The 144,179-nt window shown below is 39.6% G+C and overlaps 2 protein-coding genes and 3 long non-coding RNA genes across 8 annotated transcripts in view; 1 reads left to right on the top strand and 4 right to left on the bottom strand.

Annotated features, from left to right (window-relative positions):
* Positions 1–8,135: 8,135 nt before the first annotated feature.
* lmx1bb (LIM homeobox transcription factor 1, beta b) lies at positions 8,136–50,588 on the bottom strand. The gene is made up of 10 exons (XM_049763539.2): positions 50,352–50,588; positions 50,180–50,239; positions 49,844–49,963; positions 49,437–49,623; positions 15,276–15,508; positions 12,571–12,749; positions 12,161–12,238; positions 11,723–11,789; positions 10,226–10,387; positions 8,136–9,263 (listed from the first exon to the last, which is right to left on the bottom strand). The coding sequence occupies exons 1-10, from the start codon at positions 50,515–50,517 to the stop codon at positions 9,106–9,108; spliced, it is 1,410 nt and encodes a 469-aa protein (XP_049619496.1). The 5' UTR covers positions 50,518–50,588; the 3' UTR covers positions 8,136–9,105.
* A 1,735-nt stretch (positions 50,589–52,323) lies between these two features.
* Positions 52,324–62,337, top strand: LOC125994451 (uncharacterized). The gene is made up of 2 exons (XR_007490625.2): positions 52,324–52,463; positions 59,300–62,337. It is a non-coding gene; the product is annotated as an uncharacterized lncRNA (long non-coding RNA).
* Positions 62,338–62,421: 84 nt separating this feature from the next.
* mvb12bb (multivesicular body subunit 12Bb) lies at positions 62,422–89,262 on the bottom strand. 2 transcript variants are annotated; one of them, XR_007490624.2, is made up of 11 exons: positions 89,133–89,262; positions 87,900–87,995; positions 84,780–84,875; positions 83,338–83,428; positions 82,279–82,408; positions 81,513–81,623; positions 76,571–76,632; positions 66,883–66,938; positions 66,288–66,513; positions 66,098–66,157; positions 62,422–62,669 (listed from the first exon to the last, which is right to left on the bottom strand). XR_007490624.2 is itself a non-coding variant. In XM_049763787.2 (10 exons), exons 2-10 carry the CDS (start codon positions 87,984–87,986, stop codon positions 62,628–62,630), a joined length of 735 nt encoding a protein of 244 aa, XP_049619744.1. In that variant the 5' UTR covers positions 87,987–87,995; positions 89,133–89,262; the 3' UTR covers positions 62,422–62,627. The 2 variants fall into 2 exon arrangements, 1 of the variants encoding a protein (XP_049619744.1); XM_049763787.2 differs by lacking the exon at positions 66,288–66,513.
* Positions 89,263–138,643: 49,381 nt separating this feature from the next.
* Positions 138,644–139,671, bottom strand: LOC125993592 (uncharacterized). 3 transcript variants are annotated; one of them, XR_011086654.1, is made up of 3 exons: positions 139,552–139,671; positions 139,268–139,417; positions 138,644–138,851 (listed from the first exon to the last, which is right to left on the bottom strand). It is a non-coding gene; the product is annotated as an uncharacterized lncRNA (long non-coding RNA). The 3 variants fall into 3 exon arrangements; XR_007490342.1 differs by having other exon boundaries at positions 139,264–139,417; XR_007490340.1 differs by having other exon boundaries at positions 139,264–139,420.
* A 4,226-nt stretch (positions 139,672–143,897) lies between these two features.
* Positions 143,898–144,179, bottom strand: part of LOC125993591 (uncharacterized) — a 1,797-nt gene continuing 1,515 nt past the window's right edge. Inside the window, exon 2 of the long non-coding RNA XR_007490339.2 lies at positions 143,898–144,179. This exon is cut by the window's right edge and continues 398 nt beyond it. This is a non-coding gene — a long non-coding RNA (uncharacterized lncRNA).

The following is a 144,179-nucleotide window of genomic DNA, read 5'->3' on the forward strand; positions in this document are numbered from 1 at the left end:
AGACTGTGGAGCAAGATTTTAGGCTTACCACGAACACCCACAGGTAATTTTTTAACCACCTGCTGAGATTATTAAAACTTTAAAGCACCATGTTATAACTCAAGCTACCAGACATCATATTAATCTAATCACAAACACTAAAGATGGCTGGCACCTGCCCCTGCAGGTACCAAAAAGCTGCGGTATCCAAGTGTACTTTGCATATTTATATCTTAATTTTATTGCAACCCACATGGTCAATTAATAATGTTCTGTTCAATTGCTGGAGTGACACAAAAAACGTAGCATTCCAGCCCTTGTTTTTTTCTCATTCAGGTATGTCGTTGTTGTTGTAGACTGGGCCTTTCTGTTAATGAGGCCACACCTTCACTACAATTAGAACATTATGTTCAAGGTATTTAAAAAATGCAATTACAAAAATCATAATTGTTTCTCTTACTTGAGGTGCTCAATAGTTGTTTTCTTGAGGAATATATTGTCTGCTTACCTATTGAAGAGGAGATAAATTAGCAGGGGAATAGAACAAGCAAAAAAGGCTACAAAACTTAAAGCGCTAATTATGATAAGAAACAATGATGCAATGCAATTTGTCAACATTTGTCTGAGAGGATTTCCTCAGACAGCAGACCTGCTTGAAGTGCAAACTATTCTGCAAATGTTTGGAAATTACACACATTCACATGTGAATCATAACCAAACAAGTGAGACACTCCATTCTCATCATTCACTTCAAACCCATCATGTCAAGCCAGTATGTGGGGCATGCAAACTATTTTCTTGCAGATGTTCTTATTTTATTATGATTTTGTTTGTCTTTTTTTCCAGGTTAACGCTTTCTTTACTCATCTCGAATTCCATTGAAGTGGCATCGTCTGGATGATCTAATGGTCCCAAGGCAATTTGACAAGAAATGTCAAGAGGAGGCATGTACCTCAAAAAGGGCAAGCCACAGGCAATGAGTTCTGGCTAGCTTTCTGCTGTGTGCAACGGTAGCTCTCTGTCAGGGCTTGCTTTTGAACTTCTACCTAAAAATACTTGAAAAGAAAATCAGGTCATGGCTCATCATTCTGCTTGTTTTTTTCTGTTACTGGTAAAAAATAAAAGCTGCATATTTGTAATGTCATTTGAATTTCCTTGGAATTGAAATTAATAACATTAGGGTTAATCTTAAATTTTGGGAAACACACAGTTGAAAATTATGTAGCTGAAAACACCTTATTTGACATGAATCGGTTTTAGCCACATGTGATGCATAAATGCAATAAGCACATTTAAAAAATGGTGTCCTTTGCTACGAGTCATTATGGGGGTTGACTGACATTGTTACCTTTAAACCGTTGTTTTGATTGTGTTCTTAAATTGTCGTGCAGTGTAATTTATGTTGTTTTTAACCACAAGGAGGTTTGCAGAAATTGCATAGAGTTTTTGTGCAACACTGTTACACGTTAGTAGAGGTGATATTTTTCCATTTTATTATTATTATCATTCTGCTGTTTTTAATCGCCATTGGTCTGTCATTTGAAAAGCTGTCCAATCTATCAGAGCATTCCAAAATGTCAGCCAAAAAAAAAAAAGCCTAATCACACAGCCATCTCTGTCAAAATCCGCCAATTTAATAACGAAAGCAAATGTATACACTTCATAATGAATTTGGCTATGTAGTGTGTTGTATAACAGAGTTTCACTTATTCAACTGCAAAGTCCCGCTCAGTGGCACGGCGTTCAACACCACGCGGCGTCATGTCTGGCTTGTCAGCAGAGGAAGTCAACAGAGAAGCTTCACGGAGGCAGGCATAGCAAGCGTGATGACATACACGAAGGCTGGGGTGATGAACGTGTGAACTCAGATACCGCCATACCATCCTGGGAGTCAGCCAGGGGAGAAAGCCAGGGGGAGTACCTTGACTTTGAGATTCAGGAGCCATATTCAGACAGACTGCCGTGAAGGTCTGACTTCACCACATTGGAGCTCACCGTAACTCGAGCCCGGCGCAGAGCCGCGCATGCTGATTTGCACAGCAGAAAGAAACGCATTGGCTGAGGCGAAGGAAGAGCCAAGGCAGGGATTAGGCGAGATATTACTCCTTTCAAAAACATCACAGTGCACGTCTGTGTTCTCCGGTGGTGGCTCCGCCTAAGTGACTGACTGTAGTGTAATCAATATTTACTCATAACACCAACTCTGGGAGGTTATGACCTTTAGTGTTTGTGATCGAAATGGAGCTCAGACATTCACTGATAATGCCGCCGCAGTCGCTCAAAACTAATTGTTGATCGAATGTGTTGCAGTACACCGCAATGAATAAATAAAAATCTAGTTGCAGCATAATAACATTTGTTTCTTTAAATGTACATGTTTTACAAAGGTATGACTTTACTAAAGGTCATACCGTCTATACCAGACCAAACATTTCATCTTTAAGTACATCTTCATTAAACACGGAAGAGGGACAATGGCCTTCCTTGCAGTGTCAACACTTAACCTCACCGGGAACTGCAATATTGTAAAAGAGCAAATCTCTTGCCAAATTGCTCCACAGTTAATAATTAAGCCATGACATTTAGGCCAGGCACCAAAAATCCATATGGTGAAATTTACTAACCTTTTGGAGCGCGCACCAGCGGAGGCTGCTCATGTGCACTTTATTTGTGTCCCTTTAGTCTTCATAATAAAACTGTCAAAAACACACTAAAAGACCAAGCTGTGCGCAAAGAAGGATTGTCTGCTGTTAACTGGAGGGGAGCATGAGGCTAATCAATGGGCCTCAAATCAAAGCGTTTTTTCTAGGAGCTTCACCTCGAGGGGAATTGGACAGCGTTCCAGCTGATAAATGATATTCATATCTAACATTATGGATTATTAATTGTCCTGATGAACTGATGATGAGGTTGCTGCACGCTACAATTTAAAAGGTCATTCAGGGCAGAACAGCACTGACCCCTGTCTTCGAAAAAAATATCATTATCATGTCAGTGCGGGTCATCGAGGAGGTCAAATGTGACACAAAGGTCATTAAATCTCAGAGCAATAGCTCCACTCTAAGTACAGCATCGATAGCCTGTGTGACACAAGATTTACAGCTTTATAAAGGTCTGTATGGAATTCCGTGGCTTATATCTAATTCATCTAAACAAATGAACACGCAACAAGGCAGATGACTTGTAAGACACAACCTTGGAAAAAAAAGGTCAAGCTTTATTTTCCAAGAAGTAATATGTTGAATAAATCAGTGATGTTCACAAGAGCGCTGCACCTCTCATCACACTCATCAAGGGTACATTGAAAACAAGGCAAAAATGACAGGAAGTAAGCCAAATACGGAATTCCCAACAGTTTGACTTAGCTGTTGACATTCAGATTTACTGTCTGTCCACGCTTAACTTGCCGTGTACACTGACGGTGATTTATCAGCCTCACAGGTGAGTTCTGTCAAAACCTGCAGCGCTTAAATATACAGCTGAGGGCTCACCTTGTCCTTCTCAGTATCCCAACGTCCAGAGTTAATGTTTGTAAGAGTTGCTGTGGACAGCAATTTTGCTCTGAAGTTCATTCCTGAGCAAGGGCAATGTTTTCTCTCCTCTTCATCCAGACCAGAAATGGGGAGTTAGTGTCTTTCTAACTGGATTGTGTTAAAACAGACGAGAAAAAAAAGACTTCAAACATTCCTCTTTTTATATGCTAACATGTTTTAAGAAGAGGAGTAACACATAAAGTGGATCCTTACTGATGTGATCATTTGTAAATTGTCAGAGTAACCTGAACTGCACTCTGAACTCTTCTCCAAACCTTGTGGACAGGATAGTCGGCTTTATCTCGCTCACTGACAGCTTTAATACTGGTGTCCTTGGACCGACAAGGAGGTGTATATGCATCACGCGGGGAGACAAAAAGATACGGTACAATTATTTGTGTTAACAGTGTGTCAAGTTGTTGATTCAGATCTGCAGTTTTGCATAATGCAATGACGTTATTTACCGTGTAAACATTGGAGAAACATTTCTAGTTTTTCCTTATACAAAGAGAACATGCAGTCATCCCTCCGCCCCGCCACTTGTACATATATCTTTAAAAAGTCACACAGCAGAGAGAAGGTTTGGTTTGATTCGCAAACCTGGATCCATAATTCTCCAGAGTATTTGGGAAAGTCAAGGGATTTTAAGATAGGTGATTGGGCGGGGCTTGGATTCCAACATCAAGAAAGGCTCTTAGAGGTTAGAAGTGCTGGCTTGTGTTAGACCCTAAGGTCATCATTCCTTCAACTCATGCCCCTGGCATCACCTTCCTCCTTCACTTCAAACACCCTGGCCACATTCCTGGACCATGTACCAATAAGCACTAATAATGCAGAAAAACGAAAAGCAAAACAGATGAGCTCCAATACTGAGGGGGATTACTGAGCCACTATCCGGGGCTCTATCTGCACCCTGGGCACTGAGAGGTGAATCCCACACCATCTTTTCTCAGGACAGGGAAAGAGGCGAGAGGTTAAAACATGGCAGCATATCAAATAAATGTGTGCAATGAACTTTTGGTTCTCAGCATGGAGGGATACATAATGGAATGCAACTCCTTTATTTTCATTTGGTGCAAGAATTTTTTTTCATTGCAAGTCAAAATAGGCTCATGTTCTTGGTAAACCTGTGTTTCCTCACGTACATAATATCACGCAAACAGTCAAGGCAGCGGCGTTTTGAACTGCAGACTACCCCAATAAAGCAACACACACTGCTGCAAAGACACTTGGCTGAGAGCCATGTTTCTGGTCAAACCAAACTACAGCCTGTCATGCCATCACACAAACCCTCAAGGCACAAAAAAAAATATGTGGCAGCCGCTGGTTAAATATCTCCCTTTAACAATTAACCACACAGCATGGAAAATGCCCAATGAAAACACCCAAAAGCGCCCCTTTGCTCCGGCTAGGGACTTACTGTGAACTCCTGTGAACTCTCTGAAATCATGATACCTTTAGACTGTATTTAGCCTGCAAAATATATTTTTGGCTCATGCTTTCGTAGTTATCCCGAAATATAGCCTTTTGAAAGTGTTGTGTGATTGCCCAAAACTGAAGACTTTCAACAAATGTTGCTGTTGGTTTTGTTCTGCTCAGGCAGCAACGTACTTGAATTTACCGTTACAATAACAACAGATCACGAGACAGACGTTTTCTAAAGGTCTGCCACCACAAACCTCCAATTGTGTTACGGGGAGAAATTTCAGGATTTTGACTATCTAGTGAAAATATTGTCACTGGGCTCATTTCCTATGCGGTTAGAGGACAGCAGAAGAGTAAACGTGTGAAGCGTTTACTGAAGGGCGGCTCTTAATTCGCCATGAGTTCGTGTGTGTGTCCGTCTGAGGCTCCAGCTCAGGTTTCAGCTTCACTGTTTTCATATTGAGACCACACTTACCTCAACCTCTGAGAGGCTTCTTTGGCTGATTCTCACCCAACGAACAGGCAATGACGTTGATTATAGTCACTCATTGGCTCTACTGTTTGTCAAAATTGAAGCCCCAAAACAGGAGGTGAGGAAAATATCTTAGAGGTTTTGTATAAGGATTGTATAAGGCCATTCCGTGCACTCTGGTTGAAATTAACTTTCAAAACAAACTTTTCAGGAACTGGCCAAATGTTTTAAAGTGTTGCCTGAAGGTGGCAAAGAACATTTGCATTAGTGATTGATTTATCCCTTTGAGTAAAGTAACAAAAAGCAGAGGTGTCAAAATTAATTTGCAGTTAACCAAAAGAACAAGAATTGTTTTATTTTATTTTTTTATTTACTTGGCAAATGAATTTATGAAATCAAACCATTTATAAGGAATTACTGACAGGTTTTCCAATATTTTTTTCAAATATTTAGGGAGCGGTGCATCTCCAGCTGTCTTTGTCTATCCACTTTGTGTGCAGGGCCACTACAGGCAACACCAGGAAAAAAAGCGCAACAATTGCATTCTGCGCTTGCTCACAGTTGCACTAGCCTGGTCTCGACCGGTCTTGATCAGAAATCCCCAGTCCGCCCTGTCCAAGACTGAGACAAGACCGAGTATAAATGGCTTTGATTTTGAGATGAGACCAAGTCCCTTAAAATGTGTTTTTGAGACCTCGATCAATCTAGAGAACTACAACATTACATTCAATTAGACAGAGAATGTTGAAAGCTTTGTTATTTCAGGTTTGGAAGGAAATCAAATTATTATTGTCGTCAAAAACATCCAACAAGTCTCATAAATCCACAAATGGGGAATAACTTGCTTCCCCGAATGTCACAGATCGGAATGGAGCAGGGCGACCAAATGCAGCTTGGACCAGGGTTTATTGAAGGGAAAAGGTAGTTGGAAGAGAGGATAAGGGGAACAAACTAACAGAACCGGCAAACAGACATAACTTAACGGACCAACCGACAGACTGGCTAACCGAAACAGAACTGACAAAGACAGGAACCAAGAAACAAGAACGACCCGGGAGGGAGTGACACGCAGACAGGACTTAAATACGAGACAGGTAACGAGAGGCAGGCGACTGTAATTAGTACATTGATTGTGAGTAGACACAGGAAGGGAGGGGCGAGTACACCGACGCGGACAGAAACCATGACAACCAACACACAATAAAACAACCGGGGACGAGTCATGACACCGAATCTCTTGCAATTGCCATTATTGGCCCTTAGTTCACATCATTCTTCTGCTGTCCCTGTTTTCAACCTTATAACTGCCCTAGATCTCAATCAATCCAGATCTTAGAAGTGGTTAATTTTTTTTGTCTTTTTAAAATCCAGTTGTCATCTGTAGAGTTTGAGAAGAAGTAACAACTATTTGGAGAAAATAAGGGGTTGGAACTGGTATGTTTTTAAATGTTTAAAGTAAAGGTAGAAAGTCGTGAGAAAACATTTCCTATATTTCTAACATTTTCCACCACTGACAAAGATGGCTCCAAATGTCACAGCATTTTGCCTCTGGGGATCCGTCACCTTGAGGTGTTACACGTGAAGAGATTTTGAAACCTGGGTGTCATCTTGATAGTGGAGATTTAGTGCTGGAATGTTTCAAAGCTTTGACATCTCTAGCTCCCTTTACTCAGGGTGTCCCTTTCACAGTAAGAGCATAGTCTTGCAAAACAACAACAAATATTATTGGAGAGTTTTTGGAATCTGTGTGTTCATGTGACAATGCTGATTGAGGGTGGAAGCAAACATGACTGTCGGAACAAGCTGTCACAGAGATGAAAGATGAAAGCACACCCAGGTGGCTCTTGCAAGCAGCCGCCATACGAGGCCTCGGGACCTGGGCGAGGTTTACGCTCCAGTGTTGTAGGGCTACAGCCACTCCTTTCACTCTAACCAACTCAAAATGTTGGTTTGTTTGTTTATTGTGATTTCATTGCTGTCACCTATGGTGTTGCCATCTATCACTGTATGTACATGCGTTGAAGTAATCCAAGCCCGTCCAGTGGCCACAGCCATTGACAATATTATCTGTACCACGCGTTCTTAGAATTCTGTTTATTATCATGAATTTTAATCAGTTTATAATGTCTTTATGAATTGGAACTGAACTTGTGATACTTTGTTGTTTTTTGCATTTTTAATTGAACTAACAATTTGTAACAATTGGAGGATAAGTGATTTTGATAATGGATTGATGGAAGTTATGAATGGTAGTCTGTAATGTTGATGTTACAATCTTTTTAGAAATCACCTGTGCAGCCATAAAAAAGTCATAATTTCTTCATGCAACATACTATATATACCCTATTATAGTCCGCATACACTATTTTCTTCTTTGTCGAATATGATTTTAACTCATTCTTTGCAAAACTGCTCTTTTTCAATCAGTTTCCTGAAAATCAGCAGCGATGGTTCACTTGTGCTTCTGTTTACAATGTCCACACTGCAGCACATGGATTAAGGTTTATCATAAACAAGAAACTAATGTCCTTGTCTGGCCTCTAACAGAGTGAAACGTATAAGCCTGCTGTCAGTTTTGAAATCTGAGCTGTTGACAAGGATTTGTGCAAGACTACCTCATTTGACCCTTCCTGTCGCAATTATGCAACTGAATAAATATTTGTCATGTTATTGTTATTTAATGTTTTAAATTCAGTACTCTGAATAAGGCCATTGGTTCAATGTGATCAGGAGAAAGACATTGTTTATTCATCAAACCAGTCAACTTTGGTCAATTAGCAACTTTAACATTTTGAGAATGCACATATGACAATGACAACAAAGAGTGTATGGTCTGTACGAAATAAATAGCACATTGCTCATTTACAGCTCGGCTTGGGAAAGGGGTTAATCTTCATATTAAAATGGCACACAGATAAGTTGTGAAACTTGTGAACTCACTAATTGCTCAACAAAAAAGTTCTCCTTTTTAAATAAAGCTTTTCATTTTTAATATGTACCTTCAAGAGCCTGTTATAGTTAAATAAATAGAATGCTTTCCATTTTTAACATGCACATCCAATTTGCCTCGGAAAATTATTTACATTTCACTGATCTTACTAGTTCACCATATTCTCCACCTTTTTTTTTCTTAGTCGTCGAAAACGTTTCTTTCTCTCCACAAACTCTCAAACACACAAATGTACAGTCACGCTCGCAGACATGCTGCACCTATTTACTATTAACACAATATCTAGTACCTATCCATAGTGATCAAAATGCGAGCGGTAAACCATGTAGTGTTAAGAAGAAACAATCCAAACACCACATCTTAACCGAGGGGGATGAATTTGAAATGTTTTGTTCACAATTGATCATGCACTGTATAAATTCACGCTGTTATTTGGTTTGAGAGTGTATCAGCGGCTTTAATATCTACGTGTGAACCAAGGAAAGAGTAATACGGATCTCCTGTTAGGGATGAACGATCCTACTGAATGGTTTCTAACAATTAACAAGTCTTGTTTTCTTCACTGTCCTACAAGTGGTTTTGCAATCTTGGAGTAAGCGTCCACGCATAACCGGGAGAAAGCCAACGCAGGTGCTTTCTTCTGTCGTATCCGTGCTTGATTACAAACTCCCGAACGGAAGGCTTTCGGTAGAGATGCGCAGTTTGTTCTGTGCCGTTTTTTTCCCCCTCATCCTTTCTTTGTCGTTTCATGAAGCAAAATAGGAGTTTTGCATGGAGTACAGGCGGTCGATTGGATTCCCCACACGGGCCTGCATGGAGTTGACTTCTGATGATGCCATGAAGCAGTCACTTAGGCTGGTTAACGACGTGTCACTGTCGATGTCGTGGAATGCAGAATCGTTACCTGTGTGGAATAAAGCACACAATCTGTCAGAAGCAGAGGGATAAAAAGCAACAAATGCACAAATCACTATAATCTTGCAATTGATGGTAGCGCTGGGAAATTAGAATTACTAATTGTCACGATGAGGAATTGTGTTTTTGTGTCATCACAATTGTGAAAACTGTTTCCTCAGATATCATCAAAGCTCACTTTTTGCGGCCCTCGCTGGGACAATTGTGCTCTGTGAGGGCGCATGTAAACAAGGGGCTTCCTCCTAAAAGATCTGGCTAATAGCAACTGTTTACGCCTTTCATAAAACCTCAACATGTTATTTTTCTAAAGGGAATAGTTAACTTTATTACACTCTGGATCTTAATGATAGTGCACAAAATGGGGACAGTGTTTTGAGACATATCTTTTAATGCCTTGCCAATATTGTTCTTTTCCCCAAACCAAAGGAGAGTGATGAGACCGGGGATTTAGGTTCTTACTATCAAGAAGAACTAAATGGAGGCAAATTATAAAGAAGTTATGAACTTGAGGAAATGGTCCCTCTGGGCTTTGTTGAGGACATCACTCTGAAAAGTGTTATTCCAGGAACATCCTGTGGATTAAAACTTGATTGACTGATATTTTCCCCCTCCTCTCGTTTGCAATTTAATGTCTTAGCAAAATCTGCGACGAGCTGCGCTCGCTTCCTGATGTGCTGGCAGATAGGACCCCCAGTCTCCCACACTGACCGAGCACATGTTTCTAACCGCCAACATCATCAGCAACGGGATGTCTCAAAACTTGGGGGCAGAGATCTTGAAACCACATGATCCCCCAAACACAAACGCGTATCTTATCTCATGTGGGAGGAGAAGCTGCTGGCACTTAAATCAGGTTGCTGTGGCTTGAAAATATGTTCCACGCTGGGGAGCTATGAGATTGATCAATGGGGGTGGGGGCAGACAAGTAAGCGGGGGTTACTGGATGCTCACCATATGGGTTCATGTGGTCCCCGGGCATTTGTGGGGGGGTAAGCCCCTGTTGGAATGGGTCTGTGCTGTAGCCATTCTGATCCATGGCAACCAGCTGCTGCTGTGGCGGTGGGAGAGGTGTGAAGGAGCTCATCATCCCCTCCATTCGATTTGACATTACTTCTGCAAGAAAGCGAGCGCATATGAGGACAAGTTTGCACAATGAACAATTGTTGGATTGTTCGAAGATAAATCTCCATGCAGTCACCTGTGCATGTAATTTCTTGTGTTTTTGAACAGGCACGCATTAGAATATTTTTATTTTCTAATTTAAAATTCCCAGTACTTATTGTTGTACATTACAACACTTTGATTTTTATTGTTTCATTTTTTTGTATAAACCATGGGGTAGTATTCTATTTATTTGTAATTACTTTATTATTTCTTAAATTACTGATAGTCATTTTCTGTCAGACAATATGATATGATAATCCATTAACCCACAACAGAGGACTTTTGTATTATCAGGAAAAAAAAAAGATCCATTCCAAAACACACGCACGCACACAGACAAACACACACACAAACATATATTGAGATTTTGCGAACACAAAATGTATTGATCATTTTTATTATATAGGTGATAATGATTGAGGGTGTCGAATTTTGCAATGATTTATTTAGCCATTCAAGTAAGACTAATGGGAAAAAAAAGGGCAGTTCTTGTGAGGTAGCCACAAGCTCCAAATAGCGAACTGGCGTGCATGCCTTTGTTGGTATTACCTTGGAAACCTCCTGAAACGCACTCGGCTACAGTCCTATTGCCAGTTCCTTTGACAAACACTGCTCTGAGCAAAGTGACTGATGAAGACCCAGCTCTGGGGGCTTCTTCCAAGGCAATCCAAACTGCTCGCACAATTCTATCTGTCCACAAAGTCTTCAAAAATAACTTTTAAATTACATTTGATGTGTTTTTGTTCACAAATTTTATATATTGTTTAATCTGGGCAAAATGTGTATTTAACAACTTAATGTTATATTTTTTTTGCTTGAGAGAATTACAACTAATTGTGAACAATAAAGAAGCATAAGGGGAAGATCATCTTTCAATGACATTTTAGTGCTGCTCTAGTACTTTTCTTTTATATGCTCATCATGGCTTTATGTTCACGTAAAACACATCCTGCATGTAATATCTTTGCCACGAGGATATGATTAAAATGTAAAATGTAGTGGAAAGTGAATATATGTATATTTTTTCATCATCAAAACGTGTCACTTAAAGTGTAGTGTATATTGTGCACGCTTAAGTGTGCTGCTGATTTTGTACTATTAAAGAGAATAACAAAATATTCTATATTTTTTAAAGGAGGAAGATTTTTTTTGGTTGATTTGTGAAGATTTTTTTGTTTTTAAAGATATTTTCTTGTTGACTCATACTGCAGTCATACTGTAAAATGAGATAAAAGTAGAGCAACAGCTGAGAGTAAAAGCTCCTCGTGTGTACTCAGTCACTACCTTGCCCAAGTCTCTGGGAATTCTGTTGTTCTTGTTGTTGCTGCTGTCTTCTGGCCAACTTCTTCATCTAAACGAAAGAGTCAAAGTTGAGAGGAACTCCCAAAACTAACATGCGCTCTTTAATTTAGAAAGGATGCTTCAGGCTCTTCACCCTCGCGTGAACTGCATGAAATCTGTATCGGAGTGCATTTCATTGTCAAGAATCAAAGGATTTTACAAGATAGTCATCGGCCTGAGGGAGGGCGTAGACATTTAGTGCATCAGTGTGCTAGATTTGCAACTTCAAGTGATATTTCTTTTCGTTTTGCAGTCGTGAAAGGAATGCAGTGATAACTTTAACACACATAGTTTTGGTGATTTATTCACTGGACTCTTTCTGTAAATTCAAGATGGAAAAGGGCTGTCCATTACGTGCGCAAATCGTCTAGTTTCTCCCACCTTAGCTCTCTGGTTCTGGAACCACACCTGGACCACCCGAACACTGAGCCCTGTCTCTGCAGCCAACGTCTCCCTCACCTGAAGACAATAATTTTAAGCACCATGAACAACGTATAAACATACAGCATCATGCTATAAACCAGGCATGTTCCAGCATTTGCTTTGTTTTTTAGGGACCTTGGAAATGCCGCCTTTTCTTTTGTCGCTGGCCACGTCAAAACTTTGGAGGCACTTCAATTGCAATATGTTTATTATATCAGCTTCAAAACTCAATTGGTTCAAATGAAACTTCGAATGTACTGCAGCTTATTTGACTGTTTATTAGGCCAAACATGTTCAAAATGAATGAGTAAATGTTGATGTGATCAAAAATGCATTCCCAACATTATTTATTGCAGCCTCATACGTACCTTCCTGCAAGGTTTTGAGGATACCTCAAAGGAGGCCTTGAAAGCTCGTCTCTGCTGAGTAGTCAAAATGGTCCGTGGTCTTTTAGGTCTCCTGGGATCCTTGCTGTCATCCCCTTTTCCCTGGCCTCCCATGCCTCCTTTCTCAGGCTTGATGTCCAATTCCTCATCGTCAGTTTTTTCTGCAAGAGTTTGCATCATCAGTACGTTTGAACTAACTACACCCTTTTGTCTGTGACAGGCTACTGATGAATATACATGTATTCTTCGCTCTTCCAGAAGATTCACACACTACAAATGCATATTCAACGGACACGCATGTGTTTTGAATATGGTTATCAATTAGTTTCCAACGAAAACTTGTCACATGCATGATTGCACTCACAGACATCTACAGCGTGCGCTTGGAGTGCACAGTGAAGTATGTCCATTTATCATTAGACTGGACACTGTGTCACTTGTAACATATTGCCCTCAGCTTTAGCTGATTTGCACCGAATCAATCTCTGATAAGAATACTATGTTAAGTTTAACAAAGGTAGTGCTCGGACATATGGAGAATGCATCTTCTACAATGAAGCATAAGAAAGAGCTAACTTAGAGTTATATTTTTATTGTCACAAGCAGGATATTAGACCAAAAGAAAATAAGTGTAAACTACATTAAAAAAGAAAAGTAAAACTCTGAAGGAGAAAATGGCAATGACATTGTACCACTGTTGTGAAATTTAAATTAATTTGAAAAGCCAATTTACATGGAAAAAAACCCTCATCTAATGCACCAAAACAGAAACATTTTCGACTTTGTTTGATGCACTAACATCAGAACAGCCGCATGTCGACTTAAGTTTCAGGGGCAGCTGCTCTGAGAAAATGGGTGTGTGTTTATTCTGCAGGAGCAGTACGGGGTAGCTCCTCACACAATGACGTCACACAGTGAGGACCCAGTCGAGCAGAGGAATGAGCAGATATGTAAATTTGCGTTTCTTTTTGGTGAGGTATTACCAATTTAAGATGGCTAAAAGTAAAAAAAAAAAAAAAAAAAAGATTTAGCATGATATAACTCCTTTAAAGTGAACGAATCTAGCCTGAGTATGAATAAAACATTTTTGGGAGAGGCAAACATGATTTCTTAGTGTCTGGTTCTGATGTGTAAATACATTTGTCTATTGCAAATATATATTCTGTCTAGCACATACTAAGGTTAACCTCTGTTCATGTCAACATTTTCTCCATCTTGAAATTTGGAGACATGCACAAAAGCCTGTGCGATACTCTGGGACACGAGCGAACAAGGATGAGGCAGAGCAAATATTCCCACAAGTTGACAAAAGTTGACATAGGCACAGATGTATTTGACAAATTCCCTGCTTTTGTGCGTGTTTAAATGTGAGCCAGATGGTAGTGAACAGTGAGACTTGGCGACCTGCCTCATTGTGTGAGGAGGCTATGGGCGAGGAACACTCGAGCCGATAAGAGCGGAGATGCAGGCGTTGTGCAGAAAGGCCCCAAATCCCTTTGTCACTCACCATGATACAGTGATTTAATTCTTTCCAGCACCACAGCCTGCCCACGCATGGATAGCTATTAGAACAGAGGGGCTTGGCTGAGTGCTGGATCCACTTCCTACTGTATCATAAACTTGTGCTCCCTGCTCGAATTAGAAAGCTACCAAAACAACAGATCAAGTATTGTTGTAAGCTTTTCCAGCAAGTGATGTCTGCCGAATTGCAGCTGTTTAAGGATAAATCATGGTTTCGTTGTTATCTTTTCGATACGCTCACGGACCACATCTTTAGCTACACCTGCGCAATCCAGTATAAGAGCTGATGAATTGGATTAATTAGAGATAAGGAATTAAAACATGTTATATTGCAGGCAACCCAAAGATTGCAAACACCTCTGAGCAGTGCAGTTTGACACCACTTCAAAATATAACTAGCGATCAGATAAATAAATTGATATCACTGGCAAGACAGCACGGTGACTGTTCAGAGGTGCAGAAATCAATTACAGCTTCGGCCTTCCTGTGTGGAGTTTGGATGTTTTCTGTGAGGGTTTCCTCCGGCTGCTCCGGTTTCACACCACAACTTAAAAACAAAGACTGACCACTCCAAATTGTGTCTTGGTGTGATTGTGAGTGGTTGTTTGTCTATGTGTGCCCTGTGACTGGCTGGCGACCAGTTCAAAGTGTACCCCTCCTACTGTCCAAAAACTGTTGGGATAGGCTCCAGTACGCCGGCCAACCTCGTGGGGATAAGCGGTTCTGTTGAATGAATGCATATTGCTGGCCAGTAAATGTCAAGTACCGATAAAAACAACCTACACCTATAATGAAAAAAAGTACAATAAAAATGTTGATTTTATTTTGTGCAACTGCTTAATGAAATGTTATTGAGTAAAGTCTACACACAAATTTTTACAGTGTACAAAAGTAAACATAACACATTAGATTGTGTGTTATACTTGATGGTAGAAGATGTGCACGTATGCTTAAAATTGTAGTCAGTGAGTGTGCATGTGTCCGTGCGTGTGTGCGTGTGTGTGTGTGTGTATAGCATGTGAACACCACTTGAATCCAGTTAGGACCTCAGAGCTAGCTGTCACTGCAATGGCACCGCACGCATAAAACCCAACACCTCAGTGTCATGTGATGGTCGCACCTCAGTACTGTTCTCACTCTTCTGTGAAAGGGCGCACGGGGCTCACCTGAGTCTGAGTCATCTGGGCTGACCGAGCTGAGTAAGTCCTTCTCCCTCTCATAGTCGACCTTGCACAGCAGCTGACCCTCCTTCAGGACAAACTCGTCGCCTTTTCTCAGCTGGCGGTCGCACACGCAGCAGCAGAAGCAGTTCAGGTGGTAGACACACTCCAGAGCTCGCATCACAAACTCTGTCGGGGCAATCTTCTCCATGCACCCGCTGCACTTGGTTGCAAACAACCTATAGATGAAAAAAAACATTTGTTTTTCTCCAAAATTATAGTTTTACAGAAAAGTTAAAAAAAAAAAACATAACAGAGGTAAGTATTGTTGGTTTGTTTTTACCCAACATTGGGTTAATTAATTTTGACACAGCAGATTGGGTTGATAATTGGATTGGGGCAGGCTGAAAAGCTGAAAATGGTCATCATCTTGGTCAGTTTTGTTGTGTAGTGAAGTTGAAATAAATTAAATGTAACATTCTTGGAAGATGTTTGCAGCTAGATGGCCGCTGATGTTGGATGCATCAGTTAGCATATCAGAGTCCATGATTCATTACTGACTGCTGAGTGTCATATCTTATCTAACAATCTGACATCATGCCTCCGTGTTGCAACACCGCTTGGGTCGTCTGTCCAATACCTTCGTCTTCTTTTGTGATCATTCAGTAAAATGCTTGGATTGCTTCATTGGTGACTTTGAGTCATTTAATTTGTGCTTGCTTGTTCAGAAGAAGCCATATAAAAATGAAGCAAGGAGGCATCGAGCGTGGTTGATGTTGTCCAGCCGTAAAGCTGGATTTATTAGCAGCGTCTTTGTTTGCCCTGGTGAGGAAGACAGCTGGCAGCCGCCTATCTATTTGTGGTGAGCATCTATTTCATTGTGCGACGCAGGGAGGCAACGAGAGGACTATTTAACATCATGGACTGTTTCGGGGCAGGGATGAGCGATGGTGATGAATATAATGTGTAAATATGAGAAGAGGGTTTTGTCATGGTAATCGTGTTCTTGGTGCTGATTGAGTGCTGATAGGGTGTGTGTGTTTGTCTGTGTTAACACGTGTGCAAGCAGCACCCGGCAGCTGTATGCATGCTGGAAAGAAGTGTGGTTTCTATTGTTGACTGCATGCAGCTATCTTTGAAGGTGATTGCGTCACTATTGCTCAATGCAACCAGCTTTTTATGTTACCTTAATTACACATCAACAAGTCCAATCTACCTGCATTTGACACAACTGTGCAGTGTATAGAACATGTTTAAACGTTATTAACTTTTCAGCCTTCACACAGCAGCAATCTAGCCCAAGCAAGGTTCAGAAAATCCTATAATCTTCCATTTATTACAATAAGTTAAGAAGATTATTATTCAACTATGGAAAAAGTGGAAAGAAATGTTGGCAACTTTCTAAAACAAGCGTCCGTCTTTTTTAAGTGAACTGGCAACGTGGACGTACTGTAGCTTCTAAACAAACTACTAGGCTTGTCCATTTGATAAAAGGAACATCAGAAAGCACTTTTTTTTTTCTTTATTTGGGAAAAAGAAAAAAGAAAAAGCTCACCCTGGCAAAACTGAATATTCAGGAACTAGTTGCACATTTTTAGAAGGATTAGTGTGTTACATGCTGGGATCAGTGGAAAGAAGTGATGAATCTCTCAAGACAAGTTCCCAGCTCTAATGTTTAGCTAATGATTGACGGCTTAGGCTAAGAAAGAGAGCGAAAAGTTGAGGAAATGACTTGTTAGCACGGTTTGGATATGTTCAGGAGTCTGCATTCACCTACAGCCGCTCTCTCAAATCTTCTCATCTAGATGAAAACATTCTCATTCAGCCCCCGTTCCTTTCTTCTCTTCCGTGCACCGAGTCTAATCTTGTAAGCCATTATTTTTCTATTTCCCCTCTCTGTCACTTTGCATTATTTTTGCTGCTGTAATTCCTATTCGTCCCTTCTGGAATCTTCCTGTCCTGCTTTGTCCTCGACTCTAATCCGGACTTTCTGCCTGTTTTCAGCCCCTGGTCCCCATTCTCTGCGGGGTTCAGATGGAATAGCCATGCATGACGCCCCTTCTATGGCAACCACACCTCCACAGGAAGGCAACGGCGACTTTTCGGATGGGCAGAGAGGGCCTTTGAGAATCTGGCAGCAGAAGTAAATCCTTCTCTAAGGAACAAGGAGAATTAGCAGGGAGCAGTGGACTAGGGATTTAACCCTACCCCTCTCCTTTGAAAGGCACAGTCAGGCCCACTCCTGCGGCTCGCCACAATCAAACAGAAGAGGAGTGGGGAGGTGGCAGTGGGGAGAGGAGAACACAAACTCCCTGAATGACACAAGCAGTGGATTGTGGAGGAGCCTAATCCCACTTTAATACCTTTCCAAGTTCAGCTGCTAAAGAATGCTCTTTAAAACAACACCGCTGTGTGAGCAGTGAAGGTTGACCAGGGGGAGGCACGCCATTCAACCTCCCCAACATTACCTGATTAGTGGTTTGAGGTCCGGGGCCACTGGGCCAACGTGCCAGCGGGAGGCAGGCCAGAGGACATAAAAAATGATTTCATGTCGACAACAAGCAGATCTGTGATAACATTACAAGAGTCAAAATCTATACTGGGATGTCCCTCTTCAAAAAAAGAAGCCCAGAGCATCCTATCTAGATGTATGGCTATGGTATTTTTTTTGTATTAGTTGGCCGATTGTTTTTTATGTTAAATGAATACATGGACGGCAGAACATTTGCTCTGGCTTTGACCCTGGTGAGGATTAAGGGTTCAAAGAATGGATGGATGGATGGATGGATGGATGGATGGATGGATGGATGGATGGATGGATGGATGGATGGATGGATGGATGGATGGATGGATGGATGGATGGATGGATGGATGGATGGATGGATGGATGGATGGATGGATGGATGGATGGATGGATGGATGGATGGATGGATGGATGGATGGATGGATGGATGGATGGATGGATGGATGGATGGAATAAAGACACGGGAGATACTATTGCAAAAAACTCCAATGTTGTATCTTTAGTGACGGAAAAAGTGTAGGTATATAATTATTTCTTGGCTATTTCCAAGCTCTATATTTTCACGCTGTATACTTCCAAGCTGTTAGTCAAGTGGCAAGGAAGGCAAGCGGTAGTGACAAGCTCCAAAATGTTGTCGTTTTTTGTCTGGCGTGGTGTCATTTCCAACCTCTACATGAACCACTGGCTGACCGCGGGGACGTGCAGCTGCCTGTGTAACATGACTCCAATTGTCGCAGCCAGGACCACCAGCATCAACAATTCCCATCCTGCCTTTCGCTTTCCACCTCCCACACCTGAGCGCACAGATCAAGGGATGAGCGCCTCCTCTGTGGATCAATAGCCGCATCTCAAGCAGAGGGCTGTCAATATTTACCTAGGCCTCCCCGACGGACTCATAAACGAAAGAAAAAGGGCCTATCTCAGCACATAGCTGGCTCCCAGAGGACTCATCACGTCCTTCTTTTTAATCCTGTGTCCACATACCTGTAATCCCTTGTCTGTTCTTTCTCAATTTAGCTGTGATTGGGTTCATCGACTCTGACAGATTATCACACTGGTGGTAAAGCGGTGTTTTTCGGAAATATATAAAGACACAGCCAAGAGTAAAAAGTATTATATAGAAGACAAGGACAACAGGGAGCAGCACTTATTTTGTCTGATGAACACTTCAGGCTGGCCAAGTACAGCTGAGAGACTTCAGTATCTTCTTCTTTCCCCTTTTACAGGCACTCTGGAGAACTATGCGCTATCCCTTTGAACAGATTATAGGCAACTTAAAGTGTGACAACATCTTAAGCTCTCACCGCATGCTGCCAATGATTTCCCTTCCACAGACATTACATTTAATGCTTCTGCTGCAGTGATAAACATCGGGAGGACTGGGCAGGATGAAAGAAAGTACTGAGAAGCCTAAGGGAGAAGGGGTGGGGGGGTGATGAATTGATCATGCTACATTTAGCAACACGTGCGACACACTCGGATTTTGCTGACCAGTACTCTGAGTAATACCATAACAGTTTCGGGAACAATACACCTCAGCCTCTTATGTCAGCGACTCTCATCCGAGCCTGAGGGGATAAGGATTATCTCAGCAGCAGCTGTAAACTATTACTTTTAAGATTGTTTTGGCTAGGCAACCTGCGGCCACGCCAATCATGCGAGGGTGTGACATGATGACTGTGTGACGGGTCAGAAGAAGGTCTCGGGACAGGATGGGTGACACGCCATCAGAAGTCCCTTTACATTTCCTTTTTCCCTCCAATTTGCTGATGCTAAATCTTGGAAAGGTATACAGTTTATTTTTGATTAACTACATTTTTAGGCATGAAAAATCATTTGAACATTTGAAAACTGTCTCAAAGTGCTGTGATTATTTTGAATAAAAGAATAGATTTGTTTAAATAAATACATTTCAAAAGAATGTTGCATTTACAAGTGTTGACATTTAATAATTGCATGATGATTTACATAAAAAACGAAAGAAAGAAAGAAAGAAAGAAAGAAAGAAAGAAAGAAAGAAAGAAAGAAAGAAAGAAAGAAAGAAAGAAAGAAAGAAAGAAAGCAAGACCTTCAATCCTCATGAATGCAGTGTCCTCCCCCTCAAAAATATTGTCCGTGTAAAATATTGGAATGGCTGACCTTGTTTTATATTATCAGCATTTCTCTTTGGACTATAGATTCATGGAGAGTAATGAAGCCAAATAAAAAGTGCCATCCTCCTGCTCCCAAGGGCTAGCTCCAGTCAGCTCTAAAAGCTGCTTAATCACCATCCCATGCTTACAACATTAGCATAATAATGGCCTTTAAATTGAGCCTCTTTGTTTTTTAATTAAACTCCCAGCAGGTAAAAGTAAAACACATTAACCAGAGATGTGTACACCGTTAATGGCCCAACAGTGCCTTCTTCATCACCCGGCTCTGGCCACGGGGTTCTGCTCGTTCCCCTCCCTGGAGTGCAGCGCCGGCTGCCTCCAAAGCTCACCGGGGAGGAATGAGACGACCTGATTGCACTTGGCATGGCGAAGATAATAGCGGAGACGTGTCGGAAGTGTCGGTGCACGCGTCCGCACCTGCCTTACTTCGAAGAGGGAGAACACTTAGGGGAAAAGCTGCTCAACGGATCTTAACGGAATCTGTGAAAACACACGGCTAACAGTTAGTTTGGAGCTAAGTGTTTTCCAGGATCATCTATCCCGCAAGTCTGCTAGTGTGAAAATAAATATGGCCGCTTTAATTCTATGGCAGCGTGAGCTCCCAAATTGAGGAATGTGCAGCTCCTGAGACGAGTCTTCGGCCAAACAGACATCTCAGTCTGATATCTGTGCATGGATACTGCAACTGCACAGCTGCACAAAGAAATCCTAAACCTCAATTCATTATTCAAATGATGTCACTTTGGCAAGCGCACATTTTAGATTACGCAAAGCCCTAAAGCTTGCATGTAGCAGGGTATGTTACTATGTCAAGTGTCTTATGCCTTGCAAGTTGAGCATGCATACGATAATGTTACACACGGGTTCTGTGCGCGGCTCCGAAAGCGGTGTGCTGAGAATTGTCTTGCAGCATCAAGTGAGCGGCTGCTTCGCATTCACATGTATCCACTAATGAGTCTGAGGGGAAAATAGGATCCCTCTCTTCTCTTTCTCCCTGCTCCCTCTCTGAGGGTGGAAATAATCCTCCTCCCAGCCACACAGGTAGAACAAAGCTGACATAGTGAAAGGGACAGTGTACTGGGCAGCAGAGGAGGCTAAGTACACATCTAAATACAAGAGTAAGCAGACAGGCACATAGGATGCTGTTTGGACAGCTGCTGTTCATGAGCATCAGAAATGTGTGTAACATCACATTTAAGCTAATTTTTTTTTTCCACCTCCATTGAAGAAAAGGGATCGCAGCAACGGAATAATAATGAATTATCACTGTAAAGATTTACAAAAACACAAAATTATCCCTATGCGCAAATTAAACTAAATTACTATTAATAATGATGATGATAATAATAATAATAATAATAATAATAATAATAATAATAATAATAATAATAATAATAGATGGGTGAATAACAATAATAATAATTGATGGGTGGATAATAATAATAATAATAATAATAATAATAATAATAATAATAATAATAATAATAATAATAATAATAACAAGAATTTAAGAATAATATGAACATGACCAAGAATATGTATAAATATAAGTCAAAAGATTATTGTATTATATTTCTGAGTACATGCGCAAGGAACAATGATCTATTTTGCAATCATTATGTTTCTGTTTGTCCTCTTCCAAACTAATCTGCATCAGCTAACAATTGAGGGCTTGGCCTGGTTGACGAGCCACTGGGAGCAATTGCAGCTTCTGAAAGAGCTGGGAGAGCACAGAGAGTGATGGCTACAATAAGGCTAATGGCTATCACATGTTATAGAGCTCCAACTGACTATAACTGCACACAGAAACATGGTTCCCCCTTGTGCAACTTTCTGCAAATTCGGCCTTTACAACACAAGCGAAGCACTGATTTATCAGCGAGTTTGTTTTGATACTGTAGTTCGCAGTGCTATTGGTCTGCCTTATATGAGAGCTATTTAATACTTTGGCCACACCAGGACCTTTAAATACATGTACTGTACAAAATAAATCTCAGTCATAAAATATAAGCTGGAATTGTTTTGGTGTCATGAACTACCAAACAGTATTTTAATTGTATGTACTTGTTGAAATGGTCAAATGACTAGTCTTGACATGTATAATTTATACTTTCCTTATTAAACAATTATGATTTCATCTCTAATAAAGTCAAATTTAGTTCATTTACAATAATTTTTAATCTATTAAGCAAAAGAAAAAAGAAAGAAGAAAAAACACACATTCTATATTGTTTATGAAAATAAACTTGCTGATCCAGTGCTGGAATGGTTAAAAAACAACATTTGGATTGGAGGGCTTTATAATTACTATTGACCCGGAGGTTCTGTGTATAAGAAATAAAACAAACAGTAATATGAGGTGTTCTAAAGCACAAGTCTGCAAATATGCAAAGACAGGGTCTGGTGGAGAGCATCGCGCTTTGGCTTCTTTTCTTCGCTCCTAATCTGGGGTTCTACACAATATTAAGACGGCTTTGGAGCCACTTGTGACCCAGCTGTGCACTAATGAAAAATTCCACAGTACTGCGCAGAGGCCAATGGAGCTTGACCCCTTTCCACCACGAACCAAGCAATGTCCATCTTGAGGAGTTTACCAGCGCTGGAAGATACTGGATTAATAGGTATCAAAGAAGAATGGGAGACAATCTGGGAAAGGCTGTGAAAAGCCCCTGTGCGTTCCCTCTCTTTTCTTTCTCTGCAATCTTGTGTTCTTCTGGCGTATTGGCAGAAAGTAAAGAGTTTGACCAGGTCTTAAGGGGCTGAGATGATCAGGAGATCATTGTGATGGATGTAGAGTGTATGAGGGAGCTCTGTTTACTTAACAAAGATTCAGTCTAAGACCAAAATTAGTTTGAAGAGAGAGAATGTGAGGCAACCAGGAATTAGATGTTTTTTTCACAAGATCAGTGTTTGTATGCGTGTGATAGCACTGCCCTTCATCTTACACAGCCTCATATACTATGGAGTGCACTGACTGCAGAAAGATTTTACAGGGAGGCGCCACGAAGGATGGACTCCAACCACAGAGTCCACCCCCATTGACAAGTAAACGTTTTAATGGGAGACAATCTGGGACAATCTTATCAAACATTTATTTATTTATTTATTTATTTATTTATTTATTTATTTATTTATTTATTTATTATTTATTTAAAAATGTGAAGACACGCCTGTGGTTTATTTTATTTTTTTATCGGAACTGGTTTTACTCGTCTTTGCAACATTGTAATGCAAAATGATTTATTCGAGAAATTACATTTGTGTGCATATTGACCAATAAAATAAATTGCTCACATTTGGTACAGTACGGCATAGAATAGCATATCTTAGCATAGCATATTGAAATATAAAAATAATAATAAACAAAATAATAATAATAAACAATAATAAAATTGTTTACTTTAATACAGGGAAAAAATGAACGATCTTGCAAAATTTTGACATTTGAAAGATGAACATGAGCTGTATCTATTGCAGAACTGATGAATAAACTTGATAAAACACCAACATCAAATTCAGTTCTAATTATACTAAATATTTTAAGCATCAAAGTCACTGCTCACCAATCTGGTCACACACTCTAAAAGCCATCCTATAACAGCCTTTAGGGAATTCAATTTATATTAAAAGTTACGAGTTGCAAACATAGGCTGGAGAAAATGAAAAAGGGATCGCAAATGAAAAATAAACAGTTGTTGAAAGACAGGATGCTTTAAGACCTCGGGGCTGGGGATTAACATTCAGATTAGCATTCAATTAATATGTTTGAATTTCTGATCAGCAATCCTCTTCAAAGCACAAAATCCCAAGATTAGCATGTGTTATGCTAAAAGTCTGTGGGCTTTTTTGTCAGAACATAGCTACACTAGCCAAACAAATATGTCTGAAGAGCTGACGTGGATGTATGGCTGTAACCATGACCACCAAATAGTAGTTTGGAGCCCTGGAGAAGGGTGCAGTGCTGGAATGTTTCAAACAGACAGAGGGGTGCGTATACACACACACTCACACAGACAACCAAAAACCTGCTGTTTCACTAAAGAGTATCAGCCACAATATTAAGACCACCTACAAGGTCCAGAGGTCTTTGGGTCGAGAGATGCAAAGGTTATTCTCCATCATTATGAGTTGTTTTGACTATATATACTACATTATCTAATTGTGACCCAACGCATGAAGCGTACAACATCCAACTGCAAATGAGGCAAGTAAAATATTACTAATATAAGTGCGGTATATGCAAAGAGATGAATTTAGCACAATGTGATTTTTCAAATCAGAGGCGAATTGTGTTGATTGAGTGTTCATTTTTTAAAGCCTTTGAAAGGCAGATGCAAACCAGGTGAAAAGTAGCGTAACAAAAATGAGAGGCAGCGGGGAATATTTAGAGCTGTAATCAGTCATGAAATGAGAATTGTGAAAAAGATATCATCTGTTCAGCAAAGCAATTTCGGAGCTTCTGAATGATCTAAGGGCTGACATTGAGCCAGTCACAAGGAGTCATGCCATATCTACAACGACAAAACTACTGAGTTGAGTTGATGTGAGATGAGTAGAATTTCACATCAAACTGTTACACACTAAGCGAGCAAAATTTGAAAAATAAGAAAAATAAAAAGTGGCTTTCATGCAGTTTCTATATTCCCCCAAATTAGTACTACTTTTTTATTTAACCTATATTTACCCAGGCAAACAATTAAGAGCAAGTTCTTATTTACAACTGCGGCCTGACTACTCTAGTAATATGATTGTTTGTTTCGTCCACAAACACTTCCAATTACATCATTTGTTTCTTTGAGTTTGTGGTTCATTCCCGATTATTCCATTTAATACAGGATGGAAGCTATTAGGATGTTTTGTGTGGAAAACCATTATGACGGAGATGAAAAGCCAGGCTGTGGTCTTTCTGGCCTACAGTTCTCTAATACATTCCAACCCAGGACAACCTGTTGCTTGCCTGAATATATATATATAAATACTGCACAGTACTTAGCACCAAAGGAAGAAAAAAACAATTACATTTCAACTTTGATTATTTCACATCTGCTGTTTTGGATCACTTTAAGTATGATTGACATTTCACAGTATATAACAAGGACAACCAATGAATTGTCTCTCATCGAGATATTTACTTAAACGGGCATTGTGTTTTGATTTTTTTTTTTTTTTTTGAGTCTTGACGGTAAAACATCATCTCAATCAAAACAGCTCGTTTCTGTGAAACTATTTTGCTCTTCTTGCCTTCAAGTATTCAAGCATGCAGTTGGCCTTAAGCAAGACTTAGAAGTTCTCTGACTTTCTCTTGACTTTCGTTCAAACACCCGACCCTGACAGCACCACACCCCCAATCACACAAACACACACAAAACAGAGCACCTCTCTGTCATGTGTTTGGCGGTGTGTAAAGTCTTATCTCTCCAGCTGGAAGAGAACAGGTTTGACAATATTCTCTCTCCTCCACGTGGAGCCTTGGGGCAAATAGTGGAATGGCAGAAGCATGGCACGGCACGTCTGCTCTTTCCACGAACCAACTAACAGAGTTTCTGCAAGGCCCTACGGCGCTGAGCTCAAGTCACCTTAGTTGTCATTGCACGGCTCTTGAAGTGACTGCATTATGACCCTTAACACAGCCCGGGTTTTTTTCCTCCTCCTTTCAGACTAATGCATATGCCAAGGCTTAAAATAAGTGGCTTTGCAGTGCTGTTTCCAGTCAAAATAAGCTTTTTGTACCTTGTTAAAACTCATATCAACACCGAGAATCACAATTATTTTTTTTAAAAAGTATACAGAAGCTCCACTTGACAATCAGCTATGACTGAACTATATGTAGAGCAAACATGTAAGAATACGGCTTTACATGCAAAAGTTTGTTGCAAAAGATTAGTTAATAATGCAAATATAGTATTGTACATGAGAAAACACATGCAAGGAACACACTTAAAAACTAAAACTTAAGTAGTTTGGTGTGAAGAGGTTTGCGAGCCCTGACCTCAACCCCATGAAATACCTTTAGGACTAACCCGAGAACACCATTTCCTCTAACTAACGTTTCCCTTGATGAATGGAGAAAATAACATTAAAACAAGAAAAAAATATCAGGCGAGTTTGAGCTATTATGGATGCAACACTACAATCTCATCTCTTTTTCTATTTTTATTTTCTGTAGTGCAAAGGCCCAGTCTTGTAATACTTTTGTCTATATTATGTATATGAGGCATATGAGGCACAGTTTAATGCTTCAATATGAATTCTAAAGAGAGGGCAGCAGCTGTAGTTATGCATATTTGGCTATAAAGGAGGACGTTGTTCATCTCCCTGCCACTCATTGTTCATATTATTGGGCTGATATGGATCCTTATTTGTCTTCCGATGCGATAACAAAGTCTCCCGCCTTGGTGACACCCCCGTTCAGCCCTCTCAGCAAGGAAAAAGGTTTTCATTCACGCACAAATTTTACACCCTCTTTGGATCCACGTGGGTCTTTGTGTGCTGGAGAGCAGCCCATTCTCTATGGCTGTCCAAAAAAGCAGCTGTTTCTATAATGCTGTGGCAGCACTTTATGTTGCAGCATGATAAATGAAGGGGAAGGAGGAAGGCTGCAGCTGAAACACACAAGCAGAAACAATAGCATGGGCGTGTCTGTGCGTCGCAAGGCTATGTCATTTTGCTGCGCGTACACTCACTCTCTATTAGGGCTGGACGATTAATCGAAATTTAAATTGCGATTTTGATGTTGGGCTCTCTTGATCTCTAAATGTTAGAATTGAAGATAAATGATTAATGTGCAGAACGGTGCAGTGTGTTTGCAAGTTTCCGGTGTTATGGAATTACTGTTAAAATGACTAATAATTACTATTATTTCATTGTATTCGTATTTAGCTTTTAACAAATTTACATTCTCGTTGTCCTTTCTAATCATATTTAAAGCGTTTTTTTTTTTCTAGGAATCAAGGAATTTTCCTTTCTGCAAAATTCAATGGTACAAAGATCTAAAAACGGTCTTTTTGTCTTATTTCCTTATTTCTACATAACTTGGTATTAATATAATCCCTGAGATCCCAGGTTAGCCCAGTTTCTCCCAATACTTCTGAAGATAAAATAAATTAAAATAAATATGATAATCCCTATTCTAGTCTCGTATGTATGCAAAGATGCAAGGCATATAATTTGTAGATGTAGCAGAATAAGATTGCAAGAGGCTTGAATTCCACATCATATGTACAAGATAACTTTGTAGTTGACAAAAAGAATAATGTTCAAAATTAAAGTAGCCAACATGCAGGAATAAATGCACATGAGACTATGATGATGGCTTTGAGCACAGTAGTTGTGTTTTAGTGTGGTTGAATAAATACCAAGTTTGTAGTTTAATAAATACTAGGTTTTGTAAATCAATAATGGTAATAATAATGATTTTACTCTCAATCAAAATAAACACCTTTGGGTTTTTTTCCCACAATCACCCAGCCCTCGTCTCTACAGGTTAAACTCCCGCAGCGCACTCATAGCTAACGATTACGAGTGTGTGTTGATGCATGTGCGGGTTAATAGATGAACACAGGCCACCAGCTTCAGTGCATACCCAAGGGAGTGAGCGGTTGAGGTGGCTGTCCTACAGGGACCCGTCGCTCCTCTGTCCTCAGGGCAGTCATTTTCCTTTCCACCACCACCCTAATGACACACCCCCCGAGGCCTGGTCACCCCCACAGGCTGCCACTCGCCTCCCAGCTTCTCCCTTCCCGTTGTCCTACCCAGGTGCCTGTCAGAGGGGTGTCTGTCCTGCAACTGGTGTAACTGTCCACATAAAGGCAGCAATCCCCCTCCCTCCCACCATAGCCTCCTCAAAATGGCCTCGGGCTCTCTGCCTTTCATTTTGAAGTGGCGCGAGCCAGCTCTGCAGCAGCCTGGGCCATCCGCCTGCAGCCTCCTCCATTGTTTTGCCTCAGAGAAAGAGTATTATTTCAACTCAATTTACTGTGAGTAAACATTGAATGATAAGGCGGCCTGTCCAATCCCTCACACACACTCAGACACGCACATGCCCACACCACACACACTTCAGTGTTCCCTCCCTGACCGTGGGCTGTAATATACACGGTCAACAAATCACTGCTCACAGGCCCTTGCTATCACTGGCTTAAGAATGGAGCACACTAATTCACTTTCCAACATAGAGCATTGGACAGGCCTCATGTGTTTGAGAATATGGTGCCACCACCAAGTGGCATTTAAAGGGCTTGTGGCCCTATGGTGGACTGTTGTAAATTCTATGCAACAGTGCTCCCACATTTTGTAACATATGCAAAACATGCACGGCCTACTAATATGCAAATCACTAAACCGTGATTCTAGTTTCTGGCTCTTGGCTTAGGTACACTACAGTGTCATCAAGACGGAAGCAGGTTTTTTCCCCAAGACAAAGGATTAGTGACATAGCATCCACAACAACACATTGTAGCCAAGTGCATTAATTAATAGTGCCTATGCCTTCTTGTGGCCAATCCCATCAAATGATCTCACAATTGTTAATATTCTTTCCAACAGATGAGGCTTGTAAACTGTGCTAATTTTGTTTCCAGAAGAAAAGCCTGTGCCCCTTACTTCCGTGAGAAGCTGTGCTAGGTCATTATAATAATAATACCAAATTATCAGCCATCTTTAAATAGCTGTCGTTTGTACCGTGGCAGCCTTAGCTAAGCTAATGTAATTATTTGGAGCCTACTTTATCTTAGGTAGAAAGAGGCTGACACAGTCACACACACTAATGTGATAAAAGCTTTGCATATCATGGCTTGATTCAAGGATTCGAGAGGTGAGTGTTTATGACAAGGTAATAATGGCTCATGAAAAAAGCTGGTCTGTGAATTGGTTAGTTAAGGTATGATGGATGAGGGCAAGCCTAACCTTATTTCCAATAAAAGTCTCTTGATTTCTAGAGGTGAAGATAATGAAGTTGATGTAATTAGGCCATCACTCATCTAATTAAGAATGGGAGAAACCTGACCCAGTGAGCTCCCTTTAAGTGGGCAATACAATAATGACATATGTGCAGTTCTTTTACACTAAAAGAAAGAAATGGCGTTAGCAAATGTTTGCACTTAGCCAACCCATCTTTCACAACATAAGGAGCAAAAACATTTACAAAGAAAATGCATATTACTGCATGAAAGAAACAAGGACCAGTGACCCCATTAAGATACAGTTTAAAAGATATAACTAGATTTACAGCTATAATGATCCAATTAAAGCAGTGATTCATCATCAGATTATTAAGGACGTTTGCAAGGCCCTTATGCGGTACAGTAATGGGAATGGGCTACCTTCTCCTAAATCCTCTGGGTGGGCCTGCTCCTTACGCTGCCACGGTAATTTCTTTAACGGCAGAGGAGATCCAGAGAACAGCCCCCCTAAAGGCATCCACCGATTCCCTCTCAGTGCGGCCCCTCACAGGGTTGACACCTCTCATTATAGCTTCAACTTTTCCACCTTGGAGAAAAACTCACTAAACTTGATCATTGTGGCAGCCCCAGGTGTTGCATTTGTCATCCTGTGACTAACTGGACACCCTTGCAAGCTGATGTCGAATATTTCTTTTTCACAGTTAGATATGGGGACCGGCTGTGATCTACCTCAGGCTGTGTTATCATTCAGTACGTGGATGGCTAAAATATGTGAAATCAGCCATTATGACTCCACATCCTCACAGGCCTTACAATACTTATCATTGCCACTTCATCCTATTATGCTCCTTGAAACCTAAAAAAGAAACAATGCACAACTCATAGATGCTTATGTTGCACACACACCACATATCCAATTACCTGTAATACACAGTTGAGTTTATCTCACTCCCAGTCATTATCTAAATTGCCAACATATTATTAAAGCACCTGTTTGAGACGTGTATCTTTTTCTCTCCTAATAGAGCCCAAAGGGAGTGTTGTTTCGGATGCAACCCTCTGTAGAGTCCAGAGGAATCAGCTTTACAACCATTTTCCAAAACAGAAGCATGGGAAAGTGCACCACACCTCGCCATTATGCACTGAACAAAAACGTATCTGTCATGACACAGCGAGAGGTGCAATCGAGAGATTAATTATGTGATTGTAGAAAAAGAGCTCACCCCTCAGTCAGCGTTGCGCCTTATTACATTACCTTGGCCTCCGGAGAAGGCCAATTGACTTTCGAGGCACATATAGCTTCTCCACAATGAGCCGTCCGCACAGCAACATCGACGCTGATTGAGAGCAGTGACAACATTTAAAGGTGCACCACATTTACTGGTTTACTGCAATTCCCGCAGCATCAAATTAAACCGCTTAAGTTAAATACATCACTTGGCTGTAACATGGGAGTCAATTAATGTTTTGGATCGTATTTGTTTACGCTAGTCAGACAAAAGTAGCTCTGGACTAAGAAGTATAAAGTCATTCTCGAAATGCAAGGAAAATCTGAGGGCATTACATTGGAAATGAAAATGATCTGACCAATATATAAAATAAGACTAAGCGAGTCAGTCATCCATAAAGACCGAATTTGTGCTTTGGTTCAACACCAAATAGTATCGGAATGGATACCCACATCCTGCATGAGTTAATTGTGTAAATAAAGCGAATAAAGTAAATAAGATAAAATTAATGAACATATACGAAAAAACGTCAAATGAAACTAAATCATATTTGCAGCTCTATCCTGATCAATACCGATCTGCCCCTCAAAAGCTTGATTTGGTGCATGAAATTGGTGAGTCTGAGCTGTGGCTGACCACAGCTCTTGAGTAAGTGCTATCATTGTTTTATGATGTTTTACTCTTCTCTTGGAGTTTAATAAAAAGCTGAGGTGCATAGCAGCCATGGCCAACCCTCCCCAAATGCAAGAGTATCACAGGAAGTCAAAAAAAAAAATGAGAAAATGAACTATAATAGAGTGGGGGAATACTGCAATACCCAATATATTCCTCCAGTCAAACTCTGTTTTCTCTCAAGCCACTCTTGTGTCTTTCGCTTGGTAGCCACACGTGTTTAATCAGGGGCCCAAATTGATCCAAGTCCCAGGACCACCACAGCACACAGAAGCAGAAGTGAAAGCCCATCGCATGCTTGCATCATTCAAATCAAGTCCATGCAAGAGAGACAAGCTCATGACACTGCCCACTCCTCAGAGAGCCATATATGCAATTGCAGCATGGCTGAAAGGCTGAAAATGTCTCATCCATAGGGACCCTCACAAGCAATAACACAATATGAGAGACAGACAGCTAGATTGAATAGGGGGACAGCTAGACAGGCAGAGATCAAGTCCAATCCCGCTCCTGTCATGAGGCTGGATGTTCGGTGGTCAGGCTTGGCTAATCTAATTCCTGTGCTTTCCCACAAAAAAAAAAAAAAAAGCCAAGTGCCACTCAGGAGAAGTGAATGTGGAGACAAGAGGGGCGATGGCGCTGGTGGTAAGCTTGAATAATTATGAATCAGGGAGCTTAACCTTCAGGGGAGTTAATTTGAGGAGCACTGGGGATAGGGGAGTGGGACTCTTTATTTCCCTGGGGTGCCCCTAATGCCATTGTGAGGGAATGGAGAGATCAGGACACGCAGCAATATTGTGTCTGTTAGCCACCATATGACGATCTGACCCCTGAGCCTCGCTCACAATCACACCTGCCGTCATCGCGGCTAATTTGCTAAACATATCAATAGCGCGCTGCCGCTGGCCTTTGCTCGACTGCGCCGAGCCATTGATTCAGCCGCTGTGCCGAGTGACAATACCTGACCCCCGAATCCCTCCAACCCCAGCCGACCCAACCGCCCACTGACGCGCCTAGACAAATCAAATCCTTTAGATAGCGAGGCTTACACATGTACTGGATTTGGCTTCGCAAATATTAAAGGAGTTGTACGATAAGATCATAACCAAAATCAATCAGAGTAATATTACTTGGCACTTGTTCAACAATTTGATGTCAATCTTTTATTTGATTAGCACCGCCTTTAATCTTTTTTTTTTTTTTTAAACACCCCCACCTGGGTTTCCAAAAACAGAGTGAAGGCCAGGGGAAGACAAAAAGCGGACAGAGACACAAAGCCAGAGTTTGATAAATCACATTATCAAGACTTGGCTCAGTGTGAGTTGGAATTCTTTTATTTGAAGAGGGGCCTCTTGTCATGTTTGTAGCATGGAAGCTGAAAGATGGTCTGGGCGCCTGGCAGAAAGACCCCGTTGTGTGGCAGCGGACGTCTTTGGCAGCACAGACCTTGACATCTGGATCCAGTTTGCTGGGAGCACACGCAGACACGCCTGACTCTGCCAACTGGGAATCTCGCTCCTTTGATTCCAACTCCCATGGTCTGCTCTAATTGTCATCCCTCATTATTTAGTCAAAGGTGGAGGGATGAATCATAAACTATTACAGAGCAGTGACATTTCCTGATCCTCCCCAACCTCGCTCCCTCTGCTCATCTCAGCTGATAAGAGCGATGAATCTCATCCACGGCCCGAGTGCAAACATCTCTTGTATCTTTTAAGGAGGAGCTTTGCGTTCTTCTGAAATCCCACTGAGGGGAGGGGCTGTAGTTGCCGCTCAACTGATGACAGTGTTCAATTAGAGGAGGGCTATTTGCTGTCTGAAATGTCGGTAGATGAAAGTCTGTGTTCAAATTGGGCCTTAACAGCAGCAATTGCAGGGATTACTGCAAATAAAAGCAGCATGTTTTCTGCGGTAGTGTAAGGAAAACAACCCCCCAGGGAGCGGCTCAAATACTATTTTGTGAGTGAATACTCGGGGATGTTAATATAGTCTGAACAAATTTAATTCTAGGATCTAATTAAGAGTCTTTGGTGGATTTTAACACATTATTTTACCAAAACAAGCACTGGCCAGAACATTAAATATGTTCATGTCACGTGAAAACTGGACCAAAAATATAGCCCTTAAAAATAATTGGGTTAAAACAATATATTTCAATAACAGTACTGAGTTTATAATTTTACCGTCAGTTTTTAAACCAATTCATTTGTAGCTTCTTTCAAACAAAACTTAATCACCTCTTTGAGATTTAGACATTGTTTCAACCAAGATTAGTACGATGGCATAGAATTATTTCAGTTACTTCAAGTAACTTCAATACGTATAATATAATCAATTACTATTGAGTAATACAAATAATACTGTTGTAGATCAAATCTAATTCAATAGTACACAACATTGATAATAATAATAATAATTCATACTAACAATTTTAAAAATACTTGTTGCAGTTGGATCAGCAGGACCATGTCATACTGGGCAAAAAAAAAAAGTAAGATTTGAACGTACACAGTAAGTAATACATTTTCAATGCAGCTTTCTAATCACAAGAGTTTATACAATTTAATTATGACCTCTGAACTGACAGCTACGTTAAGGCATGCAGCACTCACCAAGTGAGAACAAGTTTTGCTGATGTAAAGTCGATCAAGGACATGCCGAAGCTTTGATGGTTTTGTAAGCCGTGAAGCGTGAGTATTTGTTGTGCTGCGGTGTGTACGTAATGTGCCCTGTTCATTGTCTCTCCAGTGGAAAAAGTGTGTGTCACGTACACACAATATGACACCCTGTGTTCAGTCACTGACTTCCTCATCTCAACCATTTTCACACTCAGTTCATTTTATGTGGAATATTTTTTGTCTTTAACAAATAAAATATAATTGCAGGTGAACTGTTAAAAAAATTAATGTTTGTGGAATTGCCCAAGATGTTATAAGTGGAATAAACATTCGGGGGGAAATGGAGGTGTTTGATAAATAGTGTGTAGCAGGGCCAATTATAGGACCAGAAGACTAAGGGTGCTGAGCTTCTACACAGGCAAGGTAAATTACATTTTTTGTACATTTTAACACAATTTAATTTGCACTTTTTTGTTTTTTTTTTGCACTTGTTTTGTTTACATAAAACGCACAGTTCAAGAGCGGTGGAGAGGGGGGGGGTGGAGCAAAGCATTTTGAAACAATGGGAGGTGCTGTATTTTTATTGCATTAATATTACATTTCAAGCAAGTAGTGTAAGGTTTTACCTTTTTCTAGGTTGTTTGAAATGGAAATAATACAAAAAGAAAAAACAAAAGATCTCTGAACTATTAGGGGTGCTGGGCAACATTGCATTTTTTTAAAGGGCTGGAAACACCTATGGTTTATATTATCGTCTAATTCCTTGTGGTCTGGACTCAAACAAATATCGGTGTGGCTTTAATCATATTACATGAATACAGGACAAGTATATGTAATGTTTATATACGTTATCGCTGCAATATTCCACACCTTGCTTTGACTCATCTTGTTACAACGGCCACCTCTCACTCATCGTAGAGTAAATGAGCCATTTTTCCTATTGAATGCTGAGCCCAGCAGCAGATTGAGCGGGCTCTGATTTCAGTGTTAATTGCGTACGTCCACTTAAGGAGCTGACAGCCTGGAGAATGAGGATGCTTGCAGGCCTGTGCAGCACGACACTCATCCATCACAGCCTAACCGATTGCATCCCTCGGTAGGCTCAACACGCTAACACCATTAGCTCTACTGCTGGGCATCTAACTAGCACATCACTCACACAGCTACATGCTAACAGCATTACGGCTAATGCTGGCCCTCTAACTAACACATCCGTCAAAGGACTGCAAATCCTGCAGCGCAACCGAATCACACACTGTTGTGGGACACAATCAGCCGCATTATTTTGCTACTGTTATTTGTGTCCCTCTGTTGTTAATGTCCTTTATCTCTGAATGCCACTCATGTGATACTGCATTTGTGACCGTATGGTTGAATGAGCTTGTCTCTTTCGAGGGAATCGTTTACATCTGATTGTGATTACCGATTTAACAATGACAATACACCTCTTGGATGATTTTTAATTAGAACAAGAATCTGTGAAATAATGGTGTATGGAGACCATAAAATGGGGAAGCGTCCATCCATGGGATGATTTTCTTGCTTTATTTAAGATCTGTGCCAATGTGCTAACAGCATTAATGAAGTTATAAAGAATTATGAGAGGAAATCAAATTTGCTTCGCCACTTGAGCGCCACTAAAATGCCAAACAATAAACTACCAGATTGCAAATTAGATCAGTAAAAATATCAAACACATTGCAGTGCAGGAAAATCCATAATTGCATTTAGAGCCTTGCCGCTCCTGAGGGAAAAGACACTAAAGATCATCAGCAGGCTACATGGGGGCCGCTATTGACAGAGTGGTAAAAATCGACAGGCTAACTAAATAAACACTGCAGGCTCCATTAAATATTCAACTGCTGAGATTTGACAGTCTAGCGTGCCTGCCTCTCCCCATTGCCTCCATTGGCTTCCCCCTGCAGCACATCTTTTCTGTCTCCCCTTCTCCTGCACACACACACACACACACACACACACACACACACACAGCATCCGCACACGTACTCTTGCTCTTCCCCCTCGCTCCCCCCCCCCCTATGTGGCTCCTGACAGCAATAAATGATGCAGTGCCTGAGGGTGCTGTACCAGTGGGAGACCTGAAAGGATAGAGCAGGAGAGCAAAAGAAATAAAGGGGAGACAGCCTATGACCAATGGCCATTAACCAAGGCCTGAGACAGGGCCCTATGACATCCAATGATATCTTCCCCCTTAATACACACTCTTCTCTGAGGCAGAAGCACACACACATGCTCTGTACACCAACACGCACGGTCACATTTGCAGGAGAAACACATTGACAATCTGCTAGACCAAAGACATGTTATTTTTGTTTGTTCGTCAGTGTGAAAACCTGCAAAACAAATCATCTGGAAAATTGTGGGGTGGATGGGTACATAAAGTAGAACAGAATATAAAGATGCATATTATATATATATTTTTTTAAGGCTGCATCTTTTAAAACGAGTAAATAATTAATCATAAAAACAAGTGTTTCCAGGAAATGACTCTCTATGAAAGGCAATAGTTTGGAGCTGATCCAAATTTGAGTTGTTGCCACTTCTAGTTTATGTTTCAATACCGCAAAGACTGTCAAGCCTGTTTATACAGAGTAGTTACGGAGTCCTCATTGTTGCTAATTTGAACAACTGACTGAAACAAACGTAAAACCTAAAATTCTTCCTAGAAGGAAAGAAAAAAAAAAAAATCCACATGCCACCTACTCTTGTAGCCTATGGACAAGATCTAATGCATTCATCAGTTGTGGCGAGGCGAGTGACTTTATGCAAAAGAGAGATGACAGTGTTATTGCACAAGGAATATCAATGGAGTAATTACTGTTCCATGGCTGTTGGCTCACTGCTGCCGCGCCCAGCCACTGCGCTTCATTTCTCAGCCTTCCTCTCAGGGGAGAGATGAGCGGCGGGCTCCTGAGAGCAGAGCTAATAATGGCAGCTCGGATACAGGCATGGCTTAGACGAGCCCCGGGGTCCTGTGCTGCAGACTGCTAAACGTTGCTGGGGTCTCAAGAGAGCCCCACAGCAAAGATGAAATGATTAAAAAACAGCCCGACCTGACTGACAAGCTGACCAGCTACCTATAACTCTTGCGTGGTGGGTCAAACCACCAGTATGCTTTTCAATCATAACAGTGGGTGAACTCTTTGGACATTATCTTGTGCTATTGAGTATGATTAGGAAAAAAAAAAGAAAAAAGATAAAGATTATGGCATAACACCATGCTCTCTAATAATACGCATAACAGAATATTTAATAAAATCATTAATGGTTATTTACGTCAAGTGGCAGTGTCATCTATAGTGCTAACTACAAAGCCATAAAGTATGTTTAAGTGCGCCATCATAATAATTACATCTCATGCCTATGATATATGGGCCAAACTGCTTTGGCATGTGAAGTGTCATCAAATTTGTTTTGGGGCTTGAATATAGCATTCTTTAAAACGAGCGATACCAGTGAGTGCCTGTAATATGTCATCGTCATCATCTTTACATGTGAGGGAATGTGTCATAAATAAAAGCTGCGAGGGGCTGAGAGTTCACCTGGTGTGAAAAAGGCAGTGAGAGGAGAGATGCCAAAGAACAAAGGCGGGGATAGGCCCTGGAGCTTAGTGAGCTAAAGGAATGCTTCTCCCACACACCTTAAAGAGGAAAAAACTTCAAAATGTACTACTACTGATTCAGGATTAGTTTTTTTTCCTTCTGAGTTCAAGGTTGAACTTTAATATTTCCGTCGCAATGTGGGACATTTCGACATGCAACAAACAAGTGATGATGACAAAGGTGATGCCTTGCCATTTGTTTCCAGGTCAGGTGTATCTGTCACACTGTCCAGACACCTCATACATCTTGCAGGAAAGAACCAGCTTATCTCCATACTTATCTCACCAGCAATAATTCTTACTTATAGCTGTAGCCGTTAGCAAATGGTTGAACATGATGGGAATCGCAGACCCGGGTGGTACACCACTCCCACACCGGCAGTTACACACTGCCAGATGCCACTGAAACAAGTCACGTGATTACTGTAAAAAGAACGATTGTTGACAAAGACCAACACTGCACAACCGGCGACGTGGCTGAATGTTGAGTCCATGATCGACCCACCGTCGACACCTAGTTTTACTATGATTAAAAATTTGAAACACGGATAAACGGCAGTCGCAATGTCATAGATGTAATGGCCTCTCAAAAACACCCTGAGGCATCACGTGATCTTTCACAACAAAATAATAAAACATTTTAATTGTAACACTTTTAAGTCCTTGTAATATCAGTGTGACAGACACACGGTACAAAAATATACTGTACAGACATATGAAATAAAATAGTGGGGTACATTTAATTACAAAAATTACATTTCCAGGTGCCAAGCAAGATCCGGCCGGCCCCTGCCAAGCTCTATCAATACAGTATATAAATGCATCTTAGGGATGCACGATATTGGAAAAACAGCAGCAAACTAAGGAAGCACAATAATTATGCCCAACTATTGAGTAGCGGTGTGCATTTAAGTTTGCATTTGACTCGTCAAATTCAGATAAAAACATACAATTCCATGATAAAATTGTTGCATGTCTTTGTAATTTGCATATTGTATAGGGTATTATTGCGATTAAAATATTTTTTCGATAAACCACGCAGCCACAACATACTACTTTCATCATAATTCTCTCTCTCTCTCTCTCTCTCTCAAAAAATATTCTAATTCTAAGTGACTATATATATATATATATATATATATATATATATATATATATATATATATATATATATATATATATATATATATATATATATATATATATATATATATATATATATATATGTATGTATGTACATAATCATTTGGCTAAAACTTAAGACTGTGTACTTCAAAGACAAATGCGTGGATATAGTAAATAAAACAAATTGGGGACCTAGAAAGACGGGAATGTAACATTGCTGGGCAAAGTAAGAGTTTCCATGAGCATTTGCCAAAATACCATTAAATGTTATGGGCACACACAGCATGTTGGTCAGCACAGTGGGAGAATGACATCTTACACTGTGCAGGGCCTCATTTTGGACCGTGCAGACTGCTTCAAAAAGAACTTAACTGTCAGGGAAAAACAGCCTATCCACTTAAACAACGGGGAAAAAAACAACTCACTGTGACGTTAAACCAAAAGGAAAACATCATGCCTTTTGCATTGCAGATAGTTATGCAATATTATTTTACAATAAGCCAGAACGAGCTGATCCTAATAAGAAGGCGAGGCCAAAGGCTGTTAACGAGGGGAATCAGGTAGAATTCTATGAAAGTAATGATGCATAGCGGCAACACTGTGACAGAAATGATGGAGCTCCACTGCCCATGAGAGATGGTTCAAAGGTACTCCAACACTTGTCAGCCACAGTTTATTACTTCCCTGAAATATCTGTAAAAGAGGGAACCATTGAGCAAAAGAAAACTGTTTTAGAGCTGGTGGTGTAAATCTTTTTTAATGCTACTGCGTCGTAGTGCCGCTTCCAGAAACCGCTCGCTGTTTCTCCTTCCCCATGGTTCCCTCATTATACATTGTCTTGAAGAAATGGCTACCTTTCCACTTCACCCTCTCGAATATTGCAAACTGTAAGCACTTTCCAAAGTTCGAACTGCTGCCATGACGTCTGCCAAGATTCTGTCAATTGCAGTTAAGTTTTTTTGCTCTTTAATTCCTGTGGCTGTTGTTAAAGGAGGCCACGACACAAAGCCAAACTTGTGATACACAGAAGCATGCTGTTAAAGTACAAACTTGATATGGATATTTGTGATATCATGCGGCACGTTCTGGTGGCTACTGAGCTACTAAGTCAACTTCACTCAAAGTATCACCCCTTCGATCAAGCTTTGGATGTTTTTTTTCGTGCCGAGAGGAAGGATTTAGACATGAGTCCTGAAGCCCTCCTCTAGCTCACCCCCAGGATAGGTTGGTTCCTAGTGGGATGTTTTTGTGTGGAGAGGCCAACTCTCTTTCTTATCTTCCTGTCATCTCTGTGGGACAGCGGGGCATGACTCCTTCTCTGGCTCCAGAGCCACAGGCTTCCCCTGGACACCAAATCGCTGCGCCTGGCTCCACACTCTTTTTGTGAGGGTGGTTGTTTAGGGTGTGTCAGAGCCTATTAGCGCCAGAATGTGTGAAAAAAGCAGAGCTGGGTGTAGCAGAATTTGTAAAAAAAAAAAAAAAAAAGAAACCGTTTTTATGGCTCATTTTGCTCGTCTTATGTGCCAGCAGCGCTGGCTTTACCACATTAGGTAGTGCAGGCGGAAAGAAATTTTTGGACAATCATGAAAGAGTATGAAGGTCTGTTTGGTCTGTTCGGGATCTGCAGCTTACCTAAGACCATCTGAATATTCTGAGTTGGTAAACCACAACCCACTGTATTATTTTATTATTGAATCAGATCAAATTAAGGGCACTTGGGAAAATTCAGAAAACCATTGACATATATTTTTGTCCAAGAAATGTCACCTGTATTTTTGTAGGTATATATTATTTAACAGTTATATATAGTTATAGTTATATCTTGGTATAAAAACAGCACCCTTTTCAAACTTTGCTGTAAAATTGTAATCAAAATGAAAATCTATCATAAAATGAGGAATAGCATCATATCTGAACGTTGTTCCTCAAATAGTTATTGAAGTAGGAAAAGTGACATTCTGGAGCGCTTAATCTACACTTATGTGGGACAACATTAATTTGGAAGCAGGACTAATTTTGCTATGAATTTATGTTGCCAAAACAAATTGGTCTGCACCATTGTGGCTCATGGAAACTCTAACTTAAATGGGTCTAAATTCATATTGTTTAGTTTTTCACACACGACAGCTCTCGCATCTCTCTTTGTACAGTGTACTGACGCTTTTGACCTGGGTCCTGCAGCCGTGACTTCTGGTTAGTATAAGCAGAATGCAACTGAAAGCTGCCAAGTTGCCTTTGTGTGATGTTTCCAGGGAAAGATGGACCAATTAATCTGATTATAGTTGCAAATCCTCTGACATGTAAAGGACCTTGCACAGCCATGTGCAGTACAGATGTGTATGAGTCACGATGTACCTGTATGTATTATAGCGAAGATATGGCACCATGTGCCGGGTAAAAATACACACTACGTTCTCTAAGATTTATGACAAACTTCAAATGGCATTTTGCAAATATGAATCAGTCTGATGAATGGGAATGGAATTGTTGATGTGAGAGATGTAAGAAGCCGTAACTGCATATAAGCAAAAAAATGGCCGCTGTTCAGAGGTGCCAAATTGAAATCCTCGCTAAAATAGTAAATGGTCTGTCAAAGACTGCAGTCTGTTTAAAAACACAACACCCATGCTCTGAATGGTTTTAAACAACCATTTTTCATTGGCATGGCAATACGAAACGGGAGATCCTTACAGTGTCAATCTTGAGACGCGAGCCAGTCACAGCTCCATGTCCCGGCAGGGCTAAGTGAATGTTTGTACCACTGACTGCGGCTGCCTATCAAGGGTGCTGAGGAAGTGGAACGGGGAGCTGACAGACAGAGCCTGATACTGCACTTCCACTCGGGTCCAATCCCCAGCAAACCCCGGTGCTGACAGCCAGGATATAGCACTCATCCACAGGCCACAGCCCAGACGCTGGGGCCCAGCAAAGGAGAGCGAGGAGAGGGCCGCTTGGCTGATGATAGAGACAAGAGGGTTACGGGGGCAGCAGGGGGGTGGGGTACGCAATGGTGGTTTGGTGGCACGCACCACGTACCGACTCCCGAAGCAACATGACCAGCAGGAGAATCCACAGACTAGGTCGTCTGCTGCCAACAGCGTGTCCAATTGTTGGCCAAGTGACAGACCCACTTCACAAACACGCAAGCGGCAGCACTCCTCACGCAGTCGTTCGGTTACACACACGCGAGCCATTTCACACAGGAATGAAAAACACATGATCAAATGAAGAGATAAACAGGCTGTATTAAGAAACTGCAACGACACATTCAAGGCAGAGACGCTTTAGATGGCATTTTTCCTAAAACCATATTTCACGGTTATTTAGCAGACTCAGGTTTGCGGGGGAAACCATTGAACGCAGTCATAACAGATGGTGACCTCACTGTAGTCTCACTGGCAGTATGTCATTACTGACATTAAAATTCACACAAAACATTAACCGAATTTTTTTTTTTTTTAAACATTTTGGGTCGCTGAACCTCTCGTGCCAGATGAGTCGATAAACATGACCTCATCAAAACTTCAGGTCTTCTGGTATTTGTTGCAAAGCATATCCTTAGAAGTGTCTGCGAGTCAATAAATAATGTCGTCTGAGTGTGTGCAGTGCAGAAGCACTACGGAGTGATGGAGGTTGAGAGGCCACTGGTGACCTCTGCTGCATGCTGCGAGAGGGCTCCGCTAGAGATGTCTCTCCAGCTGGGATCACAACACAACTTCGGAGCTCCGGTTTCACGGAACAGCTCCGGCGCACCCCTGTGTGCTTGGGCCTGCAGGGCTAACGTGAGACAGACAGATACTCGGGGGGCCACTGTGCTTACTCAGCCCACCTACTCTCAGGAGGAGGCTGCGACATGTATAGGGCCCAAAGATTGATTGGGGGCTCCTTGAGATGGCATATTTTGTTCTTAAGTGCTATGGTGGAGTTTGAGCCAACTACGCTTATTATTATTATCGAGCCATTGCACAAACAAACAAAATGATATAGCCAAAAGTATCAAGACAAAGCTAGTAATCGTTAGTTCTCATTGAATATTAATTCTTCATCTTCCCAAGTTATGTTGAACAATTCTATGCTTTCGATTTTGTACGAAGAACTTGACTTGACCTTGGACCTCAATCCTATTTTGGATGAACAAAAAAAAACTAAACCAGGCCATGAGAGCCTATGCTTTAAGGTTGAAACAAAAAACTTCACAGGCTTTGTAATGAAACATATTAATAGAATATACAAACCAGCTTTGAATTCATATCACGTTAAATTCTCATAGCCATCGACTTTGTGTGACCAAAAAGAGCTGCAAGATGCCAAATTCTTTGAAATCTCTTCCAAGTTTTATCCCTTTATCCATCATCCTCTCAGAGGCACTATATCAGTTTGCAGGAGTCGGGAGTCCTGGAATTTCCCTAGAAAATGTATTTGAAGCAGCTTTCAGAGAAACATTAATCCACTGCAAACAGAAGAAGAAATGTAGAGGAGCAGGAGGAAGGACTAGGTGTGTACAGCAGGGGAGTAGGGCGTAGAATATCGGTATACTTGGTACACTCGAATGAATTTTTTACTTAGTTTTTCTTGCCTGTCATGCACGTACAACATGGGCCTTTAGATGGCGGTCGCCTGGATGAGGCTCTGGGAGGAACACTCATCTTCTGGACCCCCTACTCCCAACTCCCCCATCACCAAGGCTTTAATGCAGACTCTTCACATCTGCCTCGGTTTACATCAGCACCTACCATGTCCCCATCATCTCTACCTCCCTCCCTCTTCTTCACTCCCCCATCAGGATCATCCAAATATTTCCCCTGGCTGCTTTTTGAAGCTTCCATGGGTCACGGGACCTTATGCACAAATCATGCTGGTTAGCTGTGGGGGGGCTGGTCACAGGGAGCGAAGTGAGTCAGACTCAAAGAAACCCAATCTGCACTCTTTTCTTACAGAGTTACTTTTCTCGCCAAGAAAGCCATCAACAGTCAGCACGCTGATGCTAACCAGTGTATTTTGAGAGCTGTCACTGTAGATGCCATCCTGGCAACAGATCGTAGCTGAATTCCCTAGCCACACCAGGCGGACAGACAGAGAGTAAATTCAGCGAGTCTGACAGCCTGCAATGGTTTAACATGGGGTTTAGCCCCAAATACATGCTCTGGGTTGATGTTGATGGATGGATAACCAAATCCATCTCAGTGTTGGCAAGAAAACATAGATGTCGGTTTTTACACTGTGACATCAGGCAGATATGATGCTGAATGATGGATGACTGAGAAAGGGTCTCAAACAAATGCAAACTTAAAGAATGCTGCGAGCTTCTCATTAAAACAAAACAAATCAGACTCTAAGACTTATTGAAATACTACATCTAATTCCAGACTGTAGAAGAATGAGCCAGCATGAAGCGATCCTTCGACTTGCAGAGGAGATGCTTGGCAGAAATCTGCAGTGCTGGTTAAAGTAATCACATTGGTCTCACTGCATCTGATCTGCAGTCTAACAGACTTCCAAACAGTTGAATGAGTAAATAAAGTGCCCCAAGGGACTCCCGCGGGAGATGGATTACCACAAGGGTGCGCACACAAAGGAGCTGATGCCCCACAACCCAATGTGAGCCGAAGACAAAAGCCAGCGCTGGACCTTGACCAGCGAAGCGGCAAACTTTATTAATCTCATCCTCGACTGAATTGCAAGTACAAGATGAGCATATCGTCTGCTCTGTGCAGGTGCATGCTTGGAAATGAACTCCGTGCCTGCGTGGATGCAAACCGTGTTTGTGCCGACATTTCATCATCACTGTTGTGCTTATGTTGGCGTGGACATGTCCGCTCGGGTGCATGGACCACATAAGATGCGTCTCATGCTCACTTGGCTGTGGAGGCCAGGTCTCGGGGGGTACTAAGGGCTCTGGCATTCTGTGGCCTGGCCCCATTCTTCCCTCTTTTTGGGTCTGACACAAATAAAAGGATTAGGAGCCCCCGTTTCCGTCAGACCCTCTATTCAAGACAAAGCTCTGACCAGCTTAGTGTCACACTTAATGATAAAAGTGCAGATCTCTGTCAGTCACTTTGGCGCAGGAATACCGGTTTCGGGGGGCTAATCTCCTTTGATGAAGATTAAATGTTGTAAGATAGGAAAGACAAAGAAATGTGTTTTGTAGTATCTGTACAAATATCTAGATTGTTAAAATTTAGAATGACGTTCAGCCAGCGAGACAAGTGCTAAAATGGAAGGTGAATGTGGGCCGGTGGAAGGATCTTAGATTACAGACAAAGAGGGGGGGAGTGCACACGCATATTTGCCCACACCCTCACCAAATGTGGGGTGCACATTGGCAAATGCACTGCTCTGCCCATTGCCATGTAGAACTAGAATGTGTGACATGAGTGTGAGAGTAAGCCTTGAGCACACAAGAGTCTGAATGCAGCACTTGCCACTGTGATGCCAGTCCTCTCTAGTGTATCTGTGAAAAGCCTACGTGTTGGAAAAACATTCCAGACTGGGATCACATATACTCGGCTGGGGCCAATAGTGACTCTGGTAGCCAGCAGCAGAGGCCGGGTCTCCATTTCTCATGCGCGTTTCAACGTCCCGCCTGAAGAAACAAGTGGGGGCTATTTCCAAACAAATGTGCCTCGCACATGAGCAAAATGAGACAAACGGATGTGAAAAGTTATTGAAAATGCGGCAAAAATTTGCACCAGCACGCCTGTGACAATATTAAACATGAAACATTTTAGTGCAGCCGCATTATAACATCTTAAATCTCCGGATTTAAATGTGTAAGTGGCAAATTAAGCGGCAAATGATAATTGAAAACATTTGCTCAGAGAGATTCAGAAGCAGTATTTCACACATTTCGACAAAATCTAATTTGTAAATTGCTTTTAATGGTTTGTGGTTGCTTTCCCTTTTTGTTATGAAAAGTTGTCATGCTGTGAAAATAAACCTGAAGGCCTGAGGACTTGGAGCCAGTAATGAAAATGACTCTGTTGCCAAGCCTAGGACTTTCTCTCTCCAGTGTCACTGATTAGCTTACCCGATTGACTGACATGTCCCACTGGCTGCCTAACAGCCGGCTTTGGGAGATGAGGTTAAATTGTGGCTACCAACAAATTGCATGCTTGAGTTCCTCTGCACCCCTCCGCGATCATGCAGTGTAATGTGAGCACGCTAGGCAGATCCCTCTGCAGATCCTTCTCCTCCCCTGCACCCCTGCCCCACTGCACCGACCAAGCCATCACACACTCATACACGTGCGCGCGCACACACACACAAACACGCAGACACGCAGTGCCACACGGCCTTCTTTTTCACATCCTTCGCCACTAGTCTGGCCTCTAAAGTGGTGATGGCATTACCAAGGCTGAGCCTCTGTGGCTTCACAAAGCATCCTGCAAAATGCTTTGTCTCCCAACTGCACACACATACATAAAAACACATTATTACCCTGTATTTATGTCCACTGAAAAACGACAACAGGCACTGTCTTATTAGAATAAAGCTTTATAAAAACATTTAATTTAGTAATAGAAATATTTTCATTACCTTTTTATATCTGGTGTCGCCTTTTTAATACCCTTAAACACAGCAAATAATATGTATTAAACAATATGAGGGTATTCATTTTTTTCCTCTCTTAATATCCCTTTTTTTTTTTATTTCACGTAATACCACTACAGGCAAATGGGCCAGAATTTGTGATAAGGCAGAAGATGCAGCCGAGTGTGCTGCTTGGTCAGGCCGGGCCATGTTGACTTAGAACCCAATACTTCCTTAAAGAGGAACAGGGTCAGTTTGAGCTAGCTGCTCGCCGAGCATTAAAAATCCCAGCAAGCTGAAGCAATATTATGCAGCTTAGCTTTTCTAACATTACCCAAGAACAGAGCTTAAAAATAAAATTGTATCCTTTATAGAGTAAATTATGAAAAATCAAATGTGAAAAAAAGGTCTTCCTCAAAGAAATAAAGATCAACTTGGAAAAATGCTTGGTTGTTTTTAATCGGAAAACGTAGGACAGTCTTTAATTAACTATGAAACTAGCCTGCTGGGAAGACAACACAAAGAGCATCCTTTTATTTTTTTTATCTTTATTTTTTAGTCTATGGGCAATAGTATGTACACAGGCCGCACGGGAGTGTCCCTGGACTGAATGAAACACACACACACACGCTCACACACACAGTGGAACAGCGAACACAGAAAGCCAGCCGTCAGCATCTACCCGGCACCACTGCTGCAGCGTCACAAGCTCAGCTAATTAAAAAACAACAAGTTCACAGGAGGCTACTCCAAACAGTTCTAAAAAGGCAGCTCTCAGCACACTTGGGGATCGTCCAGCATGCATGGGAGGTGAGACCGATTCTGGGAGCTCCACTTTTATGGCTTCATCACTGCTGTTTTGATCTACTCCTCATACTCATATGACCTGATTTGAAATTTGGCTTACGTTTGTATAAAAAATGTCTGGCATTCATAAATGTTGTTGTTGCCACGTTCGGCTTGTTTCATCAAGGGTCACTACAGAGAAAAAAACGGTTTGATAGTAAAATATAATTATGCATTTCAATATATCCAGAATAGCTGGCTCTAAGTTATTTGGTGTAGTATGATGAGGGTTACATTTGTAGATGTAGCCCATGGCACTTTCTAACGAGGCAGTCTATTACAGGGGTGTTGCCCAATACCTCGGCCCACTGATGGCCTCACTACATGGATGCATGGTTAAAGGAAAGGTCCCTCTAGGGAAATGATCTAATTTCTAATGATGCGTGATTGACCTGCGTAGACCAGAGCACAAACACAAAGTCTCTCAGGGTAGTGTAATTCCAGCGCCCGTCTCGTTCAAGCTTGTTGCTGTCGACGGCTCTGACTGCCATCCACCCGAAAGCTCTCAACATAGTCATATTCACCACAAAATAATATTTTATGTTGTGTTTCTTGTTGGGACATGTAAAAAAAAAAAAAAAAAAACTAGCTCTGTTGAAGTACATTAAAATTCTATTTGCCAATTTTGATGAAAAAAAAACGGTCAAACATAATTTACCTTCACATAAATTTCAATTTCCTTAAATTTAGGTCAATACAGCAACAATAAACATGGGTCAGTGGCATGGTGTTAAAAAAAACAAAACCATATGGGATAAAAGGATAATAAAATCCAATCTTGTTACTATATAATTGCACTATATGGAGCAAAACAGGTTGAACTGTGTTGGTGGGAGTTTTAATAACACGGTACACAATTGTTTTCCCCTGTCTACACTTAAAGCTGTACCAAAGGTGTGAAAAAAAGAATGCTTGCCAATTCCTTGATTTATTATAGTTGGTGAGAGCTGATTACGGAGCATGAATCAGTTGCTGTAGGAATGTAATTAGGCAGGAGAACCTAGAACGCTAGGAGCTCTCCTCACAGCCCCAGGCAGTTTGTGGGCTGACAAATGCATCTTAAATGGGTGTCATAAAAGTCAAAAAGGTGCCAATTACATCCTTAAATATCCCATCACTGCAAGTGGAATAAACAGGAAAATGGGACACTGTCTGTCTTTGTACGCGAGTGTGTGACATGCGGGCCGGACCCTCCGCTTAGCTGTGGCCATAAATGTAGAGGAGTAGGGGGTTGAAAAGTGTATGAAGAATTAAAAGATGTGTTGAATAGCAGCATGTGAGAAGGATGGCGCCCAGCGGGTTGTTGTTGTTCTGCCAGGCTCGGCTCTGATTTGATGTGCCACACAAGCTGACACCATTCCCAACAATGATCGCAAGGACAAAGGGAGTTGTTACCATTTAAGAGGAGGATCCAATATATAAAATGCTCCAATCTTTAGAAACACATCGCTACAACTACAAATAGGCCTTGGTTAAAAAAAAGGAGGAGGACTGAGGAAGAGATCCTTGTCTCGCTCTCTTTCCCTCCCAGCTTCCACCACCTCTGAGCGTTGACGCCATGACTCTGGTATCCCATAGTTACTGCTATGATTTTTACCCCCTATTGTTATCCCGCAACTACACTGTGACAAAGCTGCTTGAATGGCACACACGGCAATGGATGTAACTCTTTGTTGCTTGCAAGGTGTCTAGCAGGGAGCCACCATGTCCCAGTAATGAAAGTAGATTTGTTAAAAAGGCCGCAGACAAAAAGGTGAACATTTGATGACAAGCATGAAAAGCTCCATGCAATGAGAAACTATAGAGCACCCCAGGGTCGTCAAGGCCCAAAAAGCACTGTTAAATCTGTTGCTAAACTGCAATATCTGCTTCAATGCTATGTGATCAATGTAACAACAGCAATCGAAAAAAAAGTATATACGTATATATATGTGTATATATATATATGTGTGTATATATATATATATATATATATATGTATATATATGTATATATATAATATGTAAAATGTACGTACACACACACAATAGCACATTATAATAGTAATTGTAACAAAAGGTCTGTATTTAATTATCTTTAAGATAGAATTGCTTTGCTGTCTAAAGACATGATCAAATCAATCATAAAATCGCTGCGGCTTCAGTTATAATTACACAAATGTATATATATTTTTTTTTCAATGGGAATCTCTCAGTCCAACAGTAATTAGTGAACATCATCAAGTTATGCATTATATCGTGTCTAATTATGATGCTTTGAGTTAGGAAGTGGATATAGTCATAATCGGCACTCTGTAAATATTTTAATGACTCACATGCATCTTTTATTTGGCGCATGTTGAAACAAATGTGGAAATACAATTCAGTGTAATTAAAACACACACATTCATGCAAACGTAAAATAACTAATACACTACTGACTTGAAATGTCACTACAGATTTAGAGGTAAATTAAAATACAAAATACTGGTTTTATAGAGGCAAGATTTTCTTCCACTGTAAATTGCATCAAGATCTTGGAAACGTAAAGAATAATAAACTGAGGATTCCTGTATCGTGTTGGGCCGGTGTATGATGATGACATTTTTTGTACTTTAATAATAATAATAATAATAATAATAATAATAATAATAATAATAATAATTAAATGTCTCAAATGCATCTGAGTTTTAGAGCAGGCCAATGCAATTGCAGAGATTTTGTATATTTCTAAGATGGCAATTGTAGAGGTTTTGTATATTTCTAAAACTGCTCTGCATAAATCGGTTTGTTTTTTAAATTATTTCTAGATTAGGTCTAATAAAATGTCAAACGTGGTTTAGCGCATTTCCCGAATGATGCGTTCAACACACGACTCGCAAGCAGGCCAAATTATCACCAAGCATCACCAAAACGCGCTCATACAAAAAGAGGAGCAATTGAAGAGGGAACAAAAAAAGCCGTTCTTACTGTTGGTAGTCGTGCTTGCAGTAAAGTTTCCTTTCTCTGAAGTAGCAGCTGGTGATGAGAGGCTGTTGACACACTGTGCACTGCAAACACTCCTCGTGCCACGACGACTCGTTGACCCTCATCAGAAAGCGGTCAGAGATGGGACGGTGGCAGCCTTCACACACGGCCTGGTGGTGACAGTCTGTCCCTGGAAACCAAAGTAAACTTTAGTGGGAACATCCAGTTGCACGTGTATCAAAGCACAATGTGTCTTTTAATTAAAAAAGAAAAAGAAAAAAAAGTCCAACACGGTTTCAGTCACCCAGGATGCAATTAATGCAAATTAAAACAACTATAATTGCATTTTCACTGGCGTTACATGTTTTGCTAATTTGTATATATATATTTTTTCTTTTGAACTGACTCACCGAGCATAACACCCAGCGCTTGTCCCGATCGCAGCGGATGCTCTTCTATTTTTATGCCGTCCAACATGATGCACGTCTCGGATTGTTCCCCCACGGGGAGTCGTTCCAGTGACACAGGACCTGTTGCAAGATCCATAAGAACACACAGATACACACAACGGGCACCGTCAGGGTAGAAAATAGTCCGACAACCCGATCGGTCACAAAGCGGCCGTGTTCGGAACCTGTTGAGCCGCCACCACCACGACTTTGAGAGACCAATAAAACATCCAGAATGGTCGTGAGTGTATACACGTCACAGATAGAAAATAAATGCACAAAAGCGCTCGCTGTCACCTGTAAAAATCAGAACAGAGGACGCGTTTACGTGTTCTTCGAGAGCCGAGCGCTTCGGAGCTGATTTGAGGATCCAATCAGAGTTCGTCCAAGGAGAAAAGAGCAGACAATGAGGTCCAAAGACAGCAGAGTGGAGATGTCCCGGCACCAACCCATGCAGGAGCTTGCTTACTTGCTTGCTTGTGTTCGTGTTGCTGTTCAAGTCTCACATCGTGATTGAGGCGAGTGGAACCTCCCACTCGTGCATGCATGGCTGCACTTTTTTCACTCCCCATCAGGAATTGGGATGCTATTGGAGCAAAGTGCAGTGAATCCACGCAGGCCAACAACAATAACATTGCACAAAATAATGGTCATCTCGATAATAGATCGTACAGGCCTACAGTACAATTACCTTATCTCACGCTTAAACAAAAACGAAAAATTAAGTTTTTTTTTTTAAGTAAACGTTAGGGTGATAAAATATAAAATCATAAATGTCCTCGTGTGTAATTTATATTTATAGGGCACGCGTGCGTGCGTGCGTGCGTGGGTGTGAGAGTGTTACATGGTTTCTTAGGTCTTTAGCGGACTGTTTCCGCTGCAATTTGCTCACTCCTGTTAGTGGATGCACCTGGTGATCAGAGGAGATAACCAGAAGATGGAGCCATGGATGACCAACAAAATTCATCGACGTCTAAATCATAACACTAATGCTACTACTACTACTAATAATAATAATAACAACAATAATAATAAGCATAATAATATGGACAAAAAAAATCAAAACATTTAATCATAAAAAGCTTCTTTTTTTGCCATCATAGAACATTCTGCATAGTTAGATATTATTACACGTTGGTTTAGGCTACTTTTTTATATAACAGTGCAATACACGCAGCGAATTGTCTTAAAATTACGTAATTTACGTGTTTCTTTTTTTTAAATCAAGGAACACAATCTAAGCACACGCAAGCCAGTGCTCCGACAACAACACAAATTAATTATAATCGATTTCCGTGTATAGAAAGGAAAATGCACGTCCATCCATCCATCCATTTTCTGAACCGCTTAGTCCCCACGGGGGTCGCGGGCGTGCTGGAACCTATCCCAGCTGTCATCGGGCAGTAGGCGGGGGACACCCTGAACCGGTTGCCAGCCAATTGCAGGGCACACCGAGACAAACAACCATTCGCACTCGCACTCACACCTAGGGAGAATTTGGAGTGATCAATCAGCCTACCAAGCATGTTTTTGGGATGTGGGAGGAAACCGGAGTGCCCGGAGAAAATAAAAATAAAATTAGCGGTCTGGTTGTGATTATTATACTTTTTTTTGTCTTTGCAAACACCATTTATTACTTTATATACTAGCCTATTTATGAGTAAATCACGATGTGGAGAAGAACGCAATCATGTTGCTTTAGGACTATACAAACAACAATAATGTGCAGCTACTACTAATAATAATACTACTACTACTATTACTACTACTACTGCTACTACTACTGCTACTACTACCACTACTACTACTACTACTACTACTACTACTACAAATAATAATAATAATAATAATAATAATAATAATAATAATAATAATAATAATAATAATAATAAACGAATGCAGATAAAGCTGTGAATTAAATACAAGCCTTTGTGAGGGAGCTGCAGAGTGAATAAATCTTGTTTTTCGAGGCCTTTGTAGAGCATCCAGGCTGTGACCTGAAACCCACGTCAGAAAGTGGAGCAGATTGGTGGGCGCGCTCTCTGCTGTTCACATCAAGAATTGCAGGACTAATCTGAAAAGACTTGACGATAGCGCAATAATTTAATAAGAACGTGCAACCTTAATGATTTCATTGATGGTCACAGATGCGCCTCTAAAATTGCATGGGCCACCTGACAGTCATAACGTCAAGTCCCTTATTTCCAGCACTTTAGTAGGGGGTTGATTCCAACCTTTCACTATATTAGATTATGGTACCTCCGAACAGCATTGGAAGCTGAGCTTTATCAATATATTTTAATCAATACACTTGAAAAACAACCGTATATGTAGGCTGCGTATACTCACAGGCATTCAACTCTGCAGGTCGCTTGTGTGAATGGGATCATTAATTCAATAAATCAATCGTGTTTTAATGAGCCCCTGCTTGACAAGCCCACGCTCACTTTAAAAAAAAAAGAAAAAACATGTAGCAGCAGTGCCAGCAGGTGTGGGAACACAACTAGAAGTTCTTGCTAAAGTTGAAACATAACGCCCTGCAAGCAGCCACAACTACAGTTATGTTGCGTGCAGCCTGAAGGTAAGAGATGTAGTTTGTATAATACAGTTTGAAGAGGCAGTGCACATCTGCGTGAGATATTATATATTTATATATAATATTTAACATTTAAATTCATGCACCTGCATGCTGATTTTAGAGACTTTTATTCTCATTATTAGGCTATTTTAAATCCGACGGTGAAGTACAAATTTCAGATCATGCAGTGTTTTAAGAGTAGTGTAGAAGATTTAGCTTGCTTGCTTTAAAGTGTAGCATTTTGCTGAAGATGTTGCATCCAACAATTCGATTGAAACAATTGCATACAGAATAAAAATACGAATGTTGTTATTTATAAATAGCAACATTCGTAATTTTATTTTAGAGTCTATGCACTGCACCGTGCACGTACAGAAAACGTCAAACATATACAAAAGGCTGTCATGTTAAAATATATTTAAAAACGTGCAATGTAAGGTAGGGTAACGTTTTTTTTTTTTTTTAGGGGTATGGTTTATTTAGTCCAATAATTAAATACAATCTGGCAAATTACATAGGGTCCACGAAGGACCAAGTCAATTATCAAACCTAAATTGTAGAGCAAGAATTTGAGGTACTGATGTTAAAGATCACTGTGGTTTATTTATTTATTTATTTATTTATTTATTTATTTATTTATTTATTTATTTATTTAGTGACAGTATATATGACAGTTTTTGTGACAACACGCAGACATCATTCAATCGTTTGGCATATTGCACTAAACATGCATCTTAAAAGCAAGTATTTTATAATGGTCAGACATCTAAACATTTAAAGCTCAAATCTTTTTTTTTTTTTTTTTTTTTTGCATATTGTTGTGAAATTATAGAAATAGGTCCCGAAGGAAAGTATTTTCTCAGTGTAGGAAAGAGCTGTGGAGGGTTCCACGGCTTTTATCTCGTCGCTGATCAGCGCTGATGCCTATTGGAGGGCGCAATTGGTGACGAATCAGCTGTAATTGGATCAGTCTTTTGCGGAACTCACGGAATGTGCAATTTTAGCCATTTTACGGAACATATAAGACCACAACGACGTTCTGCCAAACTGAGCCCATGCATGCATGCCAGTCGGATCTTCACTTCCCTCTCACCTGATTTTGACTGGGGGAGGAAAACATTTTAGATTCACAAATGCGATTGAATTGATCACCATGCTGACAGAGTTATTTAAAATAAATAGCTTGCCGTAAGGCAAGAGAAAACATGCAGCTCGGTGCTCCCTCTCAATCATGCGCGCTGTTCTGCTTTCATTCTCTAGAACTATCTTCACTGTCCTGATACAGGCTAAAAAATGTTCCCCGCCTGCGGATTAGGCAAAATCACTGCCAATAGACACCTCTATTTATTCATGATCAACTGAATTTAACGGGATTTGCCATACGTACAGAGACGAGATAGCCCGACAATAAGAATCCTGGACAAGTGAGCTCGCATGTGATTCCAGCAAAAATTAATAATAATAATAATAATAATAATAACAATAATAATAATAATAATAATAATAATAATAATAATAATAATAATAATTGGCGGTCGTACATCGCATGTGGCCAACCTGCATGCGCGTAATATATCTTAACTTGTAACTTATTTATTAGGAATAATAGTTTAATTACAGTCGCAAAGTGCACTCAAACATTAATTAAATAATAAAATATTGCTTTACTAACTAGTTTGTTGGAAAATAATATATGCTATACAGTGAATAAGAAAACCAGATATTGAGTGTTATGAGATATTGTGTTATGTATTTTATTGTTTGACTCACCAATTTACTGTAAAAAAAAAAAAAAGACATGATGATAAAGCAAGATTTTGTCTGATGACAATGACTTCCTTTAATACCGGGATTTAAAATGACAACGTTATTCGAAGCCAATAACCTGCCTGGTGTCCTAATTACAACATTGCCTCCTGGTGGGCAAAAATGAATAATACAATATAGTGCTACAATTACACTACAATACGATACGATACCGTGCATCTTTATTTATACAGCGCTTTCACAACCAGTAAAACACCTTAAGTGAAGTCTGCGCAGATTAATCTTTTTCAAAACTTAAAATACTGAATAGAACCAAGGCCAAACGTAATTCATACACACAGTATGAATAGTCAGTTTAATATTTAGTTTATTTCGGACTCCCCCTCAATATTCATGCATTTTTTAATAGGACAAAACGGTGGAATATTGAAAAAAGAAAGAAAAAAACTAAACATAAAATATGACGTAATATGAATTCTGTGGAGGTAGTCTGACAAATGAATGAGTTCAATAATGCTAATGTTTTATAGGTCTTTAAATCACAAGTCACTTGCAGTTTGAAATGGCTCATGATTAGTCATTCTGAAGTTACACGACAACGATACATGAAACGGGCCATACATATAAATGTGCATTAAATTAAAGTCGTCAGTCGTTCATTTTATCAGTCTTTATGAAACATACATACATACATACATACATACATACATACATACATACATACATACATACATACATACATACATACATACATACATACATACATACATACATACATACATACATACATACATACACACTGGCAAAATCTAAAATACTTATACTGTTCGAATTAATTGATTTTTCAAAATAAATGTTTCAAAAGCTTCTCATGGTTTTGTATTATTTTTTGAAAAGTTATGGAACACTCTTCAAGTTTATTGTACCACAGTATTTACCACCAGGCTTTTTTTGACACATAAAGTGAAAAAAAAAACAAAAAAACAGAAGTGATGAAATTTATCGGGTTCAGAATCCTAAATGAACTTAGAAACAATCTTTGGGATGTTCATCCGTAAGTCAGTGGAACACCTTGACATGTGCACCATCTCTTTCGTAGCAGTCACGCATGCCTGACCAAGATCTGACAAAATTTCGGGAGTCACTGAAGCACATGCGTTTCTGATGCCTTCTTCAAGCATAGGGAGATCCCGAGGCCTTCATCCATAGGCTTTCAACAAAAAAAAAGTCTCATGGCGTGAGATCAGGTGAATGGGAGCCCAACTTCATAGGAACACATCATTAATTCACCAATCTGGGAACTGTGATGAAACCTAACGCGCTGGGATAGTCAGTTCTCTCCGTATGCTTCAGGAATTCTGTGTTCCGAACTGTCAGCTGCAGCTATCATGCAGCAAGTCATTTTCCAACAAAATGGCACCCCGCTGATAATGCCTTCACAATGCCACAAGTACACACATGCACACACACGATAGCCAAACAAGCCTCTATCTGAACACGTACGGAAAGACCTGGATAATTTCAGATAAAATGGACCCCTGGGCTCCAAATGCCTCCAAGATACACACACCCACGTGAAATTTGATTTTCTCTGACTGTTGATGAGTGCCTTAAGAATCTCTCTATAACAATATGCACCAATGAGGTGTTAAGTGGAAGGTCCACACTAAAACAAAGCAAGGCAGTACTCATTGAGGACTTTGAGAAAACATTGTAAAAACAATGGAACACCAGCATGGGCTACTGTGAGAAATTTAGAGTTTGATTTTAAATTTAGCAGATCTCTTTGCACAAAAAAAAAAACAGTTTACTTCAAAAAATGGTCGAAGAAATTTAAGACTGCAGAGGGTCAGGAGCACGAGTTTAGGATGTAGCATGCCAGTGATGAAAAATTTGACCTTTGCTATGCTCCTAATTTGCAATGCATACATTCTTTTGGAGAAATAAAACCAATTCATCTTCAAACAGACTGCATAAAAGTGAGCGGTGTTTAAAATACTTTCCCCCTTAAGTTAATGGTAAGGAAGATGGCCATCCCACACTGATGCCTGCTTCTGTTGCTCATTCAGGGTTCACTTGGTGCAGTTCTGGAACTGCGCCAAATGTTAAGTGCCTTTAGACAAATTGCATTGAGATTTGGCGGTGTATAAATAAAATAGAAATGAAGTTGAATTCAATTAGCAAACTAGTTAGCTTTATAAAAAAAAAAAAAGTGTTACTCTACTACAAACTAAACCCACAATAATAGACAAATACTTTATGCAATTCTGATTCTACATTTCCACACTATACTGTATTTGGAAAATCATTTTATATCACATTTGGCTTAATAATACAAAATCAAAATTAATTTTGAGAGAATAATTTGTAAAGACAAAAGGGAACTTTAACAATAGTACAATTTCACATGTTGCATTTATGTTGTGTATGCGTCCGTAAAAATGCAACTATGTCTAAAGAAGGTAGAAACCTCCCAGATGTTTCGCAGCTGTTTGTATCTGATGGTGAAGATCCAGACAGCATCTGTCACAGGACCAGGCCATTTCTAATCTGTCCAGAACATTGGGCAGAGAGTACTAAAAACCCATCAGGTGCTGAGCGCCGCTCAGCTCACAATGTGCTCGCCACCGGCTCGGCTGGCTTCAAGTTAAAAATTAAAGAAGGACAAGGGAAGAGATGTGTTGAGCTCAGCCTGACACATAGGAAGACTATTTTAATCACACCATTTCCCTTTTAAACTCTTATGAGTGGAGCGAGGGCGATGGCATTGAGGAAAAAACGAAGCAAAAAAAAACAAAACAAAGGCTAACTGAAGTTATGAGGGTAGAGCGCCTCAGGCAAGAGACTGGAGCTTTGAACTAGAGGTCCAACACAGCTTATTGAGGTCAAGATCTGGCAAACACCAAGCAGAACTAACATCACTATCATCTGGACACAAACAACATTTTGAGCCATAAGTATTTTTTTATGAAATTACTTCTATATGGTACGAAATATAGCTATTCTATGTCTAAATGTAATTTATGCTCAGTATGACAGTATCTTCAAACTGGGATATTTTCCAGAAGTACAGGAGTAAGTAATGTGTTCTTGCACACAAATCTATACATTGGAACATTGCAGAACAACAATGAATCGTGGCAAAACACACAAATACAACAATTTCCCAGAAAATCACACAATATAGTTATTTCCATAAAACTCAAATGATTTTTTTTCAAGTGCCTCCACACATGAGATGCTACTAATTGTATTGTGATCATTATCATTTACCCCCCTCCCCCCATTTTATTTCGAGAACACAACGCCACACACAGGAAGCAAATCTCGAATTCCAATCTCGCTATGGCTGCTGCCAAATTTCACTTGACACAGCGCTGACACGACTGCACCTCCGAAATGTGTTTAGCTAACATTCTAAGTTTAGGAATGTCTCGGGATTTTTCCCTTCCTGGGTTCATGCGCCTAGTTACCAGCCGGTCAACCCTGTGGCCTTGTGAACTGACCCTGTCCTCCCTCCGTGGTTTGAAAGAAAAAGAAACCCAACTCTCAGGGGAGAGCTCTGACTAACAAGAAAACTGCTGGCCCGAATCTCTCAGAAGTGCTGTGTTTTCCCACCGGACCACTTTCAGCTTAATAAACATCTTAACTAGCCAGAGGTCCCGCGGGAGCTGCTGGGAAATCCTCTGGGCAGCCAGAGCTCAGGAGCTGGCCCTTTATTGCATCCAGGTGGCTGTTAAGAAATGCTGGCCCGCCATTAATGTCAAATAAAATGCAAGTGGCACCTTCGAGGGTGGACAGGGTCAGTGCACCTGTCTATGGACGAAAGCTACACTGGCACCTCCCACCCCCATGTCCAAACAGTTTGATGTCACAGTCTTGCTGTGCTTTGTCACAACAAGTCTGGTGCCTAATGCAATCAAATGTATGCCAGGGTCATAGGCATATTTTGTTTAACCTCTGCCAACTACTTGGCTGTTCAGTCGAGGAAGGCTATTGAAGGTCCCTCATTAGGGTACTTTCTGTTTGTTTCTGCCCACACCAGTCCTACTGTAGTATGTGAACGGCGCTTGATCTGGACAGGAGCAAAAAGGGCTAATTGTCCTGCAGGTTGTATAAAGACCTGCAGGGTGATCAAGCGCTTTGATCAGGCTTTAAAGGAGTTAATTGATTTCTGTGTTACAAGAGCTGGAGGCGGGGCAAAATATACTTGCTGGTCATTCGACAGAATATCTTTGAGGGGGATGCGGGGAGGGATGAAGAGAGAGATCACCTCACACCCGACTACATCCTTGCTCAATTATAATAATTTGACTCACATGTGGTGGCCGCAGCATGGCAGGGGAGAGTGTGGGGGCTGCATTGGGGAGGAGGAGGATCCACGTTCTGGGAGATCACTCATGTAACCTCACATTTGATGTCCCGTTGGAGTGCAGCCAGGAGGCTTGTTGAGGTGGCGGCGGAGCAACGACCACACGGCTAACCTCTCACTTGGAGTCTCTGTGGGACATGCCGACCACGTTAGATGATGTCAGAATGTAAATAGAGAAGCAAGGGTCTTCTGGAACTCCATGACAGAAATGGCTTACAGACGATCGTCTCTGGGCGCATCATAACATATTCATATCATCATTATTGTGTGAATAGTGAGACTTTGAGATGTTATTTGGCACATTATTATTGTTCTCAACCTAAACACTTCATTTCTGACATCACTATTTTTTATGAACTGAAAGGCTCTGTTGAACCAGATCAGCAACATTCCCATGAAGTCAAGTCAAAACATTTACATGTATGTGTCCCATGGGCTCACTCTCTTGTCCTAATGTATGGGCTAAGAACCACAAGAGGGCATAGTTGCATGGAACCTGCTCATTGCTTTTTAAACAAATTTCAAAATACAATGCCACCTTTTACAATGCATTACAACCCTCAACTTGCTTGAAAATCAAGTAAAATTACCAAATTGAAATATCATTGATCCATTTTATTTCCTTATAAATACGCATCTTTTAAAATGTCATACCTCCCTCCCAAAAAATAACATTTTTGGAAATTCATTTTCTGTACAGCTTGTCCCCACCTGGGTCTCGGGCGTGCTGGAGCCTATCCCAGCAGTCATCAGGCAGGAGGCAGCGGACACCCCGAACTGGTTGCCAGCCAATTGCAGGGGACATAGAGACGAAGGACCATCGGCCCTTGCACTCACACCTATGGGCAATTTGGAGTGCTCAATCGGCCTACCATGCAGGTTTTGGGGATGTGGGAGGAAACCGGAGCTCCTAGGGAAAACCAACGCAGACATGGGGAGAACATGCAAACTCCAAACTGGGAGGGCTGGCGGTGGAATCGAACCCGCACCCTCTGTACTGTGAGGCGGACATGCTGACTAGTGCAACACCGTGCCGCCTTTTTTAAAACAAATACACATAAAAACAGTCAAACAATTGGCTGTTCTCCCAGATATTGAGCATATTGGGTTCATTTTACCCAAAATTGGGTTAATTATTTTTGACCCACCAGGCTGAGTTTTGAGATTGGATTTGGGTTGGTTTAGCTATTCCATCCAGCTTGGGTTACTTTTGATTTGGCAATTTTAAGAATGTCATGATAAAACATGTATTAGATCAGCATGTCCCACCATGCACGAAGCTCAGACAAACACAAAATAACCACTGTAGATGTTCAGTGGCATCCACGTGATTTGTTGCATCATCTGCTTGTGACTTTGTTAGCTGTGTGTGCAGGTCTGGTCAGGACCTGTTTTGACAGGCAGTTCTGCCTTTCCTCCTTCACTTCTATCTGTCTCTGGTCACCCAAGTGCAGGGGGAAACAGGGCCGTCAGAGGGAGAGTGGCAAGCTAAGCCCGTCTTAACACGGCATCTCAAACCACCTCATAAATATGGGCTTCCTTTTCCAATTTCCAGGCAGCCCATCTACCCCTGTCTACATGCTTGCACACCGCTCCGTGTCATGCGCTCGAGTGTGAGTGTAAAAATGACCACGGGACATCTGGCATACTCGCAGAGGGTGGAGCTTTGATGTGCAGCTCACCAGTTCAGCTCAGCTTCAGTGAGCCAAACCCTCTAAAACAACACTCCAGCCACTGAGCCACAAGTAGGCCTGGTGGGTCAGAGATACGAGCAAAAACACTTTTAAAGAACAGATCTGCTCGTTGCACCACAGCCTTCAATTATCTCTTTGGTCTTTCAATTTCTTCTCAGAACAAGCACATACTACTATTTTAATTTCCAAGTGTGGTCCAAAAAACATTATTTGGCTTATCATACAGGCGTGAATGGAAAATGGAAACCATCTGTGGCAGCTTTTTTTTTTTTTTTTTTAAGGGGTTATCTAGGCATGCAGCTCTGTGAACATTGTTTCTATGTGCCCATCTGCAGACTTGCCTTGTTTCCAAACGCAATATAACAGCACACATCTGTGCTACATAATCTGAAGCAGAATCAATATCTCTTATGTTATAAGATATATTTATGTATCTGTGTTTGTCATGCAAATGCTGATTACGAAATAGATTAATATGTAGTAGATCACTACATACTACGTCTTCCTAGAGCAGTAAGTGGGCTGTAACGAGTTTTGCTCTGATCAACCAATCAGAAGATGAAACAATGTTAATGCTATTCTGCCAATTTGTTCTGAGAGGCAATGCATAACATTATGCAAATGATTACTTTTAAATGGTACTTATACATTCTAAATGAGTAATTGTACTGAAGTTTCTAGTTCCTTTGTTGTTGTTTTTATAAGGTATATTTAATATAAGAGTAGTCAGGTATTTTTTGTGGTACGGATGGTACACATTATTTAAATTATTTTTAGACAATAGAGACAGATAATTAAACTATGCTCATTGAGTGGTCAGTGAACCATATTTTTTTTTCCCGATACTAAAACATTTGCTGCACATTGCTGTTTACTCCATGGGATGCGGTAGTGTACTTATTTATTTTAATTACACATGTTTCTAATATCCCTTGTCTGTTTTGAATGACTGTACTTCCTGTTACACAGGGTAGGAAAGTAAGGAAATGGCTAAGTAAATATTTACATTATGGAAGGCTCGGTGGTGCACTGGTTAGCACGTTCACCTCACAGTTAGGAGAGTGCGGCTTTGATTTCACCTCCGGACCTACCTGTTTGGAGTTTGGATGTTCTCCCCATGTGAGTAAATATTCAGATTGTCACTGCTACACCAGCAGCAGAACTGAAAAGATAACACAACAAAAGTTATCAGGGGATATGCCGAAGTTGAGCTGAGGCAGCTGGACTCTTGGTTTGTCCAGATTGGTTTGTTGGTTTCTTCTTGAGTCAACTTTTGTGAATTACCATGCCCAGGATGACTGAAAGAAACACTACAGAGACACCCAAGAGTCATCAGGGATGATTTTTAGGAAAGACAGCTATTTAGTTAGCAACTCCAAGTCTGGAATGGAACAAGAAGTTACTTGTGGTGCAATCTAAGTAGAGTTTTTTTCGAGTCAAAGTTGTAGTACTGTAACAAAGATTCTTTTTTACAATACCCATCTGACAATTTGTTTTGTGTGAACCTTTTGCTTTGCTATTGAATGTCATTCTGTGACGCTTGTGCAGCTTCAGGGAGAAGCTCAAAAATATTATAGCCACATAAAATTAAACCAGAGAGAGGTATTACTGTACATATAATATACTCAGTTTACAGTAATAACATGGATGAGACACAGTGAGTTGGTTAAAAAAAATAAAATCAAAACTATGTCATTCCCATTTGTTTGTGAAACAAAGCTTTTTACATGACACTGGGTGTGTCAGTGTCAGTGTACTATAACCCATAAATTACTGCATATTTGGTCACTTTTACTGCTGGTCTTTTTATTCACAATTTTGTCTGTGAGACTGTAGGAAAAGGCATGCCGTGCATCAGAGCTGACATGTTATAATATTTGAATGATTTTCTTTTAGAGCTGACTCAGTTGATATGTCACTGCATTGAAGTATGGGTGTCTGGGGTAAAGGCACAGCGCCTCAGAGCTCTGCTCGCTCGTTCTGCACACTGCATGATGAACTTTGTGATGGAAATAAATTTCTGCTAGAACATGCAGACCCCTGAGAGCTGTCTGTTTGTTGTGCGTTTTGGTCCCTCGGAGGCAACCAAATGTCAAAATCTCAGCCAACTTAAAAATACCCACATTAATTGGATATTAATTGGATTCATATTTTTTTAGCATTTCACTATATTCACGTTTTACAAAGGCGTATTGTCAAATACATTTGAATGTAAACATTGTAAACAGCCAGCTTTTAAAACAGTAATGCATCTTATGTTTTTTCTTTTATCACTTAATGACGATCCTTTTGTCCACAGTATGGTCCCATCATGTTGAAGGAATCCAGAGGATGTTATAGCACAATGCTTCTCTCTGTGCTGAAGTTGTAGTGGAACTGCATGAGGAGGAAATATACAATATTAGTGAACACATATTGCTCCAGCGAAAAAGTGCTTCAATGCACTTTGACACTCAAATCCAATTAGCAGACAATTATTTCGACTATTTTGAGTTAATAGCATGAGCATTTCATTCAGATGAAACACGACAGTAAGGAGTGTGCATATATACACGTGTTTTTGTTCATTTCAACAGTACAATATTCAGAAGCGAGAACGGGAAGGGGAAAAAAAAGTTTTACTGCCCTCTTCTGGTGACTACATCACTCTACTACGTGTCTCCCAACATTTCACTGAGCCATGCTGTATTTTCCACTACAGGTAACCTAATAAAAATGTCACAAAAATAGGCCTATACAACACGAATGATCTCGATTCCTACAAATCTACCTATAAAACAAGCCTGAAAGTTGATGATACACTTGCCGGGGGAGTCATTCAAATGTATGTAATTGAATAGTAAAAATAATACAATTGTAAGTGCATTTACATTTTCTGCCTTTATGTATATGTCAATGTCATTGTAGTCAATAAATGATAAATTTCAGACCAGTTAAGTAAAATTGGATATTTTCCCGTGGCACACTGGAATTTATCTCATGCCACAGCACAGTGGTTGAGAATCACTGCCCTTTAAAGGTCATGATATTAAGTACTATAGCTCTTTAGGTCAGAATGAGCCTTTGCATTGAATGTCAAAATGATTCTATACTTTATTGCCCAAATCTAAATGATTGATTAAAAAAAATACACATAACACAAAACACACGAACTTCTATTTAATATCTAAAATATAAAAACAAAAATGTCAATCCGAAACCTGCTGCAGGGTGTTTGAACAATGTGAGTTTCCTCAAACTGTTGTACTACTGTAACAAAACACAAGAGGACGCTGTAAGATCACTAGACTAAACGCTCCAAGCCTAACAAAAGCAAACGCACGCATTTTATCAATTGAATTGCAGGTTCTCCCTGTCTAAATACCTCCGATTTTGATTTTCATCCACTTGACGGATCCCCCAAAACCTGTCACATATCACAACCCGGTTAGTGGCGTCATTCAGGCCTCCACCGCGCGAGAATTCAGTTTCAACTGCTGGCACATCAAATAAATAATTCCAGTAAAAATGTATGTAGGCTATGTATGTATCCCATGTATTCAGATGTGGGTAAGTCTGTGTGGATGATGGATGGGGGAATGGGGTGTTATCGGGGCGAGCATGTATCAATGTCTGCCAGTTTTACACATGGGCTGACAGGACAGTGACACACTAGAACATGGGCGGCAGTCGCCCAGACGAGCCCAGCTTCATTTCCTGTTCCTGCTCCACTGCCAAAAATATGTGACATGTTGTCTTCATTAATTCCACCTCTATTTGGAGCGCACCCTCTCACACCACGCGCACACTGTCTACCTCAGTGCTTTTGCACTCTTCTATGCTAGCACACATAGGAAGAAACTACACATTCCCAAAGCAACGCTGAAAGGCCATCATGCATAGGTGCTAATGAAAACCCTGTCATGTGTGCACACACATTTCTGCATCTTCACACACTCCCTCCCTAAACTAAAATCATTAAGCCGGCCGCCACCGACATTTTTCAGTGGAGCATACTACATAAAGACGTCACTTTAAATTGTGTACTAATTAACACTTAAAAAGACACAAATTAGATATGCGTGGCTAAGAGCAATTATAATATCCGCAAGTTTTGCCAGTCAATTGGGAACCGAAAAGAATGCCTAATTGCTGGAACCAATATCATTTTAGACGTATAGCTTAAGTGATGCCTGTTAGGAAATGGACCTATCTACAGTTGCGGCTGCGGCATTCCAGAGTCAGAGAGCACATTACTCTCAAGCATCAATATTTTCAAAGGGGTTACAATCAGAGGCAATTAGAGGCAAAGTGCCACTTGTTTCAAAGGATGTCATACGTACAAGGAGTAACAACTTTTGGATGAGAAAAGAAGACAGTTACAGTGTTTTTTTTCTTTCCAATCAAATACCATATAATCTTCTCAAAGGCCCAAGAACACGCCAACAGTCAAACGAGCCAACATCTCTGATGCCAGAAAACAAGTGCAGAGTTTATGTTGGGTGAAATGAAGCAAATGCACATTAATGTTTGATAATTATCACAACTACGTATTAGGGCATTAACATTATTAATTAATTTTATGGCGCATAATGGATTTAAGTAAAAAATTAAGAGTGAAAACAGTTTGGATTTTTAAGGCAATGATTCAAAGAAGTATTGTTTGGCCTTGTTGGAGGTCTGTGTTCCTCTGATGCTATTCTAGTTTCCTATGAAAAGCACAGCTTGTGTTTTGTAAAAAGTCTCACTAATTATATTTCTCTCCTGCTTCTGTAGATATCATCCTGGGATAATAACAAGGGGAAGCTAGAAGTAAAAATAACACAATTGTGAGGGATGCTTCCACTTGCAAACTAATTATCAAGCTAAGCTGCGACTTCATCCTCATCAGCTAGGCCACGCCATTAATCTTGTGCTGTCGTCCACTTCACTAAATCCAGCGTGTTACACTATCTCACATTTACTTCATCAGCTCCAGTGCGGCTGTAATTAATGATTTCTCATGCCCTTCCCTTCCCCAGCTCAGCTCACCATGTGTCCGCCTGCTAATCACACCCGCTGAACAGAAAAGAAGGAGGCGAGGGAGCGGCGAGTAGTGGAAGGAGAGGAGAAAACGGATAGGATGAGCTACCTGGTTGGGCTCACACGCTCACAGCGCGCATACATACGCACGCACACGCTTAATGCCTACTTTGACAGTGAGCTTCAATCAGATGACCGTATGACAGCATGGCGACTGTGATTTGGATAGTTTGTGACAGAAGACAGAGGCAGAGTGCAGAACAGACACCTGGTTTGATGAGGGAGTGTTTGCTCCGTATCACATCTCAAACCCAACAGCACCTGTTCTTTTACAGTGGTCTGTCACTTCCTGGCACTTCACATACCACAGCACCGTGCTAATGAGAGAGAAGGGAGTGGGGGGGCTCTCCCCCCCATTTAAAGCACACCCATGTACTGCACTATACAACACACACAGGCTACAGTGTGGAGAGGAAATGGAGCATGTTCTCCACGCAAGCTCATGTTTTCCCGGAGCCCTGCAAGAAGATCAAAACCTCAAGAACCTACAACATTCCGAGAGAAGCTTGATTGAACTGTTTGGGAGAAGAATTGGGGAATAAAAGTCAAGGGCTTTGGAACAGTAGACAAAGCTTTTAAGAGGGAATGGCTGCCTAGCCAGGGCATGCTTTTATTCAATTGGGGCTTAGTGGAGCCAACAGGGTCTCGCTGTCTCAGACACTTAATTACAAGCCCAAGACTGTTTGCTTTGCATTCTGGGCCAGCGGCGGCAGCTGCAGCCGAGCGTTGCAGCCTCTACTCACTTCCTCCTCGATCTCTGCCAGGGATTTGATCGTAATGCCCATTAAATTGACTTGCTGCATCTGAAATCAAAAGCATGGAGAGGAGGGAGAAGAGAAGAGGGGGGGGAACACAAGGAACATGGCGGTTAGGCTCATGGCTAAGTAAGCATGCTTAAAATCTTTAATCCTCTCCCTCTGTGTCAATACGAACCGGCTATGGTGACAACCGCCGCCAGCCAGCCAAATGGACTGCATTGAGCCAGCGCTGCCTGAGTGCATGCATTCATCACTCAGGGTAAGGGGAAAGTAAGCAGATGAAGCAGATGAAGGGATAAGAGAAGAAAGAAACAGGAAAGAGAGCGGTATGGATTGAAATAATTGAAAAGACAGTGGTAGAATGGCGGGAGAGTAGAAATAAGAGAAAAATAAAAGATAATCTAGAAATTAAGAAAGTAGGAAGTTGCAGGAATGGAAATTGCAGTGGAGAGGGCAGATGGGGAGAGGGGAAAGAGAGGGAATGAGTCAGAAAATCAGATGAAACAAATGTTTGCATTTGCGTGTATATGTCTGTATGAATTGAAAACAAATTTAATCATTGACATGTATAGAATAAGTTCAGCCTGCGTCAATGTGACCGACATGGCAAGGGTTACACCAAATGAATGGATGGATTTTAAGGTAAAATTGTAATAAAATAGGTGGTTACAAAATAAAACTGTCATGACAGTAGTCTTCCTCTGGACTTCAAACTGTGCCTTGGCTATGGCTACAATGATTTTTACTAGAAAAATTTAGCATGATATTACCTCTTTTGATGTATCATAGAATCGCTGAGCAACCCCAAAGGGCACACCGTCCATGGCTGTAAAAAAGTAAAGAAAATAGTACTTTTAAAATGTGACTTTAAAGACCAAAATTTACCATTTTTTGTCCCCTTTATTTTGAAAGTTTGAACAAAAGTAAATGTGGCATAATGAAGCAACAAAGCTATCAAAATCTCCAGGCCCCCCGACACCTCCCCTCCTACCCATCTATGGAGACAAGATGAAAGCCTTTTCTTATTCTTTGCTTCTCTCCTCCAACCCAGCCCTTCCCAACCCTCTTCCACTTTAATTACTCTTGATTATTCCTGATTTTGTCTTGTCAGAGAGATGTTCACCTCACAAACAAAGACACACTTACACCCGGCACAGAAAATTTGAAAGAAGAAAGACAAAACGCTGGATATGAAATTTGCATGAAAATAAGCCTCAGCGTTCAGCCCACAAAAAAAGGTAGATTGAAATGAGGACTTGCCAAAAGCACGGTGGTATAATTAGCATTTGACCAAACAAACGAGCTTCAACAGAGCTATAATTAAGCAGGCCTGTAATTAAGTGTATGCCCTTTATCATAATGATCGTGGTTAAAATGGTGTGATGGCTGCCAGTTGATTATTAATGGTGTAACCCAATACTGCCTGTATCCTGCACTGGAATCAAGGTGTCACCACTGTCAGGCTAGAGTGCAGGTCTTTGTTTATAAGAAAAACATTAGGGCACAAATTAACACGAGGTGACAAGAGATACAAAGCCTCTCGGTTCAGACTGAAGAAAAAACTGCAGCTGCTTGGCTTCATTAAAATGAATAAATAAATAAAATAAAAATAAGACAACTAAAAACCTAGAGCTACGACACTTGATGCAAAGTGCTTTGACAGGGGCCCCAAATATCAGCAGGCGAAGTGTCCAACTAGTGTTTTAAAGGCGCTCGGCACAGAAAAAATAATTTTCAAGTGTAAAGTGAAGCTGCTCCTGATTAAGGGTTTTGCGGTTCTTTATAGGAAATTCCAAAATGTTGCCTCCCTTTGGCGGGCTCGACTAGGGAAATTTCAATCCTTCTTAGAGCAAAATAAAAAAGTCACAATTTAGCACTAGAAAAATAAAATATATTGAGAAAAAGCAAGAGCATTGGATAAAAATAGTGGACAAAAAGAAAAAATGAAAATAAGCAAAATAAAATAATATAAGCACATAACCTCAAAAACTGAATCGTGACTGCTACGTAATAGTTTTAGCAACGTTTAGTGAATATTTTGCAAGTCAAGTCAAATCAATTTATATAGTCCTTCATCACAGAAACGTTTCAGAGGGCTTCAAATAATTTATTTTTTGTTTGTTTTGTCTTATTACAATATTTAAAGTATTTGGAATTATTGGCCAGGGATTTTTTACAGTTAAAAAAAATACCATTACTAATATCAGTATTGGTGTTGATGAAATAGCAAGAAAAAGTGTCGATACTGTGTGGGATACAAAAAGTGTGTTATCACGAACCCCTTGTAGATATGATTACTTGTTTAAGTTAATAAAAATAAAGATAAAAAAAAACAGAAAAAACACATTCCCTACTGCTGTCACTGAGAGAGGAGAGAGGGAGGGAATACATTTGAATCAATAGGCGGCCATGGAGTAGTGAGATTGCAGCGGCTGATGGATCTGTGTGGCGTGGACAGATGGCTGCACGGCACTGAAGGCCAGGGACTTTCCTTATTACATTTAAACCGGGTCTCACTTTGTATTCCACCACCATCCATACTAGTAGGGCTATCTTACATCCAGATGAATGAAAAGGTGCTGAAGATGACTTGGTGTTAAGAAATGGATATCTGCGCCACGGCAGAATCCAACACAAAGGGCAAAAGTAATGTAAATACAATCTTCTGGCCAGGAACTCCATTATAAAGCATGTTGGAGCTGCTCAAAATGCTATGGTCCATTACCTTATGCGTGTCACAGTATGGAGGGATTGGGTAGTTACTTGGCATGTGGAGTATGTGAGAGCAGTCAATAGGAAAATGTCACCTCAGATTTTTGGTGCGGTGACTGTGATGATGGTGATGATCATGGCAGTGAGCAGAGAGGTGGCGTTAAGTAAGGAGGACCCCATGGCTTGAGTGATTGTAGTGTAAAGAACGGAGTCAGCACAGGCCCCGTGTGGATCATTGCCTTATTAATGGCTCCGTCAGGTGCGATGAGCAATGGCTGCATTGTCATCTCCAATCCCTGGGCACAGATGAATGGCTGTTTCAGGGCGGGAAGGGCTCCCTCCAACGCCAGGTTGAGCACTAATCCCTCACCCCTCCGTTGTAGGATGCACTGTCGCCCAGGACTTTCGCAACGCACCATTGGCTTTCCAGGGCTTCGCTAGACACATATACGCGGACACACACTTTGTAGTTTTGCACCCAGAGACTGACTGATGGGAAAATATGCGTGCTTGATTGAGCATGACCCATATTACCCCGACCACATCTTACGGGTAAAGCTCTAGGAATGTTGATGAACTTTTATTTTACACTTCACTAATCCAACACAACTGCATTGATCTCTGTCTCGTAGCGTTTCCAGGGGGATTCTGACTTGACCCTGAATTGGATGAAAAAGGATCTGTTTTTTGGGGGGTGTTGTGTTTTGTTCTCGTGATCCAAGACCAGAATAAAAAAGATTCAAAATGTTACATTCAGGGTTTCTTTTGTTCTGCGACCACCCTTAAAACTCAAAACATTTGTATCTCAAATCATCTTTCCCCATTGAGATGTATAGAAAAGCCATTAATCAGTTCCAGCTCTTCAAAAAACGGCCCAGAAATTTGGCATTTTAGTCATAAAACATTATATTATACTGGCTAAAGACATACAATCATGACATTGAATAGAATTAAAAATATTTCGTCACATTTTCTCCTTCATTGTGCTGCTCCTTCTGGTGTGCACGCCTTGGCCACCTGGAGGACATATGGCTTTACCACGATGCAGAGTCTCTTAAATAGGAAATGTACATATAACATTGTCCTAGTTGTACCAACGTACTGTGATGTAGGCTGCATATAAGTTTTGGCGAAAGTAAAAAAAAAACTAAATACAATGAGTGTCCTATGAAGTGTTAGTTTGACATGCGTGTTATATGAGACACATTTACAAGTAAAGCTGCTCAGAAAATTCTATATTTATTTTATTCAAACAATGTGACGCACCCTGCTTTCCATGTGTAGCCTGGCTAGACAATGCACTACCTCTCATGTCACTGTGACTCTCAAATTGAGGGGGATTCTTTATGCAGACCACAGAAATGCTATTCTAGTTGCAGAGTATACGGCTCTCTGTCACCTCTGCAGATAATGGTGAGAAGAAGCCAAGTAAGCTGGAAGAGGACCCCCCTATGCCCACTCACAGCCCTTAGCCGCATTCTGACATGAGAAATAGTGCCCAGGCCTGACAGCATCTCGGAGACATATTGTAGTTTATTTTGTCGCCCGGGCATGCCATCTGTGCCATTCCAATGGAGGGTGTGGGCTCAGGCTGCTGAGAGAGCGAGAGGGTGCCAGGCTGCGGGTCCCTCAGTAGCTCCGTAGCCACGGCAGGTCATTAGTCAAATTGCCTAATGAGAGAGAATACAAATGGCCTTCTACCCTGACAGGAGGAATTTTGGAGGTGTCAGAGCTCCTGACCCATGCTACGAGAACAGATGATAGCTAGTTGCTATTTTCAGATTCTTTTAATGACTCTATGGCTCAATCAAATCCATTATTTTTATTGTATCGCTCCACTGTTTTTCTCTTGTCGGAATTTTAGGGGAGGAAAAGTCTCTAAAATGGGAACTCTATCTACTGAGTAAATTATTCATTTAATTTAATATTATTTGTATGTTCACTGGGGCATCAGCTCACATATGAGAATGCATATGGTTACTGTCTAATTAATCAATTCCTTCCTTTTCTTTTGTTTTTAAGTTTATGGGGCTTTTCGGACATCTTTTAAAGAATAGTAATCGACAAAAGCCTTTTGTCTATTACGATGCTTACACACAATGTTGCACTTTAAGGTTTGATAAAGAGAAAACTTTTTTGGCAATTAATTGAACATTCTATTATTGTAATTATAATAAAATACCTCACTAAATATGCAGTCATCCTCAGCACTTTAGTTACACATTCAATATGCTAAATTAGAAATCAATTTTCCACCTGAGAGGTGTAAGAAACTTGGTGTAGAATGGCCCACTTACCGCTCCATCTTGGACACACATTTCTAAAAATCGGGATGTAGGAAGGGAGCCAGGAGGCAGTCCCAGATGGACTCTGGCCCATCAATCTTCCAGAAAGTGGGCAGAGCCTATGGTGAGTTTAATGCTCAGAGGATGAGGTAAGTTTGGAAACTCGAAAACCGCAGCACTAATGGTGTTTGAATTTAAAACGAGTGAAATACGCTAATTTTCATGGAACAAAAGTAGAACAAAACCCTTTGAATCATTTTTCAATCTGGGTGATCTCTTGTCCCTGGCTCGCTGTTGTGAAACTAAACGGACTACCAGACTTTAATCAGCAATCAGCAACACTGTGTCTTTTCCGACACTGCCAAGGCACCGCACCGATCCCCAGCTGTGGCCGCTGGTAAATGTGCAGCTGAATGTCTGTATAAATGGGCAGCGCCTCTCTGGACAAGTGTTAAAGCTGGCAGAGGGCTGACACTAAATTGCATGTGCCGGATGGGACACAGCAGACGGCACAATTACACAAATCCCCTCTTAATTAGCACTTCTGCGGGCAAACTAACCAGTAATGATGCAAGGAATGTGTCGAGCTCCAGAAAGCCTAACAAGAAAGGCCTACCTTTGGTGAACACTCACTCATGTGGTTATGGTTCCCCTGAATGAGTGACTGATGTATGAGTCCTTTTGATCAGTGCAGCTACTTGGGTTAGCCTGCTCTCCACAACCCTGAGCCCTCAGTGAGCAACTTGCCCTCTGTACTGTGGAACAGCGGGACCCACATGCTTGTGGTTGGCGTTATTAAGTTCTCCATGCTCACAGTACCAGGCAATGTAAAGTGGCATCTCATGCAGTGAGTAATGAACGGTGCCAGAGTGGAAGCAGGAGGGATGACAGCCAAAGAGGCCTCCTTGGCAGCCACTAACCTGGGCACGCACCAATTTATCATCTCTCAACGCCGATCCACAAACGTAGTTCCGCCATTTGTCGTTAATTATGCTAATAACAACAGGATTTTTCTCCAGTATAAAACGGCAACACTAATTATTAATATCGAAACACAATTGGGTTTACTTATTGCTCTGTTCGTTGAAAATGGTAAAACCGAGAACAGAAAACTCCGACAGGTATTGGCGTGCCTTTACGGTACGAATAAAATTGTAAAATTGTTTGAACTTCTTAACAGCAAACTTTTACACCTGCCGGAGAAGTTTTCAGCATAACTTCTGAGATTCTCAGTTGCCCTTTTTCCAGAGCGATTTCATCCCTACGTTCTCGTTGTGCTTCCAAAATCGCATCAATGTATTAGAAAATCATTCATTACAAACTTAACAAGTCAGCAGAGCCATTAAAAGATTTAATGGCATATTTGATCATAAATCTTCTTAAACTATATTTAATGACTGGACTTTGTGAAATATTTTTATCAAGTTCTAATTAGATGTGTGATAACAAACCCCGCTGTACATGAGGCAAATGAGGCAGCCATGACAGGCCCATCCATTGAGGCTGTCCACGTCTGGACACCGGAACTAATGGAGCTCTGCTTCTATCTCAGGCATGGATAGAAAGCAATGAGGGATGAGCCTCGGGACTCCAGTAAGGTCTGCAAACCTTACAGGCATTTAACAGTTAAAGGGGACCAAAATGTTTGAGCCGCTGGTCCCTTACTCATAAATGAGCAACTTTAAAAAAAAATAAAAATAATAAGATTCACACGTGATTGGTGCACAAATTCTTATTGGTGACATCAGATTAAAATCATTTTTTTTTTTTTTGTCATTAAATGTAGTTAGCCAAAATGTTCATAATTTTTCAAGATTAAAATGCAGATCGATTAATTTAAAAAAATACTGAACTGTGATTTTACATTTTACAATACATTTTAGACATTAAAAAACATCTTTTTTTCTTCTGATGACTGTCGTAAGGTACTTAAAAAATCACCAATATTAGACCTCACAAAACGAGATGCTTAGAGATGACAATATGAAGAATATATAAAGTAAATTAGATGCTAAACTCCATTTTAACAAAAGCTTCGAACACCACATTATCATTTTATTGTGTAAAATCTCATCCATGATTTTGACTATAGTGTTGTGCGCAAATAATTATTAGATGCAAGTGCTATTGTCCTACAGAATGACTCTCTGCTTTGCCTTTTGCTGACCAGGAAAATTAAGAGGCAAAACTTGGATTTTAAGAGCACTCTTTTCATGTCTTGATGTAAGCTCTGGCATTACTTCAAACATCAAGATTGATTTCATAGAAATCCTATTCCATCGAAACGAAAAGCGCAGCAGTAAATCTGCCCATACCTCCCCCATAACACTTCCATAAATGATTCATTCAGTTCAGTTTAACTGACGCAAAACAGAATGTCAGTGAGCTGTGGCTGCCCGAGTCGTGTTGCAAGTGGAGTACAATCCCGTGCAGAAAAAAAGGCGACAAAAGACACAGAAGAGAATGACATTCACTAATAAGAGCTTTTCTGGCACGAGCTAGAGGTTGTATTTTATTTAATTCCTCAATTTAGATAACTGTGTTATTCTAAAATATTGGCCCAGCAGTATATGCAATCTATCGCTGAGTGAGAGAAGGACTCAAATGATCGCCTCCCCCTCACAGCCTGGCTCAGACCCACACAGCAAAAATAAGATGGAACTTTTGTTTGAAACCTGATGAGAAACCTCTTAGTGCAAGAGCTACGGCAAAATAATCTTTTTTCTCCAAGTTAGTCAATCAAGCAATGATGTAGTTTGGGGGGGAAAGAAAAGAAAGGAAGTAATTTTGCTTAATCAGTGAGCACCATCTGGAACAATTAACCAAATTCCACAGAACTCAGAGGATCAGTCATATTGACTTATTAAAGATCCAGAATTATACAAGTTATAAATCCTTGGAAAAACGAAGCCTACGCCTGCCTGTCATGACTATTTTAACTTCAAATACAGTGGAATATTTGATAAAGCTGAAAAGAGGAGATTAATATATGCAAATTATGTTGAGCATTTAAAAGCCCCCCCACCACCACCCCAACAACTGTCTTGCTTTTTTCCTGTCTCTTATTACAGGCCTTTATGTTTTATTCATACACCAACTTACCTGTCATTCCATAAGCTGTAATATTATGAGGGTATTATTAAACAGCATAAAGTGGAGCTTTAATTGGAAAGCGCCATTGCATTTTTCCAATTATTTGCTGCAAATTAAATGAAGATGCGCACACTTTAATAAGAATTCTAATATTGTTTCCTGAGACTCAGAAATCACTGACACGCTGTCAAGATATTTTGCAAACCCAAGTTAATTTTGAGCTTTCTATTTTTTCTCCTCCTCTTCCTCTGAAGGATGAATTGTCTTATGTCTGTTAATTGAACTTCCTCTAATGGATCGGGAAATAATTGCACTCCATATTACTCTAGATGAGGGCAATGTCAGGATTTATTTTTGATTAATAAGACAGATATGCAAATTTACGACTTTCCATGAGATTCACTTTTTTTGTAAACGCGGTGGATGTTTGCTGAACACTGCATCAGACTTACTTTCTCTACGTTATCTAAGTTTTATACACTTCATTTTGGGTTGAATTTATTATTCTTTGACAGTTGGATTGTTTCGTTACATACAATTTTCCATCATAACAGACCTAATTGGGAAGGTAAGGATCAAAGTGATGTGAGCACAGGAAAGCATACAGTTGCTATGAAAACTTGATAACTCCTCAAATTAACTTGATCTGTCAAGTGAAAGGGGGTAAAGAAGCGAATGCGAAGAGGTTTTAATATTCTGGTAATAAATGTCAAGGCACCTGCACATCACATCTGTACATAATGTGACTGCTTATGACACATTTCCCAGACATGTTACCTCTCCTCCCCTCAACTCGCTTTTCTTTCGTGTGTTGGGGTTTTTGTTTAGTTGGGAAGTGACGGAGGGTTTAATCAAGAAAGCAGGCAATTCATCAATCCTAAAGAAGGCGCCTGTACGAGGCTGACAGAGCGCACATGGTTTTAGAGCAACTCGAACCTGGCCAGCTGTCAGCCTGCACATACAGACTCCCACGCGCCTACACACACACACACACACGCACACACACACACACACATAGAAGAGCTACCATCACACTAACAGTTAAGAATTAAATAGGTTGTTGTCTAGAAGGTCACACAAGGTCTGAAGGCAATCTCATTGTTAATGAAGCTAATTTTTTTTAGTCACATTTTGATGCTGTGAGACAAACAAAAGATGTGCTGCTTCTTTTTGTCCAAAGATAAATGACGGTTGTGGTGAAGCGTATGCACAGTTTGTGCTAGTTCTTCACTGTCATTCACATCCCTTTGAAACTTGCTCTATTTCTTCTCATTCTGAAGCCACACAATTTAGAGCTTATTCGTCTTAACTTGCATTCACATCATGACTTTTTCCAAGTATTCATTTTATGATCAATTAAATTGAATTGTACGTTTGCTTTGTCACCTGGGATGGGTGCATAGCTTCCCCATGAACCATGATGATCAAAAAAATTTGGGTCAAAAATTGATAGATGATTTATTTTGAATTTATGAAAATAAATATTTCTTGTTGCAATTTATATTTTTATGAAAATATCCGAATGAGGTTTGCTAAAAGTAACAAAAGCTCGGGTGTGCCTGTGCTTGAATAGCAGGAGGAATCCTCACCACATGGTGTCTCTCTCCAGCTAGATAAAAACCTGCCTGCTTCATTCACCTCGTCTTCGCACAATTTTCAGGCTGGAGCGCAGATTCCAGTCGGAGATTCCTGTATCGCTTCGACTCTGCCTCTAAAATGTAATAGTCTCAGCCTGGTTGAATTCCTAATGTCTCTTTGTCAAATACTGGAATTCTGGATAAATAATATTTATGTAATGGATTTTTTTTAATATAATATTTTTTTTTTTCAATTGAATCATTATTATTTTTTACATATGTTAAAGTTTCTTAGCTGTAGATCAACAATGTAAAAAAAGAAGACAGCCTTATCGCGTAAATGCAGCGTTGTTTTTATGCCATTGGTGTTGCTGACTTAACAATAACGGGTTTCTGGTTTGGTTTATCTTAATAAATCCTAAATGACACAGCTACTGTACAAAGAAACTGGGAACGGGGGCAGGAGTGGGTTTATTGTTATAGTGGTACTCTCCATTACTCCACATTCAATTATTGCTACTAGTACTGCGCATTAACCTGATGAAAATATTCGAAAGTTTGCACATGGCATTTGTGTAAAATTTCTAATATTTTCACACAGTACATACGGATTCCCACAATGCCACAAAACTACTATTTCATTTGATTTGGTTATTTGGTTTCCTTTTTTTTTTTTTTTTAATTGATTGATTGTCTTGTTAGCTGCTGGTCTGAGTTTCCATATCAAAGTGTCTTTGTGGCGGGGACTACAGTGACAGTAGAATGGTTTATATAGGTTTGAGAGGCTTTACCTGTTACGGTGACGCTGCCACAGTTTTGGGGCTCATAGGTTGGCCTGCTGATGGTCCTCCTGCTGTCAGAGAGAAAGAAAGAATACCATGTCAGTCCACCAATACTATCCTTTGGTGAATGCCATAATAAAATATATTCCTATAGCCTTTATTGGTTTGTAGGTTTATATGGAGCAGAAATATTAAAGTGTCTCAGTCTAAAAGACAGACCCGAGCTGCAAAATCAAAGTTTGAGTCTAAACGGGGAAAATAAGGCAAAAGTTTAACCCGCATCAGTTGCCTGCGGGCTTGCACAGACCTTCAATAGGGCTTTAGAGCAGGATCTTGTTAAGTCTGGAGGAGCCACGGGATTCCATTATTCAAGGGAAGTCTGCTTTTACCGTTTCATGGCCTTGTATTACAGAAAACAGCACTGAATGCACTTTGTGGGCAGTTGAAGTTAACAAACCATATAAGATTGAAATCCTCATCAATCAAGCTATCACAAATTACACCCCCTGCTTCACCCCTACGGATCAATAAATCCACAGCTAGTGAGGAGGAGAAAAAAAAAACTGCTTCAAGAGAGCTGCAAAACATGACGTGCCTCCGAGGTAGCTAAAGAATACAGCAGCTATAAAACAAACAATCTCATAATGATGACGCAAAGTAGTCAGTTATATCATTAAAGTGGGAATTGCTATGATTAGAACACACGCACATTGGACGTGATGCAAGATCAGATTAGTAAGATTCCGTAGAAGTCACTGTTGTGCTATAAAAATAAGGAGAATGTGGAGGCAAATGATACAGAGTTGTTTGTTAATTTACTTTATACATTCTTTGTACATAAAACACATGATCTATTTGTGGATAGCAGCAGTCTTATGCTAGTTGGGTGGGGTATCACATTTAAATTCTTCAGTTGAAAGGCGGAGCTGTACACATATTGCTCCTCTGGAAGACTTATCTTCACCAAAGAGAAAAATAAATTGAATAATTTCTATCAAGGGCAATAAAACAAGACTTCTGACTGCCTTTAAGTGGCATTCATGAGTTGAAACTCACAACTCAGATTTCTTTGCAATGAAGGGGTCAACCACCCCTCCACCACCACCACTTTCATTTACATTAGCATTTGGCTATGTTGAATGCAGAGCAATGGTGAATTTTTAAAAGGTTGGCATCAATCTTGTGGGGACAATTGCCATATTCGTTGCAGATGTCTTTACCTTGCAAAGGTTGATTCCGTTGCTGAAAGGAAAGCTGCACATCTGTCAAATCACACCGATGAGGTGGTGGTGAAAGGTTTAAATGTTTGTTTTTTTTGTTTAGGAGTCGGTGTTTGATTTAGTCAGTCAATACCCAGCGACATCATGAGAAACTAAAAGAGAAGTGGGAAATGGGGGCCGCTAGCTTTACATTTGAAAATGAAGACATTACACTCGCCATGAAAAAATTCACGTATTCACACGGAGATTTTCTAAAACAAATCTCGAGGGTTGCCTTTGCCATCTGCTTGCATCGCAAGGCCGTCTCAATCCAAATTGGAATATTCTAAATACAACTTTAGGTGCACTGGAGAGACCGACATATGGCAAATCAATTAGACAACTAATGGCCAAAACAAAAACATGGCAAGTACATTTACTAATCAACAACAGAGTCGGGACTTGTATTATGGTAGCCACTAGAGTTTTGACAACGATTAATCCTCATTTCAGTCAAAGAGAGCCATATTGACATATATTCCTAATTAATTAGAAAATTCAATTATAGTGTAGTTCCTCATCAAATTATAGTAAAACCGGGAACACAGCCTGGAAGATTTACCCAATTACAACACCGATTGGGAGACTTCTGCTCCCACGAAATATGTCTGAGAGAGAATCATTTTAGCGCTACCACAGCTGTTAAGTCCACTTCAGTATTTTTGCAGTTGCCATTTAAATCTTTTGTACAATGTTCTTCATGTTGCTGTATTGTCAATGTCAGATAAATAAGGGAGGAGAAAAGAGTGGCCACAGAGGCGGTATAGTCGGCAGAAAGGCAAGATAATGAAGGAAGTGGCATCAGACACAAAGCAGAAAGCGCTTGTTTTGACACACATCCAGCCTCTCCTGTGAAAACATTTCCACACCTTCCTCTATGACGTGACAGTGCTGCTTCATAGGTGCTGCTGTCTCAGCCGTCATTATCCTCCTTTAAGCTCAGTGTCGGAGGCTGCAAAGAGGCACTCTCAAAACCTGGTGCGATCTTCACCAATCATTCAATCAATCGTCCCTGGCACTGTTCAGAAACCATTGCATTGATCTGAGTCACTTCTCTCAACTTTTCAGAAAGTAACAAAGTCATGCCAAAAATTAAATGGGAATGAATTTCAACAGCTTTGATACATTTCGGTCAAGAAACACAGACACACAGTCATGGTGTCGTTTTCTCTCAACAGTATGGTGTATTAGGTAGTCTAGACTAATCAGCATGCAACCCAAGCTGATAGAATATCCTGCTGAAGTGCTACAATGTGAGTGTCACAGGCAGAAGGCAGCTAGATCCAGATGTATTGAGATGCCAATTCTGACAGGGATGATTCTTAAAGTGTCATGTTTTGCTATGGAAAGAAAGGGGATATTCTGCCTTGACATTTATATCACACTAGAATTTGATTTAAAAGGTGTCTGTGTACACAGGGCTAAAATTGTAACAGAAACGTCCAAAAATGTAATCCAAGTGAAATAGAATCAATTGTAATATTCGGACAAGGCTAATGTATACAATCAGTGACTAGCGGGGTCAGATATAAGCCTTACCAATGACAGTTTTATCAGGAGAACAAGTGGAAATGTGATCATAAGAATGATGAGTGAAAGAGCATGGAGGGCACCTTTACTGGACACATTTCAAGGTTGCTTGCATATGCGGCCAGTGGCTGGCACTTGTGATTTTCACACAAACTGCAACATTTGTGGGAAGGAAAAAAAATACAAGTGGTAGAGGATATTTTAAATGCTCATCGTATTACCGTCACACTTAAGGTGGATAATGGGGCAATATGAGAATCATTATTAGTCTAATAAAAAGGCACAAAAGGACTGGATTTCTTTTTCTGCTCTCTGTTCAAACAATTCTTATTTAGGTATTTACTTTTTTAGTAAAATGAGTAAAATGATTTTCTTATTGTATGAATTTGTTTTCATATTAGAGAGCCTATATCCACAAAATGTTCAGGGGAAACAAATATATATATTTTTTTATTTTTTATTAAGTTGATCCAAATTTTTAAAAAGTGCAATGTATCCAGATTATCAGTACTAGCGCTGCTCATGAAAAAAAATGCCTTTTGAAATGTAGCCACAGTTGTGAATACATTACTCGCAATAAACAAATTGCTCCTGCATTTTGTACAGCGGTAAGCTCAACAGCTTTGCATCCTAAACATTTTAGTGGCTCAATATGGTGTAACAGCCTGAGCCAATAAGAACTAACTGTTGCAGTTCATCCTTCATTTCACTTCAGCTTCCTGTACTAATTGGTGAGATATAAAATATCAGTAAAAAAATGGAACAACCCAGCATTGATGCATATAAAGGCCTGGCGAAGCTTAACACCATTAAAACATAATTGATAGCTTGAGGCAGATTAACATTTGAGAGGAATGATCACGAGCCTACAAAATGATCCTGAAAATAAAAAATGATGGTTCACCATTTAAAAGGTTTTGTGCTCATTGTTGAGAGCCCTAATTGAAGAGGCACTATGAAATTTTGTAAGCAGGCAGTAAACCTGTTGCTGAATATAAATAAAGTAGAGAATATTTTATGGAACAATGCTGTCGAGTTACACTGTCTTCGACAATCAATGACTCGAGTAGCAGTTGTGAATAAATCTCTGTCAGTACTCATAATCTGTGATTTCAAATGACTGCAAACATATTTGTAATTGCATGTTAGGATGTTTTCTCTACATGCTATTGCACATATGCCTGATAAATAGTCAAAGGAGTTTGGCGACAGTCCTGTTCTCATGTGTCAGTGAATTATGGATGGAATTACTTACAAAAGAAAACTGAGCGTGCAGAATGAATTTGAATGTTAATCCAAAAGCGGCAGCCTCTGATCTCAGCAGGCATCGGAGGGGGTGTGAGTTGCTTGAAGGGGCAATTCATCCCAACCTCTGATCCTCACCAATTTGAAAGTGGGCTTCAAAAGAGCAGAGAATGACAAGGTAAGCGTTGTAAAGGCACACAGACGCCTGCTCAGTGACTCTGAATTTGTGGCCTTTTATTCACTTTACTTATTTCTTCTTATTTAAATATATTGCCATGTGAACAGTCTCTGACACTGTGAAGCTTTTATGTGGCTTTTACTCAGCTCGGCAAATGATAGCAAAGCAAAAAGCCTCATGCTCTGGCAAACATACCAGAATTCTCTGCCAAGCTCACTGTGACAGGGTCTCAGCTGTTTATTTAAAATTTGCAGTGGAAATCCCCAGGTCTTCATTGCGATAAATAATTGAGCTTATCTGCCTTGGAGCTCACTGTGAAGCCTGAGGCAGAGGATGCTCCAGCAGCATGAGCAGAGAGCCGACACGCACACTCCAGCATGCCAAAGATCTTGGCGTGCTCCTCCCTTCCTCTGCAGCTGTTGCTCCTTCTTCAGGCTACTTCCCCTGCTGTTTGTGTGCACAACACTGCTGTTGCCCAAGTCAGAAAGTGGCCTGTTTCTCTGCCTTCTGGGAACTCCACAACTAGTAGGTGCTTAGCCCTCAATCAAGGCATGTTGCCCTTCATCAAGTGGACTCTCACTAATATTGTGTTCAGCTACCTTTCTTTGGAACTGTTCAAGTGTACCACAGAATATATGACAACATGATGACAAATGAAACAACAATGACCATGAAATAATAATTCAATTCAACACGAAGGCAAAAAAATCACACGGACACTAATTGCACAAAATATTACCTCTCAGTGTCAGAGGGGGCACCACTATTAACTTTGCTGGATCTCTGTTGAGATGACTGCGGATGAGGAACCTCTCCCATTCGATACCATAACCCCATGTTATTGATCTCACTGCAAAATAATGAGGACATTATATGCAGAGCAAATTCTCAAATCTTGCTGCAGATGTAGCATCATTACATGATCATTACGTATCATTTTGACGGTGAGCTGAAATTTCAAATTTGGCCACTGCCATTCCTGTAAATTAACAGCCAACCCACAGCCACTGGCCAGAGTACAGTAGGCATTTCCTTACACCTTCCTGATCGTTTTCTACTGGCCAGTTTACTCCAACAGTAATGACAGCGATGTGGTGGCACTGGTGGGAATTTCAGGAAGATGCATAGGACCATGGTCAAACGTGCATAAAAGACTTCATGATTTTCCAACTCAATTTCATCTCCTGCACACAATGCATGCAGAAGCATAGGCAGCTCAAGTAGTGATGAACAACCAAAAGTTGGCTTCAGTCAAAATAGATTATACAGGATTATTCTACATTAATAATAACTAATAATTCTAATTACTTAATTAATAATAATTGCACAATTAATGAATTCAGTAATAATAATTAATAACTCTAATTACTGCATAAAAATAAAGTGAATCTACTCACTCCTTGCACACAACTTAATTTCCACGCTAGTCATGACGCTTTCAGCTGCATGCCATTTTATTTTTGCACAATTGTTTTTTTACCAATTTGCATTGGTCAACAACGTACCCCATGCTGGTATAGTGGACAAGATGCTGTTTGGATTTGGCAATGATCTGGAAGTCAAATACAGCCGTATCCGCAGCTGCACGTGGGCTCATTTTCACACAAAGTCTCCTTTTCTTCATGGCAGGCTCCTCTGATCAGGGAGACAAAATATCAGGCAGAAATTGTTATCATATAGGTATTCCGTTTTTCAAGCCCAAAACAACTCAAGGCGGTTCCCTTCTCCTCAAACTCCTTTCAAACTAAATAGTTGACTCACTTTTGGCCCGTAGTTGTTGAGAGACATTGGCTTCTATCAAATTAAAAATTTCACATTGGCACATAATCCATGTGAACACAATTAAACAAAACCCTACTATGATCATTTATATTATTTCAGAGCTAAGAAGCAACAGAATACTCTTCCACGACAGGTATTTAAACTGGTTTCGTCTGAAAAGAAACGGATAGGTTATCCCACATGCACAGTGCATTAAACATAGATCCACACAAAGTAATTAAATATTAAATTACATCATAGACAAACAGAACTTAATGTCTTTTGTTCTTTCTCACAAAAATGCCATCCTTCTGTATATTGCTTCTGTGTTCGTCTCATTTATTTCCCCAGCAACACCGTGAGTGCAGCATAAATGGAACGATAATAAAAATAATAAACAAGCTGTCCTTGCTCCGCTCACCAAAATATTATTACATTTCCAAGGCATGGATGGTGAAGGGGAAATACATAGCACTCAAAAAGCACTAAAGCATTGCGGAATGCATTTCATTAATATTAGATAACCCCCATGCACTCGTCCTCTTCCCAAATAAATACATAAATAAATAAGGCCCTCATAAAGAAAAGCACAGCTCCAGCTTAGATAAACAATGACTCGTGATTCTCTTGTGTTGTACCTCTGGGGCAAAATGTTTATTTTATTCCCACAGTCTACCATAAACTAAGGTAACCTGCACCCATAAAACATTCACAATCTCAAGCAAAGCGACCCCCTCCATTTGAGCTGGTCAGAGAGTAAGAAGGGGGAACTAGGCTGGGGTCTGCATTGTCTATTTTCTTACTTGTGTCCAATGTTTCTTGTATTGCAATGAAGCCCTCTGGCAATGCGTCCTTAATGTCGATCAACTTTACATCCACAATAACATCAGGGCCCTGTAAGAGACAGAATCAGAAGTCAGTGATGCAAAAGTCAGCCTTCATAATGATGCAGGGCAAGGAAATGAAAAGGTTGGTTTATTTCGGGGAGAAAATGTCAGAGTCAACGCTATCCTTTTTCCCTCCAAATTTTTGTTTGTGTTTTATTTATGTTTTAGCCATTAGCTGTGCAATATATGGGTCGAGAAGAGAAAGTGGATGCAGGTCTGAGAGCATTCTGACATTTTCAAGCATGACTCTTCCATGACTCCTTAACATTTTCATTTTTGGGCATAATAAATTGCAATAATACACCACTGCAGAAGAAAGTAGGCTGAACCAAGCGTGACTTGATGGCTGGATTCCTCTGCTGTAGTTGCCTGACAGTCATTGCCATTAGAGATATTTTTATTCATAGTTTTTACACTGACTTAAGGAGGAATATGGATGAACGTTATTACTATGCATGGGAGCCTTTTTTGTATTTGCCTCTTTTGCTGAGGATTTTTTCCTCCCATCAGGACGTGACAAACGGGGTTTGTCTAGTTTCAACCAGAGTATGATAAATCACAAACTATTTACTTCCCACCCATATAATTCAAGGGATAATTTTACAGAATCTGTTTTTGTCATAGACAATTATAGTGGGGGCTTCTTTGACTGGCAGACAAAATAGCCTTGGTTGATAGCTCTGTCGTGTTGTATTTGTGTCAAAGTCTTTAAAACAACACGGACACACATTTTAAGATAATAAAACAGGAACAAGGGCAGGGCTATTTGTATGCTATACACTAGCCAGCAGTCCAGATTGAACTTGGGTATGAGGCAGCTGCTGCCACGTTGTCTGGATGTTAGAGGACATTCTGCAAATAAAAGAATCCTGTCAAAACAGTAAATATGTATGTAGATTATGTAGAAAATCTTTCATACTTTACAAATCCAATGGGCACTAAACTTGTCCAACCTACCAAATATACATATGATTTTTGGTTGTGATTAGCAAAAACATTCATTCCTGTTCAGTAATCATATCATCATTATTTTCTTTACAAATATACTTTTGAATGAATAATGATGAATAGTTAACGAGCTATACTTTAGCTCATTGTTATGTCCTCAATAAAAAAACAAGACCAAGGGGACCAATGACACGAAACACAATTGCAATGCGGTAGTGTACATTTTGAATATGCATGCAAATAAATGATATGGAAAAAAATCAAACTGGCATTGGCCTCCTTAAAATTAGAGTAATCAGAGTGCAAAGCGTGTTAAAACATTCTTGCTATACAACTCTCCTAAAGTAACAAACGGACAAACAAAATTCTGATTGCACAAAGAAAGTGATACTTTACATTTCACCACTTACAGGTTTTCTGGTGAAACAGAGGTAGCGAGTGACCTTGGATTTGAATAAGCCGTCCTTCCACAGGGCGGCATCTGAGCCATCTGTTGTTTGTGCTACCTACATTGGAAAAAAAAACAAGGAGAGAGAAAAAAAAAAAATCAGGAGGTGGGATAAAGTTAATGTATGTATGCCATGAGCATGTTGCTATTGTCTCTGCCTTGCATACTGTCCTTAATTAATGCTTGCCTGCACTCGGGCTCCATCTCATTAGAGCCCTGCATGGGTAAAGGAGTCTTAGCCTCCAAAAAGCTGGCTAAAAATATCATCCCTTGGGAGGAGGCTGATTAAAGATGCCCTGACAACAATCCGCTCTAATAAGGAAACCATACTTCTGTGTGCTTCCATAGCAAAATAAGGATTATATATGTATATTTTTTAAAATGTAGTAACCCCTTAGTGAGGTACAGGTAAGATAAGAAAACAGCACCTTCAAATTTGCCTGCTCTAAACCTTTTTGTGGATGCATCCTAGTATTTAATGAGACAAATATTCTAACAGTAAACTGCTGAGGATAGAATGCAGTTTTACGAGTGTGCAGAAATGAGGCTACACCCCAATAAAGGAGCATCTTGTCCTTGTATAATAGGCTCATTCATAGTTATAAAAGATTGACGCATGCAGTAAGAATAATAGATTGCATCATATTGACAGCGTTTGGGCGCCACAAGTCAAGCTCAAGGTCCTAAACAACATCGCCGTGTGTTGTGCAGAATAAAATATAACCTGCAGACTCCTCTATCGTTGAAGCAAATATGCTTGGTTGAGGCGTCATGTTCCATTGGCTACAATGTGAGAATCACCTAAATAACTGCCAGGGTTATTTTTTAAAGGGATCCTTTACAAAGAAGAGTCAATCTAATGAGGTTCATTCAAATGAAGAAGTCATAGATCTCTGCACCCACCCACACACATAACCCCCCTTGACAATAATGATGAATGACCCCGGTGACTGGGTGGGGGAATCGTGGCACAGGGAGATTCATGCAAAACCACCGCAGAGAAGATGGGATGAGAGGGGGGCGACTTGATGCAGGGAGCAGAAATAGTGAGGTGAGAAAGACAGAGCGAGCATTAGATGAGCAGCGAGCTCTTTCCTGGCTGGGCGTCACCAACAGCACTTCAACTAAAAGTCCCAGAAGGAGACTATACATCACAGACCCTTCCTCTTTTTTACAAGACAAGCCGTCTTGGCCACTTTTTCCAGGTCAGTAGTCACAGCATTCTGTCAGCATAACCAAAGGTCTAGTTTTGTGAAACCCAAAGTCAAGTTGAAGAGTAATGAGGGCACGGTCCTCTTAGGAGGCACCTCAGGCATCATCCTGCCAACAGCTCGAGAACGACACAGCTTGAATGTGAAAGGCCAACTGCTTAGCCATGGCAGAAACAATGCGTAGTGGTTATCCAACACTTTCTTATAGCTGCTCTTTGTACCTACAAAGTGCTCAGTCGATAAAATACTATTTGTGATGTCAAAGGTGTCACTGAAGTCTCTTGATTTTGAAAAGCAATAATTGTTTCAACTGCAAAATCCCTAAATTTCAAGAACACAGATGAGACATGTAAACATGTTGAATTTTTTAATGAACGGTCCCGGGAAACTGACACAAACAGCATTGAGACGCACAGCTAGACATTAAAGTGCACTTAGTATCACACTTCTTTTTCTCAGTAATGTATGTCATTACGCGGGGGTCACCCAGTAGTCAGACTCAGATGCCACAGTTGAATAAAGCGGTGACCCACTTGTGTTGCTAAGACTGGTTAAATGGTAAGCTCATTGGTATACAATGGTAAGCAAATGGTTTGATTTCATTTATTTGAATTCATATTATTGTGTGTTTTATACAAAATATGTATTTTATGATTAAATCTAGAAATAAAGCTAATAGAAAATACATTTCACCCAATTTTAATGCTTAACTGGGATATATGATGTTGATCTTTTGTATTAGGAGAACTCGTGACATCGGTACTTAGTATCAATATTAGTATCGGCGACTACTCAAGAGTTGGGAACTCGTACAGGTATCGGTCTGCAAAATAAGTGGTATCGAACATGCCTACGTAAGATGATTGCCATTACGCAGTTGCCACCAGAAGTTTAAAGAAGAAATTGCAGCTCATTTTTTCAAAAGCTGCAATTACAGTTGTACAGTAATGTTTATGGAGGCTGTCCTGAAATGAGCGATTGAATATATTGATATGGAAAACAGATGGATATCATACAAGGACAATTCATAGAGAGGATTAAACCGAGTGCATGTTGTGATGACACTCTTGAGAAGAGATGAAATAGGATATACTGATTCTTAAAACTATTTATCATAGTTGCATATTCTTCATTAAATACTGACACGAAGTTTGTCTTTCTTAGCCCTGATGTCCCGGCAAATGCAAAATCAATGTTTACGCCTCTTGAAATAAATGCAAATTTTAATAATGAGTTCATGAGAGTAACAAGTCAAATACTTGCGAATTTGAAATGCACCACTATCCCCTTTGGAACCCTTGCAGAGAGTCAAAGTACGACTGAGTGTGCGAATGGTCTTTGATGTTGGGTGGCTGCTCATACTTGAGCAACGCTGCGGATCCCAGCGGAACAGTGTTTGATCTAGGCTTGCGCTCTCTTGTGTTGGAGCGATCTGCTGAAGTTCAGAGATGAGAACACACAGCGCACCAAAGAATCAGAGAGCAAAAGAGTTAATCAGCTCTTTGATTTTCTGCATAAAGAGTAAACTGGTAACAGTGGTACGCAGTGGGGTTTTCAAAAGGAGGCATGCATGGAGAGCTAAAAGAATATGCACAAATCATACAATATAAGAAAAAACATGTAAAATCCATAGATACGCTGCACTGGACTATACGCTTATTAAGCTTGTGCAAAAAGTAGCGGTTTATAGTCCGGAAAATACGGTAAATGTAATTTCCCCTTGGATTTTATGTCTTCATCAATTGCTTTCAGCATTGTACATTGGAAGAAAACCACTTGGGTAAGGTGCAGTTCTGTTCATAAAGCAAGGTCAATTAAAATATGCTTGGATTAGTTTGCGAACTTTACTTGACCAGAGGTCAGTTACTTACAACAAAGTAGTCATCTGGAACATTGCTGCGCGAAGAAAGGACTCCGACTGCAGTGATAGGGTCTGTTGGCATCTGGTCATTTGCCATGATAATGTTCTGATAGAAACAGGAGGAAATCAGACACTATCTATATTTTCTCTTCACATATAGAGACTTGGGAATACAAAATATTTGCTTAATAGAAAAAAAATGGCACAACAACAAAAGCACAAGTCGACTGACAGTTGCACAAATTGAGGTTTGCATCATTAAGCTTCATTAGGCCGTGAATGGACAATGCTCCTCCTGGCTGAAAGGTCCAGAAAGCCACAGTATCGACTTCTCAATGAGGCTTATTGGGACGTAAAAGAAAAAGCATCCTTCTAACAGAGGATCAAACGACAACTTAGACCAAAACAGCGTTTGGAGACCACCCAATTACTTCAACAAGTCACAAATTAGACCGAGCAATCACATATTTTCAAGGAAGTCCCATCAATTGCTATCTATCCCTGTCTAAGGGAATTTTGGCCTAATGGGTATGCAAGCCTTTTACAGGGTAAGTGGCTTTGCAAAGGTTTCTGATGCAACTTTATTCAATTAGGTTTAAAGCATTGTTGTACTAACTGACAAAGTTAGTGCATTCAATCTTGATGTTTACAAAATCTATCCCAATTACCTTGATCAAATTAAATGATTCACTCCAGAAACAGCTGTCCCCTAACAAATGTTAGATTGCTGCCGTTATTCAAATGAAACAGGTTGGCGAATTGACTAATTGAAAGACAGATCTCTTTGTAACATGAATTTGAGTCTGAGACTCAGAACCTTGACTCTTTAGAAGATGTGCTTCTGAAGGGCTAACCGAGCTTCCCAGAAGAGAAGCATATTGGCAATAGCATGAAATTAATTTGAAGCAAACTTGTAAGTCATTGTACAGTGAGACAAAGTATGTGCAACTAAAAATATCGGCTGACTGACATTGTAACTGATTGGACGATTTCTGCAATGGATTGTTGGTTACCTGTGAGGCGAAATGGAGGCAAAATGTAATGCATTTAAACTGCCCTTTCAAGGCTCTGTCTAACCAGACCAGTTGAAGCTGTTTGTGTCCAAAAAGAAGACATTGTATTGATGTTATACTTCCCTAAATTATTTAAGCTGCTGTTCTTGAAGATTTCATTTCATTTTATTCTACATATATAATTCTATGTGGAATATTCAGATACAGTACTTATATAAGGTTGCTCTTACTGTATGAAGTGTTGAAGTTCAGTGAAAGGGCTGTTAAAATATGTTCCGGAATTGTGTTCTTCGTCCCCTCAGTGCTGTCTCTTTGGACTTTGTGCCTTCAACCTACAGGAACTCAACTAACAAATCATTAACTAATAAAAGGCAGGTTATGTTTTTATGCAGTTGCTCCGAGTTTCTTGAGCGCTAAACAATAGTAATTACAAATAAATAAATAAATGAATAAATAAATAAATAAATAAATAAATAAATAAATAAATAAATAAATAAATAAATAAATGCAGGTATTTATGTATTGTTTGTTTCTGTGACAGTTATACAGTTGTACCAAAAATCTTGGAAATTGTGTATTGTGTTACACAAATCTGGACCGTCCGCCTTCATGCATGATGTCATTCAAGAGAAGATATGACAAATGTAGTACATACTCTTAAAATATGAGAAATTTTATGAAGTAAGGGAAGTCATCTTACAAATTATTTCGTTTATCCAGGGGCAGTTTTCGTCAGCTGAAACTCATAACCCCGTGTAGGTAAGAGGGAGAAGATAGTCCGGAAATGAATTTTCAATCCGTTCCTTCGTTACTATGAAAGACCGATCCGAGTGCACATTGATTAAGCCACTGCCCCAGTCCAGGTGGAAAAATGTCTCTTCTGTATGTCTGTTCAGTAAATAAAGAAAACATTGATGTTATTTAAATTAAGTTTGCTCCTTAGGTTCATTAGCAGGGTGTACTCACCCACCCTACTTTGCAATTTTGCAGCTCATTCTTTCACATCAAGGTGTTGTCATCCTTCTAAAATAGGTGTGCTCAATTAGAACCTCTCGTGACAATGCTCAAATTGCGATCATGAAATGTCAGGTGTCAAGAAAGGCGGACAAAACACGCTGAGAATTTGTACACCTGGGAGAGTATTTTTTTAATTATAGAAAAGGTGATAAAACAGTCTTGAGATACCAGGAAAACTACTTTGTATTATGGTTACTATCATCTATAGTTGAAGACTGTCAGGTTTTTGGGAATTCTAACAGTAAGACACTGGTTCACATTTTATTTCTGAGTGCAAAAGCCTAAATATGGTTGTATGCTGAGTAAGAGGTAGTGGGTGACCCTGCACTGCAGCGAATGACTCTGCACCTAAATGATTTTAAAACAGGGATGGTTTCCTTTTCCTGTTTAAAGGTCATTGGCTGTGTTTTGTAATTTGCTGACACTCATCTTGGAACTGAAGATGGAGATTTCTGCGTTGCCACCTCGAGAGTACCAGTAATAATATCCTTATATCAACTTGGGAAATCTACTGTGCCTCCAATGTCCCTGTCACCTGTATGAACCCATTATGGACTGTGTAGAAATGTGCAGGGCTCATTTCAGAGCCGACCCTCACCTCCCCTCCTCCTCTCTTTTCTGTCTACGCATATAAACCCCGTGTCTCCCGAATAGCTTATAATAACATGTTTTAAGAAGCCTGCCCTTAGTGCCCCCATAGGATAGAACCTTGCAAGGCTTTATAATATCATGCTTTTCTCTAATTAAAGGTCACTTTGGTCCCATTTTTGCCTTTGCTGAGAAATCAGTGGGAAAAAATGTTGGCTTTGCCCAATGGGATTTAATTTTCATTGACATTTGATTTTCTGGCTAATATGGTTAATTATTTATAGCAAAAATGATTACGTTTTATATTAATTTTATATTATATTGTATCTATATTACATTATAATATTTTATAATATTTTATATAAAGTTTTATATTTTAAATACAATTTATATTATGAGAAAAAAATCCAGTCATAATATTACAAACACAATGCAAAGACATAATAGTAGTGAAATATTCTTCATTATGGTATAATTCAAGCAACAATTACCAAATAATCCTTATATTAAATTTCATGTAATGTATCTGAATCTACATGATTTTATTTTGTGTAACCACTTGGAAAAACAAATTAGGGTAAATTCAACACCATGTGGAGCCATACTGAACAAACTTTCTATGGTACACGACCATCATATATTAAATATAATTTATTTTAAGCATTTTGGTTGTTATGCATTAGACTATGTGGATCTTTCATCACCTTTTCAACATTTGTAGTTACCTCTATGATTTTATTTTTACTCAGCTCTTGTAGTGAACCTAATATTGTGGCCTGTGATAAAATTGATTTCATTGTTGGAGCCTTCACATGCAATTGGAGTATTTATTTTTGTCTAATCATACACACTTTTTATATCTCATCTTCTCATCCCACAACACACCCACACATGCAAGTACACAACGCTTATTTTCCGACACATGCATACTTCTCTCCGTCTGGTGGGGAGTCTGGACTGCTCCGACTGACTGCGCCTCACTGCCCTTGTGCAGTGGTGTGCCAGTTGTGCCTTCCCCCATTGCTGTGAATGCCACCATCTGGCGTGCCACGTGGACATCATAATCTCCCCTTAATTACATTAGCAGTGCAATCAGTTACTGCATTACAAGGCCGGGCAAAGAGCTTTTAAATCTTGGAGGAAATCATAAATAATTGCACTAACTACCCAGTGCCAGATGTGCGTGCCAACTTGGCTTCTATGAGATCAATAGTAAACTCAACCAAATGGACAAAAACGTCCAATATTTTTGTACATGGTAGGTCATACTGCTCATTTTTGTCTCTACGCTTTATGTTTGCATTCCCTAATTTTGTATGTTCCCTCACACCGAGACGTTAAAGCGTATTAGCTGTACAGTCACCTACCTGTTGCTGCTGCTTTTTTTTTTTTACACAAATGCAAACCTTAACATCAAGGAAATAGTGTGCAAATCGTGTTTCTTATCATTCAGTCCGTTACTGCACCGCTCAGTCATATTGCTGGAACATAATAAGATGTCAAAAACTGAAATCCAACTCTTCTACATAGTTGGACTGAAGTGTGTAAATGCATGTGCGCGCTGTTACAAGACATTGCACATTATGAGATACTATCACTGCCTCTCCTTGGAGGGGATGTCGTCTTGTATTGCTTGCTACTTTTCACTCATCTTCCTGTCATGTTCTCAGCTCCCAGGGCTGCTCGCATTGACACACATCTCAGTCAGCTCCTTGCCAGCTTGGAGCACTTGTTGGTAACACTATGAAGTGGTGCAGTAGTTCTGTTTTCACTGCCAGTCAACACGTCTGTAGATACCGATAGTTGCTGTATGTGTTACTGTAGTTTAAGTATGCATAATAAAAAAAATATTTTAGAAATAGCTAAATTAATGCAGCATTGTGTTTGAACATCATATTGAAAGAAACACTTCCCTAAGTGGCATCCATTTATTTTTCTCACACCGTGTACATGAATAAGATATGAATTTACAAAACAGCACTTTGACATTTCATCTCAGAGAGGGAGATATTGATATTAACATGTGCAATGCCCATTTCAATTTGATCACAATCTGGCCTTCCAAGTGCTATTTAAATGAGTAGATGTCATTCCGGCGCCACTTTGTGAGGCAACAAACAGCAAAGTGATGAAAGAGAACTGCAATATTGACTAAATATGTCTTATCATTCATCATAATTTATCCATCCACTTTGTCACAGCTTCAACATTTAAGGGAGATAAATGATACAAGATGTCGCCCTCACTTTCATACTTCCGTGCTCTGGGAAGTGTGTCCAATATGGACTCACTTTCTTCTTTCCAACCAATGTAGGCGTACGCATGTCATGTTTGTCTCCTGGCGTGTCCCCACCACCACCACACACACACAATAATATGAGACATTTGGCATTTAGCAAACAATTAGCCTGTGTGATAAAATGCCGGTATGAATTTAGTGAGCTGCAATATAGCTTACAAATAACACATATCTGGAGGACAAAATGTAGAAAATCTTCAATTGATTCACAACTTGTTAGTTGTTTTCCAGGTGGCTTTGAAGGGGCCAGAGCGTCACTTTATTAAGATATTGAAATGTGATATTTCCTTTTTGTTCCTCGCCATGTGCATTAGGCAGTGGTGCCTTAGCAAGGGCCATTCTTACCTAAGAACGAATATTCCCATCGCAAAGTGACTGGGTAGAAGAGGTCTCGCTCCAGTTCTGACACCTACAACACTATAATTTAAAATAAAAAGTGCTGACTTGCTCACAAGCTTTCTACTCGCCATCTGCTCCCTTGCCCACTAATGCAAAATAACAAGACTGAACAAATCTCCTGGAGGGATGTGATCTACTGTCCAATTTTTATATCCAAAATTAATCTAATCACACATATGCGTCAGAAATGTGCAAATAAAACAGGGACTTACAAAGAGTTATTAGTTTAATAAGATCCAGTGATCGGCCTAACCTATAACAATATGTCTCCATTTTTTTTTCTTTACATCTATTACTCACATAGGACTTTGTCACTCAACTCTCTCATCTGCGGTGTGTGAATATGCTGTTTGTCTGCTGTGGTGATTTACTAGCAGCATTTTATCAATGCTAGCCAAGCAAGTCCGGTGTACCAGGGAGACAGGCATTTTATAAGGGTATAAATAATCAATGACACGGCATCCGTAATGGCCTGTAATGCAGTTTGGTAACATCATCCGCTCCCACCCGCTATTGTGTATTGGTTGGTCAGACAATGGAAAAAGAAATCTTTGGCTAATTAACACATCAGGAGAATCGCTCAAACACCATTTCTATTTGTTTATGGTCATACAGACCAAAAAAAACATTATGCTGTATGACATTAACTATTATCACAAATTTGAACAAATATACACTTTTAAAGGGTAAGTTGTAACGTTTAGAGAATTATAGAATTTATTACAAGGTAAATATTGAATGCAGCAATACAAATGTAACTTTTATTGGAAAAACAATTGTCTATTCCAGGTATGGCGCTACACCAGGGCCAGGACATGCTACAGCCCCGTCAGTAATCTGTTAAGACCCTCCAGTATTTTATTTGATATTTTAAAATGTATTTTTAAATTATTTACAGACAATTCGAATCCCACCCAATGGTAAGACCAAATCTGCCAGCAACTTGGGTCTGGTAGGGTGGGCCATTCATCGCGGCTCAGCTCGGCTCTCTATGAACCGACAAATCAAATTCGTTTACTTGCTGTGACGTATTCTTCATGCCCAACATCACAAAATTGTGTGGAAGAGAGATGCTAGTTTATTTCAATCGGAATTAAACTCCATTTTACATAACTCGAACTACACAGAATCAATAAAACCCCAGCAGCCAATGGCAGTGGAAGCATTTATTTCCAAAGAAGCCATGGAATTTTTCCTCGACAACATGTCTGCTCTTTGCATCTGTTTGCCCCGCCTCTGAAATGTGTATCAATGCGATTCCGCACCAAACCAATCACGAGTATAACATTGGTCTGACTTGCCAGGCTAATGTTGCGCCCTTTAAACCCCAGGGGGGAAAACAATAATACAATACAATCCAGCAACCTTTGAGGAATATGATTTTGCACATCTAGGTCCGGCTCTACCAATCAAACAAATTTGTACTCTGACTACCGACTGAACTTCCGCTCTAGCTATGAACCAAACAACTCAAAAAGCCACAGTATCTATCGAAGACACACTGACTTGGCTCAACTATCGCACAACAGTTCCTCAAACCTTACTAAAAGCCAGACAAGGGAAACTCCTGTCCAGATGACACAAAGCTCACAGTTAGCAACAGTCATGTGAAAATTGTTATAAGTGCAGCAAAACCATATTGCAGAGCTTTTTTTTTTTAAGTATTCCATAATTAGAACCCTCTTCTGTTTGGTACCCAAGGCAATTGCCTGATCGACTTATGTGCCCTGTTGCACGCCTCTGTAAACAGCAAGCATATTTTAAGTTTTACCTCTCCCTCATTCTCAGCCGTGAGTCCGTACTTCCAATATTATTAATATCTGCCCGTTTAATTTTTAGCTCTGTTATAATGTGTCGTACTAAACTGCAAGAGACAATCTCTTATTGATTACTTTCCCAGCAGCCCCGGTGCATGCCCCAGCTGATCACGCCTCTCATGCACAGACATCTCATGCATTTCAGATAATAAGCCTCTGCTCTAGAGTTGAAACAAATTGGATGTGCAGTCAGTCACTGTCCAAGTGAATCATGTTGCAGCCTGTCAGTGAACTAGACTTGGATTATCTACCCAAATAAAGTTAAATAAAATGGCATGAGCCCATGCCAGGACTGTACGGTATGTGACAGTTATGATTACAGCTGGGCATTGTATCACCCTGTACCATGTAATCTTTTTTTTATTTTATTTACAAAATCTAACATTTTCATAAAATTATACGAGTCAACAAATTTTGACAATTTTTTTTTAAATCAGAAATGCAAGTATTTTCTATAGGTGAATATTGTGTGTGTGTGTGTGTGTGTGTGTGTGCTTAAATTAGCACATTTTTTTTATAATAATCATAATGTATACTGATGTATTATATATCACCGGGCAATATGTATGAATTAAGGTTTAGGTTAGGGTTAGGTTATTTATGAATTCATTTTAGGGTTAGGTGGATTTTTTTTTTCTTGAAATGTCATAGCTATGAATTACAACACATGGGTTAAGTATGAATAATATATATTCAACATTTAGACATATACTAATTAAAACAATGCCAACCTATCAGTACTAAATTGCAGTTCTTAGTTGTCGGTGCAAACTTTGTTGGCATAATTACTTCAATACACCACACAACTGACATTATGCACAATATTTTTGGAGCTGTGGGTATCTCTCTCTACAGAATGGCATGCAGCGCTTGTCAACGTACAAGAGTGGATGCCGAAACTCCACGCACGTGCCATACCATACGTTGACAAGGCAGACACAGAGCCATAACGACCGAATGTCCGACAACGAACAATACACCCATTGTTGTTTACCCACTTGGGAATGTGTAACAGGAAGAAAAATAAAGCATCCTGTCATGCTGGACTAGGCTGAGTTTCAAATTGTGCGCATTCTCACAAATCTAAAATGGACATTTTTCGGAGTTGCATGGGAGGACATGATTAATAATACATCAGGATTATAGAGCGCAGACTCTGCTGCACAGACTTTAATGAGTCCACGGAGGGAAAACAAACACAGACTCAAAACAACTGCACACATTCTTAAAAACATCTGCATTTAAACCCTACTAAATCTGCCCCCTCCTGCCCAACAGCTTTAAGTATTACGTTAGTGGTTTATATATGGGCAAGCCACAGCAAAATCCTATTTGATGATCTAATATTGATGCAAATTGTATGAAATATGCAATTGTTCTGTTTGGAAAGTACACCTGAGGTGGTTTGCGGCAAATTCTGAGAAGTACAATAATTGGCACCCTCGTGTAAGCCTCCCCTTGTTTGGTGCCAGCTGTTTAAAATATGGATGGTATTGTTTTCATTGGCTTTTATTGAGTTTCTTGAACCTGTGGTATAATCCTTAGACTCTGACCTTTTCTGCCATGTGAAATAAGAACATAAACAAGGTGGTGATATATTCCCTTGCTTACTCTTTCAGATGAGCAGCAGGTTTGGATTTGAACATATTTAGGTTTCTGAAATAAGGCAAAGAGAAAAGCATTTGTGGAGTTAGGTAGAAGAAATGTTCTTGTCCTAGTCATTATTGTGTGGCTATGGATTTGAATTATTCTTATTCTTATTCTTATTCTTATTCTTATTCTTATTCTTATTCTTATTCTTATTCTTATTCTTATTATCATTAGTATAGTATAGTAAAATGACAAAAAAAGCATCACATCCCAAAATGGCCAATAGTATTACTTTTTCAATTAATCCAGAATTATGAAATTTCCACTGTTAGTTTTCTGGGAATTCAAGTATCATATATCTATCAGTCCTTGTGCAATGTAGATGGACACTATTTTATCCATTTATGGCCACCCGCTGTTAACTCTTGCATAGATACACAAATAAGAAAATGATTAAATTTTAGTTAAGTCTTTCTCAGCGTTGACTGTCATCTTAAATCATGCAGAAATGTGATAATTACCCACGCAAGGCCAAAAGGCCCCATCACTGCCACTTTAAATCCAATAAACGCCATGACCTGATCACTATAATTGACCATCTATCAGGGTCATTGAGGAGTCCAGTGCTGCTAACCACCGCTTATAATTCCTCTTGATCATTGCTAATTACAGAAAGTGGGAGAAACCAATATCGCAGATACGCAGAGACAGCTGCTGCCTGCATGTTCACTGAGGGAGGATAGCATCTTTTATTAATGATGAGCTGTGAGGCTACATACATTCACTGCAAGTGATATTATCATAATGAGATCACCTGTGCTCCTGTCTAACGTAGCTGATTTAAATGTATGTAACTCATCTTTTTTTTTTTTTTTAATTAGGTTGATATGAACATTTAATAGTGAAAATGTCCAATTACAAGTGGCTATAACATTAGGTTACATCGGCTAAATCGAATGAGATCGAGAACAAGAACTATCGTGATCCCACATTTATTGCAAGAGATACATTCCAGACCCATCCACAATAGATAAAAATTTCCTCTTGGGCGAGATCAGGTAAATCAGGTAAAAAAACAAGTTGTTATGTAGTTTTACCCCTCCACGTTCACACATTTAAACATATTAAAGTACACGTAAACTTATTAAAAGTCATTTTCAAGTATTCTTTGCCAGTTCTCCCTCTCTTGCTGTCAAGAGATGGTAAACTATCGTATAATCACAAGCCCTCTGTAGTTCTTCAAATAAGCATGCTTCCCTCAAGATATGTGTTAATTCCAGTTGAAGTTTTCTGTCAATCTGACACATTAAAGATATAATAGCATTTTTTTATTTTTACCTGACATATTCAACTTTTATTGTTGCAATGGCAAATGTTAACATTTGATGTAAAATGGACCTCCTCTGAAATGCATATTGTGCTGAATGCAATCCATGTTTTTTTTTTTTTAATTTGACAGTCTATTTGGGGGCTATAAAACAATGTCGACAGCACAGTGTGCAATAAATGTTAATATTTTCGTCTTTAGCTGACATACGCTGAACGTACGAATGATTTCCTGCTTGCAAATGTGACTTTCTTTCCTTTGTTTTTTGGGTGGTATATGGACATGAGTTGTCATTGTGCTGAAAATGTGACATGGCTCGTATTTGGTGTCACTCCCCAGATGTGAATGAATGCAGTTGAAGGCACCCACAGTGCCTCCACTAGTTCAAGCTGTGAATACCAGAGGTGTCCTTTCTTCCGTGTTCGATAGTACAGTTGTTGAGTGCCTTTAGTTGGTCCTCCTGGTGTTAAGAATCATCCTGTACTTTATTATTTGTTAACCTACTAGTTTTGTTGCATGCACAACACTTGCTTGATTGATCACTGTGGTTAAAACGTGCGCCCTTTATTTAAATCTTCTCGCTGATGCAACCCAGACACAGTTAACTGCAACTATTTTTAATGGTGATAGATGTTTTTCACTGAATGTTCTGTAGCGGTGTAAGGTAAGGTGCTCCTCTTTTAAATCCTGGTACGCATTTCCTGTTAAATTATAGTAAAATAATAACAATTACATTTTGTGATGAATAACTGCATTCTGATTACTTGACTGGGAAAAGTAACATTACTAGATTTGTTATTTCTAGAAAACATTTTAAATTTTTAACGTAAGACTATACCAACTTGAATGGTCAGTGGGACAGGAGTCGCTGGCCTAGAAATATGTGGGAAAAGAGCTGATTGCCAGGTCCCATCCTGTAAATCAGGGATTGGCAGGTTTTTTTTGTTTTTTTTAATGAAATGGTTGTTGGCGGCCATGCCAACATGCTAAACTCCACCCATCCATTATTGTTTTTATTATATTATATTATTATATGATCCTCACAAGTTTCGAGGGTGTGCTGGAGCCTATCCCAGCAGTCATTGAGCAGTGGCCGGGAAATGTAATCATTTGAAAATGGAAATTGATCATTGTCTTAACATAGACGAATATCATTAAATGTTAATAAAAATGAAAAGGGTAAGCTAAAAGGTGGAAAATGAGCAAGTGGAGTTGAATTGAAAAGCGAAATTGATCAAAGAAAGATGATTACTTTTACAATAATTAGCACTTCATTTCTTCGGCTTTGGTCATTGAGAAAATGTCTAGTTTATTGAACTTTTATGGTAAGACGCCTCTCCCTTTTCACCACTGTGCAATTTCATAAAAGCCATCCAGCCCCAGAGTAACCCTTTTTATAGTAATTCATTTAGGACTCCAGTCACAGAGGGGCTGCATCTGCTGCCACAAACACTTCGACATGTGTGTATGGCAAGAGGATGAAATCCACAATCCACTGAAGAGCGCCGCTTTCTCCAAGACCTCCTCTTTTCCTTCATAAGCACGTCGTAAAATATTCCACCCGACTTTTACAGTCAACTTCTTTCGCTTCGGTGTTGCACATTTATATTTGCAGAAAATAAGGATGACATAACCTTGGATCATGGGGAGATTTCAAAATGATTCTGCTTGATAAAAAACATACCATTCAGATGGATTGTTTTAGTGAGAGGAAGTGTCTGAGGATGGGCAGGAGACGAAAGGGAAGCATGACAATGACGCCCCAGATGAACAAATAATAAGACAATGAGATGGAGTGACCGGTAAAGAGTCTTTTTTGAGATGACCGATAATTGCAACCACATTCTAAAAACAAATCTTAAAACACTTGAAAGCCTTCGGAATGTGAAAGAATACTTTTCTGTTTTCATAGTACAAAACTAGAGTACCATTTTTCCCCCACCCTGAACATTGCTCACATCGGCGTTCCCCGAAGCTTGAAAGCATAACATTTCTCAGCTGGCTACTCCCACTGGGACCAGAGCTCAGTAGATGGAAATGCAAAGATAGCTTTATTGTGTGGTTGCAGACAAATAAATCTTAATATGTATTTTTGGCATTTTTGGCGTGCCAACCCAACAACAACCCAAGGGAATGGAAGTGGTTGTGATGTCATACGTAAGATTGGGTGACATGTTGTGAGATCACAGAAACAAACAGTATTTTATTCACTGGAAGTTAGAGAAAAAATAATCAGAAATAGAAATGTATATTATTTGGAGTATGTCCTTACATGTTGCTTAGACTAGGACTTGAGTTGTGGTTACGCTCAGGGCTGGCAGGAAGGCACAAATCAACTTCTCTTGAGGTTGGGGGGGGTGATGGTCACCCTGTATGAAATGGTTTAGGCTCACTGATGTGTGTGAAAGAAAGTCAATGTGAGGTGTCAATACGAGGGCGAAAGGTCTGTGATTGACATGCTGCAACCTGAGGGCTTGGGTGGGATATCAACACTGTGCAGCCCCTTAATAGGTCCTCATTGGAACACTGTGAATTATACCTAACAACTGATTATGTGAACCCACAATTTTCTGTCACTGTGTACAACTTCAGTTTAGAAGATGTTGTTGCGCCATTAATCAGTGCACCGTATTACATTAAGATTTCTTAAATTCAAAGTCATTTATATATATTTTTTTCTCTCCTTGTGCTTATTTTGTTTCTTCAATTTCATCGGCAAATGGTTTTATGTAAGGACTTTGTCTGAAAACAAACAGGAAGCTTTGTATTATTTGTAATGTTTGAATATTTGGAATAAAAACAAAACAAACACATTTATGTTACCACATTATATTGTTATGTTTAAATATTGTTTTATATGTTTTCTCCATTAATTGCTGGGTTTTGAACTCTGAAATTACCTTTTACCAAACATGTTATCCATTTAGGTACTGCAGCCGCTAAATAAACATCATGCATATATATATGCAAGCTCACTAAAGTTTCCTTAAGTCAAATTTAATACTGATGTCAAAGGAAGTAGAAGACACATTTTTAACTCAAGTTGCCAATGTTGCACTGTGCACAAACTTGGGAAATAAAAAGTGGCAGCTCATGGCAAACTGCACTTCAGAGAACCATACCTGTTTTTTCTTTCTTTCTTTCTGCCACATGTGACAAGTGAGCCGAGCATATTTGCAGAATAATAAATCTGTGTCTCTAATTATTTCTTTTTGAGCGCATACAAAGACAATACTGGCGGGACAGCAAGGAGAGTGCCCTCCAAAATATTCCTTCATAAGCCTCTGACATGCATCTGTCTGCCTGTCAACATTGCAACTTTGTAGACATATTTTGTGTTAATCAAAGTGTTCCGGAAACTAAGCAAAAGGTATTGCGATGAAACATTTCAATTCCACACTGCACAAATACTCTTTCAAACTTTTATTTAACTCAAAAATTATGCTTTAATTATCCCCTCCTATACAACTGAAATTGCTGTAACATTGGATTGCATGCACTAAAATACATAATTGGTAATACAACAGAGTAGTACCGGTACATTCATTCATTCATTCATTCATTCATTCATTCATTCATTCATTCATTCATTCATTCATTCATTCATTCATTCATGCGCACGCACGCACACACACACACACACGCACACGCACACACACACACACGCACACACACGCACACACATATGCTATATTCCATTATGTGAGTCGAGCCTTGTCTTCTGAGCAAAAAGCCTTTTTTCTATGTTGAAATTCTTCTGCTGCACTGCGGTCACAAGGGGGTAGCATTGACACAGTTGTCTGAGGCCTTCTGCAGGCAGCTCACCAGCAGGACAAACTGCCTTTGATATAATTGAGGTCTTGGACCTCTTAGAAATAGCACAGTATTGGTTTGTATGTGGAAATGCTCAAGGAACAATGGATTTCCATAAGTGGATGTAAAATCGTATTTGGAGCATCCCCGGCATGTTAACCGCTCTCTAAACATCAGGGAAGGAGCTTTTTCAAGATGGGACAGGTAATTTTAGGCACTTGGCTCGAAATAATGGAATGCAGCGGTAGGATTAAATGTGTGACGATAACATTCAAACTCGACTAGTTTATGTCAGTGCAATTTTAGCTATTTCCAGCTTAGTGCAGGAATACAACACATATCCTCATACAAGGCAGCAAATACCATAAAAGCACATCGTAAACATTTTTTATCATCATTTAGAATAACAAATAAATACATGATGTATGTACCTGGAAAAAAAAGCTGTCTGAAAAAAAGATAATTATGACCTTCCGCCAGCATATATCGAGCCTCTAATTATCAATCATTCCAGTGCCACCCAAGTATTCCCCTAACTAACATTTTTGTCAATCCATCTTATCAACGAAAGAAATACTTAAGAGTAGGACTCTGGCAGGGCCCCATAAATAAAGGTTACCTATTTACATATTCAGTTTATCATGAATATTGCATACTCCGTACATAAAAATTCAAATGCAGCATTTATGAAATATGATCATGCTGCAAATGTGAGAAGACATAGAGCACAACCCATTCATGCAGGGGGGGGGGGAGTTTAGAGCTTCCCTGGGTGATTAATAACAAAAAAAATTAAATATAGATATCAGACCAAGCGACAGAAACTCTTATTTGAAGACATTTTTGTTTCCCTGTCAGCTCAAGGAAATTTACGTCAACGTTTGCTTTATATTTTAAAAAAACATTTTCCAAAGATGACATTTGATTTGATATCATTTAGTAGTCCCCAAATGGTCAGTTATTCTTGGATTGGTCAAGTATGAGCACATCAGAAAAACAATTCACTCTATGCTTCTTTGTGTTTTACATTGCGGCAGTAAATGTATGCATGAACGTCAACAACATTAAATGACTACCACAACATCTATGCAGACACCTGCATGGCTGAAGATGGCTTTTTGGTGCCTATTTCAAGTAGCGGAGAGGAATAACACTATAAAAGGTGCAAACACCGCAGCAAGTGTCTCATCTCCTCTTGTGAACTAGTTAACCTGAAAGAATAGCGCCGACAAATGTGCTTCAGCAAAAGCAAATTACCTGGGTTTTGTGGAGGGGAACTAATCTCTCCAAGCATGACAGTGGACAGGAAAGGCCTCTTACTGTTATTATGATGTGTCGGCTTGTGTTAGATAGAGAGCCTTGATGGCCGCATCAGGAAGGAGCTTCGAAGCCCTTCCACCATGACAGAACTCTGATGGATGTATGGGTGGCGGATGGAGGGTGGAAGACTAGAGATGAGGAGGAGGAAGATGATATGAGGTGCAGTCGGGGTTAAATGCAATAGCAAATACATGCTGGACTTTGTAGCGGGCTCAAAATGCATGAATGTATTAATCCTTAGAGTTTGCGGTTTTAATTGCTAAACATGTTTAGAGTATATTCTGAAAATTATATTTGGAAAAATGCATCATTAAATTGTACCGCGTAACAGGCATTTGTCGGCATGTCATGCGTCTCTCCCTCATCTGAGAATTGTCATAGCTGAGGGATGCTACACAGTCTTCATACTAAAATATTAATAGCCAGTATTCTCTCCATGTCAGCAGATTGTAATTTGGTTTCCGGTGAAGAAATGCAGTTTTAGATGGCAGAATTCCCTGCAAACACCAACCCTGAACATTGCTTCCCATCTTGCTCCTTAGTCCCAGGAGACAATCAGTTGGGGGAGAGAGATGGTGCTCCTCCTTGGCCTGGTAAAGATTGGGCGCGAGGTGGAGTGGGGGCGGGGGACGGCGCACGCTAGGACAGGTGTTGTGAGCTTAACACAAGGGATTCTCACCAGGCTGCAGTGGCTGGCCTACATCCATCTCTGTACCAGGGGAGATAAATAGAAAAATGTGACCCAAACAGTCTAACATCCTGACTAGGGCAGGAATGTGTTCCAACAACGGCGGGGTGAGGAGGGCTCCCCATATCATTACTAAAAACGAGGCCCACTGCAATTAATTCCGACTCCAAATTAATGTCTTGTGCATGCAGAATAGCTCTCTGTGGCCACAGGAATACATTACTGTAATAGTGCAGAATAGAGAAAGTAATGGAATTCACTACATGCTGCTGATAAAATGGACTTCAGTGTGGGCTCATTTCCAGATCAACATTTTTTTGTCATTTTGCAAACCTTAATTTTTCAGCCTTTATTGTATAAAATGGTGTGATCTTTCGACTGCCCTTTGTCTTGGAAGAAAAATTAACTCTCATTTGCATTACCACGTCTAAATGTCACCCACCGATATTTTGTTAGACATTAGTAAAGCTGGCAGCCAGAGTCACAGGATAATTGCACTCAGCCTAGCAGAGGGATTTACATAATTTCAGATAGCAATTAAAGAATCCTTGGGAATTTTCTTCCCAACCGCTCTCTCTCGCTCTCTCTCTCTGTGGCTCACTTCAACAAAAGAAGCATTCGTTTACATTAAGCGCCCTGCTCCTGGCTGTTCATTTGCATGAAATTAAAGGTTTTCATGATCTTGAACAGTGGGGTAACATTTAAAATGCTGTTTTAAAGCCCCCACCTTGGAATAATGATCCATTTCTATTTTTTAAAAGTCAGTGGGAGTGTATTGACTTCCTGTCCACAGCAAAAGTTTCTTTTCCATTAATTTTGTCAGAGTCTACTGAGCTTAATTGCTTGGAATAAATTAAGAATTACACTTTTGCATCTTTTAACCTTGTTGTTTGATTCCAGACTACATATTAGACTGGTCAGACAACAACTAAAAACTATTTTTCCAGGATAAACCATTGAGCAGACATTTGCCAGTGCTGTGGAGATAAACCTCCTATGTACTGTATCTTTAATTAGGTCCCTGTGGGTCCCAGTGTTATCTGCCATGCTGATTAAAATAAACATTAACTTGCCTGAGCCCTGACTGTGATAATATTCATTGGTGTGTGGTAAAAGACAACATATATTTTTGCACTCTAAAAAAAAAGTGGGGGATTTACAGTTATCAGAAATGCTATTTTCAAAGCAGAAAGCAAATCCGTATTGGTTTAAATCCTTTATGCCTATGGTGTGGTCTGTCTGACACATTTGATATGAGTCTGGATCATCGGGATTAGTTAAACCAAACCCTTCTCATGGGAGGTCTGTTAAGCTCAGCAGTCCAGTGTGAATAACATATCTACTGTACGTTGGAGTTTATGTCTCGCTCTGTCTCTCATATCATGTTAGTTCCTTCTTCTGTATTTAATCAGTCTACTTTGCACAAACCAATCAGACAGAAATGCCAGTACAATTATTGGGGGGGGGGGGTGATTAATAGTGCGGCTTTGTGATGAGACAATAAAGATTTGTCACAAAGCTGAGAAACAACTAAAAAGCCTCAGCAGAGCAATACCCTTCACACTTCTTCCTTGATTCCCTCTCCTTTCTTAACGGCATCACAGAACATTTTCACACTAGTCGTCCCACCGCTGTAAAATAAATTGTGACAGTAACTCAATATGAAGTGAAATAGCTGAGAAAGCCTTGAGTTCACTTGCGCTGACAGTGCTGTTTAATTCCATCTTGTGCCAGCCTGACATTTCTGCTGCCACTAAATATTAAACATGTGTACCCGTTTCATTTGCATCTGGTAATGAGGTGGGAGACAGCGCCCAACTGGTCAAGCCTCTCCCTCCGTCTCTCCCTCTCTCCCATGCCTTTTCGCTGCATCCGACGCAGTCCCACAGATGAATGTAAACAACCACATCGGTCTGAGAGGAAGTGTGCTTATAGTCAAAATGGAAGTAAAAGGTGGAGGGAGGGAGGAGGGAGGCGGCTTCACTTCTATTCTACCTGGGGTGACTTGGCTTCTAAGGAGTAATTAGGATGAAGTCGGCTTGTGTATAAGCTACTGTAGATGTTGGGAGAGTTCACAAGAGCAGACTGAAAGGATTTTGGTTCACAAAGTAATGTCTGCTTAGGCTGACATTTCTCACGGAATCTTTTAAGATGCATTCCTTGCTGCAAAATGCATTAGTGGAAAGAGCAGAAACACAGGCACAAAAAGGAGGGCTAAATGTGATCGCTCTAAATGTCATCACATCTTCATAATGCAATATATATTCATGATGTCGCAGTCCAAGAGGGCAGACACCACAGTTGTGTTCTGTAATTCAAATGTTTTATCCCTATTTTGATTTCACATCGACTCCTGGATCAACATTTCAGAACGTTAGACTTATGCCTTTTTAGACATTTCAGTGTGGGGAATGGAATGTCCAATAAGAAAAACCTGCTGTTCAAGAAGTCAGAGACCGTAGAAAATTGAAAATAATTATAATTACACTCACTTGATGCTTTATTAGGTGTAGGAACTGGTTTCTTAATGATATGCAGTGCACTTAGACACATTCATTTTACGCCAGTGGGAAACCATACTATGTACATCATCTTAGAAAATTATAAACACAGCATGCTTTCGGCTTTTTTTTTTTCTTTCTAACAGGAAAAGCTCACTCAACCTGACAGTATATTTCAGCATCTCTTGCCATTTTAATTTATCCGAAGAAATCAAACCCTGTTTGAAATGGATTGTCGCGTCAAAATAGCAACAGAAAGCAGCCCGATATTATATGGTGCTGCTGCTCGCAAGGCTTCTGCCTTCTTTTTAATTCCATTCATAAAAGCTGTTAAGCCCATTCTTCCGTCATTAACAATTGTGTCCACTCCTTTGCCTCCGGTGGGATTGCGTGTCCTGAGGTTTACTGTTGCTGGCTTGTCATGTCCACGTCAACAGCACTTATCGCCTTCTGTCTGAGAGCTGAGACATTTCCCAAGCATTTAGCTGCTTGTTTGTCTTCTCTTGATTTCCTCTCCAAATCTGTCACATATAGTCTTCACCTGACACCTCACAGACTGTTCTTCTCTCAAACACTGTCAAAACACAAAGATCCAAGAGCAAAAGATAGCAGCAGGGAACTGCAGATTGCCACATGTTATATTCACCACAAGCACCAGGACAGACAAAGCAGTCTCAGATTGTTGGCTACTTTCATCAACATGCTGACTGCTATCCAAATGAGAGAAGATGAACTGTTTGTGTTCACACATTTTGGTTTTGCGGTTCATTTGGACTCAGGTGCCGCTTTTTGTTGCTCGCTATGTACCAGCGTTTTCACATCACTCAAATGTTCATTGTCCCTTTTTTGGAGCTCTGGCATGAAAACAATGCATTTCTCACAAGACGCCTGGCACAGAACCGCACACTTTTGTCTGTGCATTTTTCTTTGTTTGACTTTCTTCCACCATGCAAGCTCTTCTATTATTTCAATAAGCTCTTGAGTTTAATACATTATTGATCTCAAGGTTGAACTACAGGCCACTGCATTACCAAGGATGCTAAAGCCCATCATGGCATGACACTTATGTACATGTGAAAAATTATACCAATTAGGGAGTTAACCAACAGCAACCTCAAAAAGCAATCACTTGACACTTTGGAAAGCATTTTGTCCCGCAACACTATTGGTTTTGTGGTTACACCCAAGAAGTGGGCGTTGGGTGTTAAATAACCTGCAAAAGGTGATTTCTGTCTGTTTTTTTCTTCATGTTTGTTATAGAGATGGCTTTGCATAAAAGTGCTTTATGATCCCTTAAGTGAATGGATGCCACAAATAATGTTTTTTCTCTGCTTCATTCGACTAAGTATTACATATGTAAATTAGAATGCCACTCATTTGAAGGCCAACCTGTGAACAAAATAGTTATGGTATGTCATATTCAATGGTTCGATTTGTTATGTGCTCAGGCTTTCACTTGTTTGCGCTTTTCTACCTTCAAGGTATTCAAAGCACTTGCACACTGTCTTTTCATTCACCTGCTGATTGCATCAGGAATTCAGTGTCTTGCTCAAGTGCACTTGAATATGGTCACAGGGGCTCAAGTTCACAACCACGAGCACGCTACCACTTGAGTCATAACACTGTTAACACAGTTAGATATCAAGTTGCTTCTGAGTTTATAACACATTACGTGACAACTTGTGAATGGTTCACACCTAACAATCACCCCACATAAGCAGTTTTTTTTTTTCTCTCCATACTCATGTATTAAACGCTACCACAATTATGACAATGGAACTAGAAATAACCTTTTAATATCATTTGAAAATATTTTCTGACCTTTTTTTATATGCTATGCATTGATAGCACACACTCTGGAATTGACAAAAAATTAAACCTCATAAAAAGTATTTTGAGAAATGAGCAGGTTATGACTAAATGTCAATGTCCATGCATTGCCGTTGATTGAAACATGTATGTGTTTTTGAATGAATTTTCCAATGAAACACGAACTTTTTTTCCAGTATTTTGTTCGCCCCTTAATTGGCTACCCAACCGCTGAACCAAAGTCAAAATGCTGTTGGGCTTAAGAGCAAATGTACATGCATTTACTTATAGACGGAAAACGGCGTTCCACGCACCCTCTTGCCCAAAGTCACATGCTCCATTTACCAATGACCCTAACGCTTTGGGCATCATGAGTCATGTTTGTTCACACACAAACATTTTTCTTATTTAATCCCTACACTGTAATACAGTCAAGAAATTGTAGAACAGTAAGAAAGGGTACAACCTAAATTTTCTGGAACTCAAAATACCCTCAATTTTAAACAACAGCAATGTGTATAACACCATTTGTTCATTTCATTATGTTCCAAAGATTATTATTATTCCATTCATTATTTTTTTCCTTGAGTAAGAAATAATAGTAACCCTGTAAAGATTTTATGAATTTAACCAGCTTTCTGCTGTGTCTCACGAAAAAGTACAATTAAGGTCACCTTTATTGTTTCCAAACTAAATCAACTGAGTGACATATAAATGACATTTTAATGAAAAATCTTGACACGTTATTTTGAATAGTTCTGTAAAAGATGCAGGAGGTTGAGCAGTGGTGAATTGCAAATGTCTTTTGGGGACAGGTGGCGCGTGATGGGTGTAAGGAATCCAAGTCAAATAAATGAAGTGGGGATGCTAATACAGTGTGTTCCAGTGAAGAGTGACAAGCCTGTTCCTCCCATGAAGCAGCTGAGCTGGCTTTAAACAGACAAGACATCCAGTTCAGTCAGTTATCGGCCCAGGAATAATGAAGGAGGAGGCCGGCAGACCAGGACCAGTCACCCGAGCCAGCCAAGTGGAGAATTTAATTTCTTGCAGGTATCTCCGCAGTCAAGCATTTCCCCATTGGAGGTCCACTGATGCTTGGGTGGAAATGGACACCTCAGTCTGCCTGAATCTGTTTTTTGCCACTGACATATTGTAAATGTGCGGTGATGAATTTCACAGTGGATGGGAGAGGGAAAGCGTTTCAGTTTGGTACTGAGCTTGACGGAAATATGGAAGCTGTGGCTTACTCGTCTAGGTGTATATTAAATTATTAAAACCGAGGCAGTGAAGTTATGAGTGGGTTTCACAAGGCAAAGAAAATACCATTTATTTTCTTTATACCTGCGATTGGCCGGTGACCAGTTCAGGGCGTACGTCGCCTACTACCCAAAGACTGCTGAGATAATCTCCAGCGCGTGAGGATAAGTGGTTCAGAAGATGAAAGAATGAATAATTTGTTTATTTATATATATGTTTATACAGTATATGTTTTTTACATTAGGACAGATTATAAAGCTCGCGTGGATTGTGCACATGTGCGTGTAGGAGGGTTTTAACCTAGGGAAACCTACCACCTCAGTGTCACATACAGTATGTTGTAATTTTAAAACCCTGGTCCAGGACACGTGTCCATAAAAATCCAACACATCAACTATGATCACTAAGCGTGTTTGGATTTGCAGACTCACCTGCATTACTAAGATTTCTGATGAATAATTCAGATCAGGTGAATTCTAGCATCTTTTATTTCTTGTTCTTATTCGAGAGTCTGAATTAAGCTTCCAGGATCATGTGGGCTCCGTCAAATACCAGAGAAAATATGATGTCAGACACCAGCCCTATCACTCATAAACGATTCTATATTCTGTAATCATGCTTGGCTTTAGGAAAGAATTAGGCTATCATCATCACTGTTCTGCTTAAATATGCTCATTATTTGATATGTTTGAATAAGGAGATTGCTGTGGAAAATATTGATCCTATCACGGGAAGAACCGCCAAGGATCAAGGAAATAAGTCAGATTTGTTCAATTGTAATTTCGGTCTCTTCTTCCTGTCGCTATATTTGAGTCAAAGGAAAATCCACCAATTTTTTTCCAGTTTATATTTTTAGAACTAAGTCATAGATGAACATTTTAAGACTGACCAGTTTGCTTGGTTGTGTTAAGAAGCTTTATAATTGGTTTTATTTCATAGACCATACCATGCTCTGATCTGACACCGGTAGACATCAAACTCATGACGATGACCACTCATTTGGAAGTAATTCAAATGCCTGTGGCTCTAAAGACCTGCCCAGGGTTCAGGTTCCTAAAGCAGAAATAATTGCAGGAGTGCACGCTCCATTAAAGCAACTATTTAATACAATAATCATTCAATTAAAAAAAACCCTTGTAGCAGCTGCCGTACAGGATTTAGATCATTGCTATATATATATATATATATATATATATATATATATATATATATATATATATATATATATATATACTTTATTTATATATATTGTCAATCATTATTGTCACATCTATCATTACAGCTGTCCTCTGATGTTTATCCCCCAACACTATGTCAGGTTGGTTGGTTTCAGATTTTGTTTTCATAATAAAAGTAAAGTACTGAAGTATGTTTTTTGCCTCAGTTTTTAGTTTTTGCTATGTGCGGATACAGAGGCTGCAAGCTGTGTGAAATGGTCAATGACGTATTATGATGCACATTAGAGGCGGAGTGAAAGTTTGGAAATGTCAAGGAAATATGACATTTCTGTATTCGCAAAAGAAGAGAAGATTGTCATTGTCAGTCGAAGTGCCTGTGATATTGCTTATGTATGATCTGTAGGTCTCGCACAAGACACTGTTCAAGCGAGGACTGTCCAAATTAAAATGTGAAACAAAACGGCTCTGGAAAAATTGCAGACTACAGATGAATTGAACAGTTGAATCATCAATTATACTTAATACTTAACCTGAATGCATTCTTTTGTAATTTATTTGGATTGTACTTGGACTGAGACTCTAGGTTTTAGAGGGTAAATGAACATTTAAACAAGGTGATAAACAAAATGATTAAAACAAATAAATACAGGGAGGAATACAGCACTTTGCAATTCGAAAGCAAATTGCCTTTCAAATTGAAAACGTCAGACTTTATGTCGCTTGTTTGCATGCGAGACCATTCTTCATTGCATGAGAGATGGCTTTGTATTTTTATCTTGTTGGCTGCTTTTTGAGCCAAGGAGCACATTACGACGAGTCTTTGTTTTATTGTGTTCGGCAAATTAATAAATGGGAATCACAGGAGGGGGGGGGGAACAGATATGAAAATGTGTAGTTTGCATTATTGAAAAGCCCATCCACTAAAGGTTACCAGCAGCTATTGTAGCACAATCTGTGAAATGTAATTAGAGTCTCTGTAAGAGAGCAGCACAGATAAAGCTGCCTCTGCCATTATGGACTCCCTCATAACATTTGGCTTCCCCCTGAAACTTATTCTCTCTGAACTAATTTTGCATGACATATTGCATTTCTGCTTCAGCTATCATGAGGCTACCTGTGAAATAAACTGGGGATGCAATACAGCAAATTTCCAGATTACATTTTGGACATGCAGCAATCTCATATTCAGATTTATTAATTCATAGCATATATAACATGTACAATGTTACTGAAAATTGTGTTGCACTCACTGTACGTGTTCTGTATATTGTCAGAAATATTAATATTTAGATAGCGATGGATATCTAGGTGTCTGCTTTGAACCACCAGCATGTACAAAATGGGCACTGTGTGTTTTAAATCTGTATACTGGCGCTGCTTTTGTTTTTGCGATTATTCACTAACAAGCTCTTTACGTTCATACGCTTAAGATTGTGCCTGTTATCCAAACAAATGTATTTACTATTATCTGATAGCAATTTGTAATTATTGTGGTAAGGTGTATACATATATGTTTTGTAGTATGTACGTAGTCTTAATTTTCTTTCCTCAACTGCCTGACTTGACTCGTAAGGAGAGGAAGAGTGTATAGCAATCGGCGGGGTGCTATAATATTTTTAAGATAATAATGATAATAATTATTTCAGAGAATCAATTTCTAGATTGATTTGGGATTGTCCCACGTTGTTGTGAAAATTATGAATGGGCTCTGAATCTGTCTGCCTGCGTCTCAATCAAACCCACCAAAATCGCATTGCATCACTTGTCAGTCTAGATTTGCTAAAGTATAGTATCTAAACTATAGTCTACTTTTGTCACCAAATTACACCACAGGACGTATAAAAAGATACATTTAAAAAATTATAAAAAAACAAATACAGTCTGCCAAGGTGGTCTGCCAAATTTCCAAATACAGTACACTGGACTTGTCCCTGCACAAGAATACAGGTGTGCCAGTTTTTAGCACAGACATTTGTGTACCTGTCGACGAAACTAAGGCATTTTAGAAAGTATGCACAGACTGAATCTCTTCAACAGAGCTCACGTGAACAGCAATAAACATATTGGCTCTCTTAACATGTCATACCTGCTCCTCACTCTCTTGGCATGACCTATTGACTCACACTTAATCCAACTGTTACTCCACCAACATTGACATTGATACTGCCCTAGACAGATAGACCCAAAGTGTTTTTTATGCTGTAGGCCAGAAATCAACAGGCAATGTCATAATGTAATGATTATTGTCTGCCACTGCATCTAATGCACAATCATTCATGTCCGCATAGCGCTACATCAATTATATTATTGCATCAACGCTGGGCATCCCAGCATGCATGCGGCATTTCTTGTTGTGACTCGTTATGCATTTTTTTTATCAGCATTTTCTGAAGAATTGGGAAGATTTGTAAAAAATGTTAACAATCAAAACAAATAATTTTAAATTATATATTTTTGGGGGGTGGCTTGATGAGCTAACCTTGGGCCACCCAAGGATAAAAGTGTTTCTCTGCCACAGGACAAATGACCTTTACATCTGTTAGTCCAGCTCTGATAGTAATGACTGCATATATATAAATTTACTTCCATCCATCCATTTTCTGTACGGCTTTGTCCCCATAAGGGTCGCGGGCGTGCTGGAGCCTATCCCAGCGGTCATCGGGCAGTAGGCGGGGGACACCCTGAACCGGTTGCCAGCCAATCACAGTTTCCGCTTGTAAATCTGTTTAATAACAAGTTTCTTTTGTTAATTACTCAAATCAGCTTTTCATCGGACTGGTGATTTATATTGCTGTGCTCGCTTAGTATACTGTTTCTAATGAGCAGAACGTGGTTTTACTATGACTCATGTACGTTTTATTTGTCTATTGTCATGAATACATTTACAAGGTTGTCATTGACATGAATTGAAAGTTAAATAAAATGAACGTACCATCATATTTATAAATAGAAGAGAATGTTTAATTTATCTAGCATAACGACAAAATAGACGTCTTTGTTCATGCTTCACGTATCGTACGAGGCTGCTTCCATTTTAACGATACCTCCTCATGAAAGCAATGATAATAGAAGGCAGCCAGGCCAAAAGTTGAACAAAAAGGAGAAATGATTAAGGAACCTTATTAAAAGCAACCTTGTAGATTCAGACGCATGATGGAGAGCACATTATGAGGCCCGATCCTTTTCAAATGACACCACAGTTTCCCGTACCCCCCGAAAAATCTGATTAGGGTGACAAGCACTGAGTGATACTGCAAACCTGTTAATAACATGAAAATTAGAAGGGGCTCATGCAAAGAAAGGAGATTAATTTAGCTGGAGTCCATCTTCTGCAAATTGCGAAGTTGTGAATATGTTTTCAGATAATGAGCCTTCCTACTTGTCAGCTCACTTGTCATTTTCTGTAATTAATGTTAAGGAAGACTCCTTCCTGATGGTTTATATTACTCATGTACCATGAAAATTTCTGCCCAGAAATAATTTACATTTATTATCATCAGACTGTTTGTGTGGTTTATTTCACACTGGAGTAATTTATTGCAGCAGCATTTTACTCGCCTTGATTAGTCAGACTGAGATGTAATTTTTTTTCTTGTGCCATGGAAATTGAATGTTTTTTTTTTTTTTGGCATGAGGTATCATTCGAGCCTAATCCTGTCCTATTTTTTTCTTTTGTGTCTGTAAATTTGCAAACGATTTACAGTCATTTATTATGCAGCATGAATGAATACATAAAGTAGACAATAATGAAATTACACATTTATTTGGGTTTACACAGAGTGTTTTATTCCCACGAGTAGCTGCAGATATCACTGAAACAGATTTGGTCCACAACAATGTGACCATAGCTCAAAGGAATTTTCATTTAAGACATATTTTTAAATAAGCCTTTCTGAGCATCTGAGCTTTGCTTTTCTTTGTGCCAGGTTTTAAGCCCACCTCTTAAATGTATTATTCATCCAAGCATGTAAATAATGCATGCCTGGGATCCAATGTAAATTAACCCTTTACCTTACTGAGGATACCAGAGTCATTGTTTTGAAAGGCAATTATGTCATTTAATTAATGTTGTAATTAATACCGTAATTAGCTTAAACACCTTGCAACTGGGTGCTACTAAGCTGTCTTAATTAAATAGATTGAAGACTTTCATATTTTTTTGCAGTGTCATGGCTCAGGATGCAGCAAAATATAGTACCAATACATTTGCGCATATGAATGTTTTAACAAGGCATATAACTGAATGACAGAAAAGGAATCGCTTGGTGTCATAATAAAGTATGTTTTTTTTTATTTTTATGAAAATATGTCAGAACTTTAACATACTAGCTCTATTTACTTGTCAAGTGAAAAGAAATTAAAAATGGGTACAAACATTTGATGGCTCGATCGTTTATTTATCTGATAAATTGATAGTGTCTCAAATTGATGGTATCTGACATTGTGGATACTTAGAAAAATGAACTCAATTGGAGTAAATGTGTGATTCAACATTTAAATTGAATGTAATAGCGCACAAAAATGAGGAAGGATATCGTTCCTCTGTGGAGTTTGCATGTTCTCCCTGTGCCTGCGTGGGTTTCAAATTGTCCCTAGATGTTTGTGTCTATGGGTGTTTGTCTGTGTGCCCTGCAATAGGCTGGCGACCAGTTCATGGTGTACATTGCCTACCGCCCCGAGATAACTTCCAGCATGCCCGTGACCCTTGTGAGGATAAAGAGGTTCGGAAAATGAATGAGTGGATATATATGTGTGTGTGTGCGTGTGTGTGTGTGTGTGTGTGTGTGTCTGTGCGTGTGTGTGTCTGTGCATCTGTGTGTGTGTATAGGGGTTGTTTAGATTGTTTTCTTCCAAGATTTAAATAGTGTTTGCATGTGGGTTGCATGAAAATTTGTTAATAGCCTTAGCAAAATTGTTTTCAGTGTTATGTTCACGTGTCTGTGGAATACTTCTGCTTTCTATTTAGTTGCATGTGATTCTATCATTGTCATTAGACCATTCATTGAACTAAGTGAGGAATCCATCAAAAACTGACAGCGAGCCATAGACTAATGGCTGTTGGGCTGTAATATTCTTTAATATGATTTTTATTTGCCTTAATTTCATCTTCTTTTGCACCAGTCCCAAATCGGCAGAGAGCTGCTGAGCACAGGACCATTTGTAAAGCTTATCGCGAACAGTTTTCCATGAGCTTTGGTCACCTTGTGGCTCAGGGTTCCAGAAAAGTTAAATAAAAATAATTATTCTTTGTCTCATTTACAAAAAAAAAATAATTTGCACATGGCCACAGACGCAAGTGGTGCAACAATGGTGCACACCCTAATTTCATGTCCTCCATCAGCAAGCACTTCAACAATCTGAATTAAAAATAGCCCAACGGGTTTCAATTTTGTACTGACACCTAACTAATTTTACACGTCCTTTCAGTGGATTCCCCTGTCCTTACACTGGTGTTGAATTGCCGGAAACAACAAAACAAGTCAAATGGAAATTAATTTATCGCAACGAGATTGTCCGGCTGTGTGACCATTATCTTTTCCCGCTGTTTATCTGAAGTAAAGGGAGAAGATGATTTTACAATTAATTGTACTCTATTGCAATCACGAGTTGACACATCCTGAAGAAATGGTCCTTCACATCGCCTTAGCCAGAGCTTCAATAATCTTGACCCTGGGTATTAATGGATGAGTTAATGGCCTGCAGAAATCCTTTAATTTATGCCAGGGTGAATTAAGAATAAGTAATGGATTTGGCTTTTCAAAATGCCCAGACAAGGCATTTCCTTTCAGCCTATCTGAAAAATCAAATTATCACATTATCTCTCTGAATGGGTCCTCTGAACTCATATTTCACAATATCTGATGGAAATAGTTTTGACATTCATTACAAGGCGCTTTCTTGATTGTGGCCATCTAGCGTATACATGCTATGACAAAAGGAGCAAATTGACTTTCCAAGTCGTAAAGAACATAAAGGAAATACACTGAAATAATGGGGGTTAAAAAAAAAAAAAAAAAAAAAAAAAAAAAAAAACAATTCACAAAGGCCACTTTTGAGGTCCTTCACTAATTTGTTTAAAATAACTTCACAGAACATTTTATGCATGATAAAATAAAGCAGCAGAAAAGTCGTTATTGTTATTGCACCATATACAATAAAATTGCAGAAATCCTTGATTTCGGGTGCAGGACATGGTATTACCACCTAGGACTCTTTCTGAGCAGGTGTGTGTGTACGTCAGTAAGACAGGTGAAAACAGACTTCAGGTTGTAAGGCAAGGCAAAGGGTAATTTGCATACAAGAAGAGTATGAAAGGTACATGCACATGTGGACGTACCATTGATGAGTGCCATGTTTGTTGAGAGAAGTAATTGTAATTTGACAAATGTACAGAAGAATTGATAACTGTTTCCTTAAGTGTCTATAAATGAGCACAAAGTATATTGCCCTCTACAAAAAACATTCTGCTTAAAATACACTTTACAATAATTACAATACTGTCACGTAATTACATAAAATGGTTGTATTGTCATCCATTTGTAGAATTGCGTGAATGTTGCCGTATATAGACCCTCATAAATCTTCACATTGGATTGTCCCAATGAAGGTAGAGTTCAATCCACATTAATATGCTCTAACTTTTATAGTCAATGACACCAGTGTCTGCACACAGCTCTCCTGACTGTGTCACATTGAATTGAAGACCCTCGTGGGGCTCCCTCTGCACTTGTTTAAGGCCAGGACTGCATTTTTATCAGATGATGTCATGCCTGTGTCACAGCGAGGGCATTTGATGCAAGCTATTTCACTTTAAGGGAGTTGTAATGATGAAGTCATCCTTTTCGTTCACATATCACTTCTCAGGTTGTTGAACATCCTGAAAGCCAACCGGGGCCCTCTCGATCCCCAAACTCGCGCATCCTCTCCTGTCAAGCACCAGCACAACACTGGCATTTATTTGGGGTTTGTTTGTAATCTTTTTGGGCGCTTTGTCAGGCAGGCACTGTGATATTAGTGTGAGTGCACCAAAGCCCCCAAGTCGTGTCACGCACAATTAATGTCCCCAGGTAGCAACTCCATTAGTCTTATGAACTCAAGTCGCAGTGGGGAATGCTAATGGTGGAGGTGCCGCAGGGCATTACGAATGAGTGCAGCCATAGCTAGCACTTTATCCTTCGATTTGACCAGTCTGTACCTTCATCTCACTTTAGAGACCTACAACACCCCCCACCTTGCTACTTATGTCAAACATAGTCAAATAGCAGGAAGCCTCTGAGAATCGGAATGTGCGCCGTTTGCTCGCTCGCTCGCTCGCTCGCTCGCTCGCTCGCTCGCTCGCTCACTCACTCACTCACTCACTCACTCACTCACTCACTCACTCACTCACTCACTCACTCACTCAAATTATCAAAGCATAATCTTCTAAAGGTGCACAAACTCCAAAATTTGAACCACTACCATAAAGGTGATTGTGCTTTTGCTGTAAATGTTTTGTGGCTTTTTGTGACACTTATAACTCAGCCACAACAAGGTGAGAAAAATAAAGAGGTATCTCTGTAGGGTATTGCCTATGAGGAATTAACAAGAACACAAAAAATCACTTTTTGGCTGCAACCAGCTGTTACAGATGAGATAAAGGTCATGGTTCACCCTTCCAAACTAAGGCGAGCTGAGCTGAAATGTAGCACTTGAAAGTTTTGCTTTGTCATGGCATTGTCAGCTTTCAAAAAGTGACTTCTATCTGAACAGATTCAAATCCCACGTGGTTATGTGACCTCAAACACTACAGATTCCCAGCCTGACCTTGCTGGTGCAGAAGAATGAACTTGGTTCATTTCTCCTAACAGGCCTGCAGCTAAGCTAAAAACCTAACAGTAAGGCCTGCCTGCACCCCTGCATCCATGCCGATTCTCGCATGGACGCAGTTAGGAACCCTGGTAGCGACCTTTACTTCATAGCTCAATACCATCACGGTGTCTTCAAACCTACATGTCAATTGTATGTCGCATGGTCCGCGAAGCATAAAAAGAGATCAAGGTGGTCCGTGATAAAGAGCAAGCTGACAGCAAGCAGAGCAATAGATGAAGTAACGCTGGAAATTTTGGTAGAATGAGCCCACATCACTAAACAACCTCCATCCAGGCATGGAAAATACAAGTTACAGATTATAAAGCTACTCCACCAGGTCTGGTTCTCTCTGCATTGCTCAATCATGTTGGACCGTCATCACTCAAACTGAAGCCCATGAGGCGAGGTGAGGAGAGCTATCAAGTAATGTTTTGCAAAACAATGGTCTTGCATACTCTCACTAAGGGGCAATTTCTAAAAATAATTTCATTTCCTATGAACATGAGAAGTGTGTTTGATTTTGTGAACAGCAATTGTTCATATTGATTTGCAGATTAAATATATTAACAATAAAACAATGTCTTCTAGTAATCCAATTGTAAAATCAATAGTAATTGGAATCAAACTATTACGAGTTTTTGGACTGTAGCATTATTGTCTGACCAGTGAAACCTTGAACACGTGTGATAAATGTGATAAATATTGATGTGAATGTCAAATGAACATAAGGCTACATGTAAATTGCATCAACTCTGGATGGTCTGAACCCAAGTGAAACTGAGCAAATTCATACAAAATATAGATTTGCACAATATTAGACCATTTAAAGTTGCTGTCGAGTTTTCAAGTCTTTTTTCCCCGTGATTAGCACAAAATACATTATCATTTGTATTTGAATTTTCTCCCGACGAGTTGTTGTTGGATCGTGACAAAAAATACATGTTAGACAAGTTGCAAATTATCCTGTCAGAAGCTGTATTCAAAGCATCAAAGCAATATTCCCGTAATTTTCTCCATGTAAATGATTTTACACAACTAGATACAGAAGTGTCTTCGATACACAGGCCTTACCTAGGTGGGGGAGCCACCAAGGATCAAGAAAACAAAGCATGAGGTGTGTCTTATTCTCAGCACTGTGCCCCAGGGCCGAGGAGTGAGCTTGCTGCCATCCTGGAGGCTTTGAGTGCTTTATAACGGCACACACAAAGGAGTAGCTTCCCACAGCCAGGTCATTAACAAGTGGGCAGCAGTGCCGGAGAGGCGCCTTCCACAGTCCTGCCAACACACCTGCTTCCACATCCTCAAAGCCAGACTGGTCTAGCATGAAGGATGGTTTGTAGTGTGCTGAACTCTTGGGAAAGCCTGCTACCACTCTTGTCTTTTTTCTTTCAGAATTCAAGAGTGTTAGACAAGAATGTCCGGTCGAATAGCCCACTACAAAGCTGCTACCGTCCCTCCAGTTAGGGCTTGTACATCTTTATTATTTATATAGCATACTGATGCTTTTAGGCAGAAACCTCGTATCTCTAAGGAAACTCCAAAATAAAAAATATACAAAAATAATTGAGCCATTAACATTACTAAGAGAGTATTGTAATAGTATTGTATTTGATACTATGAAAAAATAGGGGAATGACCGAATCATAAAAAAAAACCTATCAGCCCAATACCAAAGGACACAGTACACCCCTGAAGGGGCACATTGTAAAAATTGATTCCAGGCGGAATCTGTTAAAGAACATGAGAGGAAATGTTAACTTGATCATTTTGGATCACATATCAAAGCTGTTATATACTGAATGAACAATGTCAACACATCCCTGGCTGGACACGAGCAAATTTTGATGGATGTCAGTTGGGACTGCTCGACTTGAGGACAAGACAAGCGAGAGCTGATATGTGACATTTATTTACAGCGACTGCTCGCAGGCAGTCAAGTCACAGTGTTATGTAAATAACACACCTGTCCTCCCATTGACGTGACAATTTTTATGGGAAAAGCTTTCTAGTAGTGTGACAAGTTAGTGCATTGAGCATTTCTGGAAAAATAAACTATAAAGTAAATCTCATCATTTCTAAAGGAGGGATTTGTAATACATCCCTGTATGGTTTGTTAAAAGATTGTGAGAGTGAATGCATAGAATCGGTATGAGTGCATATATGCAGTCTCCTTAAAACTTTGCATTCAGTCAGAGTTTACTGTAATGGCCTTCTCCATGTTATTCTTGCTTTTGTGCAACAAGAAAAGAAAAGAAAAGAAATAAAAGAGAGAGAGAAAAAAACACTCTGACATGATGATGATGATAGATTGCAACACCATCCATTTCACAAGTTCTTTCACAAGCACACCAGCCAGTGCATTGTACATTGTTAATATCTTGTAATAATCTACAGCACAAGCCACACCTATACACAGGGAGATGTAGCAGCCTTGCTCCGTGAACAAAGAAGTCTCTCTGCTGTAATGACTTTGAGGTGATCCACTTGTGTCTCTCAAATTACTTTCATCAGCTTCAACAGAAATCTGGTGAGCAGAAAAATCCACACTCGATAACAATGAAAAATTCATATTGTTGTTTTCCCCCCTCATCTCTCTCTGTCTCGCTTTACCTCTTTTCTCTCATCTCTCTCCCCCTCACACCCATCTCTCTCCCATCCCGTGATATATTTAAATGTTAATAACCATTCATTCCTGACACCCGATGTACGAGGCCCCAAGTTTAACAGGAAATCTATTTAATCTGAAGAATCTCATTACACAATCATCGCAGCAGCTAAAGTCGTGACTATTATCCATACTGTAGATGGGAGGTTGGAGGAAGTTAGCACCGATGCACCCCCCAAAAATGAATATATGGATATATTAAATTAGATATTATTTAATCCAATCTCATCACCATGCACAGAACAACACAAAGGAAGCATAAAGAGCCCGGCTCTTCTTTTATTTGAGGAGATAATAGCTAAATGTTTTTATTGCGTTACACAGCTAAAAGGTTTAATCCTTCCTGGCACCGTAGGAAAAAAAGAAAAACAGCACACCCTTTAGTGCATTTTGTACTAATTTATATATAAAGTTCTTTGAAGGGCGTTAAACGATTATCCCTGATTGAACAAAATGCCTTCTCCGAGCATTAGCTACAGATGGTTCCCAAACCCCTCTGAACACCATTCTCTGAGCTTCTATTATCTCATCCACCCAGCACTATTTAATTTCATTTCCATGAATATGCAATGAATTTAATTTTGAACACTATTTTCCTCTGCTCCTGTAATCACAAAAAATGCCAGTGTAATTAGTTTCTAATTACTTGGTGTAATTGTTGTAGTAATCATTTTAATTACCCAAATGCACAGACATTAGATGCTAAAAGGGAAGTAATCTGCTTGTACCTCCTACTGTGTCTCTCCTTTTGCAGAGTGTGATATCTTGATTCTGACATGGACCACTTCTCGGTTGTGAATGTGGTTTTACAGACATGATGGAGCGTGTATAGGTGGGGGTGGGGCTGAGGAGGCAGTGTGTGTGTGTGTGTGTGTGGGGGGGGGGGGGGGGGGGGGGGGGTCAAGGCGAGACAGAAGCAGACTGACGGGGCCAGACTTACACTGTAGCACCTCTGCAATCTGCTCCGTGTAAATTTGCATGCTCCGGAAAGCCATTAAGTTAAAATATACAGTTATTGTACCTTTCTGGGACTGGTGCCATACAAATGCTTATTGCATGTGCTTATAGCTCAGTCTACCAGATGGTAAATCATGAAATTTTATGAAATTATTGCACCAGTGTGGTGTTTTGAAAAGGAGCAGCTGTGAGGGAGATGGGACATTATAAACACTCACAGGTGTTCTGTCTTTCTCCTCCGCCAGCCACAGCATAAAAAATTAAATTATAAATAAACTAGCAAATGTTGCAATCGCTTTCACAGATACACTACTTACAGGAGACATTGCTTAAACTAGCCAAAGAAGTGAATTTTAATTTGCATAAAATATTTATCGAGACAAGGAAATGTCTTGGCCGGGCACGCTCATCTGCCAAATTTGGAAACTGCTGCAATGTAGGTCCCACTAGCATCTCAGTGCCTGAGATGAGCATCCATTAGGGAGAACTATAATGTGCTCTTCACTCAAGCACATATGGGCAAGTACACCTAATAAGAGCGAGCTGGTCAGTGCCAAACACCACACCAAGCTTGTGTTTCTCATTAAGATTTTATTCCTTCCTTAGTATTTAATTAGCTAGTCTAGCACAGGGACCAAGCATGATGGCTATGCATTTACTACTTTGCCACCTTCCAAGTCTTAGGCTGCAAAGTGGCGGTCTCCAGCTCCCTGGTCTACAAGTAGAGGATCACACAAGTACTTGTTGCTTGGAGTGGAGTCAGATTGTGTATTTTACACGCGTGTATGTGTGTGTGTACATCAATGAGATTCGATTTTTATTTCATGTCCTCCACAAAATAAATAACTTGATTTTGAGATCTTATTATTGTAATTTGTTTAGGGCACACAACTTGCAGTCTCCCTCTCTATTACAGTGTGATCTGCTAAAAACGTTCAACTCCAGCCAAGTATTCTTAGATGTTAACGCCCATTGGTGCTTACTCCAAAACTTCCCCTTGGTAGTGGTTCAAAGGATCACAGCAAATGAGCTTGATATGGTTCCAAACCTAATTTCTGCCTGGTTCAGTTGTGGTGAGACAGGAAGCCAATCTCAATCCCATCCAAAAGGCAAATGAAGCAATCAAACATAATGCTGATGCAACCAAATGATGCCCGATTATTTAAGACCCCATCTCTGCACCTAAGATTCTTCCTGGTTACATCTGTGTGACCAGTGAGAGAGCTGAGGCATGATTTGTGTGAAAAGAAAAATGGACCAGCCTTAAAACTTATTCTAACCACTGAAAATAATAAGCATTAAAGCTTCCTAACGATAAGTCTGGGTCAAGTAATTCTAAAATTGCAGTTCATGTGATATTCTATGCAAACTCTTGAATCGTGCTATAGTGTTACTTTTACTATTATGTGTGTGTGTGCGTGCGTGTGTATTTGTGCTTGCGTGTGTGTGTTTGTGCGTATGAGTGTGAGAGCAAGTGTCTGCATGCATGCGTTTGTTTGGGGCGTTTCATCATCCTTTACTACATAAATATTATTTCATGGCCATGTATTCATGGTGTTTGACAGGGCTTTTACATATTCAAATGAGATGCATGTGAATTCTTTCTCTGAAAAGGCTGCTGCCTGGACACGGAGAAGTGCTGCAAGGGTAGCTGGTATTGTCATGCATATTCAAATCCACTGCTGGACATGGCTGCCCTAAATAGTCGAAGAGCGTGCAACACTCAAGGGGGGGATTATTTTTCATGTGCTGTTTTATTTTCTTCACCACTCTCCTCCTTTCTTTCACATTGGCATATATCTTTTTATCACAACACCACTGTTCTATGCTCTGTTTATCTATCTGCATATTATATCTGTTCACATACAGTCTGTCTGCAAGTCTACTGTACAGAATGTAGTCAGTTAGAGAAAACATCTTCGTAATAAAAGAGTAATTGAATTATGGTCCACAAAACTGTCTCTCTCTATATTATTTCTGTCATTAATTTTAAAAAGTATATCAAAGATGACTCGTGGATTCCACCAATCACTAAACCTTGTTAATTGTGTGAAGGCGATGGCCTTCACACATATGTTATTCTACACCATTCTCTATTATTATTATTATTGTGTGAAGGCGATGGCCTTCACACATATGTTATTCTACACCATTCTCTATTATTGTGTGAAGGCGATGGCCTTCACACATATGTTATTCTACACCATTCTCTATTATTATTATTATTATTATTATTATTATATTTTATTCTCCACACTTTTTTGTCCCGCTTCTTCTTCCACATAGTTCATCCTATTCACTCCGTTCCACTTTTGACGTGTTCCAAATATTCACGAGATGAGCGCTTCCATTTTTCTCGTTCCGAAAATTTTCCGATTTCGCAAAATTCGCGAACTTACGACAAATTTTTCCCCATTCATTCTTAATGGCAGATTCGACATTTCACATTTACATCATTCCACTTTTTTCTACATTGTTCAACCGATTCAACTCATTCCAACTTTCAACTGTTCATCTTTTGCCTACCTATTCCACAACTTCCCACTTACCAAAAATTCCAAATTTGAAATTCAACCAAATTCTCCAAAATTTCGTTTTTCCACTCTAACTTTTACGTTTTTCAACCGATTCAACCCATTCCAACTTTCAACTGTTCATCTTTTTCTAACTATTCCACAACTTCCAACTTATGAAAAATTCCAAATTTTCAAATTTGGAATTCAACCAAATTCTCAAAAATGTTGTTTTTCTACTCTAATTTCTACATTTTTCAACCGATTCAACTCATTCCAACTTTCAACTGTTCATGTTTTGCCTACCTATTCCACAACTTCCCGTTTACCAAAAATTCCAAATTTGAAATTCAACCAAATCTTTCTAAATTTCGTTTTTCTACTCTAATTTCTACATTGTTCAACCGATTCAACTCATTCCAACTTTCAACTGTTCATCTTTTGCCTATCTATTCCACAACTTCCCACTTACCAAAAATTCCATATTTGAAATTCAACCAAATTCTTCAACATTTTGTTTTTCTACTCTAATTTCTACATTGTTCAACCGATTCAACCCATTCCAACTTTCAACTCTTCATCTTTTGCCTACCTATTCCACAACTTCCGACTTACCAAAAATTCCAAATTTGAAATTCAACCAAAATCTACAAAATGTCGTTTTTCTACTCTAATTTCTACATTGTTCAATCGATTCAACCCGTTCCAACTTTCAACTCTTCATCTTTTGCCTACCTATTCCACAACTTCCCACTTACCAAAAATTCCAAATTTGAAATTCAACCAAATTCTCAAACATTTGGTTTTTCTTCTCTAATCTTTACATTGTGAAACCGATTCAATCCATTCCAACTTTCAACTTTTCATCTTTTGCTTACCTATTTCAGAACTTCCCACTTACCAAAAATTCCAAATTTGGAATTCAACCAAATTCTCAAAATTTTTGTTTTTCTACTCTAATTTCTACATTTTTTAACCGATTCAACTCATTCCAACTTTCAACTGTTCATGTTTTGCCTACCTATTCCACAACTTCCCGTTTACCAAAAATTCCAAATTTGAAATTCAACCAAATTCTCCAAAATTTCGTTTTTCTAATCTAATTTCTACATTGTTCAACCGATTCAACCCATTCCAACTTTCAACTCTTCATCTTTTGCCTACCTATTCCACAACTTCCCACTTAACAAAAATTCCATATTTGAAATTCAACCAAATTCTCCAACATTTTGTTTTTCTACTCTAATTTCTACATTGTTCAACCGATTCAACCCATTCCAACTTTCAACTCTTCATCTTTTGCCTATCTATTCCACAACTTCCAACTTACCAAAAATTCCAAATTTGAAATTCAACCAAAATCTCCAAAATTTCGTTTTTCTACTGTAATTTCTACATTGTTCAACCGATTCAACCCATTCCAACTTTCAACTCTTCATCTTTTGCCTACCTATTCCACAACTTCCCACTTACCAAAAATTAAAAATTAAAAATTTGAAATTCAACCAAATTCTCAAAAATTTTGTTTTTCTACTCTAATCTTTACATTGTGCAACCAATTCAATCCATTCCAACTTTCAACTTTTCATCTTTTGCTTACCTATTTCACAACTTCCCACTTACCAAAAATTCCAAATTTGAAATTCAACCAAATTCTGCAAAATTTCGTTTTTCGACTCTAATTTGTACGTTTTTCAACCGATTCAACCCATTCCAACTTTCGACTCTTCATCTTTTGCCTACGTATTACACAACTTCCCACTTACCAAAAATCCCAAATTTGAAATTCAACCAAATTCTCCAAAATTTCGTTTTTCTACTCTAATTTTCACATTGTTCAACCGATTCAACCCATTCCAACTTTCAACTCTTCATCTTTTTCCTACCTATTCCCCAAATTTCCACTTGCCATAAATTCCACATTTTAAGATTTTAAACTCAACCAAATTCTCCAAAATTCTGAAATTCCACCAAATTCTCCAAAATTCCGTTTTTCACCTCTATTTTCGGCATTTCTCAAGTAATTCAACTCGTTTCAGCATAATTCGCCAGCATTCCCCAAGAAGTGATTCAAAGTCTTCGCCTTCACACGCAATTTCTCCAGAAATTGCATTTTCTAGTTATTGTGTGAAGGCGATGGCCTTCACACATATGTTATTCTACACCATTCTCTATTATTATTATTATTGTGTGAAGGCGATGGCCTTCACACATATGTTATTCTACACCATTCTCTATTATTATTATTATTGTGTGAAGGCGATGGCCTTCACACATATGTTATTCTACACCATTCTCTATTATTATTATTATTATTATTATTCTTCTATTTTATTCTCCACACTTTTTTGTCCCGCTTCTTCTTCCACATAGTTCATCCGATTCACTCCGTTCCACTTTTGATGTATTCCAAATATTCACGAGATGAGCGCTTCCATTTTTCTCGTTCCGAAAATTTTCCGATTTCGCAAAATTCGCGAATTTACGACAAATTTTTCCCCATTCATTCTCAATGGCAGATTCGACATTTCACATTTACGTCATTCCCCTTTTAAATTCACCTCATTCAGCACATTCAAACCACATTCGGAATGATTCTCGACATTCCCAAAATTCCCAAATTCAAAAATTTCACGTTTTCACGTTAAACATTCCAACAAAATTTCACGAAATTTCGTTTTTCACCTCTAATTTCTACATTTTTCGACCGATTCAACCCGTTCCAACTTCCAACTGTTCATCTTTTGCCTACCTATTCCACAACTTCCCACTTACAAAAAAATTCCAAATTTTCAAATTTGAAATTCAACCAAATTCTTCGTAATTTCGTTTTTCTACTCTAATTTCTACATTTTTCAACCGATTCAACCCATTCCAACTTCCAACTGTTCATCTTTTGCCTGCCTATTCCACAACTTCTCACCTATCAAAAATTCCAAAATTTCAAATTTCAAATTCAACCAAATTCTCCAAAATTTCGTTTTTCTACTCTAACTTCTACGTTTTTCAACCGATTCAACCCATTCCAACTTTCAACTGTTCATCTTTTGCCTACCTATTCCACACCTTCCCACTTACCAAAATTTCCAAATTTTCTATTTTGAAATTCAACCAAATTCTACAAAATTTGGTTTTTCTACTCTAATTTCTACATTTTTCAACCGATTCAACCCATTCCAACTTTATTCACTTTGGTCACCTCATCCTTACCATATTCACCCCCTTCACCCCCACTTCCACTATGCTTACAAAATTCAACCCTTGACCCCCACTTCCAGTGTGGCGGCCATCTTGGATTGACCCTGAAGTGCTCCCAATGAACCTAGAATGAACCGGAAGTGGCCCAAATCAAACCGGAAGTGACCTTAGGTAAACAGGAAGTGACCTCAGGTAAACCGGAAGTGACCCCAAATCAAACCGGAAGTGACCTTTTTAAACCGGAAGTGACCTTTTTAAACCGGAAGTGACCCCAAATAAACCGGAAGTGACCTCAGCTGGACCGGAAGTGCCTCTAATCAGACCGGAAGTGACCCTACTGGACCGGAAGTGACCCAAATCAACCCGGAAGTGAACTTATTTCAACATTAACTGCCATAAATAGCTACATTAGGCGCTAACTTTTGCATTTTTTTGTCCGATTGAACCCGTTTCAACATTTTAACCCCAAAAGTGAACCTCCTGAAGCTGTTTTTTTACGTTTTGTTCCAAATTTCAAAATATTTTGGCGCAATTGCTTTTTCTTTTAATTCCCATTCATTCTCTATGGGGATTCAACATTTGCTCTCACTTCTACATTTTTTAACCGATTCAACCCGTTCCAACATTCAACTGTTCATCCTTTGCCTGCCTATTCCACAACTTTCCACTTACCAAAAATTCTCTACAATTTCGTTTTTCTACTCTACATTTTTCAACCGATTCAACCCATTCCAACTTTATTCACTTTGTTTATCTTTTGCTTACCATATTCACCTCCTTCACCCACACTTCCAGTGTGGCGGCCATCTTGGATTGACCCGGAAGTGCCCCCAATGAACCCAGAATGTACCGGAAGCGCCCCATATCAAACCGCAAGTGACCTTAGGTAAACAGGAAGTGACCTTAGGTAAACCGGAAGTGACCCCAAATCAAACCGGAAGTGACCTTTTTAAACCGGAAGGGACCTTTTTAAACCGGAAGTGACCCCAAATTAACCGGAAGTGACCTCGGCTAGACCGGAAGTGCCTCTAATCAAACCGGAAGTGACCCAAATAGACCGGAAGTGACCCAAATCACCCCAGAAGTGACCTTATTTCAACATTAACTGCCCTAAATAGCTACAATAGTAGCTAACTTTTGCATTTTTTGTCCGATTGAACCCGTTTCAACATTTTAACCCCAAAAGTGAACCTCCTGAAGCTGTTTTTATTCGTTTTGTTCCAAATTTCTAAATATTTTGGCGCAATTGCTTTTTCTTTTAATTCCCATTCATTCTCTATGGGGATTCAACATTTGCTCTAACTTCTAAATTTTTTAACCAATTCAACCCGCTCCAACATTCAACTGTTCATCTTTTGCCTACCTATTCCACAACTTCCCACTTACCAAATATACCAAACTTCAAATTTGAAATTCAACCAAATTCTCCAAAATTTGGTATTACACTTCTATTTTCCACATTTCTCAAGAAATTCAACTCATTTCAACATAATTCGGCATCATTCCCCAAGAAGTGATTCAAAGTCTTCGCCTTCACACGCAATTTCTCCAGAAATTGCATTTTCTAGTTATTATTATTATTATATTTTATTCTCCACACTTTTTTGTCCCGCTTCTTCTTCCACATAATTCATCCGATTCACTCCGTTCCACTTTTGACGTATTCCAAATATTCACGAGATGAGCGCTTCCATTTTTCTCGTTCCGAAAATTTTCCGATTTCGCAAAATTCGCGAATTTACGACAAATTTTTCCCCATTCATTCTCAATGGCAGATTCTACATTTCACATTTACGTCATTCCCCTTTTAAATTCACCTCATTCAGCACATTCAAACCACATTCGGAATGATTCTCGACATTCCCAAAATTCCCAAATTCAAAAATTTCACGTTTTCACGTTAAAAATTCCGACAAAATTTCACGAAATTTCGTTTTTCACCTCTAGTTTCTACATTTTTCAACCGATTCAACCCATTCCAATTTTCAACTGTTCATCTTTTGCCTGCCTATTCCACAACTTCTCACCTACCAAAAATTCCAAAATTTCAAATTTGAAATTCAACCAAATTCTCCAAAATTTCGTTTTTCTACTCTAACTTCTACGTTTTTCAACCGATTCAACCCATTCCAACTTTCAACTGTTCATCTTTTGCCTACCTATTCCACACCTTCCCACTTACCAAAATTTCCAAATTTTCAATTTTGAAATTCAACCAAATTCTACAAAATTTGGTTTTTCTACTCTAATTTCTACATTTTTCAACCGATTCAACCCATTCCAACTTTATTCACTTTGGTCACCTCATCCTTACCATATTCACCCCCTTCACCCCCACTTCCACTATGCTTACACAATTCAACCCTTGACCCCCACTTCCAGTGTGGCGGCCATCTTGGATTGACCCTGAAGTGCTCCCAATGACCCTAGAATGAACCGGAAGTGCCCCAAATGGAACCGGAAGTGACCTTAGGTAAACAGGAAGTGACCTTAGGTAAACCGGAAGTGACCCCAAATCAAACCGGAAGTGACCTTTTTAAACCGGAAGTGACCTTTTTAAACAGGAAGTGACCCCAAATAAACCGGAAGTGACCTCAGCTAGACCGGAAGTGCCTCTAATCAAACCGGAAGTGACCCAAATCACCCCGGAAGTGACCTTATTTCAACATTAACTGCCCTAAATAGCTACATTAGTCGCTAACTTTTGCATTTTTTGTCTGATTAAACCCATTTCAACATTTTAACCCCAAAAGGGAACCTCCTGAAGCCGTTTTTTGTCCGTTTGTTCCAAATTTCAAAATATTTTGGTGCAATTCTTTTTTCTTTTAATTAACATTCATTCTCTATGGAGATTCAACATTTGCTCTCACATCTACATTTTTTAACCGATTCAACCCGTTCCAACTTTCAACTGTTCATCTTTTGCCTGCCTATTCCACGACCTCCCACTTACCAAAAATTCCAAACTTCAAATTTGAAATTCAACCAAATTCTCCAAAATTTTGTATTACACTTCTATTTTCCACATTTCTCAAGAAATTCAACTCATTTCAACATCATTCGGCATCATTCCCCAAGAAGTGATTCAAAGTCTTCGCCTTCACACGCAATTTCTCCAGAAATTGCATTTTCTAGTTGTGTGAAGGCGATGGCCTTCACACATATGTTATTCTACACCATTCTCTATTATTATTATTATTATTATTATTATTCTTCTATTTTATTCTCCACACTTTTTTGTCCCGCTTCTTCTTCCACATAGTTCATCCGATTCACTCCGTTCCACTTTTGACGTGTTCCAAATATTCACGAGATGAGCGCTTCCATTTTTCTCGTTCCGAAAATTTTCCGATTTCGCAAAATTCGCGAACTTACGACTAATTTTTCCCCATTCATTCTTAATGGCAGATTCGACATTTCACATTTACATCATTCCACTTTTTTCTACATTGTTCAACCGATTCAACTCATTCCAACTTTCAACTGTTCATCTTTTGCTACCTATTCCACAACTTCCCACTTACCAAAAATTCCAAATTTGAAATTCAACCAAATTCTCCAAAATTTCGTTTTTCCACTCTAACTTTTACGTTTTTCAACCGATTCAACCCATTCCAACTTTTAACTGTTCATCTTTTTCTAACTATTCCACAACTTCCAACTTATGAAAAATTCCAAATTTTCAAATTTGGAATTCAACCAAATTCTCAAAAAATTTGTTTTTCTACTCTAATTTCTACATTTTTTAACCGATTCAACTCATTCCAACTTTCAACTGTTCATGTTTTGCCTACCTATTCCACAACTTCCCACTTACCAAAAATTCCATATTTGAAATTCAACCAAATTCTCCAACATTTTGTTTTTCTTCTCTAATTTCTACATTTTTTAACCGATTCAACTCATTCCAACTTTCAACTGTTCATGTTTTGCCTACCTATTCCACAACTTCACGTTTACCAAAAATTCCAAATTTGAAATTCAACCAAGTTCTCCAAAATTTCGTTTTTCTAATCTAATTTCTACATTGTTCAACCAATTCAACCCATTCCAACTTTCAACTCTTCATCTTTTGCCTACCTATTCCACAACTTCCCGTTTACCAAAAATTCCAAATTTGAAATTCAACCAAATTCTCCAAAATTTCGTTTTTCTAATCTAATTTCTACATTGTTCAACCGATTCAACCCATTCCAACTTTCAACTCTTCATCTTTTGCCTACCTATTCCACAACTTCCCACTTACCAAAAATTCCATATTTGAAATTCAACCAAATTCTCCAACATTTTGTTTTTCTACTCTAATTTCTACATTGTTCAACCGATTCAACCCATTCCAACTTTCAACTCTTCATCTTTTGCCTACCTATTCCACAACTTCCGACTTACCAAAAATTCCAAATTTGGAATTCAACCAAATTCTCAAAAATTTTGTTTTTCTACTCTAATTTCTACATTTTTTAACCGATTCAACTCATTCCAACTTTCAACTGTTCATGTTTTGCCTACCTATTCCACAACTTCCCGTTTACCAAAAATTCCAAATTTGAAATTCAACCAAATTCTCCAAAATTTCGTTTTTCTACTGTAATTTCTACATTGTTCAACCGATTCAACCCATTCCAACTTTCAACTCTTCATCTTTTGCCTACCTATTCCACAACTTCCCACTTACCAAAAATTCCATATTTGAAATTCAACCAAATTCTCCAACATTTTGTTTTTCTACTCTAATTTCTACATTGTTCAACCGATTCAACCCATTCCAACTTTCAACTCTTCATCTTTGGCCTACCTGTTCCACAACTTCCGACTTACCAAAAATTCCAAATTTGAAATTCAACCAAAATCTCCAAAATTTCGTTTTTCTACTGTAATTTCTACATTGTTCAACCGATTCAACCCATTCCAACTTTCAACTCTTCATCTTTTGCCTACCTATTCCACAATTTCCCACTTACCAAAAATTAAAAATTTGAAATTCAACCAAATTCTCAAACATTTTGTTTTTCTACTCTAATCTTTACATTGTGCAACCGATTCAATCCATTCCAACTTTCAACTTTTCATCTTTTGCTTACCTATTTCACAACTTCCCACTTACCAAAAATTCCAAATTTGAAATTCAACCAAATTCTGCAAAATTTCGTTTTTCGACTCTAATTTGTACATTTTTCAACCGATTCAACCCATTCCAACTTTCAACTCTTCATCTTTTGCCTACGTATTACACAACTTCCCACTTACCAAAAATCCCAAATTTGAAATTCAACCAAATTCTCCAAAATTTCGTTTTTCTACTCTCATTTCTACATTTCTCTACCGATTCAACCCATTCCAACTTTCAACTCTTCATCTTTTGCTTACCTATTCCACAACTTCCCCTTACAAAAAATTCCAAATTTTGAAATTTGAAATTCAACCAAATTCTCCAAAAATGTGTTTTTCTACTCTAATTTTCACATTGTTCAACCGATTCAACTCATTCCAACTTTCAACTCTTCATCTTTTTCCTACCTATTCCCCAAATTTCCACTTGCCATAAATTCCACATTTTAAGATTTTAAACTCAACCAAATTCTCCAAAATTCTGAAATTCCACCAAATTCTCCAAAATTCCGTTTTTCACTTCTATTTTCTACATTTCTCAAGTAATTCAACTCGTTTCAGCATAATTCGCCAGCATTCGCCAAGAAGTGATTCAAAGTCTTCGCCTTCACACGCAATTTCTCCAGAAATTGCATTTTCTAGTTATTATTATTATTATATTTTATTCTCCACACTTTTTTGTCCCGCTTCTTCTTCCACATAATTCATCCGATTCACTCCGTTCCACTTTTGACGTATTCCAAATATTCACGAGATGAGCGCTTCCATTTTTCTCGTTCCGAAAATTTTCCGATTTCGCAAAATTCGCGAATTTACGACAAATTTTTCCCCATTCATTCTCAATGGCAGATTCTACATTTCACATTTACGTCATTCCCCTTTTAAATTCACCTCATTCAGCACATTCAAACCACATTCGGAATGATTCTCGACATTCCCAAAATTCCCAAATTCAAAAATTTCACGTTTTCACGTTAAAAATTCCGACAAAATTTCACGAAATTTCGTTTTTCACCTCTAGTTTCTACATTTTTCAACCGATTCAACCCATTCCAATTTTCAACTGTTCATCTTTTGCCTGCCTATTCCACAACTTCTCACCTACCAAAAATTCCAAAATTTCAAATTTGAAATTCAACCAAATTCTCCAAAATTTCGTTTTTCTACTCTAACTTCTACGTTTTTCAACCGATTCAACCCATTCCAACTTTCAACTGTTCATCTTTTGCCTACCTATTCCACACCTTCCCACTTACCAAAATTTCCAAATTTTCAATTTTGAAATTCAACCAAATTCTACAAAATTTGGTTTTTCTACTCTAATTTCTACATTTTTCAACCGATTCAACCCATTCCAACTTTATTCACTTTGGTCACCTCATCCTTACCATATTCACCCCCTTCACCCCCACTTCCACTATGCTTACACAATTCAACCCTTGACCCCCACTTCCAGTGTGGCGGCCATCTTGGATTGACCCTGAAGTGCTCCCAATGACCCTAGAATGAACCGGAAGTGCCCCAAATCGAACCGGAAGTGACCTTAGGTAAACAGGAAGTGACCTTAGGTAAACCGGAAGTGACCCCAAATCAAACCGGAAGTGACCTTTTTAAACCGGAAGTGACCTTTTTAAACGGGAAGTGACCCCAAATAAACCGGAAGTGACCTCGGCTAGACCGGAAGTGCCTCTACTCAAACCGGAAGTGACCCAAATAGACCGGAAGTGACCCAAATCACCCCGGAAGTGACCTTATTTCAACATTAACTGCCCTAAATAGCTACATTAGTTGCTAACTTTTGCATTTTTTGTCCGATTGAACCCATTTCAACATTTTAACTCCAAAAGTGAACCTCCTGAAGCTATTTATTTTCGTTTTGTTCCAAATTTCAAAATATTTTGGCGCAATTGCTTTTTCTTTTAATTCCCATTCATTCTCTATGGAGATTCAACATTTGCTCTCACGTCTACATTTTTTAACCGATTCAATCCGTTCCAACATTCAACTGTTCATCTTTTGCCTACCTATTCCACAACCTCCCACTTACCACAAATTCCAAACTTCAAATTTGAAATTCAACCAAATTCTCCAAAATTTAGTATTACACTTCTATTTTCCACATTTCTCAAGAAATTCAACTCATTTCAACATCATTCGCCATCATTCCCCAAGAAGTGATTCAAAGTATTCGCCTTCACACGCAATTTCTCCAGAAATTGCATTTTCTAGTTATTATTATTATTATTATATTTTATTCTCCACACTTTTTTGTCCCGCTTCTTCTTCCACATAATTCATCCGATTCACTCCGTTCCACTTTTGACGTATTCCAAATATTCACGAGATGAGCGCTTCCATTTTTCTCGTTCCGAAAATTTTCCGATCTCGCAAAATTCGCGAATTTACGACAAATTTTTCCCCATTCATTCTCAATGGCAGATTCTACATTTCACATTTACGTCATTCCCCTTTTAAATTCACCTCATTCAGCACATTCAAACCACATTCGGAATGATTGTCGACATTCCCAAAATTCCCAAATTCAAAAATTTCACGTTTTCACGTTAAAAATTCCGACAAAATTTCACGAAATTTCGTTTTTCACCTCCAGTTTCTACATTTTTCAACCGATTCAACCCATTCCAATTTTCAACTGTTCATCTTTTGCCTGCCTATTCCACAACTTCTCACCTACCAAAAATTCCAAAATTTCAAATTTGAAATTCAACCAAATTCTTCGTAATTTCGTTTTTCTACTCTAATTTCTACATTTTTCAACCGATTCAACCCATTCCAACTTTCAACTGTTCATCTTTTGCCTGCCTATTCCACAACTTCTCACCTATCAAAAATTCCAAAATTTCAAATTTGAAATTCAACCAAATTCTCCAAAATTTCGTTTTTCTACTCTAACTTCTACGTTTTTCAACCGATTCAACCCATTCCAACTTTCAACTGTTCATCTTTTGCCTACCTATTCCACACCTTCCCACTTACCAAAATTTCCAAATTTTCAATTTTGAAATTCAACCAAATTCTACAAAATTTGGTTTTTCTACTCTAATTTCTACATTTTTCAACCGATTCAACCCATTCCAACTTTATTCACTTTGGTCACCTCATCCTTACCATATTCACCCCCTTCACCCCCACTTCCACTATGCTTACAAAATTCAACCCTTGACCCCCACTTCCAGTGTGGCGGCCATCTTGGATTGACCCTGAAGTGCTCCCAATGAACCTAGAATGAACCGGAAGTGGCCCAAATCAAACCGGAAGTGACCTTAGGTAAACAGGAAGTGACCTCAGGTAAACCGGAAGTGACCCCAAATCAAACCGGAAGTGACCTTTTTAAACCGGAAGTGACCTTTTTAAACCGGAAGTGACCCCAAATAAACCTGAAGTGACCTCAGCTAGACCGGAAGTGCCTCTAATCAAACCGGAAGTGACCCAAATAGACCGGAAGTGACCCAAATCAAACCAGAAGTGACCCCAAATGAACCGGAAGTGACCTCAAGTAAACCGGAAGTGACCCCAAATCAAACCGGAAGTGACCTTTTTAAACCGGAAGTGACCTTTTTAAACCGGAAGTGACCCCAAATAAACCGGAAGTGACCTCAGCTAGACCGGAAGTGCCTCTATTCAAACCGGAAGTGACTCAAATAGACCGGAAGTGACCCAAATCAAACCGGAAGTGACCCCAAATGAACCGGAAGTGACCCCAGGTAAACCGGAAGTGACCCCAAATCAAACCGGAAGTGACCTTTTTAAACCGGAAGTGACCTTTTTAAACCGGAAGTGACCCCAAATAAACCGGAAGTGACCTCGGCTAGACCGGAAGTGCCTCTACTCAAACCGGAAGTGACCCAAATAGACCGGAAGTGACCCAAATCACCCCGGAAGTGACCTTATTTCAACATTAACTGCCCTAAATAGCTACATTAGTCGCTAACTTTTGCATTTTTTGTCCGATTGAACCCATTTCAACATTTTAACTCCAAAAGTGAACCTCCTGAAGCTATTTATTTTCGTTTTGTTCCAAATTTCAAAATATTTTGGCGCAATTGCTTTTTCTTTTAATTCCCATTCATTCTCTATGGAGATTCAACATTTGCTCTCACGTCTACATTTTTTAACCGATTCAACCCGTTCCAACATTCAACTGTTCATCTTTTGCCTACCTATTCCACAACCTCCCACTTACCACAAATTCCAAACTTCAAATTTGAAATTCAACCAAATTCTCCAAAATTTAGTATTACACTTCTATTTTCCACATTTCTCAAGAAATTCAACTCATTTCAACATCATTCGCCATCATTCCCCAAGAAGTGATTCAAAGTCTTCGCCTTCACACGCAATTTCTCCAGAAATTGCATTTTCTAGTTTAAATAATGTGTTTGAACCTGAGAGTGTAAACACAGATCCAATTATTCTCCAAATATAAAAGTTAAAATGATATATAGAATGAAAGAGTGAGTGCCGACTAATGCTGTACATTGTGACACTTTCTTTTATGAGCCATTAAAAGGAAGCGTCTTCTCACACCACCAAACAAAGCCTCTCTGGAAGAGAATCTCATTATGACTCGTAATGACAAATTCAGCCTTTGCAATTATTTGCTGCCATTTCCAGGCTATATCTTGCAGAGAGAGAATTCAGTTAGTGCACGGTGGGCCATAAACTCAGTGAGGTAGTGGCCCAGCCTGGACAGTGATATACTTGCTTAGGGCTATATTACTGATGAAATGCAATGACGTAAATAGGACATTGGTGTTGTTTCCCATAAAAAAAAAAAAAAAAGAAAACATGTTAGCATACGTTGCACATGATTGCATTTGTCTGCATTGTTTGCAATGACCACACACACACATACAGATGCACACACACGCACGTGCACACACCCACACACACGCATACACACACTTGAAAAATTATACTGGATATATGAAACAACTTTTGCAGCATGCATATGGTAATCAAATGTACCTGGACTGCTCGTCAACAACAATCTTTTAATAACAACCGTAGATGACTGCGGGGAGAGTGGAAAGTTAGCAATGCCTTTTCAGGCCAGTTGGAATTTTGCTTCATTTATGTCTATTCCCTTGTATTGCAGGACAAGACTATAAAGTGTGTACACTCACATTAAGTCATAGCATTCATTCATCTTTGAAGGGTCTTCATATAGCTGATATGACTTATGTAACAGGATGATTTGGGCACTCTGGGGTCAGTTCACTACTCGACTGTAGTCCTCCACTACATATTGTGTTTTTCATGCGGGTTCAATTGGTAATACTCAATTAAAGATCTATATAATGAACTGGTCAAATATCTCAACTCAGGTCTAAATTTTATGCGTATGCTTCACATACTACATTTTTGGTATTGATCTAATATTATGTATTCATTAGTCAAATACTTTGTTGAAACATCCCAAAAAGTCATTGCAGGCCTTGTTCCAAAATCTGGCTATTACAAAGAATGAACATTTAAATCTCTTCAATGTTTGGTACATTTTGATCCATAGAGCTTGTTGTAATAATTTGCACGTACATTGTTTGAAATAAGGGAAACAAATTACAGCACACTGTACTGGTTTTAAGCATCTTACAGTGTTCACGTCCCAGGTTATTCATTATTTACTCAACCTTACTTTTTATGTGCATATCACGAAATGAATTCCTGACAGTAAAAAAAGATGCATAAGTTGTGATCTAAAACATAATGAAGTAATTGCACTCAGTTTAAAGGGGGTCAACATACTGACCTAAATGTGCACAAATCATAAAATCCCAACATGTTCAATAAAATATTACTTTGAAACGTATTGTGAAAATTCATCTTGAGCTAATATCTTTAATGATCAGTAAAGAAGCCCATATATATGAAATAACCACTTCCTGATCACAGAGACCATCAGAGTGACAAGCGGGTCAAGAGGTCGTCAGACTGCCGAGCATGTGCAGTGGGCTGTGTGAAATAAAGGACATGGGGGACAAGTAAGCCCGCTTTGTCTGCCCACCCTCAGAATATTGGTTGTTCTTTTCTCACTGCATAGAAAACAATAGGGAAGAAAAGATGTACACATTGTCTTTCACTCGATACACAAAAGACAGTTTAGTTTAAACACAAAAGCGTGCCGCTGTTTTTATACCTAATGCATTTGTGATAAGAAAGAAAACAAATCCTATGCAGATACATGCTATACTGATCTAGAATCAATTTTAAAAAGCTACAAAAGAATGATAAACGGCACATTTAATTCCAAATTGCAGCAGTTGTACGGTCTAAACCGAACACAGTGCTGAAGAAAAAAAAATGTTTTGTTAAAACGTCGCAGTGCTGTTTCATATATCATTGATTAGACAAAATAAAAAAGCCATAACATTGGGTCAGGGAACACAGGGTGCTGACATTCTATCACAGCAGACACATATTGACTGGTGCTTTGAAAGTACTCACTCACTCATCAGTGTGAGGCAGCCTGATTGAGTTGCCAGCAGCCACTAAATGAGGCCTCCATCCAGCGTGGGCCGAAATGAACTGCAATCTTTTCAGACCTTGTTGCAGCCCAGAGACCAAGTGAGTGTCCGAGTGCACATGCATGTCTGGAAAACTGCTTGAGTGAGCATGTGAGAGAAAAAGAGCGTTTTATACCACAAGAGTATTTAGAATAAATTTTCTGAGAAACAAAGAATGTTCTATGTACAAACATATTTTCCAAGATATTCTATATCAAGCTTGCACTACCTCATATTTATCATATAATCATTAGATCACACTGATAAATGATGTAAGCTATATGTAGCATAAGGTTCATCCCGGGACATTTTAGCACATGCGACTCAGCATCCTGACTTCTTGGACTCACTTAGTAATGCAAAGAGAGAAAAGCATGCAGTTAATTATGGCTAATGAAGGCGTGTTTGACCAGAGGAGGAGGGGTACGCATTAGGGGGGAGAGAGAGAGAGAGAGAGAGAGAGAGAGAGAGAGAGAGAGAGAGAGAGAGAGAGAGAGAGAGAGAGAGAGAGAGAGTCAAGTAGCTTGAACCAGAGGGTTCCACGCACAATTTGTTTGAACCTGGGTCCTCCTCACTCTCTGCATGCTAATTTACCTTGGGGCTGCACCGCCTGTTTTTAAATATCGTTAATTGACTTAAGAGCTCATCAACGTGCTTCGTCTTCATTAGGTTAATGAAAAGACCCAGTGTTTATTTTTCGTAACAGATTGTGGCAATGACATAATCTAATCGGTTACTTCCACTTCCTGAAGAATTGAATCTTTCTGATGTGAGCTGTTGGAGCCATTCGGATGTTGCGCATTTGTGAGTGTCTCCAATAAAGCAGAGATGGCGTATGAAATAAAAGAAATACATTTGGCTCTTGGCATCAGTCTGTTTTGCCCCTCGCTAATCGCCAGTGTGAACTAACAAGTACTAATGGTAATTTTTGATGTGCGGTTTGTTTGGGTGGCTGCCTGGAACAAAATTCAAAGAGAGATCCCTCTGACAGTATGACACTTGCATATTTTTCCTTGCGGTATTACCAATGGTGAGAAATAATGCAGAAAGAATTAAATATCCTGGACTTGTGTTATTAATTTGTACTCTGTGGTCCTGGAAACCAGAGTTTTAATTTCATAATTGATAAAGTATCATGTTTTATTTTTACAACTGAGAAAACATGTAATAATGAATGGAACTTGTGAAGTAATGGGTACCATGGCAACCAAGCCACGGCTTTTGAGCTGTGTTTTAATGAGTACTTTGTTCAGAAAGTGGCCACTTTTGACATTGTCACAGAATGATTATATTAGAAATGTTTAACACCAGTGTTTACTTCTATATAAGGATAAGATAACTAAATTAGTAAATCACTAGTAAAGCAGTCTTTAAAGGTGCAACATGTATTTTTTTTAAAGAAAGAAATATTTATGGCAGCAACTATACTAAAGTTAGTGAGAAAATACTAAGCCTATCAGATAATCCAACATCTTGCTGTATTTTTGAGTATGTGATATTTTATATTTCTTTTCAACTTGTGATATTCTCATGATGGCGCAATGAAAAAGACATAACAGAAATGGCATTTTGCCTGTCACTCAGCAAAGCATTGTTTCTTTTTAACCAATTGTATATAGTTAACAAAAAATATATGTTTTTTTTTTTTCTCATTGGCTGTCCTTGAAAAGCAATTAAAACGTAGTATCACATGGTATGGGAGGCAGGTGCTCGGCCTAATCTACATCATCTCAGACCAACCATTCTGTGGTTGTAATGCAAAATTCCGGTTTACAAATTTCCCGTTACAGCTTTAATCTCACACAATGATTATTACGTACAATAATGTGTTTATTTGTATTGCTTCGCTCCAATTATTTTACTGTCGGTGTAACACCGGTAAAGAGAATTCCGACGCACATGTCCTCTCACTCATAGTGGGGCATTTATCGTTTGTGTAAGTGAGTCTGTTTTGTTTTTAGGCAAAGTGTTTTCATCTTCCTCTCGAGGCCAGTAACACTGGGGCATATCTATCTTGCGGTTAGGCCCATAAAGAGCAGTGTGGTGGTAAAATAAATCAAATCCCAAGCCTGGACCAACCCTCGTACTCTTCGTCGTATGGACAACGTGGCCATGAGAGGGCTGCAAAGGCTCATCAGTGAGAACTTGCAAATCCTCTCAGGAGCGGTTGTGGGGTCAGCGCAACCTCTTATCGCCATAAACAGCTCTGGTTGCAGCCAGGTTCCTCCCGAACGATTTTCTGCTCAACGTCCACCCTCGTACTCCTTCTCTAGCGCCCAAAAGCAGATGTTTTCAGTAAATCATTTGAACCCCCCATTCCTTCTTTGGCAGTTGTATAGAAGCCCCCCTGTCTGTCCCCAACTTGTCCTGAGATGATACGTGCAGCTGAAGTCACTTAAATAAAAAGATCGCAGTGGGAGACATAATGTGTTAAAGTAATAAGATGGTCTCTGGCAGGTCATGGCCCCTTTCCCTGCTCCAGTGCTTCTGTGGAGGCTCTTTGAGTTAATGGGCTGTGGTCAGTGCACTGGTGAGCCATAAAGGCTGCCCTCAGAAACTACGGCGCCATTCAGAACATGAGCTTCTCCAAAAGCCACTAACTGGCCCATCTTGATAACAGCACACCCAGCACTATTTTCCACAATACATCTGAGACCCCCAGGACCTGTAAATCTTTCGTATTTATAATCTCCACTTGGACCTTTCTCCCCTGACGGTCATCTTTACACAACTGTCCTTGCTTGTCAACCAGTTTTCTGATGAAATACAATTTCAAAATGACGAAGAAGCCAGCAAACCGCATCCAGCAAGTCACAGTGTTGACTAATGAATCAAACTGTAGGTTTAATAATGTTAAGCAAATCCAGTTGCCTTTCAGCAGCAGGTTATTTTTGTGTGTGCTTACCTACAGTTCCTCCGCGCATGTGTGTAATCTTGCTGAACGGAGGGAGTGACTGTTAATGAATGTAGCTTCAGGGATTAATGAGAAGAAGCAGGGGATGTGTCATGGAGAAGTGTTCTGGCATGGCAGCGATGGCACCTCAGCCCCCATCTTTGCCTCCACTTACAGTGATTACATGTGAACCCCTGTCATCTTCTATAAGTGGTTTTATGAAATTGTATTAAATGCCATTGTTTATGCCTCACTTTTTACTTCCTCATTGGTCATCCACTATTGTTTTGTTGCCCACCCTTTTAACACGCTTCATTTAAATTTCGCTTTAGCTTTCATCAGAGGGGCGCTATCATGTTTAGTCAAATTAACCAATTATTCTTCTTGCCAGAGTCACAGAACCTTGTATTTCTGGGCTCACATTCATCATTTTGGTTATGAATGATTAATTTTTCATGGTTCACATGGAGATCCGTAACAACACCAGACTTTTAGCGAAACAGCAGCTGCTAAAGTAGTACAATTTGCCAAAGCCAAGACTCCTACCGATAACACTTCTGTTTATTTAAGCCAGCAGGGCAATTGAATTGATGGCAAGTTGGTGACAGCATGAGAATGGAGCCTTGCACTAATACTTATTTTAATGTGTTGCACGCTGCAGCAGAGGTGGTCCGATAAAAGTTAAGTCAAATCCTTCCAGCAATCAGATCAAGGAAAGAATTAAAGCTACACCCCACAACAGTTCACTGTTTCGTTTGGTTTGTAATTTCACACCATTGCAAAAATTGTTGATTAGCTCCGAAATATTTCTTACTACACTGAAATTGATTTTCATTGTACAGCTATCATGTACAGTGTTTAGCAAAATTTGTCATAAAAACAAAAACATCGCCAAGTGCCTAAAGTCCGAGTGACTGGCAGCCAGTTCAGGGTCTTTTAACCGCTGTTTTCTTCTGGAACTTTGTATTCCACCATTGTTTAATTTTTAGAACAGTATCTCACTATCTCTGTAACATAGTGAGTGACACTTGCGAAGGAGGAAAACAGACCACTGCACAGAGCCCCTGCCTCCCCCCTCCATATGTGTAATAACCTCCTGGCTTTGGAGCAGACTCTTTGAGAGATATCCTTGAGCCTCACCTCCATCTCTCTAACAGGTCACACAGAGATCCAGGAGATAGTGGGCCATAGTTAAGGTCCAGATCTGCTATCTAGACTTGAATGATGGAGGAAAGCATGTGGCGACATGTTTATTGTCACCCAGATGGTGCACAATGCAGAGGCTTGGCGAGCTACACCCGGCCCTAATATAATTCATTGGGTGGCACCATTGTGGGGTGACTGATAAGACCTTCACTTTGCCTTGCACTGGTCACTTGTCTCAAGGAGACTCCAGAGAAACTTCTCACTTTACAAATGGTGGCCAAAATATCTAATCCCACTACGGTTGTACTTGCTAAAACTTAGCGTTGAAAGGCCATTTATAATAAGAGAATTCTCTTTTTGGTCATTCCACGCTTGTACTAAGAGGAGAAAAGCAATCCCTTGAAAGAAAAATAATGGTAGGCAGACACAAGGACTTGAAGAGCCCACTCAAAGTGGTACTTGAGGTTTCTCAGTCCATGACTTAGCAGTGGCTATCCACACAAAATTAGGTCTCTAGAGGCTTTGTGCTTGGGCATGTCAAAATATTTTGTCACCTTCAAGTTCAAGAGAAAAAGCTGTGAAAATATTATTTTCATAAATTATTTAATTGTGGTATGTTTGTTGACATTTGGATAGTGAAGGGCAACTTTTGATACGGTGGTGACTGCTTAGATCTGTTTCCCATCCAACCATTGCACAGGCCCTGACAAGGTAAGTGTGCATAATTGCCCTCAGTTATCTAGAAATCTGTTCACCATTATTCATTGGCTGATGTCATCGGCGACATAAGTGTTATTTCAAAGTGATCATGACTGCAG

This window comes from Syngnathus scovelli, chromosome 3, assembly GCF_024217435.2.
Source record: "Syngnathus scovelli strain Florida chromosome 3, RoL_Ssco_1.2, whole genome shotgun sequence".
NCBI classification, from domain to species: Eukaryota; Metazoa; Chordata; class Actinopteri; order Syngnathiformes; family Syngnathidae; genus Syngnathus; species Syngnathus scovelli.

What these genes read in the sequence shown, in the direction of transcription:
- mvb12bb (XM_049763787.2), bottom strand. Translation starts at nt 87,986, where the DNA reads ATGGCAAATGACCAGATGCCAACAGACCCTATCACTGCAGTCGGAGTC. An exon ending in TGGCAGCGTCACCGTAACAG is followed by an intron (nt 66,939 to 76,570) that starts GTAAAGCCTCTC and finishes ACTTTTTTACAG; the next exon opens with CCATGGACGGTGTGCCCTTT. An exon ending in TCTATGATACATCAAAAGAG is followed by an intron (nt 66,158 to 66,882) that starts GTAATATCATGC and finishes TTTTGATTTCAG; the next exon opens with ATGCAGCAAGTCAATTTAAT.
- lmx1bb (XM_049763539.2), bottom strand. Translation starts at nt 50,517, where the DNA reads ATGTTATTGTTGTTGGCCTGCGTGGATTCACTGCACTTTGCTCCAATA. An exon ending in TGCAAGCACGACTACCAACA is followed by an intron (nt 15,509 to 49,436) that starts GTAAGAACGGCT and finishes TTTCATCTATAG; the next exon opens with GTTGTTTGCAACCAAGTGCA. An exon ending in TTCCCAGAGACTTGGGCAAG is followed by an intron (nt 10,388 to 11,722) that starts GTAGTGACTGAG and finishes GCTTTCTTGCAG; the next exon opens with AAGTAATGTCAAATCGAATG.